Consider the following 144,179-nt stretch of genomic DNA (forward strand, 5'->3'; position numbering starts at 1 on the left):
CATTCCTTTTCTACCTCACTTTTTCACAGCTTCTCTCATTTTCTGTCTGCTTCCTATACCTCTCTAAAAGTACTAGGAATATTTGCATACCACATATTCCTAGGTACAATTTCAGGAAAACCCTGTGCCTCATTGTTCGTCAAGCTTTGGATTGTTCTGGAGCAAAGGGTAAAGACCTTTGCAAATATTTTACTCTGTATCTTTTTTCAAGAAGCTGCAGAATTTGGCTTCAATTGAAGTCTTCTGGAGTAAGAGACTGTTCATATGGCACTTTCCTGTCAGACATGGGCCATGATCTATGAAATAATGAGTTTTTTACAATTGCAATCATAAGAATCAAAAATAGATAATTTGGAAACACTAATAGCAATTATGCAGTGTCCTATTTATCTGAATTTTGCTACTAAAAAAAAAAAGTGTTACTAAACTGTGAAAAATAATAAATGCATTAATTGTATGTGTATTTGATACAGGACAGATTTCAATATTTTGGGGAGGACCTAAAAGGAAGCTGATACTGTATGCAGCAGCACTTCTGTGAAACAGTGACTAGGACATGAGTTGGTAGCTTGGATTTTCTAATGAAGTGTGCTTTTATATCCCTTTAAATCCTCCTAAAAATTAAGTATATTGTTTATAATTTCACCTGCATTACTTCCAATCTCCAGATGGATTTTATTTGCATAAGAGATCCCATGAGGGCTTTACTATAAAGAAGCCTTGCTGAACAAATTACAGAACTAATCATTTCTTTAAACAGACATTTGTAAATAAAATAAAAGATCTATACAATATGTCACATGTGAAAGGTTAGCCACTGTGCACAATAGCAAAATAATTTAATTTTAAATAAATGACTTTGCCTCTATTAATTAGGAAGTGAACTGAGCCTCAACTCTCAACATAGTTAAGGTAGAATACTCATGCTTATGCCAAAAAGCAGATTGTAAAAAAAAATGTGAGGCTGAAAACCATTCTCCCTTCACTAACTAGTGTGAGCTTAAAGTTTCTGCAAGCAGGGGAAGCTCTTAGAGCCAGCTCTTGAGGCTGCTTTGTATCACTACTGACAGGAAAGCGGCTAGAAAGACTACAGAATAGACACTTATGTGCTTTATTTGACCTTTAGATATGGCTCCCCATCATGAAGGAGAGCCTTCGAAAGTAGCAATGTGACAAAATCAACATGATTAAATCTCTAACTACTGGCAAGCATCTAAACTGAAGTTCAGCAACACATTTGTGATCCCTTTTTTTTTTTCCAATAGCATCTGTAGCAGCCAGCACGAGTATCAGATTTAAACCCTAACATTTAAATTACTACATATAGAAACAGAAAAAAAGATTGACAAAAATCCTCATGAGGTATCTATCTTGATTCCTTCCCCCACCCCCCTGAAACTTTTTTTTGGGAATCATTATCATGACTGTTGTTTGGATCTACAGTCACAGTCCTGTAAACAGGTTCACATGTGACTGGTGATACCTCTAGGGACTTCCAGTAAATCCTATAAACTCTTCAGAGAGACAGAATTACTGATGTGCATAATTATCTGTGGGACAGATAATTATCTAATAGTAGTTTCTTTTAGTCTGAGGTTTTAAAACATTAATTTATAATAGTAACGGTGTACCCATTTTAGCAGAATATTACTGCACTTGGCCTAATATGTGCTTTTTTATCTTTTATCTCCTGAGGCCTGAGGGATAGAGGGAGGGAGGAAGGAGAGGGCAGAAAAACAGTAAACTGGTGACTACTCTTATCTTTGACATGCTGTGAATAGACAGGATATTAGACTAATACCCACAAAATCACAGATAAATGATTATCTTGTCTTGATTACTACTGCCCTTTAACAGGCTCCTCTTTTTAGCCAAAGACATTAGTTCTAATTTATTTGACACAAATTTCAAGGCCTTCTGCCAAGAGGAGAGCAAAAGCTTCATGAAAATGTTCTTAGCATAAATTTGGGACATCACTTGTAAAATGAGTTGATAAAAAGAAAGAAAGGTCTTTCTACTGAAACCAGAGGATCTCCCAACTTAAAGTAGTTCTGGTTTCTATATTTTACCATGTATTTATAATAAAGACTTAACTCACCTTTGATGTGAACTTCCTAGCAAAAGCTGAGGCTTAGAGACTGTCTATATTATAAGCACTTAATCATAAAGTACAGGAGAGCACACTTCATACCTTCATATGATTTATTTCCTTACAGAATAACCTTTAGGAACAAGAAGCCTTTCATTTTTTTTCTGTTATGTTTCTATGCTAATTAATTTTCAAGAAGAGTCAACACTTTATTTCATCTGCCAGGGCAATTATTTACCTTGCCGTAGGAAAATGCATCCCTGTATTATGAACCTTACTCGCTATTGGCGATGTTCCTAACAGCCCAGGATGTTGGTGAATAATGTCAGCATTACTTTGTTAAGTATGTTTTAAGAAACTTTGTTTTTAACTTTTTTGATCCATTTCTACTGAGTGAAATGTGTTATCTCTTTCACAGTTACGCAAGTTTAACTTTGAGCAGTTAATTTGGCTTGAGTTTTGTTTGGTTGGTTTTACCTTTTTGGTACTTCTAATGTCAAGTACATAAGAACCAAATGCATTAAACAGTATATTCTGACCTCCTTACTATGAAGAGTGCCTAGGTGAGGAGGAAGGTGCATGCAGGGAGATTCTGCAGTCCAGCATTGGTTTACTGCGGTTATCATTTTCATCTTAATTTTGGCTGGTTTCTGGTTTATGTCATTCCTAAGAGGCTTTATGTGTAATGAGGCTATTGTTCAATAACAGGAAGCCATTTTCTCTCCTTCTGCTGTAGCTTATTTGGGCCCTGCTACCTGCAGTCCTTCTCATATTCAACCCACACTAAATTTCATCTTAAAATTATGGAAAAGTTTGTGCTTGGAGAAACCTCAGCTAGTCCAGCCTCCTGCTCCAAGCAGGGCTAACTTCAAGGCTAAATCATATTGATCAGGATCCTGTCCAGCTGAATGTAACCATCTCATCTCTAGTTTTGTAAAAAACAAAGTGGTAATTTTTCTAAAGACACAGCTTCAAGAGACATAGTGGCTACTTCAAGACAATTAATTCATTTCAGTATGATTTCTGCATGCATACAGTTCTGGACAAGGCCAAATCAATAATGACAAGCACTTTAATTAATATTATCTGAGTATTTCACAAATACTTGAGATTTACTAAGGGTTTATAAAGAAAAGAGTGAACACTATTAGTTGAGTAAGAAGTTTTGAGTACACTACTTGTCATTTTTTTTTAGGCCTTCATTCAGAAGAAGCACTCATTAATATTCCCATCAAAGCAGTCTTTTCTCCAGAAATGATAAAATATATTTCTACTCTAGCCTTGATTCTGAAAAGACTCAGATGTCTGATTAAATTCAGGGATTGGGAGTAGTTCCATAGAAATAATCCAGCTACTAAAAATCCCTATGAAATTAAATCAAGGAAGTAGTTTTGAAACCCTTAAATATAATTTCTACTTTATTCATGAAAGGTCAGAATGATCTGATTAGAAAACAGCAGAAAACTAGAGAGATATATTAATTTTTATTTTCTAAATGGTGTGCAATTTTCTTTGCACAGATTTTGACATTTTCATCAGTCTTCAGACACAAAGACCAAATTTAGGTACCCGTAAACTTGGTATCGTTTTTGCATGGACCCAAATCCTCACTTGCTTAGCCATTGAAATTTCCATTCACCTAATTGGAAGCTCTCTGTGCTTAAGGAGTGAAAACTAACAGAAGAGTTATTTTCAGAAAAAAAAAAAAATCTGTTTAATATTTAACTCAAGTATTTATGAGTAAGAAAGGCAATTTACTACAAATGCTAACAGTAACATGTTAACATTGAGACTTGTCACAGTTAACGACTGGAGTTTTCGAAGACAATTGTTTAACAACTTTGTGCAATAGGAAGCAGGAGGGTTTGGAATAATATTATTTATTTGGATTAAATACCACATAAGTGAAATTTGCCTGAAGTAAAATTACACTGAATAGAAAATAGAAACTGAACTGATTGACTTTAATAAATCTAAAGGTTGAACAATCAAACCTTAACTGAAGAACACAGAGGAAACATTCATCCGGTTCTTTGTTAGAGATTCTTTTTAGAAATTTGCCAGAATAGTCATAATAAGAGGTGTAATTAAGCAATCAGCCTTTTCAGAGATACATCTGTAAGAACTGCCAACAATGAAGTGTCTTATTGTGGATTATACTTCGTGTAATTTAAGAAAAACAACTGTAATTGTAAGTAAAGCTTATGGCATCATACCTCATGTTTACACAGGTGTGATGTTATAACTTATCAGACTGAAAGCTTTCTTTAACACATGAACAGTATAAAAATACCTTACAACACTGCCAGAAGTAATTGGATGGTTAACAAACAAGTATATTCACCTGTTCAGAAACAGCTATGCATGCTCTGCATGCAACGTCTGCGCTCCATCACTTAAATCGAAGTGCTTTGAGCATGGAGGTAAAGTTAAGCCTTCTTGGACTCTTCTGGCTGGTCAGTTTTGTATTATTGACAAATCTGCTGCCGCTGGGTACCAAATATGTGCATGACCTGTGCAGCCTGTGGTGGGAGCAGCCAGCCCACATTGTCTCCTTTTGTGTCAGAGTTTCAGGACAGAGAGAAGTGTTCCTGTTGAAGGAGCTGATGCTGATTGCACTCAGGGACCCAGCTAGCAGCTGGGAGCAGCAGCAGCCATTAGCATCACTGGTTACCATAAGAGATGGCGCCAGTATCCATTGTCTGGAAACTGCCTGACTGGGCTAGGCAGAAGAAGGTGATAGCAGCTCAGGAAGGGTTTCCAAACACTTATAGCTCTACTCTGTGCTTGTTGGTGTGGACTGGAACTGGTAAAAAGCTGGTTTAGGGTGAAAAATACTTGGCTGTCGTGCAACCACTCAGTCACATCCCATTTCCCACCAGCAGACAGCCAAGTAGTCCATAGTATTCCCTTCCTTCCACACTCAGTTTGTTGGTTTGTGGTACATCCGATACAAATAATACCTCACTGGCATCCTTCCATCTTGCTTGTAAATGTGTATACCACCTCCTCTCCACTTGTCATCACGGAAATCCCCTGGACAGCAACAACTTCAGTGGGAAAGCATTTGTATATTTTTTTGCTGCCTCTGGGCCATGCTATAGAGCAATTTTGAGCTTCCATTCTCATCTACAGTGGAAGAGCCCAGAGACATAAAAGGACATTTAGAAATATGATCTTTACCTATATATATTAGCAGCAAGGGAGCAGAGGACTATACTTTTGGAATCAATATTTAAGTGAATGTCATTCACTGCCCAGTGCTGAAGCAACATGGATTGTTTTTTAGTCTATTAACACACTATCCTTTTTAAAGGTAAAGCACAGTAATAGCTGCAGATGTAGTTCTCACATTGGGAAATTTTAATTTTTGCAGGACCTTGGCCTTGAGATTGTTGACAATCAGTCAGCTGTCCCACAAACGTAAAATATGATATCCTAAGGCAAGATATGCTCCTCTTCTCATTTACAGAAATAAAATGTAGAGCTCAATACTTGTAATATTTCCAGGAAAAAAAAATATTATAAAGTAATAAATTAAGCACTCTGACGTTATACATTCTTGACTTTTAGTGATTAAAAGGTTGGCTGTACCTGACCTATGGCGCTAAATCCAAATGTGTAAATCCATAAAGTAAACATAAAGATTTTTCTATTATCTTTATTTTAATGTGCAAACTTTAGGCCAGATTCTCAGCTACTGTACTTTAGCCCCTTCTCCCTTGATACAGATTTACTGTTGATACTACTTTAGTACTGTGTCCTTTTTTTAAAAATGTGTTTTCAGGTTTTTTTAGTGGCTTTATTTTTTATTTCTAAATACAGAAAAGAATGGAGCAGACTTATGGGGAGTAAGAGTTGAAGACTATTCTGATATTTTTTTACTTGTTTCTGAAGCTCTTTTTTTCCATCTTTAATTTTTTTTTTATTTCATATCTTAAATATGACATTATCATTAGGCAAATATTTAGCAAGGTAAATAACCCTTATGTACTAATACACACAAATACACACACATAAGTATTTGCAGCCTTCGAGTCTATTACCTCTCTTCTCTCTGTCCACCGCTACAGCAGCTTAGATTAATTCTGAGAAGAGGTGCAAGTGTAGTAGAAAACAACGATACATCGGGTATTCAAGGGACTCCTTCTGTTTGTGGTACTGGCAAACTGAACTGGTCAGGGAAAATTGTGAAGAACTGGATAGATCATTTAGCGCTCTTCATTTTAAATTAGTTTTCTACTGATATTTTTTCTGGGAGTCTAAATCACAGATTAAGAACCAAGTGATCTACAAACACTAAACAAAGATGTTGGTTTTGCCACAAAATGTTTACAAGGCAAATTTAGGTACGTTCTCCTTGACAGCCTGAACTGACAGTTAAAATCTCAGTATTAAAGACCAGTTCTATTTTGACCTTCCCAGAATCGTCTTTGTGAACAACATACAGTACATGGTTAGAGCTGACCAAAAAAACCCAGGAAATTAAATACATGGCATTGCATCCCTTTTAATATGTTGATTGTTCACTTGCACCTAGTCAGGCAATTAAATCTGATAATAATCTCTCATCTCCTCCTCAAAACTCCTAGAACACCAGCCTGTTGTCATGGATTATCTGAATCTGTCATCTTGTAAGGGTGACACCAACTTCTAGTGTTAGAATGAGATGAGAAAGATATCTAAGATTTCCTTAGTTCAGCCCATTTTTTTCCCATGTTCTCAACACAGCTTGAAGGAATTCAAGGAAACTTAGTGGGGCCCTGAATCTAACATGCAGTCTGTATTCCTATACTTGAAGAGTCTCTCTTGGTGGGAAAAGGAGGTGAGAAACTGGAAACTACCTACAAAAATGTTAATAAAATTGTGGAAAGAAATAATTTGTTGTGCATATGTTGTTGTATGTTCTTTTAAAATATTTTAATAACAGCTAATTGGCCAGTTAAATTAATATGGGTATATGGAGCCAAAAAATTCCAGGCATGTGAAAATAAGCAGTTTAACTACATCGTGCTGAAGTGGAGAAAAAGCAACTTGCTGCACACCATGAACTATGCAAATACCAACAGTAACAGACAGTGTGCATAAATGGAACATGAATAAAGGATCATAAACAGTAATTTTAAAAAATGTAGAGTCTACAGTGTTCTGTTTCAAGATTAAGTTAATTGAATGTGAAATGTTAGTTTAAGGGGAAAAAAGTGATAGATTAAGATTCACAAATCCTGAAGATAAGTGAGTTAAGGAATACTGGCATAAATGTAAAATAAATTTGACCCAAGAGCATGCAGATAATCATAAGCTCCTTTATCTTCTGGACCTTTGGGTTTAGTGCTTTATTTTTTATTTTACTGTTTGAAAAATAGATTTTAAAGATTTACATACTTGCCACAGAATAATATCTTAAACATGTCTGGATTAAATTATGATTTAGAAGAATTCTGCCATGATAGGCCTTGTATTGAAAAACCTGCCATAACAAATTTTAATTCATAATTGTTATTGAAAAGCAAAGACAGATTTAATTATCTCCATTATTGACCTGTTCTAAGCAAGTACTTTATGTTATAAATCCACACATTATTGCCAAAGAGCAGGCTGAATGCATAAATTCTCTGCCAGTTCTCTCTGCAGGTTCTTTATGCCACAGAAAAACTTCTAAAGGAATAAAATATGTCCAGCTTCCTTCAGCTCACCTAGCTGTAATGCAGACACAGATTTGTCAGGGTTGCAGGCCCATAACAAAATAAAATTATTATGTGGGGATTCACGAGAGTTAAATAAGTCAAAATCTGAAATATTGTATAAGCCTGATTAAAAATTCAATGGTGAAAAAGTGGTTTTGATTTGTTGTGGCACCGGACATCAATTACACAGAAATCCTTCAGCAGCTCTGCCATTCAAACCCATCTGTTCCACAGTCATCTAAAGGAGTGATGACACTGTGTGAAAACACGTAAAATGTAGGATTCTTTCTCTTTGCTGGAGAAAAGGGGGATATAATAGCAATGATGACCTTGGTACAGGACATTTCCCAGGGAATTGATGACCGCCGTGGACCATCAACTCTCCCAGCTAGTCATTAATCCTCAGGAAATGCCCTGTGTCTGCCTTGTTATTGCTTAATTCAATTATTTGTGGTTGTGGCATTTATTCTGTGAATATTTTATTGCTCAATCTGCTCTCTGTCTTACCTCTGCTCCTCTTAAAGTCCATCTCACTGGTGCAAACTGGCTCAGCTCAAGAGCACCTCACATTTACCCAAACAGACTATGGTTACACATTTCTGTGTGCCTGCTATTTCATTAAGATATGATAGCTAGAATGGAGTAATAAAAAGTGCACTTTTCTATCTATCTTAGGAATTTCATAAATTGTAATTACCAAACAATGTAGGTGGAATCAGGTTTTACTGGGCATATACATTGCATATATACAAGCACTATAACAAAAACAATTGATCCTGCTACTTGAAATGTCATCATTATGTTGAGAGATTTTTAGGTATGCCAGAATGTTAGGATGCTACAATAAAGACAGGAAATAGGATGGTGTGATTACTTTTTGTTGGTTTGGGTTTTTTTTCTCCTGCCTTGTATCACTGTTGTTCTTATTTCTTGTTCTGAGGATGCAGCATGACAAGTGTTTCACCATCAGCCTTGTTGCTTCCTCCTCAATACTGCACCTCGATGTTTATTCCTCCCCTTATTTCTGGCAGTGGGACTCTTCTGTTGGGGAACTAGAAGGATAAGGGAGCTAGATTTTTAAAACATACAGAAAACACTAGGCTACTTTTAACCCCTGCAATCCATTTCACCAGCCACACAAATAGTTTTACCAGCACAATGGAGGAACTTGTCTGGAAGGAGAGGTGAGGAGTAAGGACGGCTTAGCCAGCCTACCACGGAAAGAAACACTCCTCTTATTATAGTGTGAGAGTTCTCTTTTACGTTAAAGGCCTTTACAGTCCTTTGACTGTTTGAAGGAGCCATTAAATGAGTCTAAATATAGAATCATAGAATCATAGAATCATAGAATCATAGAATGGTTAGGGTTGGAAGGGACCTTCAAAGGTCACCTAGTCCAACCCCCCTGCAAGGAGCAGGGACATCCCTGACTAGATCAGGTTGCTCAGAGCCTCATCCAGCCTGGCCTTGAACGTTTCCAGGGATGGGGCCTCCACCACCTTTCTGGGCAACCTGTTCCAGTGTTCTATAACTCGCATTGTAAAAAATTTTTTCCTAATTTCTAATCTAAATCTACCCCCCTCTATTTTAAAACCATTACCTCTCGTCCTATTGCAACAGGCCCTACTAAGGCCCTCCCTTCCAGCGTGTCGACGGCACCACACAACTTGGTGTCATCAGTGAACTTGCTGAGGGTGCACTCTATCCCACTGTCCATGTTGCCGACAAAGATGTTGAACAGGGCCGGGGTCAGCACGGACCCCTGAGGGACGCCACTCGTGACCGGTCTCCACATGGACACTGAGCCGTTGACCACCACTCTCTGAGTGCGGCCATCCAGCCAACTCCTTATCCACCGAGTGGTCCGTCCATCAAGCCCATGTCTCTGTAGTTTAGAGAGAAGGATGTCATGCGGGACAGTGTCAAAAGCTTTGCACAAGTCCAGGTAGATGATGTCAGTTGCTCGTCCCTTGTCCACCGATGCCGTCACCCTGTCATAGAAGGCCACCAAATTGGTCAGGCACGATCTGCCCTTGGTGAAGCCATGTTGGCTGTCACCAACCCCCTCCTTGCTCTCCATGTGCCTTAGCATGGTTTCTAGGAGAATCTGCTCCATGACCTTGCCAGGCACAGAGGTGAGGCTGACCGGCCTGTAGTTACCTGGGTCTTCCTTACTCCCCTTTTTAAAAATTGGGGTTATGTTGTGCCTTTGAAAGAGCACCTAGCCTACATTTTTTCCATATTCTATTGTTGTCTTGCTACAGGCAATCCAAGTTACAATCTCTACCCCTCCCATGCAACCTTTCGTGTTCAAAGGAGTCAGTGAACTAGCTGCAAGTCTCGTCAGAAGACTGTGCAAGTTTATAGGTACAGGTCTTGTCTTGCTCATAACTTTAAGAGCAATAGGTCCATTCCTTTGATGTAACTAAGCAGAAAGACACCACAGGGATGTGTGATTGAGCTTATTCCCCAAAAATCTCAGTTCTGCCCATTAGATGTTTATAATCTCCATTCTGCTCATTTCATTTCAGTTTTTCATTAATATCACTAAAAAGGCCATGAATCTGAATTATAGGATTGGAACTCAGAAGATTTATACTCTGGTCCCAACTTTGTAATTTATTTTTTGTGTGACTTCTTGCAACTCAGTATGCATTACTTGGTTCCCTAACTTGAAAAAACAGAAAAAGAAACAATTTTTAAACTATACACACTCTACTGGTGGGGGTTTTTTTTCCAGTTTTTGAATTGTTTTTGTTGTTTATAGACCACAAGCAGGAAGGATACACATATGAAGATGCTATTGTCAGAATCAGCTTGTGACTTTGCTTCTCAAAAGGTTAAAAAAATAAATGTAAAAGGCATATGTAAGTCAAGATGAAGTTTTAGACACAGACAGACACATGGTTGCCTCTACACACACAAACGAAATAGTTCCTAAATTCTTAAATGCTGCACTCCTTTGATAGCATAACCATAGTTAATGTTGTGTCAGGGTTTCCACTATAAACCTTCTCTTTTATAACTAGGCAATAAAATTTTACCCCAGGCATGAAGTACCGGGTCTCAGCACAGTGGCTGACATTTTTATATGTACACGTTTTCACACACATAAAAAAAAAAAATCGGTTTAGCTACTTTAATACATGCAAGTATAACTAATATAAAAAAGTTTAAGATACTTCTCAGTTGAACATATATAATGCACATACACACACACACACATATACACACATATACACGTGTATAACTCCAAACAGCTTCTCCTTGTTACTGAAAGGCCACTGGAGATAGTACAGTCCCTTCAACTAGAAAACATGCATTCATTACTTTTATCTAAAGAAATAGTTGTATATGACCAGATATTTGATTGAAAGTTCTACCTTGTTCTCGGAAATACAAGCCCTCCCACGTGGCTCTACCTCCCACGCCACCAGCAGTCCCCTCACCCCTGACATGATACACTTCATTAAACACAGAAGTGCTTTGTTGCATTAGGGGGTTTGAAAGAAGTGGAAAGGTAAGCTCCTTGCACTTCTTATGAGAAATGAACATCGACTTCCTCTGAAGCAAATGTAAATGGATTTGCTTAATTGGACTTGGGGCACTGGAGCAATTAATAATAGATTGTGTCATAGTAAGGGCTTTGTTTATATTTAAAGCAATAAATTACAAGTATTAAGTTTATATTTATTCCAAGTTAAACTCATTTATAATTGACATGTTACTTAGCCCAAGGCTTTTAAGATCTTTTAGTATAATTAAATTAATAGAGAGTTGTAGATCACTGCATGATAAACAAACAGCATGGACTTTAATATGACAGATATACAGAGAACAGGCCATGTAAGTAGATCATTATTATCGGTTTTACCTTCAGCAAAAATACAACTGAAATAGCAGCAAAAGATTCAGTGTGAACAACAGTAAGTGCAAGGATGGTTTACAATAAATTTTCTTTTCCTTTCCTAACTTGATGGTTAAAAAACTTATTTACCAGTGTGAGGGAATATTAGTCAGTAAAGTAAGCTTCCTATCCCACCACGCCATCATGATTTTTTTTCTTCTGCTCTCACACCAAATACTTTGGATTATGTTTTCGAAGAGGTCAGACCATGCAAGGAGTCATTAAAACTTTAGACATTTTTTATTTCCAAGGGATCCTTCTAGTCCTTTGGCCCTCCACACGATAAAGTTAAGTATGCCATTCCCAGCAGATCCTTGTTGAAACAGTTAATAACGTCTCTAATATCTGTCATAGAGACCAGTGATGAAGATGCCACACATGCCTTGGCAACTTATTTCAATATCTAATAATCCTGGGTTTTGATACCTAACCAAAAATACTTGGTAAATAGAGCCTATTTATTCCTGTTTACTGTGGCCATGGAGAAAAGACAGCTCTGTTTCTCTTCCAGCAGCCTTTTAAGGCCAGTACAAGTCAAACACTCTCCCTGTTCTTCTTTTCTGTGTCTTACACACATTAAAGAGCAGATTGCTCAGCTTGTCTGCACAGGAGCTGCTTTTCAGATCTCTGGCCATTCTCTTCTCCCTCCTGTGGAGCCTCCCACACCTCTGTGGAAATGCCCCACGCAGTATTCCTCCTGAACTCTTACAAATGCTGAGCAGAGCAGAAAGATATACTGTATGTTTATTCACTTTGCTCCTTTTAATCTTCCCAGGATAGCGCTTATCTTTTTCTCAACAGCGTGACATTATTGACTTGTGTTCCACTTGTGATCTACTAATACCTTTAAATCCGTGTCTACTGGCCTGTTGCTCAGCCAATTTTTCTAGATCCTGAATTTGTGTGGCTGATTAGGCCTGTCTATCTGCACTGTTTCACTTGTGCCTCTTGAACCGCATTTCGGTTTTCTTCAGACTGTGTTTTCAATCTGTCAAGATCCTTTTGAACTGAAATCCCATCCATCAGTATAATGCAGTGGCTTCCATCTCAGTGCCACCTACAGATTTCATTACCACTCCTTTCCCATCGTTCAGGTCATTAACAAAAACGCATTTTCTTATAAGACTATAACAAGATGCAGTATCAGAGTCAAGATTTAGTAAGTCTAAACTCAAGATATATGTGACATTTTTTTCTCCTCTGTCCATAATGCGTCTTTGTCACAGAATAAAATTACATGGCCTGGACATGATTTGTACTTAAGTAAATGTTGACTGCTATTCATCTCCTTGCTATTTTGCAGCTAAACAGTTTCATTAGCTATTCCAGTAGGTTTTAAAAGTCAAACAGTCCACAACTTTCTAGGTTCCCCCCGCCCCCCCCCCGCCCTATTTTTAAAAATATGTAACAAGTCTCTTCTTTTCCCTATTTTTCATACCACATCTGCCCTTGTAAGGTCTCAAAAGTAAGTGCAACAACCCCAAAAATGGTGTTTTGCGTTCTTTAAATATCCCGGATGAGATGTTTCAGGACCAGTATATTTAAAAACAGTGATATTCTCTGACCTATTCCTTCTCTATGCCTTGGCCTTCTGGGTTAGTCAAATGACTCCTTTCAGTTCCTTAGCTGAACTCCTTCCCCTCTGCTACCATGGACATTGCAGTATTGTCTCAACTCCTCTCTCAAACACATTAGAAGACCAGAAACTAATGGTCTTCAAAAGCTTTCTGCTGTAAGTGGAGCTTAAGCTGACAGTTTATAGAGTTAGAATAGATTTGTTCTTTTGGGTTACTTTACCTTTGAAACTGTTTGTCATCAATTTCTGTAGATCAAATGGAGACAAAGGAATAAGTTGATGACTTATAAGGTCAGTCTTTGCATGAAACATTCCCTCTGCTCCATGGTAAAGCAAAGAATTCACAAATTTTCCTAACAATGTCTTCCTGCCTGAGAGTTAAACATGCATGCTATTTTCTCCTCTTTTTTCTCTCCTTTCCAGCTTGTCTTACTTTTGGTAAATGAAAGCTATCTTATTCCACACTGTTTACCAATTCTATTCTTGCATAATTCCACATCTTGTTTACCAATTCTATTCTTGCATAAAAATGTGTGTATGTGTAATTATATAGATATGGATATATATTTAAAAGTATGTTTGTAATATATAGTTTTACAAATATATATTTACTTGCATATATATTTATATAAATTCTTCTATTGTCCTGTTTTTTCTTTTCTAAACTCTATTTTGTATGGCTTGTCCCATATTAATAATTCTTTATTGGATCTTTCTACTCTGGACATCAGTTTAATTGTGCTGCACTCTGTATTATTCACTGCGACTCCATCACCATTTTCAGAACTAATCCCAGAGCTGAGAATGTCCTTCTCTTTTGTGGTACGTGCTGTAATAAGGAGTGCTTGTTCAAGAAACAAAAAATGACTTTTCTGTGTTGTTGCTCTTTCCGATCAGCTGATTTATTTTAAATAACAGAAATAATATAATGTTACTTTTTTTTTATCAGCTTCATTTGTCTGGATCTGTGCACTATGCTTTTTGTATGTTTGGGATTTTTTTATTCAATAGGCGGCTAGTGGTACATTTGTAGTCATACATATCTTTTGTGTGATTTTCTCTGCTCATAATTTTTAACTCATACGCACTGAAATTTTATCAGTATTTTTTAAAATATATTTAAGATAATATATTATATTATAGAGATCTGTGACTTAAAATGTTATTCTTATTTGATTTAGAACTAGGTATTACGGTACTTTAACGATTTTGGTAATTTACATTTGTCATTGACAATGGTATATTAAGATCTTACATTCTCAGGTGTTATGGCACCATGAGTTTGAAATTTTCTTTGTTAGAAAACTGACCTTTTATTTGAGGATGTTTGATCAAGAATATATAGTGAAAGGCTATGAATGTGGAGACTACTTTAAACATATAATCTCTTTTTGTTTGAACTTTATTGGGGAGGGAGAAAAAATGTCAAAGTGGCAATCTTTTTAATTTCCTGTGAGATGTTAACCAAGCAGGTAAAATCTTTATGCTCACTACCACTACAAATTAATAGAATAGATATTTTATTTTTTAATTTAAAGTGTAGTTGCAATCATAAAACTCTCATGAGATTGACAATACTGAAATTGAACTTGTTAATATTTAGGGGATTTTTTTTTTTGTTATGAGGCTTTGCTAGCAAAGGTGAGAAAAGAAAACTTGGAAGTAAGGAGTTATCCATGTAGATTTATCAGCTCCACTCATCATGTTGAACATCCATGTGCACTTTTAATTTTCTTACGCATGGTAGCTTTCCTGAACATGAGGATCTCTAAATATCACCAGCCCAGATAATAAGCACCCTCTTCTGGGATACAGTTATGATATTCCAGCATAGATTGTTGTCAGATGAAATAATTTTACTATGTGAAATTCACAATGAAATTACAGATGAAATTAATTACTTAATGTCTTCCATAAATACCGGTATAAATTAAATAACTTCTGAATAAAAAGAAATCTAGCATTTTTAAAAAGAAAATCCAATAACAGCAATTGCCCTTGTCTCGTGCTCAGAAGCAGAGTGGTTTTTGCCAAAGTTTTTTAATTGCTTTACCTGCCATGCTTAAGTCACTTACATTACTGAAATATACTCCAGGCAATCATTTGCTTTTACATCAAGAGAGTTGATAACAAATATGAATGTCAGTCTAGAGATTTTTTTGACATCATCACCTCTTTAAGAGACAGCTATTACTGCAAGTACTAATTCACTAGTATTTAATTTTCCAAACATCTATACTATATGTTCATTGTTTGGCTAGCTAACCATTCTAATCTCTTTTAGGCAGCTAAATCATTAGCTTCAACTGATATCTTTCACTCTTACAGTCTTAAAAACAACCCATGGCTAATTTGGTACCTAAATATGCAGTTAGTGCTTAATTTTGGTCTCTCAAGTTTGAAAACTGTAATTTAAATCACTTTGCCAACCTCATCTTGTGTTAACTGTTATCTTTCAGACTTACTAGAATTAGCCTAGGAAGGAAAAACCTGTCTGAGATGTTGCTATGTGATAAGTACTGACCTATCTTGACTCTAACTGTGACAGGTAACTATGCGTAAATCAGTGTCATAACTGAAACAAGTTTCTGGGGGAAATCCTGATCCCTTGAAAGATAATGAGAGTTTTGCCCTTTTTATTTCTTAACAACAGCTCATTCTGACTCTCTGAAATTAAGATATAGACATAGTGGCCTTCTTCAAAAAATAGCCAAGTGCACACACTGTGTCTTCATTCTCATGGTGATCTCGTGTGAAGCCAGGTTCTCACATCACCTGCTAACATGCAGAGCATGGACTAAATTTTTCAAAATGCCATTAACAGCATCAGGAATGTTGTTTCTTCACTATGTTGGGCTAACCTGAGAAATGCCAGACAACTTTATTTAGGGACCTGTGTCTTAAAGAGCTGATCATCATCCTCAGCTCAGCTTGATTCTCACTCAATTATCTATAAAATTTTGATTCAAGCAAAGATGGAGAAAATGTTTTGACTGTGATGTTATACATCACTGTGTTCAAATGGAAAGATTTGCATTCATGAAAAATCCAATGTAAAACATTACAGGATTATAGTAGACTGCAGAAGTCAATAAACTCTCATACTTACACTGAAATTGCTAAATGTAATTTTCTATTAATATTTTGTCATTATTTTTTAAAATGAAAAGATATTTTTTAAAGTAGGTAAAGAACAAAAGACGATTTTTCAAAGTGTTTCCCCTATGCTTCTGACTCCATCTTGCAGTAATTTAGTTTTCTAAATAATTCCAGTTGATGTACTCTTTGGAGCAAATCCCTGCAAAGAACAATGGGGTTGATTGTTTTGTTAACTGCAATTGTTTTTTTTTGTAGGTTGTTTCTCAAACCTCATGTTGGGCACGGAAAGGAGTGCTTCAGAGAAGCCCCTCTAATGAATGGGTAACAGATGACCATAAACCACAGGTTTTAGACCTTTTCAGCATGGAGCTTTAGTGACTCAAAATCTTAAAAAAGACATAGAATTAAAATTGTGAACAAATCCTAAACATTAGGTCAAATTAGGTAATTTGTGGCCAACCTCAGTTTGGATTTTTAACATTTTTGGAAATGCGGTTGATTTTGCAAGGCACAAATAACTATACAATCTAGTATCAAATGTTCTTTGACATTTTACAGAAGATATAACTGGCTATGGGACTTACCAATAGCACAGAGCATCAGGAGATATGATTACAGTTGCAACATTTGCAGGTTTTTAACCATCATTCCAAGTAGCAAAAATAACTTGATAAAACAATAAAAATTAGTGAAAATAAGGAGGAATGTATTGCAATAAAAGATTTGCCTTAAATACAATCACTCCCATTAATAGCTGCGGTCAACATAAATCTTTTGCTTGATTTTCATGCAGCATCTCCTGACTGGTGTAACAATTCCTCACATGCTAAAGTTCATGCAGTTCAGCATGATCACGGAAGACCTAATCCAAATATAGTTCTAAGACATAAGGTATCCTCTCCAGCCAAGTCTTCCCCACACAAAATAAAATATGAAACTTTGTAGTCGCTGCTACTGGTTGACAATTTTAGTGGAAATAGCATTAAATAGCAAAACATCCCTGTGATGCAACCCACATTCTGTTACTTTATTCACAACTTAAAATTAGCTATTTTCTACTGTGCAGTCTTATTTCTTTTGCAAGCATGTGTCTGTGTCTGGAAGTGGAGGCAAGCTAACAGCCAGAAGGTCCACGCAGTACATTATGTTTTACCTGTCTTTCAGACCTTGAAAGCCTCATGAGAACAGCGATCCATAAAGAAGCCGTATCGTGTTAGCACACCTGTATGTGCAAAATGACTTATTTTCTTTTTTATGCATTAAATTCGGACAATATTGAAATGAAGTGACACTTCAAAAATCGAGGTAATTTATTTTGCAAATGTTGAAACAAAATCTGGGACTTTACATTCTTTTCTTTCCTCTAAAGCTGCAATTTTCATCAAATAAACACTGAGCCCAAAGAAACCTTTCTCAATATCTAACATCTGTGCCAATCGTGGAAAACCCTCTTATGGTTCTTTACATGGAAGTAAGCATACCCTATCCCCCTACTAGCTTCAGTGATTAATGAAGTGACTAAAACATTCAAACATCTTAAGGAATTTGGACATCTAATCTCCAGTTATTTTAAGTCAACTGATATGTCCACAAGGGACCTTTCAGTTCCCTACATGGCCATAACTTACATATGATCTGTTCCATGTTTTTCTTGATTTCTTTTCCCTGTGAAAACAAAAAGACTAATACCTGGAGAAAACAACAGGATTTATAGTGCACTGTTGAAAGGCTGCAGCACTACAAGTGTTTATTTTCTGCTTTTCTCTGTAACTGGCTAATAATGGATCACTGGCAGTTTCTGTTCCATTCTTTATTCGCCCAGCTGCTATTCTCCTGCCCACTTCCCTGAAGTGCAGTCTGAAATGTCTACAGATGGGCTTTAGTGTTCATCTAAAGAAGTATCCTAATTTTCTTTACTGCAGATCAGTCTCATTTATTTTCACAGATCTGGGCTTTGTTTTTCATCTTCTGCATTCTCTTGTTGTTCCCGGTACATCAATGGTGACTTCTGCACTCGGACTCGCAGTGTTACGATTGCCATTCAGTCTTTGGACCTCCTTCGCCCTTTCCAGAAGGACTATGTCACTGATTACCTCCATTGATTAGAAGCCCACATAGACTCATGACTTCACTTTGGTAATATAGGCAGGTCTTCTCTGTTGCATTTTTAAAGTCTGTGTATACAAAATATACTAAGGCATCTCTTCACCTCTGTTGATGGGTGCCCAGCAGGATGACCAACCAACATGGAGAGCTTCGTCTACAATTTTACCATTTTCTGACATACAGGACTTAAACGTCAGAATTGTTCATCATGCTCTTGAGTGGCTGTTGAACAATATTTAATATTAGGACAGTAGTCAATGCTAGAATTTGAATTTCAAAGCAATTAAAATGAGCATCATAGTGTTCTGTTGGATGTCAATACGTCGTTATTTCCCTGGGAATTATAGAGGTTCACAATTTCCAGAATAAGCTTGGTTTGTGCGATCAGAAGCCAAGCAATGTTATAGAAAAATCACACTTTTCTGTGCATAGCTGTATTTTCTTCACTGCAGTTGCGGTCATTCTCTTCACTAGGTACCAATTAGAAGTACAATGCCCATGCCACAAAGGATGGGTCCACACTGGCAATTTGGGGAACAAAGCAGCACATGGAGCAATTCTGCAGGTCTCTGACTGGCAGGAGGACACAGCAGTTGTCTCTTATTTCAGCCACTGTATCAAGCCTTCTCAGTTGGCCACCGCAGGGGTAATGCATTTGAATCTCTGCCTGTTGCTCCTTCTGAGTGGCCGTATGCACTTATATATAAGAATAGCATCCCAGTTCCTGGCCTCCTTAGTTTTTCTTCCACTTACCCCTTCCTTCTCTGTACCTTACATCTCCACACAGCCTGTACCTTACATCTCCACACAGCCATACAGAGTCTACCCTTACATGAATATATCATTACCTTAAAATTATTTCCCTTTGGAATTATTATGCTGTTAATTCTTACATCCTGTAATTTACAATAAAATAATACTCTAACTCCTGAATCTTTAAACAAAAGGCATATCAGTGCTCTGCAGAGAAGGGCTATTGGAAGCAGAAATAGAAACTCCCCACCCTAAATCTTAATTACAAATTTTATTTGTACAACGAAGAGTAAGATTTCAGTAGTTCTCTATTTGTTCAGAATCTCTTTATACAGGTTTTCACAGCAAATTAATTTGTATAACACAGGAGGATTTTGCTACAGTTGTGACTAGACTAATGTCATTTTGGATAATCTTCACAATGTCTAAAACTTCGATATCTCCCTGAACAGCAGAATCAGCAGGGAAAAGAGAAACTTGTCTCCCCTGTGGCTTATGGAGTTATTTGCACTGGTCATATTAAGCACTGCAAATAATTTATTTGGTGAAATTAGCCCTTTCTGTTCAAGACATCAGAAAATAAATCTTTCATGTCTATGGCCTTGTGTTTAGGACACTCTCCCAGAAGGGCAAAACAGGATAAAAAGGTGCAAAGAGAGGTAAAAATGAGAACTGAGCCATTTGGCAAAGCATTTGACAAAGAATGTACTGTAAACAGATGTTACAGTCTGGATCAGTTATGTATCAAGTAGTTCATAAAGTGAGCATTCATACTAAGAACTCATTTGATGGCTTAAGGCACACATTCTCTTCATGAATTAAATCATGTAACCTTTATCAATTAATTCTACTTTCAGCTGAATTAAATAACTGGTGGCAAAAAGAACTTTAACAAGCTTTTAAAACCACTAGACTATATTGTGACCAGGTTCTGTAGGAAGGTTTCAGCTGTTTTTTATTTTGTTAATTGCAGATATTTAGCTGGAGGAACGATCAGTTTCATGGTCTATCCTGCTTTGAGCATGAGGTTGGATTAGCTTCCTCTTAAGGTTCCTTTCAACCTGAATTATCCTATGATACTATAAGCCTGTAATAGAATATTATTCTGTTACACTTATTGTAGAATATACTAATAATACACTTTTATATAAAGATAAATATATATCATAACAATTGGTATCCTATATTCATGTTTTTCTGACTGTTGTTCATGGATTTTACAGCATTTGTGAATAATAGCTAAGAAAAGTAAGACTTTAATCAGCAGACTTATTTGCCTGTACAAGGGTCCTTATCCATACTGAGAATTTGTTAGAGGCCTGCAACAAAGTTTAAAAATAATGAATTATATCAATCCTGTAGCTTTTAAATTCATCTCTGGTAATTGCTTGAGGATTTAAATAGCTTGGTAGGCTATCAAGATTTTTAAAGACTGGAAATAACCTTCTTCACCCAAACACTGCAGTATCATTTATTTTTAAATACATATGATTGAAGTCCTTGTGTGAAGAGCTCTGCCTACTGGGAACTTCTCAGTGTCTCTGAGACTGGTGGCTAAGCAAGATATTTACTGAAAATTAAGTTTAAATCATCAAGCCTTTTTCAGAAATTGTTTCAACGTTGGCCTCTCATGCCTATCTATTTCTGATTATTTGGTTTAAGCAATTTTTGTCTTTGAGAGGGAACACTGATACTGTAATTTTAGTCAGAGACTTCCAAAGCACTGAGATTCTTTTCAAGCCCACAAAGCTAGCTTTTTTTTTCTTTTTCTTTCCAATCTAAAAAAGCTATTCATCTTTTCCTTTTCTCTTCTGGCCCATCTCTTCTGTGGTAGCTGCAGCGACTGGACTGAAGTTAGAAGAATTTAGCTAACAGAGTTCAACAAGTTTATGGTGTTAACAACAGGAAACCACAGCACTAATCTGCAGATTGCCTGCCCTCACATACAGGGCTATTCATGAATTTCTGCTGCTGTTTTCCTGCATTTCAGAACTTCCATTGTTTTATATGGGAGCTTGGAGGCTGGTTTAATTAAAGTGATCTGAATAGAAGTACAGTATGCCAGATGTACATTATAAATATAGAGCAGGTTATGTAATGGTAAACCATCAGGAAATATATGGGAATGGTTTGTGATAACTCATTGTTAACTAAATATAAATCTTAATTTATTTCACTGTTTTAAACTTACTACCTTTTTTTTTTTTTAACTAGCACAAATGAACTTTCTTTGTATTTTTACTTTTTCCTTTTTTTTAACTACAGCTTTCCCATGAGGAAAGTCTGCTTTAAATTAGTTCATTCTGGTGAACAGGTACTGTTCAGTGTGAATAAGGACTGTAGCATTTGGGCTAGATCCACAGCAGGACTAAGACAGGGTATGCTGCTGTAGTTGCTTATGCCCACAACAGAGGTATCTTAAAGCCATGATTCAGCTGTCATCTAACTGGCATAAAGACAGAAAGTATTTTGTTTCAAAATTTAAATTCCTGAGGTCTTCAAAGAATATAGGCTTGCTCCAAAATATCTACTTTACATTATGTTGAGCTGCTCAACAAAACTGCCCCATCCCTGGAAGCATGCAAGGCCAGGCTGGACTGGGCTCTCAGCAACCTGATTTGGTTGGAGATGTCCCTCCTTGCAGAGGTGTTGGACTAGATGACTTTTAAAGGTCGCTTCCAGCCCAAACTATTCTATGATTCTATGATTCACCAGTTAAGTGTTGCCTCTCCTAATTTACTTATGTGGCCTGATCAATAAAGCATTTTTAGCATCCTCTTGACAGCAAAGGCAAAGATAGTGAAGTTCTCATTCTTACCTCTTTTTATCCTATTCTTTCTTTGCCACAGCACCCTAAACATGACACTGTAGCTCCGTTTTCACTTCCCTTTACTGCAACTGCTGAAGCAGGGTATGCGGAAGCCCCCGGTCCCTGCATTCAGAGGAAGACTGCCTCTTCATCACAAAGGCAAAAAGCTATTTTGTGCTAGCCTGATTCAAGACATATGGCACCGGCTTTCACTGGGTTAAAAGGCAGAATGAAGTGTATATTCTTCAACTACCTGCATACTACCATATAGACAAACCTCAAGCCAGAAAGTCAGTTACTACATAAGTCATGGCACAGATACATGTTTCACGTATGTTTTACTTTTTTTTTTTTTTTTTTTTGAAAGCCTGGGAGTAATCCATTTAATAGTCAACCTTTTTCAGACTTTGGACTATGCTAATTCCTAAATAATGCTATTTTTTTTTTGCATTTCCTTTTAGACTGTTCCCTCCTCTTGACTAGCAAAGAGGCTTTAAATGTTGAAATAACTTTTTATAAGCCACATTTCATATCAAAATTGAAATATTTCTGACAAGAAACATGTTCCTACATATTCATTCAGTGCTTCTCCTGTCTTTTGCCTAATTAACAGTTTCACCTGGCAGATATTTTCAAAGCTGACTGGGCAGGAGGTGTACAGCAGACAAACCCCACTATTGGCTAATTAATTTCCCTCCTCTTAAGATCCCTAACAGAAAAATCAATGGTCATCTAGCACTTCTGTTCTTTATAAGCTGCCAGTGGTTTAGCATAATTTGTTGAAAGAGTACTCAAATGCTATTCACAAAGAGGTAAAGGTATCAAAAGATTTTTACAAGCAGAATAGTAAAGAATATTACAAATATTTTTCTAAGTGTGGAATTTTATTTCTGAAGAATTTACACTTCATAGTACCTACACATCCCAGAATCCTGCAGAAAGCTCCATAATTTTAACCTGCCTTTCAAGGGGTTTCTCCATCGGATAGACCATCTGAATAGCCTGGGAGGGTAGAAATGAGACAAAGCTCCTCAGGCTTCATCACCATAACTTACCCTATGATTCCACTTGTTGTAGTGAGTGCAACTGGAATAAACTACACTAATAAAACAGCCTATTATGTCTGAATTGTCTCTCCAAATCCACAATATCACTTGATGTGACTCAAAGTGTGAGCCAATGTGTATGTTTGGGCAGTGATGTTCAAGTTTCAGATATCTGTCTACATCATCACCCACATGTCTGGTGCTGCTTACTGCAAGAGATTTTGATGAATGATTTTAAATAATTTTCATGAGCTTTGGAAAACCAGCCAGGGCTTCTGAAATGAGGTCTTCTAATTCTAATTGGTTAGAAACCTAAAAATATCTTTATGTCCTTTTCCTTTTCTCTGAATCATTTCAATTATAAGGAAAGGAATTGATCTATTATAACAGACACAGTTTAAGTTTAGAGTTTATAGAATGCCTTCTATAAGGCATTTCTGTTCTTTTTGATTCCTCCCAGGCACCAGACAAAAAGGGAGCAAATGATGAATTTGGGATTCACAAAACTAAAAATGTGCTGGTTTGGATAAACACCGTTTCAGTTATGACTCAGTAGAACTAGGAGGTACATTGCAACAGCTCTGTCAAAACTGGCTGCCACCAGATATAGCAGCCAAATTCTAGGGGTCTTAACAAATGGAGAATGATGTCCAAGCTGGTCAGAGGATGGGCTATTTCCACACATTTCTTCTGCAGCCTGAAGCCTCTGTCTGTGCTGATATGAACCCCTTGGTGGTTACCTGCACCAGTCTTTCCCAGTTGGATCTCTCTTGGAAAATCTGCAGGTGGTACCACCTGGTGCCCACATTCCTGACTTGATTTAGATAACTGAAACAGGTTTAAGTACAGCTGCCTCCAGAGGTTGCAGGGATATACATGTTGCAGTCACCAGCTCTGGGCTTGCAGTGATGTTTCAGAGCTTTCTGGGAATTTGTTGATGTATGCAAACACTTTGGCAGTTGCTTAGTTTAGCCTGGCTTTCTCTTCTTGTAGCTTTTGGTTCCTGGCACTCAGTGCATATGCAGGAGGTTGCAGAGTAGGAACCTGATCATATTTATGAGACAGGAAAAGAACCTTGTGGCTATATATTTACTATTATTTTGAATGTAGCATTCATGTGTAGTAACATATTGAAAACTAATCAGACACTGTCACTGTTCCCTGCAGGAGGACACATGGGTAGTTCTCAGCATATGGCTTTTAGGTGCTTTATGGACCTGCAGCTGCCTGGGCAGTGCATGAAGACAGCAGCTGACTCACACCTACCAGACTCATTCAAATCTTGGCTTAAATATTCTGTTGTTGTAGATTAATCCCTGATTTTCTTCTGGATGGCCAGAAAGGAAAAGCAAAGCAATATTTGGAAACTGGGAGTCACCTTCTAGGTCCTGGAAGTAGTGTGCAAGAATGTCGTGGTCATGTATGTCCATGTAGGATTCTTGTATTGAAAATGAGAAGTAAAGCAGCTACTTCCACAATATTTTTTTTGTTAAGTGGGAACTGTACCAAGCTCTCCTTCTGCAAATAGCAAGAGAAAGCACAGTCCCAGAGCCGCCAAAAACCCATGGTAAGAACAGTCACCAGAGATAGCGGATACCACTACTCCAATGCACGTTCTCTCTGTTTTAGAGGTCAGATGTGAATCTCCATTCTGGGAGAGTGTTTTAGGCAGTATTCTCTGCCTCACTGGGGCTCTGACAATGTACATCAGTATTTCAGCATTCACTGAGACCAACATTAAAGCTGTTGACTCCACAGCCTTGTAAATTGGATCACCCAACTGGAACGAGAGAGAAAGGCATTGAAAGCTTGCTTTCCAGATGCTCACTGGAGCAGCCCCTGCAGAGGACCTCAAATCCTGGCCACAGCATTCACCTGATAATGCATAGTCAAGTCTTTGCTCCTGTCATCGCAGTCTACCAGTGGCACAGGGGCCTGCTTTGGTACTTACATACAGTCAACTCAGCAAATGATAAAGGGAGATACATAGCCAAAATATGTTTCTAGCACTACTAGAGTGCTAGTAGATCTTCTGGTTTTGTAATTGTGTATCTTGGTGTTCAAGATATCAGAAGTTTTTGGAAAAATTTACACTTACAGCACTGTTAACTAACCAAAACAAAAAGGGAAGAAAAAGGAGATGGTCGTAATCCCGGAACAGTCCACTATATCCTATGATTGCATAGCCTCAAGTCTCACCTACAGACCCCATACACATTCCTCACAGAGGGAGGGCAACCTCTGAGAGGCACCGTGGGTAGATGATCAGTGTTAGGTGTACGTAGCTAACATACACGTGCTTTGGGTTCCTAAGAAAACTCAGTAAAATCACAGTCTTATCACATATGTCATCATTTGCAATTGACAGGCACACCACTCCTCTTACAATTAGAAGCTTTGAATGTTAATTTCCCAAATTCCCACATCACCAAGAGGATGAAATTTAATCTCCATCTGTGTCAGAGTGGACTGAGGCAGGGATTTGATATGTTAGGAGAATCCTGGACCTTGTGTATTTTTAGGCAGAAGGAAATGGCAACATTTCAGTGTAATACTGTGCTGCGCTTGCCCCTCAGGGTAGGGTTTATATAAAGAAAGTTTCAGTAGCGTAGGGTCATTTTTTGAATCTGACAGGGCATTGCTTTATTTAAGGTCACAGCATCTAGCAAGACCCCATAGATAGCAGTGAGTCAGTTTCTAACACTCAGGAACAAAAGACCGCTAGAACGAGTCAAGCAGATGGTGGCTGGTGGATACTGCAAAACCTGTAATGGAAAAACAATGAGCTAGTGGGATACCAAACTTGGCAAAAACCTATTGCCTGAGACAAACTATCAAACTCCCAGTTGTCTGTGTGAAACTGAGGACTGCAGACTTAAGTAGAAGCAAAAATGAGAGAATGACTACAAATGAAGATATTTTTGGGGTCCATAATAGGGAACTGCTGTCACATTGGAAAGAAAAAATTCTGAAAATTTTGAGCTCTTATTATCAACTTTTAACAAGCTCTAATAAGGTGAACTTTTCGTAATTTGTAAGGGAAAAAAAAGTAGTCATTTTCTTGAACTTCCCAAAGGAAAGCGAGTGTGGGTATTTAACCTGCTCTTTATCAACTCTCCCTACAGAATTACCTTTCTTCTCTGGGGAGTGAGCACTCCGTAGTGGTACATGACCATGCTATCTTTTTCCACAGTCCCATATGCTACATTTTTGCCCATGATTAATGAAATAAGTTCAAATAAAGGTTATGTGTTTAACTAAACCTCAGCAGCAGAGTTATGAGACATACATTTAGTATTTTTCTCTTCAGAAACTACATGCTGTTCTAATTTGCTAATTGCCAAATTATGTCATCCAGCTGAAGAGGGGTTTTTTGTTGATATTCAGGAGTACAGAAATGTCTTATTTAAATAGCACGATAGAGATAAACTATTAATATGAAGGAAAAACAATGATCTAAACTAGAAAATATGGTTATCAGACATTACCAATAAATCCCCCTATTAAATGAATAAATATGATCTGAGACTACCCATATCATTCTTATACGCAAGACCACAGTTAAATTAAAAAGTCTCCTACTGGTATAGATTTACTGCATAAACAGGCAGTAGGTTAGAGAGGTTATACAATCTTCACCTTTTTTCTTTGTTTGAGAGAAAAGTGCATGGGAAGAAACTGTTTTCACTTTTTCTTCTCATTTACTCTCCTTTTTTTTTCTCTCTCACACCAATGGATATAACCCAGCCACTTCAATCTTTTGAAAGGCTTGTCAACTCATGTTGTTTGTTCGGACATCTTGCTACCAGCTCTGTAAAGGATACAATTTAAGTATGAGGGAAGTGATAAAGTTTTCCCTATAGAGACTAGAGTGCAGCACAAAGGAATCAACTGGGGGTTTTATGATAATAATTTTGGCTTATGCCTGCACTGCAGTCTGCAAGGCTGTGCAGAGCTACTAGAACAAGATTTATATGAAGCTATTGAGCCACAGAAGCATCAAGCCTGGAGGGGACAAGGTAATCGCAGCTCTCCCAGCTGGGTCCTTTCTCATGCCACGCACTGTCTTTACTGGGATATTTCTGGAAGGACTTCAGTAATGTTTTCAAGATTTGTCTTTGTACCAGAACACAGGAAAAATGCATTTGAGGTGCTTATTGCCCCATGGAATACAGAGTCAGAGCCTGGGAACGGAGAAGAAGGGTTAGTGAAGAGCATCCTAGTGTCACTCTAACAGAATGTAATAAGGGCTGAATTAGCTACAGAGAACAGAAAAACTTGAAGCTAATACAAAATTTTCAACCATGAGTCCTTTGGTTTTAACCAAAGAATGCTTCCTCTTTCAGGAGTCATAAAAAGAGCTGTAAGAGTACAAACACAGAAATGACAGATTCAATTTTTCACATTTTAGAAAATCTTTGAATTTCTGTTGTGTCTGTAAAAATACTTGTGATAAGGCCACAGTTTCTTTGCCCTAATTAAGAGATGAGACAATTGTGTGGGTCTGGAGGAGGGCCACAGAAATGGTCATAGGGTTGGAACATGTCTCCTATGAAGACAGGCTGAGTGAGTTGGGGTTGTTCAGCCTGGAGAAGAGGAGGCTCCGGGGAGACCTTATGGTAACCTTTCGATATATAAAGAAAGACAGAGAGAGAGAGACTTGTAGTGATAGCATAAGGGGCAACAGTTTTCAACTGAAAGAAAGCAGATTTAGATTGGACATAAGGAAGATTTTTTTTTTTACAATGAAGGTCGTGAGACACTGGAACAGGTTGCCCAGAGAAGTTATGGATGCTCCATCATTGGAAGTGTTCAAGGTCAGACTGGTCTGGGCTTTGAGCAACCTAATCTAGTGAAAGATGTCCCTGCCCATGGCAGGGGGGCTGGACTAGATGACTTAGGGAGGGGCATTTGGCACTTGAGTTCTGGCTATTCAGCATGAAGTCCTAGCCATAAAAATCAGAAAGCTAAGGTCTTTGAAATACTATGTTGTGCACTATCATATAGCCTGCATGTAATGTGCTAAGCAAGTTAATGTGCTGATTTTTTTTTTAATTACCATCTTTCCTAGATGTGAAGGTAAGTTGCGTTACAAACCATTTTTTCTTTGCAGGTCAATATATCTAACTCCAAATCTCAACTGGAATTGGGCAATTGAAACTATTTGCAATATTGTCATAGAAACTTCATGGAATAACATCCTGAAAACAAAATGTAGTAGAATTTAAAAGGATGTCATACAAGCAGCTTAGCATTTCTCAAAATATTTTCAAAAGGGCATGGTTACTTCTCTGAACATATCAGGCAGCTTCATACAAAATATTCTGTAAACCTATAGACATTATATTTAGGTGACCAGTGTTAGAAATATACAGCTTAGCTCAGCAGGAAAATTAACAACTCAGGCAAAGGCAAAGAGTGAGACGTATGATTGTTAACTCGTATCTTGTATACAGAAACTTCAGCAGGTAGAAACATTAAGAACACAATTCCATATATATAAAAATCTTAAATATTGATTTCATTGTTCATTAAACATTGCTAATTCTTAAATGCTTTGTCTAGCTTCCCTTGTCAGTCTCTAGTCGCTACTCATTGATTATCAAATCAGAGGAAAAAAAAGGAAAAATAAACAATACACAAGAGCTTGACTTAACAACAGGTCTATTCCTATGCATAAAACTATTGTAAGTTCTATAAAACACTAGAATTATGACACAAACACAGCATTATGGATTAACTCAGGGTATGTGTGAAAATAATCATGCACTGATCTGTAATTTTCAAAATAAGAGAAAGCTAAATTTGATTATTTTCTAGATAAAATCCTTTACACATTAAAAAAAAAAGCAGGCCTTGAAAAATGTCATATTATCTAATGGAGTAATGAAATTCATTAAGTTTCAAACAACTTTCCCATAAATTTGAATAATTATTGTTCATACTGCTATCTGTTTCAAGTGCATTTACACAGGAAGCATCATAAAGAACTAATTATGTATGATTACAGCAGTAAACATGGCTGAAGCTCACTGTGGGTGCAGATTTTTAATTTTATACAACAAAACATTGAAATACTAAGTTCTTCATGTGAAGAATGAAAGACGTGAAGAATGAAAGAATAGAAAAAAAAATTCCAAGATTAATCTCACTTTGCCAACTCATTTTAACAGAAATAAAAATACAAGTGTTGCTAAGGGATTCTGTGCTTGTTATAGAGTAAAAAGAACTTGCTATGATCCATACAGTAATTTAGCCTTTTAAACATCTCTATATAGAAATAGATATTTCTCTTGTTATACTGAGGAATATTTCAAGAGATAAATGTTCAAACAATTTCACTTGAAACTTGATTGAGATATTTTAAAGAAAAGGAGAGAGGTTTAAATCACTAGGTTGGATTAATGTAAATTGATTTGTCCAAGGTTATTTGCTTAGATAATAGAGGTAATAGAAGGAAGGCCCCAGGTCTCACAGAAGTGATGGTCTGAGATGTCCCATCCTGTCATCATGCTCAAAGCAGGTTCACAACAGGGCATACTCCATTTAGGCAGGAAAAATTCAATTAAGATCATTCTGTGGACTCAGGGATCGCAGTGGGGATCAGGATAGGCAATATTCAGATTTTGTTGTCTCATAACAGTATATGCCAATGAAAGACATTATTTGTCCTGACTTGTGCTCCCCCTTGTGTTTTTCTGAAGTCTATTAATAGAGTTTTGATATGAGAAAAAAAAAGAGATTCTAATGTTTTATGGTATATTTTATTAAATATACTTAAAATAATAAAAACTGGCAATAATTAAGTACTACCAAAAATGAAAAAAAAATATTTCCAAACCTATCCAAAATTGTTATTTTGCTACTGCGTAATGACTAGAATTAAAAAACAGTCAGCATGTTCAGAAATACAAAATAATTAAGGAAGGAACATTAAAAACAAACCCAACAATAAAATAGTTTCTGGGATCAGATATAATTTTTCCTGCAGTGTCCTGTCAACTAAGTATGTATTTCAGCACAGGTCTGAAAGTCATAGCAAAAACTTAGGAAAACTGGGAAACACTTTAAGAAGACTTCATCATTTGAAACGTACAAATACCAGAGTTGTCAACCCTAAAATTTCAAAATTATGAGCAAGACATCTAAAGTCATAAGGTTGACTAAAACACCAATTAAATGTGAGGCTGTGTTTGATCTATCATTTTGATTTTTATTGTCTTCTTACCCTCCACAGTATAGATGTGTCACAGTTACAGAGGTGTCAATTGTCCAAAATGCAAATAAAGTGCTTCTGGTCCACACAGGAAGGGCTGTTATAGACCAATGATAACTTCATCCAGCTTTTCCCTGATATAAGAATACTAATTAATCAGTCATTACTCCTCAGCCACATGAATACCAGTTTCCTACCAGTAATACTTTCCTACCACTAAGGTGTTAGTAGAGGAAAGTCGATACTTTTCTGTAGCAGTTTTCATCGACTCCTTTTCCACAGGAGCAGCAAAGGTATGTATTCAGAGCGTCTGTTCTTGAGGTAAAAGAGAAATTCATATGAATCCTATTAGCTGTATGGTAGACTTCTGTGGAGACTTAAGACATCATACTGAACACAACAGATGAAAAATAAAAAGGCAGAGAAGAAAGAGCATAAAATTAGTAAACCCTGCTTTAAACGCATCAGGAGCAGAAAACTCACCAAAGCACCTGTAGGGCCAGTAAGTAACCAAGGCATAGAAGGAATGTTCAGAGAAGATGAAGTTATAGTAGGAAAACTCAGCAAATGTTTTCCGTTTGTTTTCCCTGAGGAGAAGCATACGGAGGATTCTCCAAAAGACCCTTTCTCTATGCAGGACTTATCAGAGGGTCTTGCTCATGCTGAGCTGCTGGTAGAATGTGGAACAAAAAGACCACATGAAAAATTTCTCATCAGGATGATCTGATACATGCTGCAGAGTTCAAGGAACTCAGGTCTGAAGTCTTACTCCACAGAGCTATTGGAGTCCTTTACAAGAAAAAGGATGATCACATAAGGATACAGGAATTTGGAGAATATAATCTATCCAGATTTCCAAATCGTCTAAAAGATGCCAAAGAAATGAAACTGCTATGGAGCAATGTGAAGATCATAATCTGCATAAGTAATAGGTTAAATAATAGAAATAAGATAGTAAAGGATGTAGACAGCATAAGAGAAATAACTCTGCACTTCTGCCTTATGCATAGTTAGCAAGTTTATCATTCAGTCATAAATAACACAATTATTAAGATTAATCTCTAATACGCCCTGTCTGCCTCATCATTAACATATCCCACTGTTTACCAAAAAGTCATTGATCTTATCTTAGACTGGCTTATCTCCACTTATTTACCCTTGGGAAGAACTTCCAAAACACACCAACATACATTCTGCTCTGTAATTTAAATTCTGTCAAGCTTTAGGAAGCCGCCTTAGCTTCTTTGGTAGGAGTCTGCACTTGAGATAAAGGTAGGAGCCTTTGCTCTATAGGTTTTATTCCTAGATATTGGGTCAATATCTAAAAAGAACAGGGATACAGCAGATAGATAACATTTTGTTTCTGTCAGTCTATTGGACCAACCGCCTGCATAGCAGACTTCGGCAGATAAAGAAAACACTTCTTTGTCTATTGCATTTTAATTATCTGGGAACTGAGAACTGGTCAATACCTTCAGTCTGCAGCTTTCCATCCCTCCATCCAATACTTGCTCAATTCACATGTTGCTACTTGCCCGTTTTCTTGTCCTCTGCTTTAATTTTGCAATTTCATTCTAATTTTCTTACAGATATATTTTGCTTTAGCACTGCCAGCATTTGCAATGATTGATAATTATATGGAAATACCTTATTTTTGGTATTCAGTACGCCACTAACTGCAGATCTTTGTTTTCCTCTGAAATATGTGCTGTTTGAATCTCAGGTCATCCAGACTATCAGAGCTGGAAGCAAAGATTATCACAAAATCTTAGACTTACTCTTTATGCATTGAATGCAAAAATACAAAGAGAAATGCAATTGATTCCAGCTCTTTGCAAGGAAAATTGTACGTATATGTAGATGCATGTACATATACTTGACATGTACCAAGGGTGGTATGTGCATAATAGCAATTCCATAGCAATTTCATCTGTAGACATTTGGAATAGGTTTTTATTTGTCCCAGCAAAAAACTGGTGACTTTGAGAGTTCCGCAGATGTGAATTTTGTGTGCATAGCAGTGCATCATCCTGATTGCATGGGCAAATGTTTGTATCTTCTGAAAGGGGAAGGAACTTGCGTGACAGCACAATATGGAGCCCCAAGAGGATGGATCACTGAAAATAAGCAGTTACACAGAGAATCAATGTAAATCATCAGAAATACGGTCATTTCAGTAGGAAGTTAGTAGGAAGAGTGAATGAGATGACTGAAACTGTTTAATTCACAGTGAAAATTAATAAAATGGGACAAAATAATGAAAAGTTTAAAAGAGACATACAGTGTACCTCTGTGCAGCCTTTTTAATAATACAGTTGCAAGGAGATATTAAATCATCAACTGCATATAATTTTAAGTATGACAAATTAGAAGATAAGAAATGGTACTATATTTCCGTGCAACATCATTAACCGATGAAATGCACCCGTGTGTCAGAAGCTTCGCAACATACAAAAAACATTTGCATGAATAAGAGAATAATGATAAAATAATTTAACCTCCATTCTTGCACACACACAAAAAAATCCCAATTACTAAGTAATTGTGCTTAGTGTGGACATTTCTCTTTTGAACATTTTAAATTGTTCAGGTATTGATAAACTAATCTTGTATTTTTGCATATTCTTCTGAGAGAATCGTGGAGCCTGGCGTGCTAGAGGGTGTAACAAATTGAGTAGGTAGACCTAATTTTGGATTAGTTGTGACAGTTCCTGTGTTGCATTGTTTCAGAACTCAGGAAGATGTTCTTGAGACTTATCTGCAGCATTTTTCAGTTTGTCCCATGATGTCTAGCAGATTCAGCACTTCAATGGTTCCTCCATCTTTCCCCTAAGAACACAATTATGTTTTTGAATCCCCAAGTGTTTTGTTCCCACACGTTTATAGTTAAAGACTACCACTTATTAAGTCCTTAAGACCTGCTTCCAACCTATCCCTGTTAGAGACATACAAGATATAAGTGCTCCTTTGCTTGCTGCTCAGTTTCATTTCCATGATTGCTGCTCAGGATGGGCTGTATCAGTCATTGCAACGTTGGGTGGTGAGAAAACATACATTGTTCATTTTGTATATTTTAATAACCTTATATTCTGTTATTATTGTAGTTTTCCTTTGCTATTCTAGTAAACTGTCTTAATCTCAACCAATGAGTTTTCCTTTCTTCCCAGTTCTCTCCTCCATTCCCTCTGTGGGGGGAAGGGTGAGCAAGAAACTGTGTGGTAACTCAGGCTAAACCATCACAAGGAAAAGAAAATGTGATGTTTACTCGTTTCTGAAGAATTATAAATTAGCCAGAGTTGACGTCAAAGTAAAGCAGAATGCACAACTCTGCTTGTATGTGTCTCATATAGAAAGGACAATTTCCAGAAACTCTTTGGAAACAGATACATAATTGCATGATTGCATTTTACTGTATCAGAAAAATCTGGTGACCTCAGTGAGTCTGATGTCCTAAGTGGCCCCTCCCAAGCCTATGGATCTTGAGCCTGTGTGTTTCTGAACATGTTCGGTCCAAATTCAATGGCCATTTCAGGTAGGCTGGGAAAAAGTATTCTTCAAAATACATATTTATTTCAGAAGAAGTATAAGAAACTCCTTGGGTTACTGAAGGCAGCTTTGTTTGACAGTACCATTACAACAGTATTACTGCTAGTCTGGTTTATCCAAGTAATGGCTGAGAAAAAATAAACAACCCAGTGGTGTGTTGTCCTGAGCATTTTCAGTATTTTTTTTAGCAGCTACATTTACAGTAGCATAACAAACAGGAAAAAGCTCACAGTTGATAACACTAGTAATAACTTTTTATTTATGTCAGACAAACTGAACATGTACATCTCTTCTTTTGAAAAAGGAGAAAAGGAACAGAAAGACTAGGCGTGACACAAACCAACAACTTAACTCAATAACCAGTCAATATTTTTCATCTTATGTCTTAGAAAATGAGCCTTTATGACTGCCTTCTCTGTTTGCACATCTGGCAGACAATTGTCCCTCCTTCTACAATAACTTTTCAACCAATTGGCCAATTTCAGTCAAATTCAGCTCAGAGGTTAAGGTCTCAAAGGTTAAATTCCTCCAAATTTTGAGAAAAGAGAAAGCCAGATAAACCAAAGCCAAACATCTAAATTAATGTCACCACTAAAGGGAAAATTGCACTCTGAGCTGAAATGGTTTTTTGACACCACAGGATCTACTTCAGATAGAAATGGAGTATAAAAGCATTATTGTTCACAAAAAAAAAAAAAGTTTATCTTGAAAATCACCTTATATATGATTTTGAATATTATCAATTATATTAGATCCATGATGGTTTGCACCTAATTCAGATTTTCATTCTGGACCATTTCTACAGTGAATATTATAGTTTTGTTACATTTTTGCAATGAGACATTTTTAAATCTCCTCAATAAACCAGTATTATTAATTTTCTTAATTACAAATACCAGGATATGAAATAGAGAATTAAGACATGATGCAGGTAGCAGGAGCTCTAGGTTCATTTCCTTTGATGAATAAATAATTGGTTATTTGATTAATAAATAATAATATTTTGTTACCATTTTTCTCAAACACTTTAAAAAAAACGTCACTCCCAGACATTGTTTTATTGGATATTACCTATCAATGCTCTTGAGTTCAGGAAATATTTTTGCCTAAATTTTTCAGCTGGAGTAAGTGGGGCACACGGAGATTTAGAAGTATATTTTGCTTCCCTGGTAAGTCATCGTTTCTGTGCTGTAAATTCGTATGCTTTTTCAGACACTGGAAACAAAAGATGGATTGAAGGCAAGAATGCCCAAAATGTGACAATTTGGGTTTTTTACAGAAGTGGATTTATCCAGCCAGAGAAAAGATTAACTGTGTAATGACTCCATTTTGTGATTGCCATTGAATCATGGTAGTAATTCTACAGATACAAATTTTACTTACAAAGAATATTTATGCCTTTTATGATTTTTTTTTGCCTGGGTTCCCTTCCCACAGTAACTGAGGCTTATGAGGGAGTATGCAGAGAAACAAGGCCAGAGGTCCCACGTGCAAAAGTGAGTAAGGAAAAAGTTCTATCAACATACAACAGCGTTGTCTTTCAAGTTGTTTTTTTTTTTTCCTTAGTCACTGGACTTTTTTTTTTTTCTCATTTTCCTAGCATTATTTTGAGAAAGACACTTCTGAAGAAAGATTAACATATTTTCCAGCCCTCGTCATTTAGATTATCAGCAGAATTTTAAATCATAGATGCCAAAGAATGACAAAAAATGTCTAAATTAAGGATGTGATGTAAACATTTTTTTTTCACTTGAGAGAAACTCAGCAGAATCAAGAACAAACTGCCCAGTAGGCCTAATACTGCCTTACTGCATGAAGTAAAACCATGAAACTGATAACAGCTTTCTAAGCACTTGAAAACAAGCCAATTGCACCAGTATACCTGTAATGATACAAAAAAAAACATTTCCACAAGATCATTCTAACGAAAGGTTTCCTAACTAGTTACTTGGAGTTACATCTCCAAGGATAGAGTCTGGACATTTCTGCTCACATATCCACATCTAGGACAGAGGAACTTCTCCCATCCATCTAATGGAGTAAATGACAAAAAAAACTTCATAATTTCTGCATTAAGCAGAATGTCAAATCTCAGATACCTTGTGGGGCACACGTCTAAAACAAACATTATTTGCCATTTTCTTGTCACAAACCTGTATCTTCTTCTTACCATAAGAAACTTACATTTTTATTTAGATTTACTGCAAAAAAATGGCATAAAAAGCAGTAGTGGATCTTGCTATTAGAGAAAGGAAAATAATAGACCTGTAAAAGTATTACTATACTTCTAATATTACATGTGCATTTCAAGCTGCAGCAATATCTGGACTAATTTTAAGCAAACTATTTCAACTATTTGCTGAAATAAATCTCACTGCAACATCATCAAGTTTCATGAAGGCTAATTTTCTTTGCTTTACTTTTACTATATATAGTGTAGGCATACTTTCACTTTTCTGAACTTTTATGCACAAGATTAAAAAGAACATTGTATGAATTTGTATTTAAATATACTACTATGTAAAAATGTCAGAAAACATGCACAGAATTAGAATTTTGCATGAGAATGCTTGCATCAAAAGTGCATTTCCATAAAGGGAAATGTTTTACTGGAGGATTTTTTTTTGTTTTATTGTGAAGTTTTACAAGCTGCAACAATGAAAGCTCAGTTTATGAGGAAATGCAAGAAAACTACTAAAACAGAAATGTGTTTATATAGGCTATATTGTTGCTGATACTATTTGCATTCTCTCCAAGAAAAGGTTACTTTAGGATGGTGGTGCCATACAGTAATAGTCTTTAAAGAGTAAATACATTCATCAAGGATATGTCATGACTTGATATTTTTAGGGATATCTGAATGCTGGATTGTTTGTATAGAACACTTTAAACTGGGATTTTAGAATCACTATAGGCACTGACTAGCTGGGAGCAATGTTACTTTGTGCGTAATTCTCAGAAAAATTACAGAATTTGATCATTAATTGAGCTAAGAAGAACTACTATCTTGGTTTTTTAGTATTTTCATAGTAGATATTCCAAAAGTGCTGTTTGTATAGGACTCAATGAAAATAGTAATTAATTGCTTATTACTATGGATTTTAATTTATATTATAGAGGAGCTGTAGTTGCTAACTGTAGTAGAGGTATTGTTACTTGTAGGGTTTTTTAAGAGTATGACTGATATAAAATTAAAAATGTGCTGCAAGTAGACCAGAATTGAAGGGGTTGAAGGGACAGGAGGAAAACATATTTATAGCATGCTGCTGTGTAGTTTGAATATTTTGCCAATAAGAGAAAAAAATAGGAGAAAACATTGCATCATTCCCAGTGATGCCAACTGTTTACTTACTGGGAGGACTGAAGAATATTGCATTTCGGAAAAGTTGTGAGGAACTGAGAAAAACTGGACCTAGCAAAATAACAAGGAACTTACCAGAAAAAAAAAAAACAACCTGATTTGCTCAAACAAATAAAATGATGCTCCCTTTCTTTTGCTTTTAAATGTGCCTACCAGGATTTTAAAAAGCTGAGACTCTGCCAGCTGTATTTTTAGGAGCCAGAGACCACAGCATGGAACTGAGACCCTAGCAGCTAAAAATAGGAAAAGAAATCATTATAATGTGATTATAAAGCAAAAGCTTACATTGCCACCAGACAAATTATGCCCATGTATTTTTTCCTTCTGCTTTCCTCCTGAGTTCATCAGAGCAACCACCAGCCCTTGTTCCTGATACTTTGTTTATCCTCCCATGGTTCATCCCTATTATGTGCTACATGTCACCCATTTAGACTAGACACTCTGATGGAAGCAATTTTTCCTTTAGGTTTGCACAGTGTCCAGTAAAGTTTGGGGGAGAAGAGAAGAAAATTTTGGTGGTATTCTTTAAAACAAAAATGTTAACAAAGTTGATATCTCTGCTTGTAAGAAGAGGGACAAATCTTCCAAATGAGTGAACTCATTCTTCCATCCATTATTCCTAACCATACTACTTTCCAAACACAAAACAAAGTCCATTTATCCATTTATGTTTTTCTGTTAACTCTCTACTTACTACTGCTTGAATTAACAGGGATATAGTACTATAATACTGGTTGCTCTGCAGCTGTGACACTGAGAAAGAAAACTGAAGAAAAAGTGTGGATGTTGCCTAGGGAAAAAACAAAATAAAACAAAACAAAACTCAACTCTTTTTGGTTTCTTTTACTACAGCTAACCAGAGGATTGCTGACTCCAAAATTGTTAGTCTCTTAGACTACAGAAAAATTTTCTTTGGAACACTTTAGTAAATTTTATTGCCATTTTCTGGGGATTTTTAAAGATTAGTAATTTCCCTAAATCATTGACATCCTCCTTCAATGCCCCTGACTCTGAATAGAATACCTTTCCTTTTAGAACAGTAATCTCCTGGTTTTGCTGTGGAAAAGATCTTTTTTTGAAATTGAGTTACGTGATGAAGCCATGGAAATTTCAGCCCAAAAGAATGCTTTGTATCCCAGCACAGGTACAAACAGGGTCTATGCTAACTTAGATAATCTGAAGGTTATTCATAGTCAAAGATATTATTATATAATTATGACACTTTTCCATTTGTTTTTCGCAGTTATCCAATATATCTGAAGGAATGCTCACTACTTCATATTCACACACAGCATATCAATCCTTTCTAATTTATTTAATTTTATTTATCAACTAGCACTAGAAAAGGTTATTTAAGCTGCAACATTCTAGAGAAGAATTTGACAAGTCAGAAGAGACACAGCTCAAAGCTTGACTTTTCCAAGTTTTCTTCAGCTTGTAAGCCTCACAGTTTGAAACACTCCTTTTTTCTTCCTAATAGACAAACTTGATGTGACATTTACTGTAACATGATTAACTCTGGTGCTATTTTCACAAAGTCACTTTTAGAATATGTCCATAGTTTTTTTAAAAAAGAACTGCAAACAAGGGGGGGAATATCATATAGTATCTTGAACAAATTAAAAGCATAGAAAGCATAATTAGAAATATTCTGGGAAAATTTCCACAACTAAGAAAGAAATCTTGTATTAAAGGTTCTGAGCTATATCTACGTGTAAAGATAGAAGTCATGGAGGCAAAAAAAAAAAAGCTACACTTTTCCTTGTTTTATTTTTTACGGTTTTGAATTTTCTAGTTAATAATAATAATATTAGATTTTCTTTCTCCTTCTCCCCTCCCTGCACTCCCTCCTCCCTTTCATCCCCTTCAACTGTATTCAGGCTGCCTGATCAAAACAAATTACAGGACAGCCTTATAAATTAGTTACAGTAGACTAATGTCTAATGGTGACATGTCTGTTTTGCCATGGTGATGCTCATCCTCCAGAGGTAATGTCACCCAGGTTGTCAGACAAGCAACAGCATTTTCATAAATAATCCATGTGATGCTAATACAGGATGATTTGTGATGCCTTATAAAAAGTTTGGTTGGGTTTGATTGAGTTTCCCTCAAGATACTGTATAGTTAACACTATGACCTGATCTGACTTGGCTGACTCCAATTTCTGAAAAGGCTACTCTAAAATATTGGTGTGCAACATGAAGGCACTATGTTACCCAGACACAACTACACTGATAATACACGGAAGGCTGTAATATTCTGCATGTATCTCTGGTTGGATCAAAAATTCACAAATGTATTCAAATATCTATAGAGCTAAAAAATATATCTATCTGACATTCTTCAAGTGTGGATTTATTGGGTGAGGAGAGAAAACAAAGGGAGTTGAAGCTCTTCTCCTCAATTACCATGGCCTAATATCGTTTGCATGCTTCGGTTCACATGACACTGACCTGTCATTCAACTGCACAGCCCTCTGCCTCCCCTCCTGCCCAATCTGATCATGGCCAATCTAGACCAAATTTTACCTTTCAAAAAGCAAACATCCACGCTGGAATAAAACAGCAGCTAAAATTCAGAGGGAAAAATGCTTTGTGATTGTCTAATGGGGTTGTATAACTTATTCGTAGAATATCACCTCTTTTTCAGCTAATAAGGGCAAAAGTGCAGCCACACAGTTGTAATATAAATGTGACCCTAATTCTGGTTTGCAAATATGAGCCAGATGCTCATTTTAATACTTGAAAAATCTCAGAATGTTCCCCTACCAGAAATGTTGAACTAGAAACCACCACCAATCTACACATCTCAGTGCATCTGATTTTAGTTCTACTGGTTAACTGGCTACTTCTAGTTGACGACATCCTGGGCTTTCCACATGTGCTGTGGTTACTTCTCCCCTTTGTTTAAGAGGACATGTTTCGCCAATGTCTTGACATACATCCCAGGAAATTACACTGGCTTCACTGTTGTCACGCAGTGCTGGCCAGTCTTGTGAAAACAATATGGTTCTTGTTTTTAAAAGAGTATAACTATAAATGTGTTGCTTAGTATTTCTGCAGCACTTTTCACAGTATGATTGAGGTATGATATGGTTTAATACTTAACACTGTTTAATGGAAAGAATTTAACCGTATCTTTAAAAGCCATCACATATTTTCTTGAGAGTCAGAATGTATATGTGCATGGACGTGGGGAAATTCAGACAGTAACTGAGAGGCAAGAAAGAAAACATGCAGGAAGATAGAGGACAGAGTGCTCTGCTTAGAAGGAAGAATTTAGTACAGAATTTAGTACCATTTTTACCAAAAGATGAGAATCAGAAATGCCTTCTCAGATCTCCTGTAATCTCTGTTTTTTACAATGCAACTTATGATGCAAACACTCTAATATTCATATATAGAAATCAAAGGGTTTATTAAAAAAACCTACAAGAGCTCCAGCAAATATGGCATTCCCCTCACACTCTGATCAAAGGCAACAATATAATGCCAAAATAAGACAACAATTCAATAAGGAGATCAAGCTACAGAATAGGGTGTGAGAATCAGCACAACTGTCTATTTAGTAAGAACAGAAAGAGAGTTTTAATATTGCTGTAATTTGATCTCTTGGACATGCAGTTTTCTGAGTTGGTGGCATAGCCAAGTCCCCATGCATCAGTCATGTAATTGCAATTGTTCCCCTTAAAACTTTACGCTCCACAGTAAGCTGGCAGTTGTAACATCTGACAGCATTCCCAGAGAAGTGGAGACTCTCTTTAGTAAAGTGTTGGTGAGATTTGCTCTTTGAAAAAGTTAACACCTTTTAAAGTCCGCAATTTTTCTCTCAAATGTTCCCTGCAAAGCTTTGTGGAAACAAATGAAGCCTTCTTGACAAATACAGAGGACTCCAGTTTTCAAAATCTGTGCTCTATCATGCCTCCTTTCTGACAATATTAAGCTGCTTCAACACCACTTAGGCTTCATAAAGCATTCACAGGTTAAAGTGAATGTTTCACTTCAATTAGACAGTATTTACCTTGAAATCAATACTATTAGACTCCTGTACTTCTGGTGAGTTATCCCAAAGGACAACTGTAGCTCTGTTAAGCAGCCTGTGCCTCCGATCATCAGTGCATCTCTTCAAATTTCAGTTAGGGCTTCTGTTTACAGCTGTGGTGAGAGACGTCCAAGACATACAGGTTGCTCAAGCCAGTTTTCCGCATGACAAGTAGCTCCTCTTTCACGGCAGCGCAGAAGGACTACAGAGGGATTTATGTAAAGCAACACTCCTTGGCTTAAGCAGCATGTGATACTGGCCCTGCTTATTCCTCAAAAGCCATTTACTCTTCTCAGAGGCACACTGACACGTTGGAAGAACAGCTGCTGAAGTTTTTTCTTTGCCTTCCAAGGACAACCAGTCATGAAGGCTTTAGCTCTTTTACTTACTGGGCTGTTTCACAGCTGTAGACCCCTGCTCCTCCATGGGTCTTTGAGACACCAGCCAGAAGAGACTCTGATTGATTTTTCATTAACTGCACTTTCACAATAATGACTCCTCTCGAGCTCACAGTATGGTACAGCTCGTAACAGCTTTTCCAAACATAATTTCCAGCTGGATATTTGTGATTTAAGACACTTCAACAAGCACACTGCCATAATCCTTTATTCATAAGAGATTTATTGATATGAAACCAACATTCTAGTTTTAGTTGCTGGAACAGAAACTTTATGCATTAATTAAAGGCATCTTTAAAAACAGATGTGCCCTCCCTGTTCCAGTACAGGTGTCTAACTATTATAAAGGAAAACAATGGTCCCATAAAGGTGCCATCCTATGCAGTTTTCAGATTATATCCACCTTTAGGACATCAACTGTGAAGCTGTTGAGCAACCTGGAAAGATCTCACTTCCCATATGCAGTGTCAATGCCCTGAGGCACTGCCAGCCCTGACTGTCCCTCTGTGCCCTTCCCAGGACCTTCTCCTACCCTGCCATGGCCCAGGACCCCATTTCAGCCCCGACCCCAGGGCTGTCAGTCCCTGCCTGAGCTATGCTATTGGTCTCCCAAAAACAAAACATCAGTTAACTTCCAGAGAACTGGAGCCCTAGTTAGAGAGGATTTTGGGGATGGTGGTTGAAACCTCTTAGGGTAGGCTTATGCTCAAGATTTTCCTGGCAGTTATGTAATGCTTAGAAAAAGAGACTGGAAGATGAAAGTAAGCAATCACTGTTTCTAAAGCAGAAAAAAATATATATACCAACTCCTGTAACTGAGCAAAATAGGAAACAGAGCATACAGCAGCCATGGAGCTAAGGAGCAACGTTAGCTGTTGTTTCTTAGTCAATGATCATTGGCAGTGGATTTTCTCCCTTCTCTCATTTTTTTTTTTTAAGAAAAGTCAGCTATTAATCATGTTCCCAAATAAATTGTTCTCCTGTCCCTCATTAGCACCTGTTAATGAGATGCATATTCACATGTCCCAACATCAGCTTTACACTGCCACTTGCATCAGGGCTCTGTTCTTCCTTGACATAACTTGAATACATATTAGATGAATACTAAAACCCTACTGATTTCCTTAAAAAATAGCTTTAAAAAGTCCATTGTGCCAATTAATGAAGTATGCTAGAAAGAATAAAAATAGTATATTTCTGCGTGGCACTTGTATGGGAGTACTGCGTCCAGTTCTGGAGTCCCCAACACAAGAAAGACATGGACCAGTTGGAAAGGGTCCAGAGGAGGGCCACAAAGATGATCAGAGGGCTGGAGCACCTCTCCTATGAGGACAGGCTGAGAGAGTTGGGGCTGTTCAGCCTGGAGAAGAGGAGGCTCCGGGGAGACCTGATAGCGGTCTTCCAATACCTCAAGGGGGCCTACAGGAAAGATGGGGAGAAGCTGTTCAGTAGGGCCTGTTGTGATAGAACAAGGGGTAATGGGTTTAAATTAGAAGGAGGTAGGTTTAGATTAGATATGAGAAAAAAAATTTTTACAATGAGAGTTGTAGAGCACTGGAACAGGTTGCCCAGAGAGGTGGTGGATGCCCCGTCCCTGGAATCGTTCAAGGCCAGGCTGGATGGGGCTCTGAGCAACCTGATCTAGTCAGGGATGTCCCTGCTTCTTGCAGGGGGGTTGGACTAGATGACCGTTGAAGGTCCCTTCCAACTCTAACTATTCTATGATTCTATGATTCTATATTCACAGACTGTTGCAAATATTTTCTTTTCCATACTTGGATATACTTTGGATGGGATACTGTTTTCGAGGAGCTACTTTTTTCAGACCTTCTCAGACTGAATTGAATACAAAGGCCCAAAGCACAGAAATTATGCAAGCAGTTCATGTCTTTGGAGGAAACATAGGGTGCAATTAAGGTACGGTTTACTAAGGAAGAGAATACCAGTCGTGTTTCACAGGACATTCTATTTCAGCAAATTTTATTTCATTTGCCAAGTCTCATTCTATACACAAAACGACAACTAATCTACAGCAAAGAGTGGAAAGAAGAGATGATTCAGCAGAGTTGCTTGTTACAAAACTGCTTGGTTTTGAAAGGGATATAAAGAGCATCAGGTAGATCTTAGCTTCGGAAAACACTGCAGCTAATATTGCTGTATATTCCCATTCAAATTATCCCATCAGAGACATCCATTCCTGAATTTTCTTGACATTTTAGGTGTGAAGAGGGATGACTGGATGTCTTCCTACTCTAGAAGTGCAACCTCTGTTTACCAGAAGGTCTAGAATTTCACTACACTTTTCTGAGTGGTCCTAGAAATTGTCACAGTAATTTCTTAATTGTTCTTCCTATTCCTCTTTTAATCCTCTGCTTACATTTCTGTTTCAAGATGTTTTCAGTGAGATGATTTCAGTGATTGAACACCTCTCAATATGAGTGTGGAATTGCTGGAATTGTGTTCAGTGTGAAGGTAAGTTAAATCCTATATTGTACTACAAAATATCTCGAGAATTGTTTGAATATAAAAAACCGCTGATCTTTACAGTGATTAGTGGCAATAAAAGCCAACATTAAAAATTCCTGATACTAAAACAAAATATTTTCCCAAACATAAAAAATGTTTTCCCATTAATATTCATCAATACCATCTTTATGATATTTTTCAAAATTGTCAAGCTATACTGCATCTTTTCCTAAGAAATAAAAACTGAAGATCTGTACTATATTATTTACTTCCTGAGAGGAATAAAGATTATTCAGATCTGAAAAGAGTTTGATAAACACAAGGAGAATAAATACTAGTTTTTCTTAAATGACTTTTTAACCAATCAGAATGCATCCCCTGAATATGAGATATGACTGGATAAAGTTGCTCCAGGCTTCAGTATTTTGTTATTTGAGAAAGCAAAGAATAGAAACATATTTCAGTCAGTTGTGAGCTAGCAGTTGTTTCAGTGATGTAACCATACCTTCTGTATTCATGAGTGAAGATAACTAACTACAGAACATTCCTAATCCGTCAGTGAAAAACACAGTATCACAGTCTCCCTCCCTGTTTTTGCTCATCCTTGCACAAACACAGACAGCTAGCCCTCAACTAAAAGAAGTACAGTCAATTCTCTTGTTATGCTCCTTTTGCATTACAGATGCATTAGAGCTCTGCTTAGGTTTCGTAATTGAGTTATAGCAGTCATCCACATATTATATTCTAGGCTGAGCTTTGGCAAAACTAAATAATAGATTGAAAAATACAATTATTGCTTACCTACAGAATTCCTTTGCTTGGGAGGTAAATCACATCTATCAGAAAAGTTGTTGTTTTTTTTTTTTTCCTCAGGCCTATTCAATAAATGAACGTTACACCAGGATTCTTACACAGAGTATCTTTGAAATGGGTTTTGTATTGATTTTTGTAACTACCCTGTTAGATGACGTTATCCCTTAGTGTGTCATGTTTAGATGGGTCCGCCCGGAGCAGGTCACTGAGGTGATAACTGTCATTTGGAGGGACAGAAAAGCAATCATAGCTTTTTCATTACTTACTGTTTTCCCCTGCAAGTGTGGGATCATTTGACATATTATGGCTTCTGTGATTTAAGCTGCATTCTGAAATTAAGTGCTAGAATATCAAGCTGTGGGTTTAGAAAAATAAACTTCATGTCAAAGAAATCACATGCCCTGTAGGTCATAACTAAGATCCAGAAGAAGTAACAAGTCTTCACCATTTAAAAAAAAAACAAAACAAAAACCAAACATACACACCCCCCAAAAAAATCTGCCAGAAAAGAAATGTTTTTATAAAAGGCAAATGGATCTAAAATTGTTAAGGTAATTGCAGACTGCACTTCCTATGTAAATGAAAAAAAAAAACTAAAAGCAATTTACAACCTGAATCTCTTAATTTTCCATGCTAAACCAAAAACATTATGAAAGTATCACCAATTTGTTAGAACATTCAGTAAGCCAATAACAGTTGAACATTAGGGTACAAAAAGAATCCAAAAACCAATTTTTTTACCAGCCTTCAGAAAAACTGCCGCACTCCTTTGTGACGCTTTTGTGAGCATGACAAAGTTTCTAGGAAAATCTAAGGTGAATTTCAAATGAATCCAAACTCATTTTAAAACAAATCTATATTAATGCATAGCTGCTAACAGAAAATATAGAGTATAGTAGTTATTAAAATGTTTTTATATAGAACAAGGAAATTTGTTATACTTAAGCTGAGCTTTTGCAATTTCTGAAAATTTATCAAATATAAAGTTAAAAATTAGGTTAATTCGTTAACAAACTAGACTCATGTCCCAGATACACTTTTATATGCAAACTTTTTTTTGGCTAATATTTTTTAAAAAGGCACATACTCAAAGTATCCCTTCTGCAGTTAATCTTGAACACTTGCTATGTAAGAACTGTTCATGTTCCCCCACTGTTGTGGGTATTTTTCATTTATTCAGAATCTTCTTTTCTGATCAAAATCACATTTCATTCACAAGTCAGATCTCATACGTCCCTTACATGAAACTTATTTTTACAATTCTTATTCTGTAATTCTCTGAAAATTCCTAATACTATAAAATGTTTTTATATATATATGTTCAATTGTGTTCATATATTATATGGTCATTGGATAGAATGCACAAACAATCCTGGAAGCAAGGGCTGGCAAGCAGCATTTCAAAATATCCTACATAAATGCTAGGTTACAGAACTTGCTCTCTCTTGTCTTCTTTCTCACTCTTCAAACCCTGTGAATGTTCACGGTTTTGCCATACAGAAGAATAGTTTCAGCCCAAGGCGATGATTGTAGTCTGGTGGTTCAGGTACCCTCTAAAGGGCAGAATGCCTTGGTCTGAACAGGTTTAGGCTGAGGAATCCAGGCCGCCCACAGGCTGTGCAAAGGTTTTAACCATGAGGTTATGTCCTTCTACAATATTTTCAAGGAGCAAGTCTAATCTATTTCTCCAGAAGAAAGCTTAAAATTCTCTTTTATGATTCCACAGTGGATGAGCTTCCCAGATGCTGGAGAAAGACAGGCATATGTGTATGCTCAAGCCTGTCTGTCTGGGCTAGTCCTCAGTAGCTCCTTCCTTAGCAGTGAATTTGGATTTCATGCTGAAAATCTTAAATTGCCATGCCATCTGTGGGGACCACAAATCACTCTACTGAAATATTAAATACTACCAAACAGGGCTAAAATTTTCAACAGGTTAAGAGAAACACTAGTAAAACAAACCATCATCCCCTTACCCTTCCACTTTCCCCAAAGCAAGCTAAGTAATTAACTTTTTTTTTTCATTTTTTTTTAAAGTAGACAACTGTTACATTAGTCTGTACTGAAGTTATTATGGACATTTTCTTCCCAAACTCCTAGTCCCCAAAACTGATGAAAGTCATAAAGTATTATAACTTTTCATTTACTTTAAAATGTCCTACAATAGTTTGCAGTGTTGCAACTAAAATTAAAGCCCTTAATAGATGTGATTTTACATTATATATTTGGGCCTTCTAAGTAATGCTTCTTTTTTACTTAGGAAAAAACTCACTGTAAATAAAATAAATTACTTTTAGAATATGCTCAGAAGTACTCTACTTACTTGGTGCTGACTAAACAAAATTGGACAGTTGAAAATGGCCATAAAAATACAAGGTGATCAAGTTACATGCTTCTCTTTTTGTTGGATATTTGAACCATTATTGGTTGTTAGGACTATTTAAATAACTACAGTATAAAAAATCAAAAGAATAGATGTTATCTGGATTGAAAAGTAGCCATTTCGCAGATCTCATAATCAAACATCTTGAGAAAGAAATTTGTGGGATTATTTCTAGTAAATAATACTGGCAAGTGTATTCAGTAATTCTATCATTCATAAGAAATAATTGATTGAGTTTATTGATGATATAGAGATTGATTGACTAAAAATAATGATGATAATAGGTCACTTATTCTTAGATATCCATATCACATGGCACCATGGGTGTATTCAAGTAACATGCATTTTAATACATTCAGTATTCAGCCAGAGGCATGTTTTGGGAGAGCTCAAAATCAGATTTCTGATGGAATGCTAGTCACCATCTTATTAATTATGAATTTTTTTCTTTTTTTTTTGTTCAGAGAACAGTTTTAAATTTAACTAGTTAAGATTTAAAAAAAACTTTTGCATTTTTCTTTTTCATATTTGCAGGAAAAGATATCACTGGAAAATATTCAAAATCAGTTGGTTTTATTTAGAGTTTTTTTTCACTGGTTTTCATATGCAAAGTCCTCTGGTTTCTGGATGTCAGAAAATTCAAATTACAGGCACACATTTTTACCTTGGAAACAAATGAAATCATCTTAACATTGATTACTACAGTCATTCTCTGAGATTCTAGGGGAGTTCTGAGAATCTAAGCTTTTTCAAATTATTAAAATAAACCTTACTAGAAATATTCCCTATTCATTACAAGGAATTAATAAAAGATGTGCACTATTCTTTTCAACCATTAATATGCTTCCTCCAAAGAGAAACTAAGAGAGTATTGTGAAGGAAATTTTATTGTCCCTACAGAAAGCTATAACTGTGGGTTAACTGTCAAGGAAGTATGACAATACTATCCTTTTTTTTCACTGACATTGTATTTTGAAAACACAGAATATTAAATTAGGATACTATCAGTTATTCTTCCTTACTTAAATTCAAGCCACAAAAGGTAGTGAAAATTGAGTGAAATTGACATTTTTGAACTTCTCAAATCTCTTTCACAATAAAAAAATTAGTTGATTTTTTTTTTGTTAAGCATACTTTCTTTTCTACCTTACTGGGTCATATGCTTGCCAAATGACTTTACATTGTGTCATCTTAAATATGTATTATTGCCTATCATGTCAACTTTCAGAGGTATAATTCCAAAAATGTATTCAGGTTGTTTAAAATTCATGCATATAATTCTGATAGAGAAACACTATAAGAATCTATTGTAAAAAAAATCCATTCAGCCACAATGTATTTATAACTTGTCACAGACTATTAATATGCATCATCCCAACAAAGACTCTCTTTGTTCCAAACCGAAAGTGGAAGTTCTGAGTGAAGCTGGGAGGATTCCTGATCCACAGGCTTCTGTTGTTCATTCTTAAGCCAGCATGGCTTCTTTTTCATGGATATACTTATTTACTTTGTCTTCTTTCAGGAATGTAAAAGGAGTTTAAAGTAGCTTTAGCTGGGCTGCAAGATTGGGTTAATAAGATTATAACAAATCTTTTCAGTTCTTCAGTCATCTTGCCTTGGGTTTGACTACGTGGTCTGAGCAAGCCTTTGAGCTTCAGCTGAAACAACTTTCACATTTCTCAACACGCAAACTTCTTTATTAACTCCAAGCTTCATTAATAGAAGCCAATTTCTAGACAACCATTATATATTCACCATAAAATTATTTCAGCTACTTTGCAAGTCTACTATATCTTTATGACATAACTGACCAGATGACCCCATTATGTCTAACTGGGTTCCAGAAAGAGGCCGGATAGATAGGAAGCATCAGCACAATGCACTCACAGATTTCTAGATGTTCCATATGCTGAGGTGGCACTGTGCTTCTGGGAGCCTTGGGCAATAATTAAGCCATGCACCACTTCTTTCTTACATCCACACAGTGTCTGGCTTACTACCTATTTTAACTTAGTGTCAACCATGTCCCATTCTTTTCCTGTTCCCTGTCAGAAAATTCTCTGATTTGTTAACAAGATATGTACCTTTTTTAATATAAACAGATGTTTTTTAAGAAATAGCAAATGTTTCAAGGTAATTAAGTAGCTTTACATCATGTTCACCACTTACTGCTCAAGAAAAAAAACCTACCAAAAAATCTGAAAAGAAAAGAGAATATTATAGAGTCCTCTTTATTTTCCTAAAAATTCCCTATAACACAATAACACATCATTTCTGTAAGATCTTATCTTAAAACAGTATTTATTATCCTTTTATTGACAAGACTTTCTACAGAGGAATTTGGTTAAATGCATTATTTTTTTTAATTAAAATGTTACATTTTAGGAAAAGAAAAAATATTTTCCATAAATAAATGAGATTCAATGCACTTAATAGGAACAGAAGAAAATAAATTGCTGGAAAGTCAGTATCTGTCATTCCAAACATTGATTTACACATCTGTTCTTAGCTTATTTTAGTTTTTGCAATAGTTGTGATCCATAATTCTAATTTCTAAAAAGTGTAACTCTTTGTAAACACAGGATGCCACATTTTTTAAATGGCTCTGCAGGGCATAAGTATCTGGGGAACTCCGATCATTAAGTATGGCACCAAGCCTGAGTAAACCTATAGAAACTGTAATAAAGTATAGAGCCAATGGACTCAAGGACACGTGTGATTCAGTGGGGAAGAAATAACCTGGTATTCATAAAGAAGCACCATGCTTACAGTTTATTAATAGTCTCTGTAAGATTGAAGGTGAAGGTGGTCTGGTTGGCATACTATATTTGGATTTTTACAAAGTTATCTGCCAGGCAGATATCTCATGGTAGGCTCTAAAAGAAATTAAAACTCCAAGTGCTGACATAAATGCTTATATGTATATTAAGGACAAAAAAAAAAAGTAGGATAAATGATGATTCTGTAGGGGTAGGTCAACAGTGGAGTCTGGTCGGAACCTGCATTAGCATCTGCAGTGTGCAAAACAAGCTGATATTACTAAGTTATTCAAGGTTCTCAAGTTAGAATAGATAAGTGGAAATGCCTACTACATATGTTAATCATTATTAAGGGGAAAATAGAGAATCAAATCAGGTGCCATTCTGGTCCCACAAAGGGTAAAATAGCTCTGGAAGTGGTAAAGAGAAGGATGTGTGGCACAGTTTCCGTACAAAGAACAGTTAAAGAGATAATAACTCTGCCATCTGGAAGAAAGATAACAAAGGTCTATAAATAGATTTATGAGAAAGTGATATAAAATCAAGAGTGGCCTGGGTGAATCAAAAGAACGAAATAGCATGTTTAAAAGGGACAATACCATATCACATAATGAACACAAAAAGAAAAAGCTGAAAATCTTAGATATACTGCCTCTGAGTCACTGAGTTCACACATTGCTGGCAGCTAGGAGGGTTCACAGAGGGAATTATCACTGTATGCTTCCCTAGGCATCTGCTGCTAGTCACCGATGAAGAAAGGAAACTGGGATAAGATGGACCCTTTCATCTGATCCAGCATGGCAGCACTAATGTTTTTATTCAGGAGCCCCTGGCATTACAGAGGCGAAACAATGTCAATTGGCTGATTAGCAGTATCTTGCAACAGGGAAAAGCAGATGCTCTTAAACCAAATTGCTTTATTTGGAATGCATACAGGACTGCAGCAGAAGTTCCCACAGAGATCCTGCAGACTGGCCAAATGCAGTCCTTCTCACCACAGCTCTATGTCCATCTTGGGAGGGGAGGATATGGGAGGAAGGGTTATCACATATCTTTTTGATATACCCGTCTAAGCTCACTGTAGGAGTACCTATTTTAGAAGCAAACCAACCATACAATCCTGGTATTACTTGCTTTTTCTTCTAAATTACTGACACCAAAACCACAAGCTTTTTGAGATCAAGGCTGTCTAAGACTTTATACATGTAAAAGAGATGAATGTCAATGTCCACCTCTATTACTTTACTGGGTTTAGTTATGTCCTTCATTTATGGTCCTGGTAATTTTAAAAATACTTTGACCCTACAGCAAAAGCCTCTCTTAGAATCAGAGTAGATACAGATCTCCCCTCAGTTACAAAGAAGAGATTATCTGTCGGGAACAACTAAAAGGAGACAGAAGGAAGCTAACAACTTTAAAAAAAAAAAATTGTCATTTGGATATCCAGGGCCAGTTGTATTCATAAGGTTTTGGCCACTGCAAGGCATCATCAGAGATTAAAAGCGAAGTCTTTGGGGTGTTTTGTACTCAGTTTTAGATTTCTCTTGAGTGAAATTTAGCTCTGAATTTCTTTGATTTAAAGATAGTTACATTATCACTATAATGTTTTATTACCATTAAATGGCACATTAAGTTTCATCTGTAATTGAAGATTTTCTTGTGTGGTCGTATAGGGTCTGATTGTAGGACTTCAGCTAAGAGCCATAGTTTGTAATTCATAGAGCACCTTGAGATTTGCAAGAAGTCTCATAAATCAGTTTAAAACAAAATAATGGAAGGCAATGGAATTAAAATATTAATATTACATACACACTCAATTTCATTTCAACTGACTTTTCATCATGATTACTTTTTCTCAACTTATAAATCATAGAATCATAGAATTATAGAGTGGTTAGGTTTGGAAGGGACCTTCAAAGGTCATCTAGTCCAACCCCCCTGCAAGGAGCAGGGACATCCCTGACTAGATCAGGTTGCTCAGAGCCTCATCCAGCCTGGCCTGGAACGTTTCCAGGGATGGGGCCACCACCACCTTTCTGGGCAACCTGTTCCAGTGTTCTATAACTCTCATCGTAAAATTTTTTTTCCTAATTTCCAATCTAAATCTACCCCCCTCTATTTTAAAACCATTACCCCTCGTCCTATTGCAACAGGCCCTACTAAACAGCCTTTCCCCATCTTTCTTGTAGGCCCCCTTGAGGTACTGGAAGACCACTATCAGGTCTCCCCAGAGCCTCCTCTTCTCCAGGCTGAACAGCCCCAACTCTCTCAGCCTGTCACTCAACTCTCTCAGCCTGTCATACGAAGCTTTGAAAAAGAAGGAGCTTTTTTTGTTGTTGTAGTGAGAGAATAAGGGTATTGAAAGAAAATTAGTCACTTACGTAAGAAAACTTCAGCAAGTAACCACATAGTATTACAGAAAAGCAGATATTCCTCATAAGGATTGTGCAAAATAGTGAACTCTAATCATCTGCCTTCCATGTTGCATTTAGACATAATCAACTGGAAAGGGAAGTGAGGCTTGTTCCTTGTGGGTTACACAAGCCATACTATATTGCGAAGATTACCTCTCAGAGCTGAACACAATGGCTGCTGAAGCTCATTATTATCTTGTTATGTATGCCTGGTTTTGCAATAGACTCCACAAGCCCACACCATGAACCAGAAACCACAAAATCATCATACAGAAAAATGTCTATGTCCCAGAGACATTGCCATCTGATGGCCAGATCCAAAGAGAACTAAAGCTGAAGAAGTGTTATATAGGTAGATTTAGCAGCCTATTTCCAAAAATGAAATCCTGAAACACTGTTTTTAGCTGCAGCTAAATACCGGCATGCCAACTTTGGTCTACCATCTTATCACTAGCAAGCTGAAATCAAAAGAGCTGCAAAGCTTGGATGAGAAAAGGATGATATCAATTTTTGAAATCATGTTCTGAGAAGAGATTAAGTATTACTCAGTACTTTGAAAGAAAGTGGGTAGACAACTTCAGAAAAGGATACCAGGCTGTCCAAATGCATAACAATTTCTCTACAAAGTCCTAGATAAGTCTTGTCACAGAGCACGATGGTCCTCAAAGTTTAGACATGTTTTCTGTTCTCCCTGTTTTCTATTGATTGGCTTCACATGGCTGCACGCTGAGGAACAGCCCAGTATGCTGTCTGCTAGGGATTCTCATTCACCCAACTCTCCAGAGAAACTGTAAATCACTAATCTAGTTTTCTAGGACAATATTCTGCTCTCCAGTTTACTGGAAAAGAGCTCAAATTTACCTCATTGCACTACGTCACTTATAAGCAGCTAAGACTCTGGAAACTTCAACTAACTTTAAGATTAATTTTCCTTTGAGTACAGGGCTCAATTTCCAGAAATTCCCTTCCTATCTTAAAGACTTTAAAGATTTAATTACCTCTGTTAGGTGTATCCCTAAATTAGTAATTAGGGATAATCTAGTAACCTCAAAAAATATTGTTTGTTCTTCTAATATGGTAGCTTTGCAACATGGACTAAAAAAAGGAATTGGAGATTCAGGCCTGCACCCACCATGACCTTGTTCTACTATAGCTGTCATTGACCCACATCAGAAGAAATTGTCCCTGTCTGCAGAGAAAAGGGAATCTCAGTTCTCCCTGAACCTCAGATGGGAAATGAGAAGTTCAGTAAACACTCTTCTTTCTCTTGCACGTATGTGAGAATGGTGCTTCAGATGTATAAAATGTATCCTACAATGGCTCAATTCTGAGTTTCAAAACCTTTTTTTAACAAAATAAAACCAAAGCATTCTTAGGACTTTACGAGACATTGAGACTGGATAGTTAATTTTCAAAAGTTGATACATATAGCAAATCATGTTTTCATCACTAACGTGAGTAAAACTTGCTGCTTGCACATGTGCATGGCCTGATACTTTCCTGAGCTTTAATACAAATGGCTGTTCCTCAACACCTTCTTTACTAGGAGAGCAATATTTCCTGTTTATTACTCAGTTAGCTCTGTTCTTCTCTAAAAATGAAAACAATACTGTGCTTTGGTGTTCAAAAGAACACAGTACTGTACATAAAATATAGAATTCAGAATATTTTGTTCAGAAATAACCCTGAAATGTGTTAAGGTAAAATAGTTCTAAAAAATTAATATATTTTAGACCTCAGATACAGTTTGTGAATTCTTTGTAAGCCAAAATGGGCAAAATTTGACAACAATTATTTTTTTGTGGTGAATAATCCAACCCTTCGAACAACCAGTATTACATTATTATAGTTTAGGATAAATTATTGCCCTCTTTTACTAACGATTTTTTACCTATTACATACTTCTACCTTATCAATTTAAAACTCTGATATTCACTCTATTGAGACTGCTGTTCCCTAAATTTATAAAAATATGGTCTAGCTGGTTGCTATACAAGTTGTAGTTATACACCTGCCTGTATTTATTCATAACTTCAGTAGCGATTTTAATTTATCATCCACTTTTATGCACTACACAATATATCATATTTTTACTTTATGCTATTCAGTGCATTCACCTTATTTACAGGTTCTTATTCTTCAGTTTCTTTTCATCATATATTTGACTGGGAAAAAAACACACCATTTGTTTCATTCTTTGCTTAAAGTGGTTTCACAGAAATTTCACTGCCTTCCAAAGGAGAGTAAAATACCCATTCCAGAAGTGACAATTCATTTGGTCTATGCCGAGTTCATTTCAGTTTTGCTTTACTTCAGATCATACTTCAAATGAAGAAGAAAAGTCATAATCTCTTTGAAACCGACCCTACGCACAGAATGATCTGCATAGATGATTCTTTGCTTCAGTCTTCACTGGTAAGATCAGCCTGGAGGAATCTCAGGCCCCTGAGATCAGAGTGAAGATCTGCAGCAAGAAAGACTTATCCTTAGTGGGTGAGGATCAAGATAGGGAGCAGTTTAAAAAACTGGACATGCACAACTATGGGCCGTGATGGGATGCACCCACAAGTGCTGAGGGAGCTGGCTGATGTCATTGCAAAGCCACTCTCAATTATCTTTGAAAGGCTGTGGAAACTGGGAGAGGTTCCTGAAGGCAGGAAGAGAGCAAATGTCACCCCTGTCTTCAAGAAGGGCAGGGGAACTTCAGCCTCACCTCTGTTCCTGGGAATAGAGCTGCCAGCATGTTGAGGGAGATGTTCCTTGCCCTCTACTCAGCCCTCTTGAGACCACATGTGGATTACTGTATCTGTTTCTGGGCTCCTCAGTACAAGATATGGACTTAATAGAGTGAGTCCAGTGGAAGGTCATGAAGATGATCAAGGGACTGGAGCAAAATTCATGAGAGGAGGCTGAAAGAGCTGGGACTATTCAGCTTGGAGAAGAAAAGGTTCAGAGGGGATCTCACCAAGGTGTGCAAATGCCTGACGGAAGGGTGCAAAGAAGACAGAGTCAGGGTCTTTTTAATGGTGCCCAGTGACAGGACCAGAGGCAACAGGCTCAAACTGAAACACAGGAGGTGCCATCTGAACATCAGGAAACACATTTTTACTGTGAGATGACCAAGCACTGCCACTGTATTTTGTCACTGCATTTTGCAATATAAGTGTTTTGTAATTTGAGGGCAAAGATATATTCTTAAAGCATCTTTTGGATATAAAATACTTTCCTTGACTTTTTTTCACAATAATGAAGTAGTAGTGAAGACTGCCCAGAAAAGTGCACGGAGTCATATACCTCACCTACTTAGAAATATGTAGAAAAGCTTCTGGAATATTATCTAAAAATGGTGCCAGCACAATAAGCTTCCCATAACTGCTTTTCAGTTCTTCTAGGAATGCTAAAAAACTGCTGTCAAACTCCGTTTTATTCAATATATGATGGCAGTTCCAAGAAATATACTAATTTTTTCAAATAAATTAGATTACAGCCATATTTAATGAAAAAGCAAGTCTCTACTGATGTTCCTAAAGCTGACCTATTGAGTAAAGTCTCAGCAGTGGCTCACATTGTTATCTGTAGCACAGTTTATGAACTGTAAGACACAAATAGGTTAATCATATCTCTGTAGCCTCGGTAATATGAATTAATCAGGTGTTGAATGGATTGTGGAAGATGATTTATTCTACTGAAATTACATCATATATTTGCATGGAAAAGACTGAAAGTCTACTTTTGAAGCCAAAAATAAATTAAAGTTTTAATAATAAAATGTACTGTGGCCTCCATCCAACTTAGCATGTAAAATAAATAATCACAGTACATTTTTAAATATGACACTACCAGAGTTGCAGTACAGTTACCTCTGGACTAGCTGCTGACATTCTCTTCTCCTTGCATGCTAATTATCTATATCTACAAATGTGCATACATACATGTTTGAACTTGCACACTATACACACACACAGAGACATGTACGTATATGCTAAAGTCAAATTATATAGACTGAATTAATTTTAAAAATGGATAGTAAAAAAATCATGAAGACTATTTTGAAGTAGAACTGGTAAAATGGCATTAACAAAAATAGGAAAATATTTTGAGCCAGTAGATGCACAATGAACAGATTATAGAGTTAAAGACCAGAAGAATTAGTCGAATTATATTGTAGCCCAGATTCTTAAACAAGTCAGTTATTTCTGTTATAATCTGCATAATTTTCATTTTTTGCTTATACTGAGGTGTCTATACAGTGTAAATTGCTGCTTTTTTAAACCAATGTATCTGCTTCATAATACAGCAAAGGCATTACATATTTCCTCAGCAGTTTTAACCTAATTATTTATTTATCCATACTACCTTGTGACCACTTTGAAACACCGTATTTATCTCCCATATTACCTTCAGTATTTCACTAGTGATGTTTGTAGCTGTAAGCAAGTATATATGTATATGGCAGTACAGGATTTACATTTACAATGGGTTTCATTTTACTTGATAAAAAGAAATTGGCCTACAGCGTGTATTTGTTACACATACAGAAATACATTGCTTTCGCTTTTTATAGTTCCCTTTTTAAAAGAACCAAAAATACATTTTAAATTACTTTCTATAAAATCTTAATATAAAATTACAATATATTGGATCATGATTTATATTCAAAGTGGAGCTTGCAGAGAGTCCTGCAAGGGAAATCACGCTCCAGACCTAACACGAGCCTGACGCAGATGCTTCGCTTCCCCTAACCTCTGTCCCTTTACTGAAAGACAGCTATACCCAAACATCTGTATTGTAGTACATTTTTGCTTTCACTCACTTCAGAACACATTTATTAGAGACATCTAAGCCTGTATTTCCAAATTAAGTCATATCAGCTCTATTCATTCAAGTTTGTGTATAGTAATCCAGTATGTATTATTAGTATTAAAATACATAAGTATTCTTTTGTTTAACTGTAGCCTTAACCTCCACTTCTACTGAAGTCAATATAAAAATTGCCTTTGGCAACCATGGGACCTGACAGAGCAATAAAATGACTCAATTCCTTCAGAAATAGGAACTGTTCCTTATTATCATTAACAGACAATTGTTACAACCCAGACATCATTTCTGTAATTGTTACCTTTAAAAACAGTCTTACTAACTGTAATAAAATACAGAATATATAGAGAATAAATGTATATTTTAATCTCTAGGAATATATTGATTACTTATACATATGCAGTGAAAAGTTTATGCAAAATGATTTGTATTAGGCGTAACCAAGAATCACATTTTGACTTTCCTATGTAACATTTATCTTATATGATAATAATTCACCTTCCCAACTGAATAAGTAAAAATTCATAAGCAGCAATTAATAGAGCCACAACAGTAATGATACCTTTATCTACGCAAAGAACAGTTATTTTCTAAACACTAGTATGAGCTAAATCCGATTTGCAGAAATGTCAGTGTGATCTGACCACTTTACGGTCTTGTGAAAAACAGCTGTTCAGCTGGGAGTAAGTGGTGGACTAGCCAGTACTCACTCCTTGCCTGACAGCTGTGACTTTTTCATCCACCTGTGAGAAGCTATGAACTCCAGTGAAGGAGTGCCACACGTGTGTTAAGTATACATTGCTTTACATCCACATATAAAGTTAATTTTAAAATTATTTTGAGCAGACAACGGAAGAACATCACTTTTTATTCCCCTAGACTGAAACATACTTTAACAAGATGTGTTGCATATGGACTGTGTGGAATTCACCAAAAATCTTCCACCTCAAATCCTGTGTATCTCAACAACCTGGCTGAGTGCCTGTCCCCAGGCAGACACCTCTGCTGTACCCTGAGTACAATCCCCTTTGAAAAGAAACCCAGGGATGTGAATGAGGAAAGAGCCACTCCAGTAACCTCTCCAATCTAGACAGTCCAAAGGCCACAGGTGTGCAGTTCATGAAGCAGTTATTGGCCTCACAGTGTTAACACAGGCACAGAGACACAACTCTCACACCTAATGTTGGCAACCTCATGGAAAAAAAGGAGAATGCATCTACAAAAGCAGTCACCATCTTGCCTCAGATACATTATGACATAGTTAGACATAAACCGAAACCCTAAGGATGCATTCATGTATCTCTGTGCCCAGGTATATGCTTTCAGCAGGCTATATTGGCTCAGATACAGTGGTGTGGGAACACTAGAGACTGGAGCAGGTTGATGTTAAGTAGTGTTATTTATTATATATTTATTTCATTTTTAGCAAACACCGTGGCTTCCATTAACGTTTAGCTCAAGATTACTTCTAAAACATTCACTTTCTTCAAAAAGAAAAGTCTCAAGTATGAGCACGCAAGCTGACATGAGATGTACAGCTTTAAATCAGCTGAGAATCTGGCCTAGAAAAACTGTCCAAAACTAAAAGTGCCTCTTCTTATGCACCATTTATCATAGCTGTCCATAGTACTTTATTTTTTACACTGTTATGTCATTACACATAGACACAGGCACAGGTGCACACACATGAACAACTGTGTGGATCAATTTCTGATGCGATATCACACATCTTTCCTTTTGGTCCAAAGCACGGCTAGGCACAGTTGATTCTGAGATATATGCTTTCAGGAAGCATATTGGAATAACTTGAATAACATTTCTTCTGTTTCTACTAATCAAGGAAAAGATTCAAGCCACATCTGTAATGCTGTATTTCTGAACAAGGTGTGCTTGTTCTACCAAGGATATGCCAATAATTCAAGGTAATCAGCAGGGTACATTACAGAGGAAACTCTGAACCAACAAGCTGTACAAACAAAATAGCAATCAGAAGATTTAATGCATTTCTGATGTACATTTAAGGCATTGACACTGGGCCACAGATGTACATGTGTTGTGTTTTATCTTGTTGAGATATGGCCTGTGAGAACCTATTATAGCACATCATCACCCACAACTACTGGGCCCAGCAAAGGAAAAATTCCATCACACATTACTCCTGCAGATATATTAGAGAAACAAATTGTACTTGGAATTGAAAAGTCACAGGCTTATTCTGTCTTAATAAATTCCTGCCAAAAGGCTAAGTGTAAAACTAGAAATACTTCCCAAATGTTGTTACTGTATTATCATCTCTGACATCTCAAGGGCTGCTCAGGGGATCATCTAGATATCATTTCAGAGTTCTCACAATAAATCTGCTTTTTTTTTTAACCTGTGCTTGGTTTTATGTAGCCATTTTGAGTTTACTGTACTCAAAATTTAACATCCCCTTTACCAAAAGGCAAAGGCTGTTTTATAACAAGAGCTCTGACACTTTGGCGATCTGATGATGCTGTACACTTTTCAAAATCATGGATACACCTTCAAATGCTACTTTAACTTTTTCTGAAGACCTTGTCTGATATCTTGTGATGCATCTGAAGAATCTTATAGATCTGATCCTGTCCCTGCATTGCTATCTTTCTATTCTAGATTATGCATTAAATTTTAACAATTTTTTATTGTCTTCAATACTTGCAAAGACTCTTGAGTGTTTTCTCTCACACACACCTTGTAACTCTTCCATATGTCATTGTAATATACAGCAATATTGTAAAGTTCTCTATTATTTCTGTTATCTTATCTTATGTTGTTAATTCTCTGCCTCTCTTAACAAATACATGATGATTTGATAATATACTGGTATGAGGAGGGCAACGCGCTAAATAAAACATGCTAAGAAAGAGCACTTTTAAAAATTATTCCAAGAAAAGCACTTTCATGTCAACCAACGAAACCATTTTGTTCCATTTTATTTCTTCTTCAACTAAACAGAGAAAAGAACAGAAAAATGCAGAGGGTTTGCCTATGCCGATTTAATTATTCAGTTTCACTCTGAGTTCCTGCTTCTTTGACAGGCCATGCTTCAGGATTGCCAGATATTTCCCGGAGTGGAGCAATGAGGTCCTTACCCAGGCAGAATCCAGGCCTGCCTGAAAACTTAGGTAGGCAGGTACAGAGATGTGACAGCTTGCTCCGTTGCCCATCCCAGTCTGCCGACACCTTCCATTCTAAAACACTTTCATCCCACCCTCCTCTGCACATGGTATATAGCCTCAGCACCATGCTATTATACGGAGTGATGGGAAGCAGCCCTGTAACTGTCTTTTTTCCAATATAAAGATATATTAATTCTGAAAGAAACTTATGCAAATTTCATAAGTGTTTCAATCCTAATAAGGAAAAAAAACCACTCTAGACCAAGTAGAAGAACCAGCCTTGACAAGTGTGATCTTGCTATCCCACACATGGAGCACAGGGTGGCATAATGAGAAGACCGGGACCTGCTCTCTATGCTTATCTAGAGGAACCCATCAGGGTGTGCCATGCTGAGGATTATGAACAGTACAATCCCAAACTAAAAAATAAAAAAATAGCCTCCATTGAGGTGGGAGTTGGTATGATCCTGTAGCAAAACAGATATGTGCTGCAAGTGGCATGAAAGTCCTACAGGTGTAGATGCAAAGGCCTGTGAAACAGGTACCAAAAGGAGAGATCACTGATAAGTTATGCAAAACAGTTCAGTTAAAAGACTGCTGGAGGAGCTGGCCACAAGTAGCATGGATGTCACCCATCCTCATTCAATGTACCAGGGAAATGCTCTCTGGAGCAAGTCACACAGGTAACACAGGGGTAGCCAAACAGCAGAAGCAACCTCTCAACTGCCTATGCTAAATCTGATAAGGATCATGAAGCAACAGCTGCAGCTGTTGTTCTGACAAGGTTTTAAATTAAATAGATGTGCTTTTACTTTAATATAAGAGTTTCTATACTGTGCCAGCTCATGAGTAAACACTGTTCAGCCGCTTTTACTACATGAGAAGCAACCTATAGCAGGGGAGGCGGACAGTGAGCTAAAGGGTCGAACTTTTGTCTTTGTTTTGGCAAGAAAATAGTCAACTTCTTCAATCAGAACCTTCCATCTCTCTGGGGGACATCTAGGAAACAGTGTTGAGAACAGTATTGGGTATCTATAGACATAAATAGGCACATGGGTTCTTTTAAGGATGTAGGCCTTGATATCTCCAGTCTATAAACATAAGGAAAGGCATTCAAAATCAGGTCAGTGTCACACTGAGTCACATATCCCAGCAGCCATCAGTACATCATGCTGTAGTGGAAAGTGAACTGACCCAGTAAGAAAAAAAAAAGCATTAATTAAATTTAATGTTTAAATATAAAACAAGAAATTATATATCCCTTGTCAGTATAATATTCCCTTACAAAACGTAGTTGTGGACTCTAAATATCTATGAATGTGCTCATTTTTTTATGTTGAATACTTCTTCCTCAAAAAATTCTGGGTTCTCAGTGGGATCTTAAAGTAGTTAATAATTTGTTGTGCAAAAATATTTGGTGCCTTTTGGTCCAAGAAGCACTACCATGTTTTTCTTATATTAGGAAAAAGGGTAAATAGCAATGATCACCCTACTTTTTCTCAGTCATGTATCTGTTATGATTCTTCTTCAGTGCTTCCTTCCTAAAATGTCCCAGCATTTTTTAATATGAAAATGTGGACAGTTCTGGATTTCACAGTGTTGTTCCTTCATAAGTGGTGCCACATGACATAACTTTTCCATCAATCATTCACCTTTAACCTTGTCTGCGTCCTCATGTGTTCTTTTGGAAGTGAGGAATTAGTAGGCTACTGTGAGTACTCTGGGCAACCAGGATGCCTTATCCAGTATCTTGCTTATTTGGGGGATGTCTTTCCTCCTTTTCTTTCTCATAAGTGTCATTTTTCCAACAGTTAAAGTCAATATGGTTACTGCTGGGCTTTATATGAGTTCACATATATAATTTCAACAGAGTTTCAAACCTCCTCCAGTATATGTGCTTAATGTGTCAGCATGCAGTGATAACAAATTTCTGTCTTTGTTTCAGTGTTTTGCAAAATCAGAAGAGCAGATTGCTATTGGCTGTGTACAGGCTCCTCCACATGACGCTTTTACATCAGCAATCAACAGGTAGGCTAGCCAACCACAGATGTTACAAATAATCAAGCAGCAACTTGTCATTTCAGCTGTGATGAGAGTCAACAACTGTGGTGCGAGATATGAAAGTGCACTGCAAAGAGTGATGATCTCTTTTTTCTGGCATCCAGACAGGACAAAGAAGACAACCAGGTTTCACAGTTGTGCATCAATGCCTCGTAGTTTAAAACTTGTTAATGTTACTAGGCTCCGGTAAATGAATGAAAAGAAAATTGATCATTAAATGGTGTGATAAAATGTATCAACAAGACATCCAGATACCAGGAGCTTTCTACATACTGAGCATAGTGGCCATATAAGCAACAAGCTTACAATGTACACCTGCAGACCCCACTAAATTGTTTAGATTGCACACTTTACTGTAGGTCAGGGCTGTTAATCACCAGAATGCCCGAAGGCAGCCGCGTACAGCCTTATTTATGGGCAAATCAAGAAACTGAAATACTGAACCGTGCCTGATTAGCTGCACTAATATGCTACTTGTGGCTAATTTCTGAGCTGCTTAATTCGCAGGTGTTTGCCCCAGCCAATAAATCATGCTTTCTACCTCCTCTTTGCACTCATGGACCTGCCATGCATATGTGGAGCCTGTTTAAGTGACAAGCAGGAAATAATTGATGGTGCATTAAATCACTCCAGTGTTTAGTGAACTGGCTCCCCTTTGAAACAAGCCTTGCTACGTTCCCACTCCCAGGCTCATTTCAGATGTTATTGTAACCCAAGTCTTCTGTGCCACTGCTTGCAACCTTTCAAAGGTACAATGTGTACATTTCCTCATTTTTATTTGTTTTACTTGTAGAGCACACTATTTGCATAAGACATCGCTATTAAATTTTCCACAACAGCTAGTCACCAATGCAATGAAGCAGAACAAAATTCTACTGACTGAGAATTTGGAAGGGAACAGACCACAAGCCATAGCAGCTCCAGCCCTGCAGTTTCCCTTTAATTATTCTTGAACAAAGTTCTCAGTAAACAGGGGTTCTCAGTCATGTTTTGCTCGCTCTGATTTTTTTCCTTCAGATGAGAGAAAGAGATCGGAAAGCTGAACTCATGGAAACAATCAGCTACTAACTCACTCCAAGTCAAAACCAGGCAGATTCCTATTCCTTCCTGTATTTTGACACAAAACCACAGAGAAGCTGTACAATTTCCAAACTTTAACTGAAAATACCGTTGAGGGTATACTGGGAGACCTGAAACTGGGGAAGACTCTAATTTTTTAATCTGTCTTTTTCTTCATCCCATATTAACATGTGGTTACCTGAAGCAATTTTTATTGGGAGGGAATCTGTGGTCTTCAGCTTGCATTGTAGCTAAGCTGATGGTTCCTCAGAGAATTCTGGAAAAGTCACATAAATCTTTTTTATATGGCTTATGGAGAATGCCCTTTGGAGCAAAGGATAAAAGGCAAGACCTAACCACTTATTTCTGCTTTAAGGAGTCTATTACCATTGTCCATGATAAAATTCCTTCGTCATTATTCTGGTGTCTAAGTAAAATAATCTCAAAGTAAAGGATTTTGGAAAATAAGTAAAGATTCTGGTTTTTTGAACATTTTTACTGGCCACTTCCTATGAAACCAGACAGAGGCCTTATGCTATGAGATCAAACAGAAGTTGAAAAGTACTGGGTAATGAGGTTGTCTGCTTATTGGTGTCCTGTGAATCACAATGTTGCCAACAGTTTTGTGGTGATAGCTAAAAGTGGGGATTTCTGGAGATATATTTTCTGGGGGTATTTAAAAGTGATTATATTAACCCAGCAGAGTGTTACCTTGTTTGAGGCACGTTTACCCAAGACTTTTTCTCCTGCTACAGCTAAAACCAGCAGAAAAAAAAAATCAGCTCTCCAAAAAGAAGATAGCTAGTTAAAATTAAATGTAAAGGAACAGCAAAAAGGATTAAATGTCTATAAGTGGTACAAAAAGTTTTCAAAGAAAGTGTATTAAACATTCACAGTAACAATTAATCATGCCCACCATAAAAAAAAAAAAAAATAATTCTTATATGTTCCATTGGAAAACATATGGCTGATCAGAAAATGTAAAAGAGGCAATAGCAAATCTTAAAAAAAAAAAAAAAGTAATTATTCTCCTTAGTCATATCCAACTGAAGAAGTTTTTTAAAAGTATAAATTGAGAGAAATTACATATAAAATCACAATAAGGCACATAAAAAGAATTTGGGGAATAACTTCCTCAAAGTATAAGAAAAAAAAAGAAAATTGAAATGAATACCAAAACAAGAAACTGGAGTGGCTTTTTTTCCAAGATTGATATGTAATCTATGAAGTGAACAGAAGGTCAAAGTTTATAAAGAGAACTTAGATGCCCTGTAGTAGCCACCAGTGAAGATGCTGTACTGAGTTACATGGACATTTAGCACAACCTAATATGGTAATTTTATGTTCTTGTCTTCTGAGGTTATAAAATTAAAGTTCTGCTGTCAGAGTATTCTCTCTTGCTCTTATCTGCTTTCCTTGAATACCAAGAAAGGATTTGTTAGCTTCTGGGGAAGCTGTAAAGTCATGTTTTGCCATAGACTTGCAAAAGAGTTGGTTATGATCTGGATTATGAGACATTTTTTAAATTTGTAAATTCTAAGGCCAGAAAGAGCCATTAAGTTTACTCAAAGTAATTTCCTTTGCTGTCCAGTTGCAACATTTTCCTGAGTAGTTTCTAAACTGAAAGGAATTATTCTTTTCCATTAAAAAGGAGTTTGTTTGGATTTAGACACTAGTAACTTAACCTGGAATATAGTTTTATAATTTGGTACACTCTTTCAATTTTTTTTAGTGTTAGTTCAATTATAAAAATAAGAACTATATTTGAGATATTGTGTTTCAATTTATCTCAAGCACCTTGATTTGAAGATGTTTATTAAGACAATGTCTAATGAATTAAAGTAAGTCGTAATGTATGACCGGAAGTCTTTAGGGTGAGATTTTCAAAGCTCTTCTACATTAAATTATCATAAAGCATCTAGCTGACCTCAGTATAAAGAAACATAAATTTCAGTATAAGGGCATGACATTTTTCCACTATTTATTAACTGAATATTTTGTTTTGGTTTTGATGTCTAGTTTGCTAAGAGGCCTACTAGAGAAACATATCATGCATGCATGTCAATTAATATAATTTCAATGTAACAAACTACATTGTTTTGACTCAAAAGAGGTTTTTTCCCTAAAATTACTTTTCTTGAAAGTGAATGTTTGGGGTCAGGGTATTTTTAGTTGAAATAGACTTTTTGTTTCCTTTCTGCAGTACCTAAAAATTTCACAATCTTCTTATTAAATATTTTTAATGTGTTTTATTGAGGATTAGAAAATTGTTATTGAAACTAATTATTTAATCAATGCCATGATTTTATGAAAAAAAATATAATAACATTTTCTATGACACATTCAGTAGATATTTCAGTTAAATAGCATAGTTGAACTGAATTACGTTATTTGAATAAACAACTGCAATAAACTTAAGCTTGACGATATGTCACAAATAAATAATGATATGATTGCAATGGAGATGCAAGGAGTGAACAAATTTGTACAGAGCTTCAGTTCTACATTTATAACCTGTTGGAGGAATTTGTAGGAATAAATTACGTTTTGGTCAGCTGACATCCATGGGAAAACTCCAGCTGAGTTCAGTGAGGACAGGTGAAAAAATACACATACACATTGTCAGTATTTCTAATCTGACTTGATATTTTTAATATCTCAGGTTTTTTTTGTGCCAGTCTGGAAAAATTGTCAAGAAGCTTAATGTTCCTTGGCTCTATTCTGTGTCCTTTTTAAAGTCCAGAACCTTGTAAACATGATGAATTAGAAAAGGAAAGTGTTTTCTGAAAACTAACCTTTAAAATACTTTTGTTGGATGGTCTTGTAATTTTTATGACATTTTAAAGAAAGTACTGAAATGTTCATTAGGATTTTCACAGGATGCTCAGATTAGGATAATTAAATAATTTCAGTTATTTTGTTTGTATTTTCCTTTTATTTTCTTTCCCCACTCATCCTGGTTAATAAAATATACAAACCTATGCCTCACTCATATTAACTTCACGCTTGACAGACACACAACAAACTCTGACGCAAGGATTATCACTGAGGGCTTTCCAATCAATTTGTCACACCTCTCTAATAGTCTGGAAACTTAGTCTAAAGTTTCTGCTCTTTCAGAAAAAAAAAATCATAAAATAAAGTGAAATGTTCTTTGAAATTTGTTCAGATTGTCTTGATCTTTATGTTTGTTTTCTTTTTATCAACATATTTTTCCTAATTCAAACTACATAGAATTCAATAAAGAGATCCCTCTGAACTTTCAAGGGTTGCAGAACAGTCCCAGGCTGTTACAGCAAATCTTACAAGTATAAGCTGAAACTACAACAAGCTCCTATTTCATGCAGTCAAGCTCCTATTTTATCCTGTCTTGGAGCGGCTTCTTAAGATAAGACGTAACAGTGACTTGTGATCACTATTGGGATGTACACTAGCAGCATTCTGATGGAGTTCTATGAAGTTTCTACTACTTTTCTCAAAGTAATGTGCTAAAGCAGGAGTTAAGATTGTTTGGGTTACCTTAATTGCTCCTCTCCATATTCATGATGCTCTGAGTGTTTTACAAAGTGAAACTGCCCCTTGTCATTTTCACGCTTTAAATTATTTCTGCTTTTTGAGAATAACTCTGAGAATACACTCCAAAGACATCTGTGCTAGAAATAACCAAAAGATATTTGCAATTTAACTCCATGTTAACAAAGATTGTTATTAATTTTGAATTTGTTTTTTGCTTGCTTCATTGGCCTTGAATTATTTTCTCAGTTGAAAATCTACTCTGTATTTCCTCACATTCTGGATCAACACCAAAGGAATAATGTATGACAATTGAAAAAAAAAAGGAAAAGGAAATGTATAATGCAACTTAGAACCACTATGTAATTGTCATATTGCTGAAATGTAAGCATTGGAGAGGGATATAGGAATGTCAAGAATTGTGGTTTCTGTATTTAAGAATTAAAGGTGTGCCAGCTTTTACTGTCAGAATACAGAGGCAGCAATGAAAGTTTATATTACAAAGGTCACTCAGAGAAGAAGAATGTCACAAAGTTAAGTACATCCAGGGAAGATCAGATAGTAAGGAATATCTTTTTCAAAGCTAAAATGATAGATTGCAAGAATGGTAAAATAGAGCACATGGCAGATAGAAAGGGAAATCAAGACAAGAAAGAAGGGTAATACAATATAAGTGAAGCTGTAGAAATCATAAAAGAAATGCGTGGAAACAAGAGTGAAACTTATTGAATAAAATAAAATTTATTCAGAGCATTCAGATGGCAAGATTCAGAAAAATAACCAGCAGAGTGGCATCTTAGCTGATTGCAAGATGCTTGACGAATACATTTAAAAAAAATGTCATGTGTTTTCATATAACACTATATGAATAATTTAACAGCAATGCCAAGATTTATGAAAAGAGTATTATCAGTGAAATGTTAATGCCTGAGACAAGAAATTGTGGGGGTTTAGGGTGACTGTACAGTTCTAATTTATAAAAACTTATAGCATTCAATACAGACTTATAAAGCTGGGACAAGATCTTTCTGGATTTCTACAGTATTAACAAAGATGAAAGCTTGGTGATATTTGGGAATTCTGTGCTAGTTATCATTTGATACAATCTTTGGCAAACAATATGTATAATACTGTCAAAGCAATATTTATACAGAATAGAAAGCCTAATTATTTTTCATTTAATATTTTGCTCCCTTTGATGAGCCCATCATAAAGTGATCCTTTATACAGAACAAGAAATTTTATGATGTCATTTAAATGTTACAGACACAATCATTATGTAATGTTGCTAATTTTGCCCTTGGAAAACCAATAAGGAAGAGCATGTGCAGGCAGATAGATTTGATTGGTTGCATGCCTGGCCACAACAGGAGACGGGCTCAGTGTTTCAGTTTCCTGTGCACAACATCTATTGCACCTCAACAAAGAAACCCACCTGTATTCACCATCTTAGGATTTCCTATGACAGATAAAAAAAGATGACAAACAAGCAGAAAATCGAGAGGATTCCATTATTCATAGGCCTCATCTGCAGGATTACAACAGCTCCTTGCAGTAATGGGAAACTATTGGGCAAATCTCCTGAGGGAACACAAGTGGGTGGGGCACAAAAATAAGAGAAGTGTCTGTTCTAAATTTATGATACCATAACCATTTTCCAACTTTATCTGCCTTAGTGTCTCCTATAGGGAGAAGATACTAGGCTGAATTTCCATGGCTGCAATATGCATACAGGCAAGACAATCTGATCCTCAGACGCTACCCAATGATGTTGAAATCAGGAATGGTGAATATAATCATTGTCAAAAGAACACTTCCATATGCAACAACATAATTTTAAGTAAAATGATTTAGACAGTGCAAGTATAAATTGTGACCAGAAGAGCATAGATTATGGCTTCAAGCCTTTAGGGCACATGAAGTTAAAGGCAATCAATCTGTTTAGCTATCTGTTCTTTGCAAACATACCAGAAGACAGAAAGCATGTTACTCTTTTCACTTTTTCTCTAAAATATTAAAAGCTTGCTTAAACCTAAAATCCTGCTAAAGTGTAAATGAGCTCTGGGTCACAATTATTAATAAAAATCCTAATTTCCTCTTCCTCCACTGGTAAGCTGAAGAAATAATATAAATTCTTTCTCAAACTACATGATACACTGTGCTTCACAGAGTGATTTAGAGGACACACTTCCTTTTCTATACATTATACAATGTGTTACCCACAATCATTTCCAAATCTTCCAGTACTTAATTTCAATTAAATGCCACAAAATCTTTTACCTTGTCTTATAGTTGGTTCTTAGCTATAGAAATCATGTACCTGATGAACATGGCACTCTCTCAGAAAATATTCTGATCACTAAATTTTTGTCAGCAACATAAAACTCACATACACACTGAGACTGGTCATAAAGTCTGGCCATGGACTGGGTGATGGGATATCTCCAGTTACAGAAATACAAGCCTTGTCCCAACCAAAAAAAGAATACGTCTTGCTGTGGACATACTGACTCTCACTTCTTTGAAGATGCTGAATTACCCCTTAGAACTACAACAATTAACAAAAAAAAAACAAACAACCTGGGAACAGGCTTTTCAGTTGGAACTCTCTTGAGGTCAGATTGACAGGAAAGCAACAAAAAGTACAGAGAGAAAAAACATCCACGAATCCATGGTGTGACCTCCAGGAATCTTCAGCTAGAAGCAGCACATATTTAAAATTCTTTTCCTTCTAGGCTGGAACCCAAACTGTGCTGTGTACTCTGTAAAATAACTGTGTAGCAGCAGAGATTGGACATGAGTAGGACTTTATAAGAATTTCATTAAGGTCTGTCAGCTCTGAAAAGGGTGAAGTCTCAGGCTGTTAGTCCTGCCTGTCCCCTAAGACTTTTTTACAAGATCTAGTTTTACCTGAAGATATGTCTTAAGCAAGCCCACTTAACCAAGAGAAGATGAGTTGGGTTTTAATGCTGAAGTGTTGACTTTTGTAATGTATTTCCGTAATGCATTTTTCAAGAATGCTTTGCATATGCATGCATACCATTACACAGGTACATTACAATTATAAAACAAAACAGACTCCTTATTTTAATGTCTGCAGTGAGGAATATTGGAACACTCCTGCTTTTATGCTTTTCAGACTGCTGTATGTCAGTCATGACTACCAATAACAGTTGTTATTTTTCTCTTTCTTTTCATTCCTTCTCAGTACATTGTGGTTGATTTTGAAAAACAGCTGCTATTTTGAAACTGCAAAGAGTTGGCAACTCTTAATAAAAAAAAAAATTGATGTTTTATTAAAATCTTGAACTTTACATATTGCAGTGCAGTGGCATATGATATTAAGGATGGGACTCAGGTTGATTATATAGTTTCTATACAGTCTTATGGTTTCTTTTCATCGGTGTGTCTCACAAAACCCATAGTTAGGCCTCAGGGCTTTTTTCCTCTGTGTCTATTAATAGTTCTCTGATTTGAGGAATCGTGATTTATTGTCATGATAAGATCTACTGATTCATAAGCCAGCAATTTACTTGGTCATCAGTCCCTACATAAGTCATGGGAAATAGGAAAGGTGGAACCTACATGGTCATCTCATCCTTCTACCTGCCCAGGACCACCTCTGCTTTCATCATTCATGACAGACACTCGTTCCAACTCTTTTTGGAAACTCCTGTGATGGAGATCACACAACCTCCCTGGCAGAATTATGCACCTGTTACTTTAAGAGAAGGATTTTTTTATTTTGTTTGTTTTAATGCAGAACACATACATCTTTTTCTATCCCCTGTTTTCAGCTGGAGTGGGGCTAATTTTGTTTCCAGTAGCTGCTGTGTTTTGGATTTTAGTATGGGATTTGGTGTGTGAAGAATGTTGATAATACACTGATGTTATGAGTTGTTGCTAAAAAGACCAAGGAGTTTTTCAGCTTTCCAGGTTTCACTAATGTGCAGGTGCAAGAAGCTGGGAGCTACAGCTGACCCAAACTGTCCAAAGAGAGTATTCTGCACCATAAATGTCATGCTTAGTATATAAGTAGGGATGGGCTGGTGGGCATATCTCACTCTTTCTCTCACTGCTTGGGATTGTTCCAGGATCTCTTTCAGTTTTGTTCTGTGTTTGCTGCTCAGGACAGGCTGTATCAACATCAGGTTATCAGATGGGGAGAAATTGTACATTGTTCATTTTGTATATTTTATTATCCTGATATTTTATCACTATTATCTTTATATATATAAAATTATCTTTCCCTTTGCTATCCTAGTAAACTGTCTTTATCTCAACCCATGAGCTTTCCTTTCTTCCCAGTTCTCTGGGAAGGGGGAGAGTGAGCAAGCTTACTGACTGGGATGAAACCACGGCATGCTGAAAAGGAAAAAGTTTATTCCCGTCACATAAAAAAAAAATCTATAGTTATGTCTCACTTTCTCTAAGCTAAATAATACCATTTCAATCAGCCTTTTCTCACAGGTCACATTTTCTGTTTCTGATCTTCCTCACTCCTCTACAAATTTGATCTTCCTCTTTCTAAAGCCATGACATTAAGAAACTGAACATGGTACGTCAGCTGGGGCAATACCAACACTGCGCAGAGTCGAAGTATTAGGTCACATGTGTTTCAGGGTATATTTTTGACAGCCCAAGGTGGTGGTTGTCTTTTTGCAACACCATTAGCATTGTTGACTCAGGCTGGGATCCATTACAAGCCCCCAGATCCTCCTCCTCAGTCCTCCTGCCTAGTCAGCTTGTATTTGTTCTTGCACTATTTATTCTTATCTAAGCATAGTGCTCTGTTGATTCAGTATCTTTATCTTTTCAATTTGTCAGGAACCTTTTTTTTTATTCTAATCATGTTCACTTCATGCCTCAGCCAATCCACAGACTTCTTAAGCATCCTCTCAGGTCCTTTGCCCAATTCTCTAGTGACGAACTCAAACCAGGACAGATTGCTGTCAAGTCTCATTCATTGCAGGCTTCAATTTTGAGAATATACCAGTAATAGCTATAAACGGGGTATGGTTTCTCATCAGTTTCTGTGCTAGTAAGAGTTTAACTTAAACCACATTTGCCTAGCTTTCCTGTAAGACCACAAAGCAAAATGTCTCACCAAAAGATGTATACTGTCAATTTCTTCTTTCATCTATCATGCGATTGTTTTGATATGATTTGTCCCTCATAACTCCCTGTTGGGTGTTTATTCCTCTCTGTTACCATTCAAGTGTTTGCAAAATCTCTCATTATTAGGTGCATGGTTTTCTCTAGGAATGGAAATTTCTGTAACTACCCTATGTTTCCTACTTCTTCCTCCTTTTCTTGTTTATATCTAAAGACCTACTTTGCCATTTTCTCATTTGCAGAACTTCCACTACGTCCCAGAGAAAATGGCTTCTGGTCTGTAACTGCTTCAGCCAGATCTGTGAGCAACACACAATTTCACCTGGCTCACGTGATTTATAGCACCTACAGAATGGCTCTCTCATCTACTCTTTCCCAGCTGTAGACTGGTTTGGTTTTTTTTCACCATGGCACTTGTTGGTGTTAACTGTGTGATCACAGTCAAACCCTTTAGCAAAGGGTCTAGCATCCTGCCTTGCGGTATTCTGACATACTTTCCAGTAGCCTTCGTGTTATAGCACATTTGTAAACAGTGAAAATATAGAAGAGCAGCAGAATGAGCTGTTACCAAACTAGTAGAATATATTCATCTTCTCTAATTGACAAGCATATTGTTTTACGTTATTATTTCCTAGCTTTGACCTGATATATTTCTTACAGATAAATGAAAGCTCTCTCCTTCTTCATGTCTTTCCATATGTTTGCCTTCTTCCTTTGCTTCTTGTTCTCTCTCTTACCGGGAATTACAAATCTTGCATGATCTAATGAGATGAATGTTATAAAGTGAGAATGAGAAGCTCTGTGCTTTCACTGAACTAATCTCTACCATAGTCTAAGGGGCTTATTTGCAGCTGAAAGTCCTGGCAGTCTAGAAATAAATACCTCATAAAGAATTACTTAATTTAGTTAATAATGTTTGAATCAAGTCATTCTTCATTTTCCATAAAACTAGAATAGGCTAGAAGTAATTCAATTATTTTTTTACAAGTACTAATGAATAAAGTAAATGTGTAATTTCCAATAAATTACATAGTTACTTGTGGTGTGAAAAATTGTGCACTCAAAACAAGTAAAAAATGTGTCACTTTTATTTTTATAGTATGTCCTTTAGAAGAGATATTAAAGTGCTGTTTACTTTATCCCACGGTACTCTATAGAAAACTGTAGATTAATTTTCCCTCAGAGAAGCCATATAGCATTTCAGCCCTGAAAGAAAAAAAAATGCCTTAGAGAGAATAATTCAGGTACCTTGTGTAAATTCTTCAGTAATAAGAAATAGGTATTTATGCACTTCACACATAGCCTGTATCTGTTGAAGAAACACATTCTTGCCCTATTAAAGGAAAGATTTGGGTTTTTTCTGTCTGAGTCTTTTTGCCCCTCTTTTAATTAAAATGCGAAGTTAAGCATAATCCTGCCCTCTCAAACAGTGTTTTTCTGTTCTGAAACATGTGTTTAGACTTTTTTTTCTGTGAGTAATGGGTAGAACAGAAGAGACATGAATGGAAAACAGCGGCTGAAATACCCTTCATGCCATGCACTTCCCTTCCCTCCTGTTTTCCTTCCAAAGCTCAAGAAAATCTCTGTGTGTTCATGGAAATGACAAAGGAATTTATCTCATGTTTTCAAATATAAAAAGAGGCAACTTAGAAGAGTACAGTATTTATAAAAATGTACTTACTGCAAGCTGGGATCCCTCTTGGCATACCCGCGTGCAAGTATAGTCTATGAGTAATGCACCCACTGATTGTGCTGGTGCACTAAGGGGGAAGGGGAAAATAAGAGATATTTACAAAATACATATCTCAGTGACCATAAATGAAGCAAATCCACTTTAGCTTTGCTGTGACCTCCAGGAAGCAGAGCATGAACTGCTTTGATTTATCACAAAATTGGAGCTTGCATCTAGAAATGTAAGTGTGAGATCATTTACTTAAAAGCTGTAGTCATCACCATAATCTTTAAGGAGCCAGATCCTGAGGCAAATTGCTGATGTGCTGATGTGCTAAGGCCTAGAAAGCAAGTCAGACTTCCAGGATGCTTCACAAATATGGCAATATTGGCAGACTGTAAATTGGTTTCTTTGTCACGCATGCTGCCTAGCCAAATAACTCTCAAGGAAAGGGTGATAATAGCGTAAGTCACCAAATAAACTTCACCAGGCCTCTGTGCAGATGTAACTCTTCAGAATAAAATAAACCAGCTATGCTAGTTTTGAAGACAAGGTACTCTTACTTAGTTGTGAAATAAACCATCACTTGGCACAATACAATCTCCTCCTCTGTGGTAGGTTTTGTCTACAAGACATGAAACCAGTGCCTTCTCAGATTCCACTGCCTCCAGAGCAGAACAGATATGGATTTAGTGAAGAAATGTACTGGCCGTTAAGGCAATCCAGGTGAAGCAATGCCAAGCATTCAGATGTAGAAGAACAATAATTTGTGAGACCTCCAAGCTCTATATGTTTCTGGGCCATGGAGGTAAACACAATCTTTGCCAGAATTTCTTTAGATGTGATGTCCCTTTGGTCAAAGCATTTACACTTCTGGTAGATGGAAGTTAGAGAGTTTCAGCTCCTCTGACCAACGACCCATCACCTTTTGTTCAAGTATACCTCATTACTACATTCGGTGCTTTACAGCAAAATTACACAAATAGAGAATTCTTAGTAAAACATTAAATAAATGTTGAATAAGTGTTGACTTCTTACAATGACTCTCTAGTATCATAGTTTCAGTAATCTAAAGACCAGCAAACACAAAGTACACAGTGAAGCAGCTTTTACAAAGGAAGTAAGATAACAGAATAATAAAATAATTTTTTTAAAAAAAGTTTAGGTCATTTTTCCTCCAGTTAGATGATTCAGAACTGAATCTTCAAAACAACATACCATCAGTATGTGCACAATTATGCACTAAGAGTCTATATAATAAGTGTTTCTTATTGTTAGAAATGCCTGGAGTACCTTATCTTCTGTAATATGCTAATGGCACGTGCTGATTTCCAAAACAGTATCCAATGTAGGCTACCTACTGGCAGATATAAAAATGTTTACATAGATGAACAAAACTGTGTGTGGTAACATACTTGAAAATTTATCTAACAGATGTCATTTCCAGACATGAAGACATGATAATCATTTTCTAGCTAAGTCTAATTAATTAGGATCCTAAAAAGCTATAACAAATTACCGTCAACATACCTGAAAGCATTTTAGAAAGATATTCCTAAATTTTTCAGCCAATGTAGAAATGTGATGATAACTCTGCTATGCATATTCTTTCTAAGGTTTTTTTTCCAAAGCACACACTATACCTAGAATGAACTAAGAAATGTTTTCTTTTTAAAAAGATCAGTGCTTTCCAAGTTTCCAGTACATATTTTCTTTTAAATTTATTTCCCTATGGGGAGAGGAAGGGAGTTTCACAGTCACTCTAAATTCATTTTTGCAAAAACATACAGCACAGTAAATCAAAATTGAGCCACCCCACTTCCCAAAATTAAAGAAGTCGCTTATATTTCCTGTGTATATGGCAAAATATTATAACAAACACTTAAAAAAAAGGAATTCACAAATTCCAGAAACTGAACAAGAAAGAATATGAGCTAGCCAGTAAGAAAAGGTGAGAACTGTGATGCACCTAGTCCTGGGCAGAAGGCAGATGAGGCCTGGGTACCCAACACAAGGATCCCAGCAATTCCCCTCTCCCAGTACAGCTGTCTGGTCTCATGCTACCAAGTAATGCATCCTCTTATGTTCACTTTCTCTGAACCCAAGGGTTTTGTGTTCATGACTGCCTTGTTGCCCATCTTCAACAAGAAAATAGAGAATCAGTCCCTTCCAGCCAGTCTCATGAAGCCTGGTGGTTATGCTGCATCTGTATGTGACATGAAAGCTGCAAGCTTGAACCCATTCAGGCCAAGCCACTTTTTGGACCTCCTCAGGCGCTTTTTGTTAAAGCTTAATCAAGAAAATTAAAACAACCCTGATCAATGTACAAGAAACTCAGGCACCTAAATCAACACATTGAAATCTATTCCTGAAAGGTATTACTTAATTTCTAAGTGTTGTAGCATTAAGTAATCTTTTTGATTTTTTTTTTCCCTGATAATCGTATCCCTCCAAAACATCCACTTCCCAAAGAATACATTTTCAGAAAAGATTCTATAAATGTTGTTTTCTCAGTTCCTGACCTTATGTTCATAGAGTATAATGTTTTTAGTATGTTACTGTCTTTGTTGACTTAATGTTGCAAACATGTAAGTAGCATCTGTATTAAGTTTTGTGCAGATACAAATCTTGGTAGAAGAAAGCATGACCAATATTAATGGAATAGTTTTGAACATTAGTCTGACTTCTTAACACACAGTTAAGCTTGACTTATGAGGGCTTATGAAAACTGACAGGTCCGAGTCTGGAAACTGAGCAAAATTTCTTTCAGAATAGGGCTCTTTTCTTGTGGAAAATGGCTTTTTGTATTCCCGAGTTATTCCTTTTTAACTTGACTTTTCTTTTTTCTTATGCAAAAGGTTTTGAAAAAAGAGTTCTTTTTTTTTCCTTTTTATGGAGTTGAAAGACTTTGCAAATATTCCAATTTAAAAACCACAATGAATAATGACAGGAAAAATGACACAATCACAATTTCAACACACTTCTTTCACCAAAAGAAGCACATCTGACTTTGGCTACTCTACTTCAGAAGATAGACTGGGGATATTTTGTTCAATGCAGTGGTGCCATATTTTCTCAGAACATATAGAAGAGGAGCACTATGTAAAAAGTCAGAAAACTATTATGTTCTGTTAGAAACTAAATCAGGATTCTGGCCCATATATGTGCTGTATGGAAATGATGTGTGGAAGCAGTTCTCATGCTGAAACCGTCTGTCTAGAATTTGCCCTCTTGCCATCCATATGGGCTCAGAGCACCTCTGAATGTGAGAAAGTTACTCTTGTGGCCCTTGTACTGCTTAGGGCCATTAGCTGCACAAGAGTAGGAAAAAGAAGTCTCCTAGTGCTTCACTTGAATCAGGAACAGTAGCTCACTTACACTGCTGAGTGTCAATTTGGTGATGCAGATTATCTGATGATGGTGAACCAGGAGTGCTACTAGCAGGTCAAGGGAGGTGATCCTTCTGGGGAAGCCACATCCGGAGTGACATGTCCAGCCTGTCCTCAACACAAGGAAGATGGAGATACTGGAGAGAGGCCAGCAAAGGTCCATGAAGATGATGGGGTGACTAGACTATCTCTCCTATGAGGAAAGGTTGAAAGAGCTGGGACTGTTTAGCTTGAAGAGAAGGCTAGGAGGGATTTCATCAATGTATATAAACACCTGAGAGAAGGGTGCAAAGAAAAGTGATCCAGACTTTTTTCAGTGGTGCCCAGTGACAGGAGCAGAGACAACAAAAATAAACTGAAACACAGGAGGTTCTGCCACTGAAGGTGACCAAGTACTGGCACAGGTTGCCCAGAGGCATCACAGAGTCTCCATCCTTGGAGATATTCAAAAGCTGTCTGGATATGGAACTAGGAAACTTGGTCTTGGTGACTCTACTTGAGCTGAAGGGTTGGACTGGATGACCTCCAGAGGTCCCATGCAAACTCAACTACTCTGTGATACTGTGAAATATATCCCAAGTCGGAAGTATGGATATGTAACAAAAGCCAAACGCTGTATGCACTTCTCCTGGACTCACCCAGGAGGCCATCAGGCTATAACATGGGAGGTAGAGGCAGTATGTCCTTGCTCCCCACCCCCCCGTGAAGACTTTTCCTCACAAGGTTATGCGCTCTCTGTGTTCTGCAGAGTTCATATTTTCAACATATTTAACAAAGCAACTGTGTTCTCTGAAGATTTCCCTCCATTTCAGAAGGATGTCCCTCCCAAATTCTTCATCTCATGAATGTCCCCCATGAATAATTTCTCTTCCTGAAGTCAGCATTCCCCCTGAAGGTTGATTCCTGGTGAGAGAGTCTTCCTCAAGTTTTGCTCTTCAGTGATTGAGGTCCCATGTTTATGGAAAGAAAAAAAATCTTTTGAGAGTTTCAGGGCATTGATATCTTGCATCTCAGCAAATTGCCATGGGGTAGAGCATTCTGGTGTTATCTGTTAATACCAGAAGGTGCAGTCTTATAGATTTTTATGTTAAAATGCAAAACAGTGGCACCTGGTGACTCCAGCTCCTTGAAGAGAAACAGTATTTTTGTATCGAATCTGTTCCATTCCTGTATTCATCAAGTCACTTTGCTGAGCAAGAACAGATCAGTTAATTTTTTGGCCCAGCTTGCTGCAAAGCCATATTAATTGGAATTTTCCATGAAGGATTTATAGGGCACAGTTAAAATGAAATATACTTGCTAACACCTCTGCAGCAGAGTTTATATTAGAAAATAGATGAGGACTAACTGCGTTCCCTTTAGAAAACAAATGTACTTGTATACATTGCACATTGCAAACCAGATAACATACGTTGTTCAGGGTATAAATTAGACACAGGGGAAAAAAATAAGGAGAAGAGAAGATCAAGAACTTAAATCTGAAAAGCTTCCAGTTGTCTTTTCCAGAAAAAATAATAATGCAAAATATTTTTTTTACTTCTTTTTTTCCCCCCACAAACCAGCTATCTCTCAGCCACCGGGTGGTAAAGTTTCACTCTAAATAAAGCATTGATGGTATGAAAAAACAGCTGCAAAAAAACAAATGACAGTCAGTTCTGACTGTCAATCTACACATTTAATGAGAAACTCTGCTCAATTTAATGAATCCTGGTGCTTCAGTCTACCATCACTTTAAGTAGAACCTGCATACACAACTATATAGTGTCAATTTGGGGTATACATTATGGCAGTACAATACACCTCTGAAGGGAGAACTTCATTTTCTCAACTATTAACCACACAAGCAATTGTTACTAATTTACTGTGAGAAATGTGTGTGAAAATGTATGTGCACACGATTGGCTTGGTGAGACTGCTTGAAAATGTTTAATCAAGGCTGAATAATTCTGTGTCTACAGTAGCAGTTAGATTTAAAACAATCAAAAGACAAAATAATACTATCACTTCACCATTGTGTTGGGGTAAAAGTCTAATCAGTTTGTAGTTGAAGATAAACTAACTTCACTGTGAACTGACAGTTGAAATTTAGGGGGAGGGATTCATTATCTTGGGCTTGACCTTTGATTCCTCAGTCTGATAAAACCTGAAAGGAAGTACCCCTCTTCAGAAAGTGTATGTGTGTATGGGGGTGGGGAGGAGAACAAAAATCTCCTTGAAGGCTGCTGTTTGACATCAGAACTAGGCGGCTGATTACAATGCCTATATCTTTCATTCATTGTAACTGCACAGATATAATGTTACCTCTAACAAACACATTTATGCATGTGTTTATCAGCCAGAAGTGCTAGCACAAACAAAACACACAGATTATTTTAGGAATCCCTCTGAAAGACTGCTTTTGAAATTCTGTGCAGAATTACTGATTTTAACAACGGGACTTGCATGTGGGCTCCGAACATCGCACTCACGCCCGTTACAGACAGCCATGAACAAGTCCAAGCCTTTTGCCCTCCACCCCACAATCCCTCCCATAAACCCATCCTCGCAGAGCTATAATGGACTGAAGCCCAGTTCCTCTCTGCGTGAGGCTGAGAACCAGCTCATGTAAATACAAGCTGGAGAATTTAGGTTGTGTCACGTAGCAAAAACAATGAGTGGAACAAATGAGTCGAGCAGGTCGGAGAGTTGGAAATCTCTAATTACCAGACCCAGTCACAGACAAACACCGAAGGAAGGGGCGGACTATTTGCACCTAGTGCCACTCAACCAGGGTGACAATAAATTTATGAAAGGTCAAGGAACTTTCCATATGTAAAGCTTGCAGTGGGAACCAGGCGGGGCTGCCACTTCGCCAGGGCCACCAGCCCTGTGGCGATGCTGCCACCTGCCGATGTCTCACCCTCCGCTGAGATTCACTTCCAGGCTGTGCTGCGCTTTCTCAGCCTCGCTGCTCCTGCAGACAACTTAGACTGGTTTTCTCACAGCCTGATAGACTTTCCAGTTACCCCTTGAGGTAATAACACTTGCTTAGGACCTACTTAATTCAGCATCTTCTTCTCTGCTGAGAACCCACTATCCTACGTGCAACTGCAATATCTTTTCCTGGGAAGGCAAACAAATATTAGACAGCTACCGCTTGCCTTTGTTAAATATAGCCTCCTTTTCTAAACAGAACTTTCACTCCTAGCATTTACAGCACTGTGGACTGCAGTGTACTCCTTGTCAACATGCCCCTTATTGCTTAGTTAGCAGATTGTTGAAAATTATTTTCTTATAAAAATGCCTCTCCCATAAATATCCAAAACTTCCACATCAAGCTGTTTTAATGAAAACCCTTGTAATAGCAATAAGTCTTATTTTACAAATTTACACAGACATGTGTATGAATGCATACAAATGCACACATAAACATGCACACAGAGGGAAATAGGATTAATAAAATAATTTTTTAAAAGGAGAACTATAACCTAACCATATTCAAGAAATACTCTGTGAATTCCTCCTGCTGCTTTCTTTGGACAGTTCATCTACCTCAAGCTAAAAAGGAGGGGAAAAAATATTTCAACAGCCTTCCCATTGCAGGCTGCGGATTGCTCTCTATGTTGGGATATCAGGTAGGGCTCAAGCATCAAGCAGAGAAGAGCTGAATTAAGGGATGAGCTACTTTGGTAACTACTCCTGCTGCCCAACAGTACACTAGCGCAAAAAGCAGCCTGATGTCTGCTACAGCAGCATCCACCTCTCAGATTCATTCAAGAGCTGTGCCTGGACAGCAAAAGAGGCTGCAAGAGCCTCTCAATCAGCAAAAAGCAGGAGTACAGAGCAATGACAGTCCTTGATGGCACAAACACAGGGGGGGCACTTCCCACTGTTTCTCTGCGGCTTTTGGGATGGCCTCCTGACCAGTCTGTGCCGTGCCAAGCTCCCTGTCCCCTGGGATGGCTTCACAGGGGATTCTGCAACACCTCACTCATAGCATTTCCATGCTTTGTAGAGTCCCACTGTGCGGGTTGTCCACATTTACCGGAGGGTCTCTTTGTGAAGAAGGATCTGATGCAAAACTCCTTCCAAAGAATTGTGTGAGTGGGGCAATCTCCAGTTGAACTCTCAAAATTAACTCACCAGCTAAGTGTGTCCCATGTATGTGCTACCCCTCCCCAGCACACACACCCATGTACAGACACACACATGTTTTGAAGCAGCTGTTGAAAAATGGCACAAGGTGTTTGGAAGGACTAGCTTGACCCTTCTCCCTCAAACCCTTGATTTTGTGTAGTTATGTGTGCGAGACTACTTAGGACAATGGCATCCCAAGTTTTCATTTCTTTGTGTTCTCTGCACTTCCCTGCACATGTGTCTGAATTTTCGTGTTTATATGCTGCACATAGGGTCATCACCATTGCTTGTGCTGCCATTACAACTGGGCCAATGCTAAGACATGTGGGTAGTTTCAACACACAGCAACTGCAAGAGGAAACCCATTTTCACATGGCCAAGTTAGGACTCAAAGGCTCCTTCAAGTTGCTTAAAAGCTTGCATCAACCTACAGTGACAGACCTGTGGTCAGACACTCGAGGAAGCTTGTGGTAGTGGCAACACCACCTGTCCTCAGAGCAAAGCCACCAGCTGTCCCGCGCCACCAGCCCATAACAAGCACAATTCTTGTTTCTTTGTGCCTGATTAAGGGCTCTCCACCTGAATTTTAATCATGAGAAAACTGTGTCCGATACAGAACAAGAAACAGAGAGAGGGTGCCCTTGGAGGACCTCTGTAGCAATTACTTGGCCTGAATCCCTAGATTTCTTACATTATGTTTAATCATTATAAGACAGATAGACTAAGGGTAACAATTCCAGCAGTGGACAAGCCCTGATGGTTAGCTAAGGTACCTAAGGGCGTGCATTTTAAAAAACATTTGAATAATGATGTGGCTGTTTAAAAATTACATAACAGCACAATTAAAATGCCAGAGAATGGCACAGTTGGGCTGTTGCTTACGTTAGCCGATGTGATCCTGAATCTCTCTACCGGCTGCTTTTTCTGAAGCTGCTTGCCCACTTGAAATGTAAAGAGATGCTTTTCTAAACTCCAGTGCCTCTCACAGTTTTCACTTACATATGAAGTCTCTGGTGGGCTGTGTGCTGATTTCTCAAAGAAACATTTCATACCTGTAACATACATTAGCATCCTAAGAGTCACTGCCAAAACTATACCAGCATTTAAAGGTCAACTTTACCTGCTGTTACAAAGCTATGGACTAAATATTGTTTACAAATGTATATGATAATAATAAATGTATGTATAGAGCAGGGTTGTTTTTTTTTTAAAGAAAAGAAAAGCAAGGTGCCAATACTCTTAACTCCTTGTTAAACTTCAAGTATATCCTAATAGTTTAATTGAACTATTGACCTGACTGTTAAAAAACATGTTACCAGTAATGTAGGTCTCTGCACTTCAGCTTCAGCACCACTGTATCTGGTTTAAAATCTGCATTTAAATATTTTCCAACTTTGACATCCACAAGTGTTGAAGGGAATGTTCATATTTTTTTCTTGCTGAGAAAATTCTTTCTTGTCAAATATTGTAATCAAGCCATTAACAGCTGGCACAAGTTTTGTCTGCTTTGGCAATCGTGATACCAAATGGAAAGCCATGACTTCCCCTGCTTCTGATTTTCAAGAGTATGAAGGACTCAGACCAGAAGTCCAGAACTTATTATTTCTTGGTTCAGATAAGACTGATTTTTGAGATCATCTCTTGAGTTTACATTTTGTGTCTGGGCCTCATCCCAGTTCAAGACATGAAGTGGTGCTGGCAGGAATGTGATGAGCAATGGAAGCCCACTCTATACGGAATTGCAATGGCATTTCCCATGTCTAAAAATGAAAACTTAAGAATTAAACTTGCAATTCCTAACTGCAAATGACTACACAACACTTATTTTTGATCACTAAATTTTGCTAATAAATATATTAAAAGTTAGAGGAAAGTCAAATGTAATTTCCTGTTTGTGCTTCAGAGAATTAAAGATACTGACCACTGAGAAGCCTGCATAATTTTAAACACTAGGCTTCCAGCTGTCTGTTAAAAGTTATGCAGGACCAATGACGAATGGCAATGAACAATAATCTTTCAAGAAATTGCCAATCAGTGGAATTTTTTAACAAAAACCTGCAAAAATATAAGCAATTTTTTTTTTGTAAATAAACAATTGTTTTCTGAATGAAAAGTGCTTGATTTCATCTCAATTTCATTTTGCCAAAAAGAACTTTTGCTACTATTAATTCTGAGCTGCTGCCAGGATTATTGTTATGTGAAAGTTCTCATTTAGTATTGAAATTCATGTTTTTTCTAGAGAAGTTGTCAGTTGAATCAGAAATGTCCCTTTACTTTGCCTAGCAAACGAATGCATCTTCTATGACCTGCAATCTTACAATGAGCACATGACAAACTGTCTCTAAGAAGACTTTCTTCAAGCTGAAAAGATTAACTGGTTTTCACTTGCCAAAAATACGTTGTTTTAAAGAAGCAAATGAATTTTAAACAGTATACTTTACATTTACAAACTGTTTAGGAAAGGAAAATTCTTCCTCAGAAATAAGAAAATAAATTAAAAAATCAAAAGCAACCTACTCACTCCAAAAATAAAACCCAGTATGTTGACTGACATGCCTTTAGCTTATTACTGGTGTTACACTATTTATTTTCTACTTGCAAAGATAAGAAAGGGAAGAAGGTATATGGAAGTAACCCTTTTTCCCAGTATAACAGATGTGAACTGTCCAAAGAACATAATTTTCTGTTGAATACATATGAAATAAATATGCTTAGGAATGCCATTAGCAGGTAAGCACACATTTCACAAGGAATACAAGGCTGCACGTAGAGAGAAACACAGAAAAAAAGGCATTTGCATTTTTTTTTTTAATCCTGGAAAACAGAATTGGTTTGTAGCTATGTCACAACCACTGTAATGTCACTTTCATACAACAGTTTAGAAGAATAGGTTGTTATTCAGTGAGGTGTGAGCAGGTCGATGTAATTCTTTCACAATATCTTTATGACTCTTTCCTGAAGAAAAGTACACTGGCACTTTTGTCAGGAACAGATGAGAACTTTGGAGTCAGTCACAGTGCTGCTTCTTCTTCAGAAAGAAAGTTGCAGTGATCTACTTCCAAAGTCACACCTGTGGCAGAAGTCAATGAGAAATGTGTCTTGACCAATTGATAACATCTACTGTACATAAATGGCACCCATTTTTCAGTTGTTTGAGGTTTGTAATTGCAGAGCTACTGCATTAGATAGGGAAAGAGGAAAACCAGATCAACAATATTTTTTACATATGAGCATTTCATATTGCATTTAATATTTGCTTGGGCTGAAAGTGAAGAGGATGGTCTCTTTTTCTTAAAAACAAATCAAAATTCCTTTAATTTAATCCCAGATATTAATACTCAAGACTGAAAACCAAAGTAGCAGAACACTTACAGGGAACAGTAGAATGGCATTGTGCCATACCTCTAAATGAGGATAAACACACAAGAAAAATATTTTATTTTCTGGAAATTAGTCTTAGATGGCATAGACATAGGACGAACAAGATACAGTCCTCTAATGCACACATGTACTAAACATATTCAAGAAAAGGTTTGCATGCATATTTATCACTCTGAACAAGAGGAAACATTTTATGAAGGGTGTTTAAAAGCTATTTATTCTAACCGAACCATACCATTCCTATTGAGTAGACAGATTTGAGATATGTCTATTAAAAAAACCTCAACATTTAAACCAGTTGAAAGCACAGCACTTAATCGCTTGTAGAATTATAGAATCATAGAATAGTTTGGGTTGGAAGGGACCTTTAAAGGTCACCTAGTCCAACCCCCCTGCAATACATCATCTCCAATACATGTTAGATAACACCTTATGGGCGATCTATATACTGATAAAAATGTGTTTAATATATTACTGGAAACCAGATACAAATAAGTCAAGAAACTGGATTAATTATGTTGTTTTGCAGGAACGAAATGAGAGGAGAAGTGGCTATGATCAAAACTGTTCTTGTTCTGCAAAACACACTATGATTCTATACAGTGTTTTAAAGTTTGTTCAATACTATCTAAAGTAATGAAATGTTATGTAGTAATACAGATCTTGCTTCTACTTCGGGTATTGTAAATCATTATTGATTTCAGTGGAGGCAGGATCAGGTTCTTAGTTAGAAATGATAACAAGCCAATTCTGAATTCTCTTATACTTACCAAAGGCAGTCGTCATCTTTGACAGAGATACAGAAATGGCAAGAAAATCTATTCATGTGCTTTAGACAATGGCTTTTTGCAGCAGAAAAAAAAAGATATCAAAGAGCACAGCTCTACAAGCATATGCAAGAGCGGCATTATAGATGACTTTCTTGAACAAAGGCTTGCATGATCAAGCCAAATTGCTTGCGAAGCTTTCGCCAAGCTTTCAAATTGTACAGAAATAAGGGGGGGAAACAGTATTTTAAAAGTATTTCTAAACCTGTTGCAGTACAGTGACTGGGTTTGATTTAAATTGCAGACGTTCAGTATTCCTGAATTAGTACTTTTTATTAACGGACAAAGAACACTCCATTAAACTTCTGTTTCGAATCACACGACTTGTCATTAAACAACCAAAGCATGTTTTCTCTTTCTTTTGACCTTGGCAATTAACATATAAACTTTCAAAGCACTACACTCAGACCTCTGAAAAGAAATATGATAAAGAACACAATTAGTGACATAAAGATGAAGGAGACAAATAAAGGGTATCTAAATATAAAGAAATTTCCTAAAAACTCTTCCTGAAAATGAGACACTGTTATCAGAGATTAGACAGTTTAAAGTGAAAAGACATCTGACATTTGCATTGATGCTGCAGTAGTGTAGCTCTGACTTACAGTAGGTGTAATTAGAGCACTCACTCTACGGAGGAAGAAAGACCTGTCACTCTGCAGCAAAGCCCCAAGCAAGGCAGGATAGCTAACAATGTCTTATCCTTAAATTACATTTCTGATTTGAAAAAATATTTTTAAAAAACAAGATTTGAGGTGGATTGTGTAATGTTAGTAACTAAACCTTTCCCCACTTCTCTGTTAATATTATTACAGTAAGCTATTACATATTTTTTGAAGCCCAGAGGACAGCTCAAGATTCATCTGCTTGAGTAAATGCACTAATAGGATTATTTTGGAAATCATGATGTAAGCAGACTCTTTCTAATAGAATGAAGCCCCTCAAGATACTCATAATTAAATTGATTAATTTGACTTGTGAAGGTGTACTGTGTCATCTGAGTTTGGAGGTAGACAAATAACCAAGAGATAGAATATCAGTTATCAGTGTCTTCTTATCCCTGCTTTATTTAGGGTTAACATACTACCAGCTGACATCGGAAACATCTCAGACAGAAACTCCTTTTCAGTCGAGCTGGTTGAACAGAGTTGGAAATTTCAATTTTCTCCAGTCTTGGACAAGAAAGAATGTCCATGCATCGGAAATAGCTTTGGATGTTCTCAAATACATGAAATACAAACAGTTCAATCCCTATTCAATCTTGAAGACATTCCCTGCAAACCCCACTGTTCTTAAAAAAAACTCCCCCTTTCTACTAACAGGAGTTTATACAAAACAGATTAGGTTCTCACTCCAACCTGATCGGGGATAGAGTCAATGATGCCTACAATGATGTCTTCTTCTTTTCTTGTAATACTGTTTATCTTTTTGTCAACCACCACAGAGATCTACTGGCACTATTTTGTTGTTATGGTGCTTGTCATGTGTCATAGTTCAGCCCAGCTCGGGACCAGACTACGCAGTCTCTCTCTCACTCCCCCCACCCTCCGAGAGAATAGGGGGAGATGATATAAGAAAAACGGCTGAAGGTTTGAGATAAGGACAGGGAGAAATCCTTAAAGTTACCGTTACGGGCAAAACAGACTCGACTTGGGGAAAACTATTCATTTATTTCTAAAACTAGCAGGAGAATGAGACAGGGAACAAGATAACCTCCCTCCACCCCTCCCTCTTCCCAAGCTTAACATTATCTCTACTACCTTCCCCCAGGCCTGAGTGGCACAGGGGGGAAGAGGGAATGGGGGTCGCGGTCAGTTCATCACATGTTGTTTCGTGCTGCTTCTTCATCGTCGGGGGAAGAACTCCTCACATTCCTCCCCTGCTCCTTCATGGGGTCCCACCCATACGCCACAGTCCTTCCTGAAACTGCTCTGGCGTGGGTCATCTCTTCCACAGGGTGCAGTCCCTCCAGAACAGCTGCCCCAGTGGGCCCTCCATGGGCCACAGCCTCCTTCAGGCATCCACCTGCCCCGGCGTGGGGTCCTCCACGGGCTGCAGGTGAATCTCCGCTCCTCCGTGGACCTCCATGGGCTGCAGGGGGACAAGCTACTCCACCATTGTCTTCACCACAGGCTGCAGGTGAATCTTGGCCAGAAGCAGCATTACTCCTCCCCCTCCTTCTTCACTGACCTTGGCATCTGCAGCAGTTCCTCACAACAGGCTGGCAGACGCCTCTCGGGATCCTTTTTACATCTTATTCACTTCTCATCTCCTCTCCACTTCTTGCAGCCAGGCTGGGCCGAATTGGGCCCAGCTGGCTGCCTGGCGGGAGGCCAGAGGGTGAGGCCTGCAAGGCCCACAAGGCTCGCGCCTCCCCTTCTCTGCCCCTGCTCAGCTGCTTCACATCTTCTCTTCTTTTTTATTTTCTGTTTTCCCCTTCTTAAATATGTTATCGCAGAGGCATTATACTGGACATTCTGCTACCAATTGGTTCAGCCTTGGTCCACCCTAGGCCCGGCCAAGTCCACTGAACAAAGGGGAGCAACTTCTAGCAGTTTCCTACAGAAGCTACCACCTTAGGCCCCTCCTCACCAAACAAAACCAGGACATCATGACACACAGAAAGGACAACTTAATGCTGCTTTCTGAAATAGTAGTCATTTTACAAACTTCGAAATGGAGGTTGAGACTGAATGCTGAAGATTTTTGTGAAAGTCAGCTGACTTCCAGGTAATGGCCTTATGCATACTCCTAAAGCAAACCATGAAGTTTTGTTTCGTAGGGATCCTAGATCTCCTCTGTTTAGAAGGAGAAATAGCTTTCCGGGGAAAAGGAAAACAATACTGAAAATTATTGAGAGTTTCAAATTTTAAGGATCCCCTTGACTACAACCACAATGGAAGAGAATTATCTGGGCTTCCCTTGCCAAATTCATGAAAATCCATAACTGAAATCTATGCCAGCAAATGAAATACAATGGACATAAGCAGAAACAATAAAATATAATAGAAAATCGGAGCAATTTGGCCAGTAATCAATTTAGGATTACCATGAAACAAGGCAAACTGGCCCTTCAAAGATGACTTTCTCAATAGCTCTCCTACTTCTGTTGAGTAAGCATTGCATTAAACTTGATCATCATTTGAACTACGTATGAATAATTGATTTAGGAATAATTTCACTGACAAAAATCTCCAAGTTCAATTTGCTACGGTTTGTGGAACATACTTACATCCATCTATAACAATGCTAATCGACAACAATCCAAGCTTTGGAACACTTTAAAAAATTAATTGAACATCACAAACTCAAATACTGTCGATCAACATAATTTAATAGAGTGTTTTCCATAGATTACCTAACAAAGATCAATCATAATCACAGGACCCTCAACTATTTCTATTCTCCTGTGGTTATTAAAAGATATGGGATTTTCCAGTATGTCTAGAAGATTAATGAACCAGATTTCTGGTAGATCAGAGTGGGATACTAAATTAGGAACAAGTAGTTCTCCAGAAGAACCCTCTACAGAAGCCTGTCCCCACTTGCAGTTTTTGTCAGTGGAGTTCCATTTGCAATATCTTCATTGGTCACAGGAACAGAATCACGTACCCAGGTTGCAGAATATTTAGAATATTCGTAAATTCCTAGAGGAGCACTGGGCCTACAGACAAAAAAAATAGCCAATGGCAATCCTGAGGTGTAATATATTGTCTTCATGAAATATATATATTTTAATTACTATTCTTCATTTTGTTGTTAGAATTGATGACTGAAAGTAACACAGGTAGACTTTTAATATGCTATCAGTTACAGACATGCAGATAACTGCACAGAAAATGTATGTGCTCTGTAGTCCTAGACACAGTATCTACTTATCTACACCAGGAGACATTAACTATGTTTAACTCACTGAAATACCAAGAGAACGATGAGCTATTATGGTATCTCTGGGTTTCTCACATCTCTACATGACAGCACACTAAAAGAAGTGTATCTTTTCAGCTAATAGTGTTTAACATTTTGTTTGTTTGACATGTGTGTCTGTGTGTCCCAAAGGAAATTACATTGCTTTCATAATAAATACATTTCTATGTAAGAATGCATATGCATTGCTTTGTTGGACAGCAGAATACTGAAAATAAGAGCTCACATGGAAATCTAAAGTAAAAAAAAAAACAAGTAGGAGAAGGATCATAAATATAAGAACTGTTAACAGCACACTATGCTCTACACAATCAAGAGTCATAGCCTAGGGTACATGAGGTGATTTGATGTGAGGCAAAGTCTTCTTTTACTTCATGGGTACAAGAGATGCAATGTCCAGTGATGGCAATACACTTCCCCCTCATAGACTCTTCACATAATGATGAAAGTAGGAGCTGTTATAGAGGATATCTGGCACCGAGCATAAATTTTGCCTGCAAAAATATGACTCTGCAAAATTTATTTTCAAACAAAGACATAAATCCCAAAAGAGACCTTAATAGAAAATTCTACTTTGTTTCCACTCCTCTGCTTCTACTCAATTTGCCTTCCTAGGCAATTTTCCACGTTTTCTACATGACCTTATCACAACAACTGCAGTTACAAACCATCAGAGAAACTCTGCACAAAATAGTTGTATTTATTACTGCATCTGGTGGCTCTTCCTTGAAGCAGATTTTCCTGTTCAACAGATGCTTACCAGAAACAAAGTAAATCCCGACTGAGGTATGCCATGAGAATGTTGCCAGTTTTCCTGGTTTCACTGTCTCTTAAAATGACCTCAAGGAAGGTGTCCTGTTATCTAAGAAAACTAAAGCAAGTATTTGGAGATTATGTAAAAGACTGGACCAGCACCTTTTGAACCACCTGAACAAAGGTACATAACTCTCTGCCACTAATGCAAAGAGAGACTCAAACGCAACTCACACACCAGTGTATCACCACAGAATTGTAATGACCAAAGTGAGTTGGCCACTCTGCACCTAACTGGTGAAGAAAAATGCTGGTGCAGTAGCAGCTGTTCCCCTGCAATGCCAAGCGCAGCAGAGAAGTGTTCTGCTTCATGCTTCCTTATCTGAGCATGCAGCAGTTGTCATCACCTGGCTGAAGACAAGTAACCAGTCACACACTCCAAGTGGCATGAAGCTGTGTAAATATTCATAGAGTATTTCAGTTACATTTTCTACATACACAAAGAATGCCCATCTCAACACCTAGATATTCCCTTTCCTACTGCATCCTGTCTCCATTGTCATGATCTGGCACAAGGGTCCAATTTGGTAGCACAGTAAGGGATGTTGTCCCAGGAGAACACTCAGTTGTGTGTAGGCACTTATAGGGAGGGTGCAGCAGTGGGGTTCCCCCTTCCTGACGTCCTCCAGAGAAGAATTCTGTTGTGAGAACAGAAATCACAGCAGCTGTTCGAATGTGGCCCAGGCAGAGGGGAGGACAAGCTCACTGGAATGCAACGGTCTCCTCAAGCAGGTCTGCAGATACCACGCAGAGGGGACAAGCCGGAATTTTGCAGCCCCTCTCAATAGGCCCATTCTTTTCATGTGAGACTGAAGAAGAAAAATAGGGTTAATACATGCTGCAAATGACAAGGAAATAAATTTTCTTCATCCATTTGCAGCTGTTCTTCAAAATACATGGAAGTGTATTTTGCTTCATGGTCACTCGGGAGTTTCAACGTTATGACACAATATGCAAACTGGTAGGTGTTTCATTTTCTCTTTTAAGAGTGGGACAAAGGAGAAGTGAACAATTCAAGAAGTTACAAGATTTTTTTTTCTGAGAGTAATATGCGCTGCCATGGAACATCAGAAGAAGACTTGGATTATAGGTTTATCTGTCCCTTTTTACGGGTGACCTTGACAATGCTTAGAGAATGCTCGAGAGAAAAGCAATTACATTTTTGAAATTACACACCACTGTTCTCATTCATCTTGATAAGCACTTTTAAGGAATCCAAAAAAAAAGGCTAGAATATTGCTTTTATAAGAGTTATAGAGACCTTGGTTCTACAGAGTCAGTTTTAAAATAAATTTAGATGTACAAAGATGAATTTTTATTTCTTTTGTGTTGCTAAATTGGCCACTTTTGGGAAAAAAAAAAAAAAAAAAGCAGTTCTATGCTGGGGCCCTTGGCGAAATAAAAGTGTACAGGATTTTTTTTCCCTTGTTCTGAAAAGATATACAGTAGCTCAGCTTATGTTGTGCAGTCATCCCTACTGTGTCACAAGTGTCTGCATGTATCCTTTTCTGTGCATTTATAAGTGTGATTGAAGTGTTGATAGGAAGCTGCATTTATAAAAAGAGGATGGTATTCAAACAATAGGCACAAGATCTTAGTTATTCTTATTCCTGCTGGTTAAGCTCCCCTGTGTTCATTTAGGCATGATCTGTCTTCATGTCTCTTTTACTCTCATTATTATCTTGCCTTACCAATTAGGTAAGGCACTGAACGGCCTGTTATTTCAGCCTGGGAGGGCTGGGGGTCAGAAGGAGTCATGCTTAATGTTAAGTAGCTGTGAAACATTAAAGCCTGTAAATTCATCAGGACAGTTGGCCTAGCCCACTGCAGGGCAAGGGGTGTAAGTACTTTTCTGCTTGAATTACACGTGGAGCAGAGCTGGCTTTGAAACGCCAGGATCCACGCTGAGCCCGGCAAATGCTCCCCAAGAGCGTAGCTCCAGCCTCAGCTCTAATAGCAGGAGCAATAGGGGTTATATTTGGAAGCTCTTGGCAGTCTGATAGAAAAAAAAGAAACTTCAAAAATCATTCTGCCTCTTTACTGAGGACCCCCTTAGGAGTACTACTGGGAAGAAGTCTGTCGACCTGCCACAGCTAATAGTCACTCAGCAACCCAGCGTAACCACCGCTCCAGAATCAATGCGCTGCAGCTATTCAGTAGTACCACATCTGATGCTTGAAAGGATGGAAAACACGATATGTGACAGCTGCTTACGAGTGATAGTGATAGTGAACAAAAAGCCTAATGGGTACTGGAATCTCCCCACCCTGGGTACAGAAAAGATGAGGAAGGGAATGATGACTTTTCCTAGTGCTGCTGCACTCTTCAGCAGGCACCGTCCTGTGTGCCAGATTGGCATCTCCAACAGCTCAACAGCAATTATTCACATGCCACCTCTGAAGCTGTGGTTTGCTATTCACATAATCTCTGCTACATCATATACCAGACTGCTGACTGCACATCAAGAGATTTTTCCCTTGTTGAGCAGGAGAATAAAAGACCAATAGACAGAAAATAGAAAAAGGTCAAATTTGTTCATCTAGAGTTTGTACAAGGAAAGCGAGAGCTTTTGTAACTAACATGCACAAGGTTAAAATCTAAGCAAGGCTAGTTTATCTTTGGAAAGAAGGGGTTTCTGACACATCCAAAGAAATAGCCAGGCTTTGTGGTATGATGTTTTTACCACTGGCTTTGTTGGAAACTCAATTGTATGTCCTCATGGCCTCCTTGAAACTTAGCACTCAGCAATGTCTAAATAATTTCTGGAATTGTGGATTATTTCCTGAAATCCCATAGTCTCTTATTTTGATGCACAGTAATACATTTTCTACATCAACTTTGCTTCTGTCTAGTATTCAGTTTATCACCTCAAACTTTTGACTCCATGTCTGAATAGATACTCATACCTCTGCTCTGTAAACTTCACTTTTCACTGTGTGAACGTAATTTTGATGGGTATTTTGAGAAAAATACTCACTTGTTCCGAGAGGAAAACATGTTCATTAACATGGCTGAAACTTTTTAAAATATACTTTAAAACAAATGTAAAAGTATTCATTGTGGCAAGCTCCTATAGAAAAAGTCTTCAGTATAAAACAATAACATATTTCCAGCATGCAGAATGGCAGAACACCTGCTCAGAAGGAAAAAAAAAAAAAGAAGGTAAGAAGAAAGTTCATTAGGAGAGAACCTAATTATTAAAGGCATTGTAAAAGCAGAGGTGACTCTGAATTTCGGGTAAGAAGTTTGGTCAAACAGCAAGTTCAATCATTTGCCTATACAAGAAAGTGCTACCCTGAATTGTCAGTAGCTCCTCTTGACCTGTTAAAAGTCCTGAGTAGATCTTTTGTAGATCTCAGTTGGAAGTTAATACTCCCATGTCATGTATGAGAATAATTAATTAAGAACTATTTTTATTAGTTGTATTTCACTCAAATGTGTGTTTTCTGTCATTACGTTCCATTTTTTATACTATAAGACCTTTCTTTAATCTTGGTTTAAGACACACAAACATCTTTTCAAATGTTTAGATACCACCAAAAGCGTTCGCAAAGCTACCTTTGTTTGTGATTTTATCTTCATGCTAAGGGACTCAAAAGGTTAAGATTTTAATCCACTGCAAGGGATTTGCTGAATAAATATCTTGTTTGTAAGAGCTGGATTAAGACAACACACTAAACCTACTACACCTAACTACAACACAGTGAATCCTGTCAAGAAAATAAACTCTTCTGTTTATCCTTACTTAGGCACAGATCTATGAATAACTCTTATAACCAGCTAGTGATCCTGCCTACGTTATCTTGTCTGTAAACATGCTCTGCATGCTGAAACAGCTGAAAGGAATATACAGGATTAGGAAAAAATCACAGAAGCTGAAAACATGTTTTAACTCAACTATGAGAGAAAAAAAAATCCTCTGCTCCAGGTGAAAAGCTTTATAGTCTCTCTCATCTCCCCTTATCCTCTCACATTGCCAAAAATTGCCCTACTTTGTCAGAGAGAAGCTATGATTAAAAGCTCCTTAGAATGACCCAACCTGAAGGAATACCTCCCACTTTAATTTCCCTAAAACCAGATAAAACAGTATATAGGCAGCTGCTTTTGAATTATTCTTTCTCAAAAGGTACACTCAATGGTTAGAAAAAAAATGTATTGTATCTGAGCAAATAAAACACAGATCCCAAATGATTTGTGAATGTGTAAGCCACTGCTTCAACTTTTGAGTTTCAACATTTGCTTTTTTAGCCCAGAGGTCCCAAGCATGTTACAAACTTTGTCATCTATCCGGTTCCTATTAATGCTACCAGGATTTTGGCTGACAACATCAGTTGAAGAAATAGTGGGCTGCTTGTTTTAGGACAGCGTCTATCATTAGCCTGCAGAGGAACAGCTGTTTAACAATATAAAGGAACATTGCATAGCCATTTAGGACTGGCAAATACATGACCATGTTATTCTGCCTTCCTGAAATACTCTCCCAATGACCCGAATACTTAAGCCAGAATATTACATTTGTTGAAATCTGCAACATCTCAAGACTGCAATCAGCCAGCAGTACTCTTCAAGACGATTCTGTACCAGGATTTGGAGACACAACTTCAATCCAACTTCTCAAGCCCTACAGGCCTCTCTGTTTATCAAGAGGAATGAGCATAAAGCCCTTGATATTTACTGTGACAGAATTTAACAACTTCTCTCGCTTTACGTACATTAGCAACACCTCTGGTTTTGTAATTGAGCTAGAAGACTGTAGCTGTGGCATAAAACAATTCCTAATACCATTATTTTAAAACCTGAGTTTGTTATCAAACATGTCTGATAGAATAGGGTAAATGCACTTTACTGAATATTCAGTGCAGTCTGCAGCTCCTCAGTCTCACCTAAGGCATGAGAGAAGAGGTTTGGTACAGTTGTGTAACCCCACCTCAGTGACATGCTCTGATAGTGTGACATATTTAGAGGCTGCAGGACCATGAAAAATCTCATAAGAAAAGCAAATAATAGTATAAAGATTCATTTATCCTACTTCGTGAATGAGTATCTCATAAACATTCCTTGAAGACCTTTGCCTTTCTGCAAACTATTTAGCTGGCACCCTAGAGTCCAAATCGACTGCGGAAGGGACAGAAAGTAGAAGCTGACCTTCCTTCAGAGCTCTGTCAGGGTGAAAGCAGGCAGGCAACTGCATTCCTAGGTGTTGCTGCCTGCCCTCTTCGAGTAGAGAAATCTAATAACCCGTACAGATATACAGCAGGCTCCAGGGAAGCCTGTCCCTCAGCACTGGAAGCAACCATGGCCTGCAACCCTACATTTCATGTAGGAACTTACTGCCACACACATCATCTAAGGCTTAGACTCAGCAAAACCTTCTTCTCATCAAAGCTGAAGTGATTCTGTTCTTTGCTATCTTGAGCAGACACTCAGTGTGTGCTGACAGGAGGGATTTTAAGATGATGCCCTGCCTCCCTCAAGGGTAAGAAGAACTTGCAAGCAAGAGGAAAAATGCTTACTTGCAGCTCACTCAAAATTGTCTGACTTGTTTGTCATTTGCTGGGGGAGGGAGGTGGTGCCAGAAAAGAAAAATTTGCTCATCAGCAGAATGTTCAGGACACGTATGTCTGTTTCAGTAAATTTCATGACCCCTATGGAATGAAGAGAAATAAAATTTATTCCGTAACTAAGATGTGTGAAATAGCAAATCTAAACTGAAATTTAACCACAAAATTTGGATAGCAAGAGTACTAGTCAGGACGAGGGAAATATAAGCCCTCCTGTGATGGCTTTAGACTCAGAGACTAAATTTTAGGAAGAAAAGGATAATCTCTGAGCTTCCACAGTAAGACCTAAAATTTACCTTTATTTTATGTCTTTCTCTTCCCAAAGAGCTGAACTGAGAATGTCTGATTAACAACAGAAGTGATAAATCTCGTCTTTTCCTTAGAGTTCATTTTCTCGTATATATAAGATTAACTGTTTATGTTGCCAAATACAACTTTGATAGTGCATGGGAATGGTTTCCTCCTGCAAACAGAATATTAATGAGAGCCAGCAGAATAGTTGCATTGTAGAAGGAATAAAAACAAGGGCAGAAATGCAAAGATCAGTCACATGATCTTCAAAAACAGACAGGAGAAGAGAGGAGCTAGAGAGATAATTTAATGCTACTAGTACTCTCTGATAATTCGGTCAGTTTTTCTTCATACACAAAGAAATATTAGAGGTCCAAGAAAGTCATCCGGAAATACTATATATTTCATTTACCACACTTCTTTTGACACAAAACCTCAGGCCATAACCGAAGTATGAACTGACAGAAGTTTGGCTCTTATGAAAAAGAAAGGTTTGGAAACAGACACATAACTGTTACTCATCTGACGTAAGCACTGCACAATGCCAAATGCACATGGAACATTTTTTGCCTTAAGTAGACCGCTGCATTTTACAGGTTGCCAAGTTTTGAATGTTTAATCACAAAATCAAGTACTAAACAAGATCCATAGATTTTTTTTTTCCCGTTCAATGTCCAGAAACAATTTCCATGGATATAATTTTGTAAAATTAAGCTAAACTTGCTATGTAAGATGATTATTTGGAAAATGGAATAAATTCTTCTTGCAATGGAAAACCATGTAAGTGGTGGTATGTAGATTATGGACTTTAAAAATCTGAAAGATGAGTCTAGGGTTTTCTTCATGTTTTCTCTTCAAACTCAAAAGAATCTGGCTAAGTCCACAGAAAGTTGGAATTACACCAGTGAGAAAATATTTCAAATGTTATCCTGCACACTTTAATAATATACATAGCTAGAAAGTTTCTGTCTTTCTAAATATGCAGAGAACTATTTTTTCTAATATCTATGGAAATGAAAAAAGTGAATTCTAAATTTTTCTAATTTCACATTTGCACCTAGATTTATTTTTTTTCGTATGAAGACAAAGAACAGAGATTACAACTCTCACCAGTTCTCATCCCTAACAAAACATTTTTTGCTGTTAGATTTCCTTATAACGCTATTCAGAGAAAAAATGTTTTTACATTTTTTTTTTACAATTTATAAGTAAAACAAAACAAAACCCCACAGTTATTGTTGCTAATAGGGACAGTAACCTCACTCTGCCTTAGGTGTTCCATAAGGCACTGCATGATAATAAATATATTTTTGAGTGCTACTCTTGCATTATATGGTTAGAGGCATGCAGATTTTGGTAACCAAGCATAATTTATTACTTACACTTTGTTTCTATTATACAATGAAAAAGAATGTGTGACCAGCAGAACTATAAAAAAAAAAAAAAAAAAACACACACACAAAAAAATGATCATTTGGTGAACAAGTTGGGACATTCCATTCAGTTAATTTGTTTTCCTACAGGAAGCATAGCTATCTGAATTTCTGTAATGTAAAACTGATTACTCTTCCACTGAGTAGGAATTTCTGAACAAATATCCCTGTGACATAGATTAAGGAGAATTAACACAATAAAACATTCCTTTACAAAATATATATTAAACATATGGATATAAAACAGTACCATTTCTCATGTTAGCAGTAGTAAAAGCAGCAAATAGTGAGTTTATCAAGTGGACCTCAAGGAAGCTTTTACAGATCTTTGTCAGAAGGTTTTCATTGTCTGGTCAGAAACATCAGATACTTCTGTAATAATTTATCAGTAAAGGTATAAAGAAGTGAACACTGCCTAGTGTTCACTGATGCTTCCATTAGTAAAACTATTGCATGGATTTATTCATACAATAAAGAACACATTCACGCAGGATATGTATTCATTTCATTCCCTGAAATAGTTTTACAGAATTGGGATTCTCTTCTAAAAAAAAAAACTTCCACTCTTACTGAAACAGGGGAAAAAATTATACCAGTGATGAAACGCACACAGAATTTATAAAGATGAATCACCATATATGCTGGTTAATAATGTCTCAATTTAAAAGAATATAATTCCTGAAAGATGTGTACTGTAAATAATTTGTTTCATTTGAGTGATGTTTATATGGATTTGTCAGTATTACCAGAAGAAAACAAACGCATTTTAATATGTGGTCCTAAAACTTACATGTGAGCACGCGCTACCCAAAAACTAGAATCATAGCTAACGGCAATACAAATGTTAATTTATTTCTCATCCTGTAGAGGGCTATTTTCTCTAATAGTTACAGAAATTGAAATGAAGTGATGTCTAAAGTGAACATACTGTATTTTTCTTCTTCAAAGACTGAGAATTTCAACTGAATAGTTTGTGATAAGTTGTTTGACGTATTTTGGGCAAAATATACTTGGGACATGAAAAAATAATCATCCTAAACCGAATACCATAGACCTTATAAATCAAAATATTGGAGACTTTTTGAGAATTGCAGAAGTAAGATTCATTCCTTTGCACCACGAATTTGGGAATACACGTATTCTGATCTTTCATATGTGTACACATATGGTTCTTTACTTATTCTCCAGTATTCAGCATGTCTGCATCGGCAAGTAATTCATGTGACATTGACAAAAGAGCTATGGAGAAATCTTTTAGAGGGATATTCTGTACCCTCTTGCTTCAGAAGAGATAGGATTTTCCCTCATCTTTCCGATTTATTACATAAATTATATGTTTCTCTAGACAGAGATACTACACATACAGCTTAATCTATTTCACATGTTAATATCTGTTTACATATGCCCATACCTTAAATCTGAGTATTTTTTTCCTTAAATGTATAACATTTCCTTAAATGTATAACTCTTTCCTCCCTCCCCAAATTCTACTTCTCTTGCCTGCATGAGTGGACCCAAGACATATTTCATACCTAAACTAAGGAAGGTCAATTTCAATTTAAATGCTGGAGGAACAGGAAGAAAATCACAGAATTGGGGGGGGCGGGGGAGGTGAAGTTTAATGCATTATAAAAATAACATTTGCACCTAAAGATTTATTGAACAGATTGCTGAATGCTTTGTGGTCTCCTATATACATGCTTGAAATAGTATACATAATGACTATATTCGGTTAGAAAATGTCCATTGTGTCAAAATTTCTAACTCCCTGAAAAAAAAAAAAAACAAAACAAACATATTTTACTCTTGGAACACTTATTCTGGTGTCATTGATTAAAAATATTACACAAAGGATATGTGTCATTGTTCTGATTTATGGCAGGCCACAGTAAAATTTTCATGTTATTTACTCAGAGAAAATGAGGTAAGAAACTTAGAGCAACATCTGGATGCCCAGCATAATTCTTTTGGATCCCTTCACCTCATCTGTCTTTTATATCCCCCAAGAGATGAAATGCATGTATCTGAAGAGTCTCATAAGTCTTGCACCAGTCAGAGGAGTCACATAGTGCCCTCCTTTCCCTCTTCCAGTCCCACAGACACTTTTTTCTAGTCTGTGTTGTCCAAAAAAGTCCTGGACCATTCTTCAACAAAGTCTGAAGATGCAATCCAGCTCGAGAAGCATGGAGACCTTCCCTTGAAGATCATTCGTATCATGAGGAAAGAGAGACTTTCTCCAATGGAAAGCTGCAGATTGGAAGAAGAAGTCATGTATGAAATGAGGACTTAAAAAAAAAAAAAATCACATTTGTGAAGAGTTCTGTTATCTGAACAGGACTGCATTTTACCTGTGACCCTCACTCAGAACATTTCCAGAGTATGCCTTCTATCCATGGCAGTGATTTACCAGAGTTTAGTGTTGTCCTGACCCAGCATCCTTCACCTTCCCAAGCCATCAGTGGCGAATGCAGTCTAATATCTGTGTTCCATTTGTGTGCAAATACTTCAAAGACACCAATAAATTCCACTGCTTATTTAGGAAACACTTTGGAGCTGTGGCAATGGACAGATATTAACACACAACCAGGGACTTATTAGTTTGAACTGAAGTTCCAGTGCCAACTGTAAGCCGCTATTTGTAGCAAAACTGAGGTACTCACGGAAGGTAATGACTTGAGAGAGGGCATCTCACTCCGAACTTTAAAATATAACACAATTCTGTGAATCTGAAATACATATCTTGCAATTGTTTTCCCAGACTCACCATCTACTCTCTAGTGTTGGAAAGTTGCAGGGGGGAAGAACAAAAGTCAGGCAAGGGGACTTTCTTAAAAGATACCTATTCACTACCTATTTCCATGCCATTCTATTTCAGATTTTGAAGATACAATGTGCTCCAATAATCTGGGACAATCGTCTGCCTCACAACCAGCCAGTTGCTTCAATCTGTGAAAATAATTTCTGAATTTTCCCAGAACTTTTACCATTGCCTAAACTATCCTGTAATCCTTCATAACCTTCTGCTTTCTTTGTCAAGTCAACTGCTCCTGAAAGACAACCTGAACCACCTCATGACAGAGAATGGAGTTATATTAATATTTCTCGCCCAAGTCAATCAGTTAATTGGTAATAACTACTAGAATTAATCATCCTTGCCTATCTGGCTTCATTACTCAGAAACAAAGCACCCAACACCTCTTTCCTGCTGTCGCTTCTGTTCATTTTCCTATATATTTTGCTTAATGTTATATGGCATTACATCTGAATTTATTTAAAAGTCAGATCTCGTATTACTTTTCAGTATCTCTGTTTTGCCCTGTATCACCACAGCATAAGGAAATAAGGTGCTCTGCTTGCTGGACTGCATTTTTATGAGTGGAGAGAGAAAGTGAGAGTGTTTATTAGGAACAGTGCAAAATTGTGTAGATCCAGTGAAGCTACAGCTTCTACCTTTGCATCCGCCAGTGCACTGAAAATGTGACCATGGACTCCAACAGATATTTGAAGTAGAATTAAAATAAGATGGCAAAAGTCGCCGTTCCTTGCCAGCCATGCCATTTTCACCAAATGCAAGGACTTTTTTTTGCATAACCCATGAGCAGCCACAGCCATAGACTTCGTAATATTAATATAAAAGCTTGAGGTGAAAACTGTGAGGGTTTAGGAGAAGATAAAATTTCTCTGCCTCAAGAACAGAAAACATGTATCAGACAGTTGGAGAAGATACTGGGCCTGTTGTTATCTACTACTGGTTGTTTATCCAGTTCATGTGCTACAAGTTCTGTTGCAGAATGGAAATGCAAGTACACTGTACCCACAAAAATTACCAAGTTGGTGCCATTTCACAAATATTCTTGTCTGAAAGGGTTACTGATCTCTTAGATGAGTAAACCCTAGACATCTATGGTGAACATAAACCTAGTATGATCAAACTCAGTCATCCAGACCTTCATGAGTTTTAGTTATTCTTCTAGATATTACTATTTAAAGCCTTTCCACGATTTATAGCACATTACTCCACACTTTCTTTGGTTTCCAAAGCCAGGTCCTAAATAAAGACCAAAAAACACTTCAAACAACTTAATCCTTCCTAGAAAAGGCTGTTAGCATTCAAAGATGACATTACATCAAAAGCAAAGGTTAAACTCCAGAATGCATTCCTTGAATGAAGTAACAAAAGCTCTATTATATGCTTTGATCACTTGAGCTCACCTGTAGGAAATGTTACACCTTTTTATTAAACTGTTGAATTGTCTTTGCTGTACAAGCTGGAGACATTCTTGACAGGCTTAAAGTCATTAACACCTGCTCAGCAGAGCCTGTAATACTCTCTCGTGTCTATGCATGTTAGTACAGCAACTCTATAGCTTCCTAATATCCCAGGCGCTCTTGCCTTTTGATATTTGTGTAACAGATTTATTGAAATGAGTTAAATAATAGCATATTGGCAAAATTCTTCATGACACAGATGTGCACAGTAAAATATTTGATTGTTACAAATAAAAAACCCTAGCAGTAAATCAGTAAATTTATTGAATTACCACAACACATTTGTAAAATTAATCACCATTTAATTACTGTAAAAAAACCCCAAACTACATTTACCACTGCCCATTACCAACTGCTGTATACACATTCAATTTGTCTTCCATTCACATAACATATATTCATATTCTCACACAAATAGACACGCACACCCTCCATGCACTTTCTCTCATTCTGGAAATAGCAACTTATATAAAAAAATATATGCATGCAAGTATAGCTTATTAAAATATTAAAGATCAACACTATGTCTTTGGTTTCTCTTCTTTTAAAGATTTTGTTGTCCTTCTGTTTTAGTTTAGAAGTATAGCCAACTATAAACATGCCTTCTTTTCTTTAAAAAAAAAATAAATCTGTTTACAAGGATTTCCTGGCAATCCAGACTGCTATTTAGTACTAATATCTTCAGCAATGAACAGCTGAAAGTTATTTTCCCTGAACTTCTGTGGATCCTTTGTTTCCTTTTATTCCTTCAGTTCTTTTGCAGAGCTCATCTCTTCATGCTTAAACAATATTTTTGCAAAAGACTAGCATCTCTACATGGGTGCACTCTCTCAGACACACAGAGAACTGGGAGTTGATTCTCTTTTTCTTCTCAAATTTTGCTCTTCATACATTATTTCTTACATGTCACAAAGCTTTTGAATCTTTCTAATACACTTTGCACTTCAGATTTTGAGACATCTTCTGTTGAATAAGCACTCATATACATGAAAGCTTACTGCCAGACCATCACTACATACACATACAAAAAGAATTCTTACATAGCAATGAATGCTATGAGACAGCCAGGAAACACAACACAAACAACTGCCAAATATAAACAGCAGTAATTTTTAAAAGGAACATGTATCCTTTAGAAAAATGAATCTAATGTAATCACCAAAAACTAAGTTTACAACCTCCTTTCATACTCGACCTACGATTTTCCTAGAGAACTTTTGACTTACTCATGCTTCTGTTCCTGGCCTATTTAGAGATAACTATTCAGTGGAGGCTTACAGTGAGCTTCTGGATCTTAATCCTGTTGTCTCGATTAGTCTCTCTAATGATTACACAGTTTGATTGCCTCAGAGGGAGGTGGAAAAGAATGGAGTAGAGGGAAGGGAGCAGTTTGTATAGTCCCCATTAGCTTCCGATTACAGGAAAAACAAGATAGTGTCATGTTGGCTGAGTTCAGTAGGGAGGAAGGCAACGTGCCTTGGAATAATTCTGTACAATCAAGAGATTAGAAGGATTAAATGTAACCAAACCTTTCTTAAAACAGAAAGATGAGCAATATGTTTTTAAATGGTAAACACTGAGTAATTTGTTGACTCATTTGTGAGATAGTCTACTAACACAGTGAGAACACTAGTAAGAATAAAGCAGCTGCCTATACCTGTTTCCCTGCTGAATCACATGGAACAGATTTAATACTACTGTGCCTATCTAACTTTGTTCACTGAAGATTTATCTCTCTGTCTCCCACTCCCCACTCAATTATGCAATAAAAGCTTTATTTTCTAAAACTATGAATTTTTCTGTACCTGTAAGTAGCCAAAATGAATTAGTAAAAGCTACTTCACTTGGAAGAATTTTTTATCATCAGTTTCTTTTTAGGTTTTGAAGGATTTAGAAATTGTATTTTTCATAAAACCTGAAAATGGTTTTCATAAAAATTCAGCCAGAAAAAAAAAATATGTCTTTGCTAATTTCCTTTGAAAAATTATACAATGCAGAAATAAGCCTAATAGACTTCTCATTTTTCTATTTTTGATCTCTTCTTAAGTTAACAATTAATGTTGTTCTTATGTAATTTTATGAAAATAGCTCATTATTTGCAGTGTCGTGTGGAAATTCTTCTACTTCAAATGTCCTCAGTTTCTTGAGAATAATTTAAGCTTTTCTCTAATCATGCTACTGTCTAATGAAGAAAGCAAGCTTTACTCTGTTCAGAGAAAACCTTTCCAGTCCTCACAAGAACTTCACTACTGGAAATAATATTTACACCAGTAAAAAAACCTGAAATATATCCAGCATTATCATCCTCTAAAAGTTTGTAGAAGGCAATGGCTTTCACTGAGAACAGTAGCTCCTCCGACTGGAAAAAACATCCCTTTCTCATTAAACACTTTACTCCATGCTGCTCACTCACTTTTAAAAGTCATTTATTCTCACTAATGTCAGCTTGCTCTTCCCTCCCAGTCACAGCATTCAGCAGAAAGGGCTAACTGCAGTGAAGTATGCAAGCTATATAATCCAAAAGGACATGGAAAGAAGTAGTAATTCCGTTCTATATGTGCAGTAAAACCAGAAGAGTGGAGGAGCTGTGGCCTGTCAGTTGCTATTCTCACAAGATCAAAATAAAGATGTTAAATGAGACTTCATAAGGAGTTTATGTAATTGGTTTAAGACTCTGTATCATGTCTATAGAAATCAGTAAGGGGAGAGAATATCTTTTATGAGGTCAGTCAGCATAACTTGAAAATACAAACAAATTTACAAAGTCCCTCACGAGAGGAAATACAGGATCTCTTGGTTTCCAAACATATTTTTGCTCGTGTAACTCTATTGTCAAACAACTCCAAGATCTAAAAAAAACCAGCATACAAAACCTGAAAGTTTACAGCTCATGCAGATACATGGGCTGAAGCTCACAACAAACTCACACACAGCCCAGAAAAAAAAAAAAAAATTGAATTGCTCTTGGCTTCAGATATCTGGCTTTCAGTCATCAGGATGAGTCTCAGACTAGCATTCCCAGATTAGTTTACTTCTTAAGCGCTGTGCTTATCACAGAATCATAGAATAGTTTGGGTTGAAAGGGACCCTTAAAGGTCACCTAGTCCAACCCCCCTGCAAGGACATCCCCAGCCAGATCAGGTTGCTCAGAGCACCCTCCAGCCTGGCCTTGAACGTTTCTGGGGATGGGGCATCTACCACCTCTCTGGGCAACCAGTTCCAGTGTTCCACCATCCTTATCATAAATAATTTCTCCCTTTCTTCCAATCTAAATCTATCCTATTTCAGTTTAAAACCATTACCCCTCATCCTATTGCAACAGACCCTGATAAAAAGCTTCTCCCTGTCTTTCTTATAGGCCCCCTTTAAGTACTGAAAGCCTGCAATAAGGTCTCCCCAAAGCCTTCTCTTCTCCAGGCTGAACAACTCCAACACTCTCAGCCTATCCTTCTAAAGAAAGCACAGCTCTTTACATGGATTTTCCACTAATGCCTAAACTGGAGAGCAGTCAGTGTCCCTTTTTTCCCATTAGGAGTCAGAATCTGAGGTTTACTCAATTTGTGATAGAGCATAAAATGAGTGGGGGTTTGTTGACATTCTCAGGACTGAGGTTTCCAAATACACACACCCTTCCCGTTGGGAGTTCAGTCTCATTTGGAAAAGTAAATGTATAGGCAGTAGATGAATTAAGGATTTGAAAGATCAGATTAACACTGATGTTTTAACAAAAGGAAAATCGTGATTTCCAAATACGCACCCTAAAGTTGGATTGTTTTCCAAATCATTTGTTCAGCAACCTTGATAATCAGTAAAGGAGTTTAGGGATTCTTTTGACACGTTATTCATTGCAAAAAGAAACTAGAAAGTCATAACACTAAAAAAAAAAAGTTTGTTGCCCTAGGCATTTTTTAGCTTACTGTCAGCTCAGTCTATTGTAGTGTTTCACTTGTAATAGCTCCCTTGCTGTACTTATTGCTAGTAACAATAAAATATTAACTAAACAGCTTTGCTTGGTGATGACTGTAGAGATTGGAATGAAAGTTCTTGTTGTGCCCTTTGTTTTGTTTCAAGTCTGACAACTACTTTTGCTCCCATTACTACTGTATCATTTTGGTGCCAAAAGCACTAGTGACAGCAGTAGCACCATACTCCTCACGGGTATGAATAAATAGGCCAGTATGCTCTCCTACCCTTAAAGGGAATTTGTTTTCCTGTAGTATCTCTTCCTCCTCCACCTGAACTCCTCAACACCTTCCAGTTTTTTTCAGTTTCCTCCCTGATGTTGCTAGAAGATACAGTGGTACTTTTCCTCCTTGAGCTGCCTCGTTACCTGTGTTGAGCTTCCTTTCATCTCTTCCAGCTCTTTCTGCACTCATTCTTCCTCCAGCTGCAGCCCTTATAGCTGAAATGATGCACAGAGCCTCCAGAGTGATGCTTTCTTCAAAAGTCAACCCTCTCCCCCTCTGTACTGCAGTGATAGATGTGAAAGGTTTGCCACTTCTCAAGGCACTCCCATAAAATCACCTGAAAATATCTGACAGATTACGTTTGTTTTTTTTTTTTTTAATTCTAGTTACTTTTTGCCTATGATCATGCCTGCAGGCCCCAGGTGAGATTGGGCACCATCTCTATCCATAGTTACAGACAGCCCTCAATGCAGAGTTAATAAGCTTAATCAGACCAAAGATAAGGGAAGCACACACTATAATTCTTATTATCTCATTTCACTCCACTGTACAGTTGAGTTTGCTCAATATCTTTGGCAACTGCAGCAAAAGCATTCAAGTAGTACCATGAGCTTGATGTTGAGTGTGTAGTGGAATGGGTTTGTATCATTTTCAGATATTTTTTGCAAAAGGTTCATGTGATTCTAGTACTTACAGAATTGTAGTCTGTTTCAGCACTAGTGCCTTATGAACTAACAAGGAATCTATCCAGAGGTTCTCAAACATTTAATTCAAACTAAATTCTAAGTTTAATTTCTTTAAATAAACTAAGGTCTATGTTTTTAATTCCTTGGGTGATGTCTCATGAATGTACAATTTTATGGGCAAGCTAGGATGGCTTCTTAGAATGAGAACAAAGAAAATTAAGAGAAAATAAAATAAAGCTTGAGAAAGTCAGGCACTAACCATTGGCTAATATTGAGGTTCACTTTTACGTTTTCTGTGTAATTTACAGCCCGTCATTGAAACCAAATGATGCATTTAAGATCTGTTTTGCAAACAATGCGACAAGATTAGACAAGATTTGTGATCATGCAGAGATTCTCGTTTGTCCTAGTTTCAATTTCTATAGTTTGTCCTCTCACACTTTTGTATTCTGGTGCTTTTTTAAAGCTAACATCAGTTAGCTCCAGATTGCAATATCCCTTGGCATTATAGTGGTGATATGATTCACATTACCACTGGCAGGTTTTCTCCTGAAAATTGTATAATTAACTTGCTGTGTGATTACCATTGTTTACAGCAACTTGCTATGTGATTCCCACCTTGTTACCACAAAGTAGCACATGTTGATTTTGACATGGTCAAACCACATGGTGTTTGAAGGCTTGTGAACTTCATGATGTCTGGAAGGTTTGCAAACTAGTTTGTCATAGCTGGGAGACTGAAGTGGGAGCTGAGTCAACTTGAGGGGGACCACCATACTTAAACCGGTAACTGTGATCTCTTTAACCTCCAAAAGAGAATATTTCTGTGAATAAATTATACATTCTCAAAAATAAACAAATTCTACATATATGGAAGCTTCTATCAGTCAGGAAAATTTTGACACATCTAGATACGCTAAGCACTGCATATGTCACCCTATGCTGGTTTTTAAATTTTACTAGGTATCTCCTTTTCATATATTACAATCACCATACTTTTCCATATTGTCTGTTCTTTACTCCTGTTTTCAACCCATTTATTTTTTCTAAAGGTTTCTACTCCATTTCTCTAGCCATTTTGTTTCACTCACTCATTGTGAGAATTCTCAAAAAAGATTTTTAACCAATTCATGATGAGGCAAATGTGATCTTCCCATCCCACATTCTTCTACAGAAATCTGGAAAAAGAAAATGTCCCCAATGCTTCACTACAAACACAGCACCTTTTAAACATCAGTTGTTATCATGGAGATCAGTGTTTTCTTCATTTTTCTTACACACAGATCGATTGTTCCATTTTCTTTCAGCTCTATTCAGATTTGCTAAATACTAAAAGAAAACAGGAACTCCTTTCTGTTCCAACTGACCAATTTTCCAAACATGACTGGGTTGTACAAGCATGTAATTGCCTATAACCAGACCAAACATGGACATAAATGGGGATTATGTCTGCAGATCAGTAGCAGCAGCAGAGGTAGGATAGATCTTCCAGGCGATCTTGGAATTAATCAACTTGAGGTTTTATGCCAACATGTGACACACTCTTTGTTTCAATTTCTTGGGCTGAAGACCAGGGATACCTATTCTAAATGAGTCTTTTGAAATTCCCTGCAAATACTGAACAAATTACACTGGATATGACAACATATTGTTATATATAAATAATTATAATTGAGCCTGGATTCAGATGAGACCAAAAACACTTTTTTCTATTGAAAACTTCTTCAGCAAGACAGGCCAGAAGGGTGATGTTCACTATTGTTTAAATATCTGCCAAAGTGCAGCTTTAATGTTAATGGCTTATTCAGGTCATGCCATTTCTTAGTGTCTTTTTTGTATCATCCTTTATGATATTTATGCTAATTGCCAAATGCTTTCAGTGAACCTAATTTCCAGCTTCAGTGAAATAAATTTGACATATCTAATTTAAAAAGTAGAACACTTAATTTCAACAGAATATACATAAAGAGGGTGGGAATTTTTTTTCCTTTTTTTTTGCCTTATTGTTAAGCTTGAATCAGATATGAAATCTAAGCTTGTTACTGGAAAAAAAATCCATCCACACTCAAAGTTTAGTGTTACTCAGCTTTCCATACAATCACTGCAATAACACTTTGTCTGGCTGTTATGAGTGTCCTTGACAGAATGTTCAGAGCTAATCATTTATAGAAAAAAAAAAAAAAACAACCAGAAATGAGGATGAGAGGACATGTATATGTATTTTTAATATCTATACCTCTCTCACATATATATACACACGTATGTGTGTGTGTGTGTGTACATAGAAGCATATATACACTTGGAGATTTTTTTTCTGCTCTGGACATTTGCAAATTATCACTGAAACCATAAGAAGTTACTATAACCTAAGCAGGGAAATCAGAGCTTCTGGGTTCAGTTATGGTCTTAAATTCTTACAATTACATAAATTGCTTTGAAATTCTTAAATTAACAACTGTTGTTGTGTACTGATTCACTACATATATTAAAGAAAATATTGATGTTAAATATAATCTTATTCAGTGTTTATGGTGAAATCATATACCCAAGCGGCAAAAACTTTCAGAAAGTTATGACTCCATTCAACTATTACAGCTACTGGCCTAATATACTTTCTGGTACAACTTATTTTTTAACCTCTTAATGAAACCTAATACTGTAGATCATAGTTTAGCTCCTTAAAACTGGGGCTCACAGGATACCTTTGTGGTGCATTAATCTTTTAACCCCTTGAGGCATACTGAACATCAATTACCCAGTGCTGTTGCCCAGAGGTGAGATATGTGAGCCGAAGCTGAAGACAGACTACAGCAGCGGCATCTCACACACAAATCTTGAACGATCCATCTTCTTCAGGGTGTGAGGGCAGAACAACTTCAGAAAGCCATCAGGGCGTAATATGGTATTTGAGTGTATTTGGGGCTAAAACTAACTTGTCGCACAAGGAAGAGCTTGCAAATCATCCTGACCTTCCTGACCCCATAAAATCTGCTGCTGAGGAGCACAGGCTATTAAAGAGCCTCGCAAGGTCCATATGAAAGGAACAAAAAGGGACTGGATTTTTCAAAGCATCCAGCTTAGCAGAAGGATGAAGGGTAAATAACACCACCAAAACTGAGAATTATCATTGGTATTGCTTAATGACAAGACAGGTCCACTCTCAGGAAAAAAAAAAAAAAGAGGAAAAATCAGCTAAAAAAACCTCATGATATGAACTCCCTGCTATTGAGATTTCCCAGCAGATGCAAATATTAAAGTGAGTTTTTCCTACCTGATAAGGCTCCTGTGAAAACTACAATAACCCCATGCTTCCTCTACATGTTCTGCCAGACACTGTTTGTTCTTAAGGTATTTACAGTTTAAGATAATAAAAGTCTTATTGTTTTAGGAAGTAGAAATCTAAAACGTACAGAGTAGTTCTTACGAACCTCAGCTTGTTTAAGAATAGATAGAACCAGTACCATTACCTTTAAGGTCATCCAGTAGTTCCTGTCATAGGACTAGCTCCTTATGTCCTTAATATAAACTTTCACAAGAAGCTACCTGCAATTTCGTCAAGGCTTGCCTTGATGCTGTGATATGCCACATCTTCAAAAACTCACCAAAGCAGCCAGTTTAAGATACCTCTAAAACACTGAATAAAGCATACATTGACTGAATAAGGACAACACTGAATAAGGATAACAGTATACTGAATAAGGGATGTGCTAACTGTGTCCAGCTCTGGAGACCCCAACCTAAGAATGGCATAGACCTTTCGAGTGAGTTCAGAGGAGGGCCACAAAGATGATTGGAGGGCTGGAGCCCCTTTCCTATGAGGACACTAACTGAGACAGTTGGGGCTGTTCAGCCTGGAGAAGAGAAGGCTCCAGGGAGACCTCATAGCGGCCTTCCAGTACCTAAAGGGGGCCTACAGGAAAGACGGAGAGAAATTCTTTAGCAGGGCTTGTTGTGATAGGATGAGGAGTAATGTTTCTAAAATAGAGGGAGGTAGATTTAGATTAGATATTAGGAAAAAAAATTTTACAATGAGGGTGGTGAAACAGGTGAAACACTGGAACAGGTTGCCCAGAGAGGTAGTGGATGTCCCATCCCTGGAAACATTCAAAGCCAGGTTGCAGGGGGCTCTGAGCAACCTGATCTAGTCAAACATGTCCCTGCTTCTTGCAGGGGGATTGGACTAGATGACCTTTAAAGGTCCCTTCCAACCCAAACTATTCTGTGATTCCTCATCCACCAAACAGTTCACCCATGAAATCCATATGTCTCCAATTTAGAGAGAAAGATGTGGAGGACCATGTCAAAGGCCTTACAGAAGTCCAGGTAGACAACATACATAGTTCTTCCCTTGTCTACTGATGTAGCGAAAGTCAAATCCCAGCTCTTCCTAGACTCAGTTATGTTTTCAGTATGTTGCAGCTGAAGAAGCTTGTTGTGCTTGCAAAATAACTTTACACAATCACAACCATTATTCGAGAAGGAGAAAGACTAGATTGAAGTTTGCACACACATAAACAGACTTGAATCTGGCAGCAGCAGTGATGGCCTTGCTGAAGTTTGTGGATTCACTGATTTTAGTAGGGCCAGGGTCTCATTCTCTCTTTTTTAGAAAATAATTAGAAGGGTTGGCAGCATCCTTCACTACTGTTGCACTGAGAGCCTTGACTCCATTAGCTCTTTAACTTTCAGATAGATAAAGCTAATCTAAAATAGCCTCCCTCTATAGTTAATGGATGCAGATAGACATCTCCAGAACGTGTTTCATCCCACCTAGTTTTGATGTACTCCAAGGAAGAACTGCCCTCAGGAAATGCATGTTTTTCTGTGCTGGTTATAGAGAGAATACAAATGGCTAGTGCATTTAGATGTCTAGCTTTCAGATAGCTAACTTTACATTAAACAAATACCAATCTTACTAGATATTTAGAGGTAGATATTTTATAAAGTCTTGTGATCTCACTACCAGAATGAAAATAAAAATGCAGAATAGACAAGTTATTTATTAAAATTGCTGTATAGATGCATGCAAATAAGGTAATGGGTCTCTTCCAACACCATTAACTTTTCCTTAACACACTAGATAAACCTTATTTCTTTGGTTAGTCTGAGTACAGCATTCCTATATTACATTATCTATAAATGCACACAGCTAGAGTAATATTCATTGCCTGAATGACCAGACTGTCTTACAAACATTAATGAATATAGCTTCCCTGTGAGCAAAATAGTATTATTGTATTTCCTTTATAGCTGTTGAAACTACAGCAGCACACTTGGGATAGATTCTAGTGCTTGAGAACTATAAAGTTTCATTTAATGTTCACCCCGTGAATGTAAATATGAAACAAAGACCTTTGAAAGCTGTTTTCTGGAGGAAATTATTCTTGGCAGCAGTGCCAAAATTACAACTGTCTCTCATTTTTGTGCAACCTGTGATTGGCGATTATTAGAGAAGATAAGATTAATATCAGACATGCTGAGATAGTTTAAAATCTTGTCAAATTAAGGAATACATTTCTAAGGTAGTTTGGAGGAAAGTTTACAGCTTAATACATGACATTGTCTTTTCCATAGAATCATAGAATCATAGTACACTGTGCATGGTATGGTGAGTGTATATCATAAGACTAGTCAGGAAACAGGTATCACCATTATTTTTTAAATGTTTACTTTTTGAGTACAGTGTTTGTTCTGAATTAGATTAAAAATAAAAAAATATTCTGGATTTTTTTTTTTAAATTGTACCTGTGCTCATGAGAAAATGCCATTTCATTTCAAGTGTCAAAAACCCCCTTATAGTTGTATACTATTACATAAGCATGTATTCTATACATTATATCATGTGCATGTCTACCAATATATATGTATGTCTAGAAAGATTCAGAGGAAAAAGCTAGTAACATTGAAGACTGTTTAAAAATTTTCAGGAGATTGTACTTTTTTATTTTGATCACTGAGAAATATTTCTAATAACTTTCTACAGAAATATAATTCACTGGGAGAAGACTTTTTTTTTTTTTTTTTGTGCCTTGAAGTACCACAAGTGTTTTTTATTTTGAAAAATAAGTTTATTCACAATAGTATTGACTAGCCTAGAGTGCCTTATTTATTGAAAGAAAACATCATTCCACCACTTAGTTGTTCAATACTTTAATGTTTTTGATCATTAAAAAAATCATTCTCTAATTTATGAAAGTATTCGACCAGACTTTTTAAATGCATATTCTTTATGCATATGCACATCTATATGTACATGTATATCCTACATGAATGCAGAAATTACATTTCTGCAGTATCTTTCATTCTTTTAATCATTGGTAAAGAGTAGACAATTAATATCTCCATCATTATGCACTTCAGCTGTCAGAACATTCCTACCTTTACAAACACATTAACTCTCCTCTCTCCATACAAAAGCATTAGAGGATTTGCTTCTAAAGGACCCTTGTGGTCCAGACAGAAATCCAGGGGCCTCCAGAGATCACTGTCAATGGTTTGGAGCCATCCAGATAGCAAATTCCCTGGTAGGCCAGCTTCTATCAAAACAATGCCATTGAGTCTGTTCGTAGCATAGTATACCAAGTCCCCATTTCTAAGAAGAAACGTGAACTAGAAGTTCTTTCTGAAGACTCAAGACAAAAAAAAACACTGAAGCAGGCAAGGAGTTACAATACAGGGCATTTCTCCCTGAGTTAGCAGTCTGTTGCAGCCACAGGGCTTTTATTTCTCATCAGAGGAGCTTACTTGCCTTAGTGCTGCTTTTGAATCTCAGTGCCAAAAATACCTAGAAAAGTATCTACTAATTATCTGATAAATGTGTTTGTTCATGTCTGAAGTGCAGCTTATCTAATTGCAGGAGCCCTTCCTATTTTCCTCTAAGGGGTAGGTTTAGTTGAGAATTCTCCCAAAGAGCTTGCTTTTTGTGTAAGTAATTATGTGCTTTCCTTGCTTGGAAGGGATATTAGCTCATCTGCCAATGGCAACAAACAAATAAAAAAAATATTCTCAAGGAGATTCAAATCTAAAATAAAACAGAAGCAAAGAATTTTGGATTTGTGGCTTTAGACTTTATTAAAATTCATATAAAGCTAAAAGTAAAGCTTACTAAAAAGTACTAGCAGAGCTCTGTTACGGAAAGTGGTGTCTTAAGGGCATAAACTCGTAAGGCCAAGTCACTAATTGGCTTTTTACTTGGAATCCAGGGGATTGAAAAGTTAATAAAAACAATCAAACAAACAAGAAAAAATTAGGTGTTATTAAGAGGGTAAACTCTTGCAAACTCTTGCAAATTTTGCAAATCCCTTGGCAACTGCTTCTACATCTGAAATTCCCACAACTTGCTAGGTCTTGTCAACCCGATTTCCAGGCCCAGATATTCCTTTCCTTGTTTTGCAAATCTTCGGGAGCTACTGCAGGAGGTAGAATATGATTCAGATTCTTACTAGGTCTACCACACTTGAAATAATAGGAGAACTCAATCCTTTTCATAGGATATATGGCAGAATATGGTTCAGCTTTATTCAATTAAGGAGAAAGCATAAAACTTGATAATACTGAAAAACACGAGATAAATTACAATGGATATATATTGCGTGCAAAATAAAATAACTTTTACATTTATCATTAGAACAAGCATGCAGAGGAAGAAGAATGTTAATACAGTTAGATAGTTATATATGTTCTTCACTAAAGGCTTTTAAAGAACCTAAAATTCAGTGGGACAATATATATCTGCACAGAACCAAGAACTGATTAAAAAGCAGGAAACAGTGAGCAGTTTCGACCATCTCAAGTGGTTGTAACTGAAGTCTGACAAAAAGCTATGCCATGGAGAATGTTATGCAATGTAAACATTCTTGAAAGCAGATGAGGTGATAAAATTTACTGTTGCTCATCAGGGTTGCCTGCTAAGAACTACAGATTAACCCCATTATACTTAGTGATAAAACATCAGATGAACTTTGAGATAGATTAACATTTAAAAAAAGGGGAGGAAAGAACTTTCCTTATTCTCTTGACTTACTGTTAGCCCAAGATTAAAAAATTTTATGAATATATTGGGAATGTTATGAAAATGTCAACACGGTGCTAAAAATCAGATTGTGAAGAAAAACAAATACACAGATTAGAACTCTTCAGCTTGAAAAAACAATGACTGAAAGGGATATAACAGAAGGCTATAAAATAAAAAGTGGCCGAAGATGATAAACTGAGAACAGTTGTTCATCATTTCTCATCAGTACAGGAGCTAGGGTCAAGAACTAAGATTAATAGATCGCATATTTAGTACAGTAACAACAATAAAAAAAATATTTCTTCATACAATCCATGTTGTGTGCTAGAAGACATTGTGACTGCTAAAATTCATATGGATGCAAGAAACGACCAAACCAATCTATGGAAGATAAGGCTACCACACACCATTCTGGAGTGCATCACTCATGTAACTAGGAAAGCCCTGTGCCATAATTTGGTGGATGATGGAAGAATATTCATAATAAATAATATTATCTGTGCTGTTCTTATGCTGTTCCTTATGCTCCATCTGTTATGAACTTACACTCTCAAATTAGAAAAAAAGTAAGTAAAGCCATATAGCTAAGTCAAAACATAGGACTTGAGGGAACCAGGTGTGGCTATCAATGCTTATCAAATCTACATAACAGACTTCATACAACTTATTGGAAAAGCTGAACAAGTTCTACTTTGAAATGTGTTTGATTGCTAGCCTGCACCACCCTTTCAAAATCTTATTCATCCAAAGGTTAAAAACCTCATTTTCAATCTTAAGTTGTTCCAAGCAAACTTAGAAGCAGATTTTTTTAGCTACCACTGTATCTGAAAAGCTCTTTTTCCCTCAGTGTCAACTGTTGCTGCCTCATCTTCCCTTCATCCCTAATGAATAACAAGCAGATCAGTTGTGGGTCCTTCCAGACTTCCTTTTGCTGGTTTAAAAAAAAAAATGGAGATGTTTATGAAATTAAACTTTCGGACCTGATGAAAGTGCCATTATTTTATACCCTTTTGTAAGGCAAGAAATATTTCATTTTGATGATAGCACCTTTTTTAAGATGAGGTGCTTCAGCCCTTAATGAACTGTGCAGCATGCAAGGATGGAGTCTAGCTGAACTAACACTGCTTGGGAACCTCTAAATCTGGAACTCCCACATAAAAATATCAGTAAAGCTAATTTCATCAGGGAAAAACAGGTGATCATATTTGGTTGATTTGGTTGTTGTTTTGGGACTTAACCTTTGACACCCTAAATACATTTTTTTAAAAAAAGAATAGAAGAGAATATGGAAATATGACACTGAGAGAAATAACATAATAAAAACAGCATCACAAAAACAATCCCTGAAATAAAAATTGATTAGTAGCTAGGTAGATAACACGGTGATGAAAAGCAGTTATAAAGACGTGTATAAAATGGAATGTACAGGTACTGCTAAAGGGTCGTTGAAGATTAACTTGTTCCTGGAGTCTGAAGATCATAGTGGGGCGGGGGCAGGGGGCACATGCATAATGCAATATATACAAAAAATGTTTCTGCATGCAATACTGTAGTTCACTTAGCTTTTCGTTTCCTTTTCTCAATGTCTTTATGTCCCATTCAGCATGTGTGCAACAACTTTTTTCAATGCATACTAAAATGTTTAGGTATAAGTACTAGCTTCAATATTCTTTGTATATCCATATACTTATTGTTGAATATTATTTAGCAACGATAGTCTTCCATCTTGAATATCCTTCTGATCCAACTAGATACTACTCCTTCTGTCAGTACATATGATACAGCCTCATCTCAGTAAAACACATTGTAATTCAGTATCGTTTCACTGATGAAAAAATTGCAAGATTGGTAGAATGCACAGAAGACAAGAAATGATAGGATATCAATGCATCAATATTTTTAAATAATCTCACAATAAGTATCCTCACACATCCAGAAGAAAAAATGGATGAAACAGAAGTGAAACAAAAGTATGGTGGTGTCCAACACATCTTAATAACAAAGAAGTAATCTTTGTTCCTTAGCGGACTAAACTCATGACAACTCTCAAATGCCCTAATCTGACTATAAATTTACCCTTCCTACACCTTATCACCCTCCATATTATTTTTTTCTCTGAATAGACTGCTACTAAGATTGTTGGCTGCAAACCCCACCGAAGTATGAAATTCAATTAAATAAGTGTCTATTGCTGAGAGTATTGCAAAGAGCTGCTATTCCTACAGGAATATATTTTCAGCAAGATAGTGGAATTTGATGTGGCTGTCTTATTTAGAAGACCAGTTTAACCATGGAAGTAAAGTATTCCTGGCTGATTGGAAATATCTACATCTATGTTGTTTTGATACGTTATCTGTATCACAGCAGATGTCTCACAGCAGCTTACCATGCAAGTGCTGTCTTGTGAGAGGGGAGGCCAACACTGAAACACAGGGAGGTGACAGCTCACAGGTGTACAGTCCTTCAGTGATAAACCTCCACGCTATAGGAGTCCTGTCACTGCAGTAACTTAGCAGGATCTTTAAGCTTTTGGAAAAAAAGAGGGAAAAAAGATACCTTAAGCAAAATGGATCACTGCACTGTTACTACTAATAACCTTTGTCTCAGTCACACACTCCTTTCCAAAATGAGACAGGGAGAAAGCCAGATTACTTCTGTCTGAAGCACTATGGACAAAAGTGTAAGCAATACTACAAGCACTTTGATGTTCAGACAAACAGCTACAGGGAAGTATGAGGCATCAATGGCAAGCTGAGGGAGAGAGATGTTCAAAGTTCTGTGATACTGTTATGATACAAGCACACTCCTCCAAAGTACTTTTTGCATCAGTGTCGAATCTGCAAAAAAAAACGAAGACTGCCAAGTAGCCTGGAGGGAAGTGCAATGAAACCTCCCTTCCCTCTTAATCTACTCCCCTCCCTGTCTCCTTTCTCGCTGTACTGCTTTCCCTTCCCCTAATCATCCCTGAAAATGAAACAAAAGAAAAGGATTTTTCTTGTTGTGGAGTTGGAATGATCCTCAGATACTACCACCAAGTGAGTGTCCTATCCTTCTTGCCATCATTTGTCTTTTCTTCTGTACTAAGATCATGCATTCTTTAGCCAGGGTATGATATTGTGATGTTAACTCCATCCCTGCCAAAACCAGGACAGATATTCATTCCACGGTGTCTAGAACAACTTCAGGTTTGTCTGGATCCTCTTACCACATCAAGTAACAAACTAACCATTAGAAATGACACTTAACTCTACGCTAAATAAAATTGTGAAGCAACACACATCTTATTTCAGCTGAAAGATTTTTCTTCACCCAGTACCGTCTGGGATGAACAATGAAGAGAAAGTGAAATATCCGGTACTATTCTCCTCTCATTCCTATGTTATTTACTGTGCATTTAGACTGTCTAAGTGAAAAGACCTGTTGCACCTGGCCAAGAACTTTTACCCTCTACCCAGAAGATCATCTAAAAAAGATGTTAAGAAAAAAAAATATGATTCAAGAAATAGATAAATGCCCAAATTAATCTTACCCCAAATCCTGTAATAACTGAGTATTATGTGACATCTTGCTTTGCTCATAAAATTTCAGCTATTTAAGAAAGTGAGAGAACGACCCAAAGGGTAAGCTTTCTTATGTATACAAAATATCTGCAGATTGTTGTTGATCTTACTGTGTTAGTTGTGAAGCACTCCAGAATTTGAGTCAGCAATACCTAAGCCTTCATTCAACAGGGGTGACGTATTTGACCTGTCTACCAAGACCTGTTTTTCTTTATATTAGAAGTTTTTCAATGTATGCATTCAACATGTCACTTGCTTTGTAAGATAGAAACTTTGCTGATTATATGTCATAGACATATAATAATTTAACAAAGATTATATGTAATAATTGTTAATAATTAATAATCATTTAATAAACTATTTAACAGCTGAAGTAAATAGTCATCGCCATGACATTTTCAGTGGGATTTATTTGTTGGTTTAAATTTAGGAGTCTGCATTTAAGAGTCTATCAGTGAGATGAGCATCTGAGCTTCCGCCAGCGGTGACCTATGGCTCAATTCAGTTGTCTAAACATAGGCATCTAGAGCTGTTTGGGTTATCGGAGATATTTTTATGGCAGATATGACACAGGGCCTATGGGAGAGCTGAATATTTCTGGCAGTGAAAACCACGCTGGGATATCTTAGCTTGTCTACAAAGACAACAGAGGCCTGTTTTTAGGCAACTGAATCAAACTCTGAATCAGTGCAATCAGTGCACTGAAGATCTCTTCAGAAGATATGTACTTTTAGTCAACTGATTTGACTCCATTAATAGCACCAAGGACTCTCTTGTCCTCAGGCCACATTTGGTGGTGGAGAATCTAGCAATTGAAAGAGAATTTACAGGAAGTTTACATCAATGATCCAGTACAAAACACTTAAATTTTGTGACAGAGACCCAGTGGGTGCAAAATAAAAGATCCCAGTAGGGAAAGTTCAGAAAAATTCTCTCACTTTCTTAAATTGCTGAAATTTTGAGAGCAAAGCAGGATGTCACATGATGTTCAGTTACTACAGGATTTGGAGTAATTCTTATAGCAACACTGTGCAGGCAGAAAAAGGATGAAAAGTTTTCCTGCTTCTTAGCTGGAATACAAATTGTTTCACCTGTTGACAGTGCTGTCCAGTCACTTCACATTAAGCTTACTTGATGTTCTAACTGACTCTTATCATTCAGATTTTCAAAGTACCACAACCAGCACTGTGATGGAAAAGAGACTGATACTTTGTCTGATCAACAAGGGACACCTAAGATGCAACTAGATGCCCTAGTTGAAGGTATTTAAAAATAATAATTTTTTTTAAATGCTTATGCAGATAAGTGTCCAAACACTGATGTCTAATAAAATTTGGGAATGTAAATAACTTAAGCTACTTTTAAAATCCATACATAAGAGTGCATCTCCTCTGCAGTTGCAGTGACTACTGCAGAGAGAGGTAGGTAAGTGTTGCACCAACACCAGAAGCAGTCTAGACACAGCATCCTGAGGTTGTTTGCAATTGATTTCCTGAGTTTCTCAGGCAGATTCTGAGACTGCAATGCTCAAGGCAACTGAAGTTATGTTACCTAAACCAGTTTACTCAATAAACTGTTTTACTGAGCTGATGGCACAGTTATTTTAACTTCTGTAAAATACACTCTTAAATTTCAGTAACAAGTTTTAACTCATAAACCTTTGCATTTTAAAATCAGTAAGTACCAGCGTTGCAAGTATAGAGTCAGTTAAATTATTTCACTGTAGTAATACAAGCACACAACTTAGAGTATCCATGCTTAAAAGCAGATTGAAGCCAGAGGCTTTTCCCTTGGTGGTGATTTATTATATCACATGACTTTGTCAGCCTCTCAAGATTTAAGTTTACATTTGTGAGTTTTAACTTAAAGAGTTCACTAATTTACCATATAGTTAGAGTTAATAACACCTAGCATGCTTTATATATATCTTCAAAAATGTGAGTTATTACTTTTGTGCTGATTTTAAACTGCTTAATTTCTAGGATGTATAAACTGCCTTAAACATTAAAGATATGTCAGTTTCTTGCCATTGAATTCAATAAAAACCTTGTTATCAACATGAAAAAAATCAGAATCAAGTTCTCAATGAATATTTAATGGATGGTGCTAATAGGGTTAACTATGAACAAATGCTACTTGGGAAAACAGTTTTCGACTAAATTGAATTAGTTTTACTTAAATGAGTATTCAGTTAAAATATAGGTTCAAACTTCCAAATTACTTGCATTACTTTCCTTCAACCAGCAGCAGACAGAGTTTCCACTAAATCTTCCAGTTTGACTGGCAAACTAATAAAGAGCTCAATAAAGTAGCCATGGTTCATTTTGATATTGGATTTGAATATATTTGTCTTTTAAAAGAATTTTGACTCTATTACTTTGATTTATTATTTCTTGTTACATCCTGTCTTGAAATAATTCATTTAGCCATTGTAAACATGATTATGTAACCATTTTATTAGAATTTCTGTTCTGATTAATAATCATCAAGCTCATATTTCACTACAAACAATCTGCATTTGTGAGAAACATGCTAAAGGACAAGCAATTCTTAACTGCAGTTATTTTGTTAGCACATGTCTTACCATAATTACTCTGTTGTTTTCAACACAAGGAAGAAAATTAGGTTACAACTTAATTATAATCTATCTTTTCAGAGCGGAATTTGAAGTCTGGTTCCAATCTGTTCTACTATACATGGACTGGTTTTCAAACTCTTTGATAAACTCACCAAGTGTACTTATGTGCTTAAACACAAGTTCAGCTCCTTTGAAAGGCTGGGCCTAAAGGCTTGATCCTGTACAACACTGCACTATAAGTGCAATATTTCCATGATCATCTTCTTTTCTGCTGCCTTCAAAGTAAATATTCCCTATCACTGCAAAAGACACTTCCACGTTCACACAAAAAACCAAACATACACACACACATAGTTACCTCTTATCTTTTGCTTTCTCTTGCATTGAACCCCTCTACGCACGCCCCTTCCCATCCCCTTAGCTGTCTTCTGGTACTCCCTTCTAAAGCAAAGTTCAAAGACTGAGAAGTTCAGCACTATTTGGATAAGCATGAAATTCTAGTTGCTTATCCCAATTACACGAAACCTCTAAGTCTTTTGAACTTTCCCTTAGAAGAGAGCACGTAAAATTTTATGCTTATCCAGGACACCTGCATTTTCAAACCTGAGTTGGAATTTTATGAGGACAGTCACTGATTTATAACCCTGGACTTACTACCGCTTCGTGAAGTTTTCTGACCATCCTCCTGTCTCATCTTCTCTTTCTGTAAGAAAAAACAAATAAAGTTACCTACCCATCACGAGAAAGCTGTTGGGACTTTTAATTCACAATCCATTGCATGCGCTTCACTGTACAGAATTAACATGATAATGCTGTTGCCTCTTAACACATTTCAGCACCAGCAGTTCCAGACTGGCCAGTGCAGAAAAAAGAAAAACGATGTAAGGAGTCAAATAAGTTTGTCATCATCTAGGTTTGCATATATTTCATACATTCCATTTGGCTCATCATTTAAGTTTTGGCATCATAAAATGATATTCAAATTTCCCTTTATGACTTTGTAGGTTGAACAAAATCTTTGAGATGATGATTACATAGCATCGATAGACCGGCTGAGCACTTCAGTTTAAGCTTTCTTTTCTATCATTATAACTGTCGTCAGAAGTATGATTCTGAGAATATTATTGCAATGCAAGAATAAATGGTCTGAGCATTGCCCCACAAGAATGGAGTGACAGAGATAGCAAGGCATCTGCCCTTCTTGCAGCACCTGTATCACGCATCTTAGTTGAGTCTCTTTCAGTGTCGCTGGTTATGACAGTACCATCAGAAACATTTACGTTTCATACCTGTGGTTCTTATAAGAGTGCAGCAGACACACAGTAAAATAATGAAAGTGGCATTATTAACATAAAATGTCATAACACTTGACAGCTTGATGTAAATGGGGACCTTACCAAGCAAAAAAAAAAAAGAAAGAATGCAGCTTTTTTCTTTAAAGTGAGTTCAGGACTAAAATAACAACTGATCCAGGCTGGAACCCAGGAACGCAGTGCCTGTGACACACACAAGCAAAAATTAGCTTCTCTTACTCTCTCTGCTTTTTCAGTCAGGAAAGGGTAATTTGTCTATTTTGATATGAGTTGCATAATTCTTAGGAAAGACTTCTGCTATTTCACCCTTTTTTCAGCCGTTAGGAAAGGAGGAGAAAGAGGGAGACGAGAAGGAGGGGAGTTAGGGAGGGACGGTGATGCGGGCTGGACCCAGTGGCAGCACAGAAGAGGACCCTCAGTTGGGGTTCCCATCCTCTCTGTTAGAAACACGGCATGGGTGTTCTCAGACCTAAATGGCACCAGTCAGAGCCTTCCTCCCCTGTTGTCACAGCAGACTTAGCAGGTCCTCCTGATGCTTTCCAGCTTTCTCATCTTCTCGCCTTGTCAGAAGGTTGCCATCATTTAGAAAGGTACACAGTGTTTTGAGAGGATTAGGGGATAAAACACAACTCAATCCTTTACAAAAGAGAGACAGAGAAGGGGAAGGGGAAAAGCGAAGTGTCAGGTGCTACAGAGCAGCTGGAAGAGAACAATGTGCACAAATAAAAATAGCAAATTGATTGAACTTCTGTTCCTGTAAAGCAGGGGCAGAAAGAAATGATAGGTGACAAATACTTACTGCCAGAGCAAAGCAAGAGGAGCAAAGTGTAGGTTATGACAATGTATGAAGGCAGAGGATTAGGTGACGTCAGCAAGGGAGAGATCAACCCCCAAAAAGCGGTAGTTCTACAATTATTTAATAAATTATTTAACACAACACTGGAAGCTTTTACTTTAGTATTAACTGTATATTACCTACAGAACTTTACAGTAGTGGCAACAAATGCTGCTTATTATTGTACTAGCAAAGCCTGACCAGTTTCTTTTCTTCTTTCTTGTGCTTTCATCTTAAACTGCATGTCAGGAAATCCCCTTAAATATTTAGGTTGTCCACACCTCTTTCCCCCACAAAAAAAAAATGCCATTTTGGGAGGGGAGATTTGTAGATTTTCTTCTATTCTGTTTCACAAATTGTTAGCCCACTCATGAACTTGACACATTTGAAATATTTGTGCAAGGAATAAATGAATATTCACTCCTTTATTGACAGATACCATTAACAGGTCAAACATCTGCTATTTCTTTGGTTATTTTGAATATATGAGCAGCATGTTGTATGACACGTAGTCTCTTCTGCAAGTCAGAAGCTGATTATGATTTGGCACTAATAGTTTCTAACATGAAGCACTGAAACACACCATTCATTTAGAGAAACTGAGAATAAAATTCACATTTTTCATCACTTTAGTATATTTTAATTATTTTCCTCTTAATTTCTCCAGCAAATAAAAAGTGAGAAACAAGGATTTGTAATACTCTTTTTAGCAAAGAGAACATTTTACTTGTTTCCTCTTAAAAGAATGTAAGAACTGTTTATGGTAATGTTTACAGTCATAAAAAAAACCCCATTATTAATCACACCTAATCAATTCACAGGAGCCATCATTTGCAATAAGTTGACATAAAACAGATTTCATTAGTATCTTCTGCCAAGATATAGCTATTTTACTTCTAATTTATATTTTCTCCATTTCCTCCTTTTTTTACTCCATTACAGTACTTTTTGTTTAGATGCCAGTGGTTACTTAAGTAAGCCAGTATGCCAGTAATTACTTGCACACCCAGATTCTGGAGTGTGATACACAAGAAAACTTTTTCTACTGTAATACTGCCCAACAGCCTTTGCTAAAATGCATACTGACCAGCAAAACCATTGACAGACTGGGAATGTAAGGCCTCTGCAAGTGTGGGCTCCATGTGGCACAGGATGAAGTCCAAGTCATTTGAATAGCCTAGGTTACCTGAAGTGCCTCAGAGACCTGAGCAGCCTCCTCCATGACTTTACCATTGTTAAGAAAAAAAAAAATAGAAAACTAATTTCCAAAGAATTAATAGGATTTATAATAAAAAAAGCTGAAAGCAAAGAAGCAGCTGTATGCTTCATTTGCTTTCATCTGTTCTGAATATCTAGTGCATCTGTAAAGAGTCTGTTGTCCTCTGGATCTTAAAATAAAAATTTTCTCCATTTAAAAACATATTAATGTACTTATTACTATAAAAAGTTATTTAAATACTTATTTTGAACATCTCATATCTATTTTACAAGACATTTTAAATATTTTTTACCAGAATTTCCGGTCACGAGTGGTGTCCCTCAGGGGTCCCTGTTGGGCCCGGCCCTGTTCAACATCTTTGTGTTGAGTGTCTGAGAGTACACCCTCAGCAAGTTTGCCGATGACACCAAGCTGTGTGGTGCTGTCGACACGCTAATGGCGAGGGATGCCATCCAGAGGGCTTGACAGGCTGGAGAGGTGGGCCCGTGCCAATCTCATGAAGTTCAACCAGGCCAAGTGCAAGGTCCTGCACCTGGGTCATGGCAATCACAGGCACAAATACAGGCTGGGCAGGGAATGGATTGAGAGCAGCCCTGAGGAGAAGGACTTGGGAGTGACAGTGGACAAGAAGCTTAACATGAGCAGGCAACGCGCCCTTGCAGCCCAGAAGGCCAACCGCATCCTGGGCTGCATCAAGAGAAGCGTGGCCAGCAGGTCGAGGGAAGTGATTCTGCCCCTCTACTCTGCCCTGGTGAGACCCCACCTGGAGTACTGTGTCCAGTTCTGGAGCCCCCAACACAAGAAGGACATGGACAGGTTGGAGAAGGTCCAGAGGAGGGCCATGAAGATGATAAAAGGGCTGGAGCACCTTTCCTATGAGGACAGGCTGAGAGAGTTGGGGCTGTTCAACCTGGAGAAGAGGAGGCTCTGGGGAGACCTGATAGCGGTCTTCCAGTACCTCAAGGGAGCTTACAAGAAAGATGGGGAGAAACTGTTCAGTACAGCCTGTTGTGATAGGACGAGGGATAATGGCTTTAAGATAGAGGGAGGTAGATTTAGATTGGATATTAGGAAAAAAAATTTTACAATGAGGGTTGTAGAACACTGGAACAGGTTGCCCAGAAAGGTGGTGGAAACCCCATCCCTGGAAACGTTCAAGGCCAGGCTGGATGAGGCTCTGAACAACCTGATCTAGCCAGGGATGTCCCTTCTCCTTGCAGGGGGGTTGGACTAGATGACCTTTGAAGGTCCCTTCCAACTGTAACCATTCTATGATTCTATGCATTTGTAGTATTCAGAATCTTACCAGAATTTTTTGTGTAGTACAGGGTGTCAGTACTGTATTTTTACCCCTTTTACCACATAAAATCTCTTGCATGCCACAAGAGATGCTGTACTCTTTAATTTTTCCTCTAATTCTTAAAATGTCTGGTAATGTCACTAACATGACATCTCTCTAGGTTGTCTTTCAACATTCTTGCTGATCTGGACACGGAGCAAATACAGGTAAGAAAGCTCATTCATACCCTGACTTAGCTAATCACTAAGCAAGTGTCTGTTCATTCCCTGCCACTACTACCTTTCTCCTATCCATTTACGGACAAGACAAAACAGACACACACCGATCCTGTAAATTAAATTATTCCTGAAAGAGAAGCAGCAACTCTGCAGGAAAAAAAAAAACCTGTAAAGAAAAGAGATGGCAATGCAGGTCTAATTCTGAGTCTTCCTGGCATAAGATTTCTTTCAGTCATGGAAATCTGAAACTTGCAGGAAAAATGGCATATATGTAAAATGGAAGTGTTGTTCTTGTCCATCAGGATGTGCAACAAGGAAGAGATTAATTACGTATTTTTCTTTTTTTTTTTTTTTAATGGAGTTTAGTGGTTACATTGCTCCAGCTTACATCTAACCATGTATTCAACAAAATTAGCAAACCAGGTCAGGTTAGACAAGATAGGTGCATCAATCTGGCTATGCAGCAGAGTTTGTAAGAGAAGTGCCATTTACAATCTTTTGTGTAGCCTGACCTGCAGTAGGAAGATACTGCAAGAAAACGAATTTGCAAGTGCCAGTTATGCAAGAGCAGTAAGTGCCTCTGCCCCAGGGCATTTCTGACTGACAGAAATAGTACTGGTTAGATTATTATGGCACTGGTTGCTCATACTTCATTCTTATTTGTAAGTAAATCTCTTCTTGCACAGTTGGTCTGCTCTCTGACCTCTGCTGAAGACGAGAGGTCCCCTCCTAAGCTCCTAACTGAGGGTAACTGTCTTATACCACTTTCTTTTATTTACCCTGTCACAAACTATATTCTGAGGGAATTATTTGGTGAATTCTAACAAGTGACAGGAAATACTTTGGTGTGCAGTGCAGCTTGAAGAAGCAGCTCCTGCTAAGGGAGAGATGGAGCAAGAAGATCCTGAAGCACAACCTCCAGAGATACCAGGGAGGTAGAGGAGAGCGCAAATTCCAGTTAAGCTGCCAGTCAAAAACAATCTATTAGCCTGAAGAATACCAGTATATTTCATTTCAGACCAAACACTGGACAGTCTCCCCATAGTCACTCTTCTTCAGTTAAAAAATTATTTTAATACAAAATTATATTCTAAGGCAAGTAACACAGTCAGATAGGTCTTATCTTTAACTTGTTTTACTTTTTATGGGGTTTTTTTTGTTGTTTTGCTTTTTTAAACCTTTTTAATTTTTATGAAAAAAAAATTTTTCTTAACACTTTCTAATTTTTGCTTCTCTACCCATAGCTGATGAATCCTGGCTGACAGCAAACATCATTGTAATTCCTAAAAACAGGACTGTAAAGCCAGGGATGAGCTCTACCGAGACCAGTAAATGTATTAATTGCTGAGAGGAACTTGACTTACTGTGACAATGGCTGCCCTCAATCAAGAGTTTCAAAAGACTTTGTGCTCCTAAATGGCTGTTTTGGAAAAGATTTTACCTGACTCAGAAATTACAGCAGGATGTTGGCAAGCTGTAAGTTCTCTGGGCAGGACTTCAGCAGTGCAGCTAAAGCCTTTTCTACACTCTCAGCATCTACTTGGCCACAACTCAATCCCATTTATCCTGGAACACCAGAACCAGCCTAAGCCAGGGCCAATCCAGAGAAAAGGGGAAAAAAAATAGTGAGCTAACTACCCTAAGTGCATGTAGCTCCTGATTGCTGTAGGCTATCTTGAACATTATTTGAATCAAATATGAGAAGCATGTGGACAGAAAATTCACAGTAATCTGCAACTGTATGACACACCACAGATCTGAGAATTAAAGGGGTAAGTCCTAGTATATGGATCCAAAATATATTTATGGCTATTTAACTGTTTTATTCTGTTTTCAGACTACTTAAATCTGTTCTGAAACAACTAGTATATTTAAAAGATGGTATCAGACCATTGTATTAATTAAGACAAATACAGCAGTTATCACATAAACTGTTTAAAATAAAAAATATATTATATTATGACAAAAAAGTTAGTGGGAGAACATGAATTAAACCCAGCATATATGGACATCTAACTCTGAAAGCAAAAGCAGATAAACAGATTTTGTAATACTCATAGGAAAGTTACAGGTGTTCTATCACTCTTACCTATTTTGTGTAACTCATGAGAATAAATAGAGAAAGCTACCACTCATTGTAATGGAAATATAGAATCTTAATCTATATAAGATTAGATTATATAAGATTTAATTAAAGACTGGGCAATAATGCATAAAAATAAATCCCCCATTTTGACCTTCCCTGATCTTTAAGTTGGTCATCGCACTTCTTTACCATCTTCAGAACACGTATTTTTCTCATGATATTAGTAAAGCTTAGTTGAATTTCAATAACAAAAATTATTGAAATAATAATAATTCTGCATAATCTATATTAGTAATTTTATTATTTAGGTTAGGTATGCCTCACACTTGTTTATGGCACTTTTGGAATAAAAGGTTTACACACCAGCTGGGTCTGGGAGACTGTTTGCTCTTAACTTTCTGATGGTTTTTCATTCTTATCCATGGTGGAAAGGCCAGGACAGGCACTACAGCAGTGGATCATTCTTTGTTCGGTAGCTGCAGAAATCTGCAGACATAGTTTTTTTTGCCATAAGCTTACAGAAACTCTAAGCTATTGGAGAAATTAAGCCTTACACTTTGGATAATTTTATATCACATCATTACTGATATGCCATGTGTTACCACTCCCTACCAACACCATTATGGTGTGCTTTAAACAAATTTACCTCCGTCAAGCTAAGAATGACAGCTAGTCAGTGCATAGTACATTTTGTGATAAGACAAGAAAACTTGGTCAAAGAGACCCAGATTCTACTTTTTACAAAATGAGGTTTATAATGAGATTGTAATCTTCAAGCAGAGCTGTGCAGGATCTCAGTCTATGAAGCTTTATCCTAAAATTCTTACTGAGAATTTCAAAACAAATTTGAAAAGTCTGCAGAATTAAAGGTCTATAAACTGACATGCAATGGATAGTGCTTAGCATACATCAAATGTATGTCAGCAATAAGGACTGCCACTCAAGAAAGAAATTTTGCTGGACGTTGCAGGTTGTCATCTTTAAAGCTGCAGTTCTGATGCAGACAGCTCATCTATTATGCTCCACAAGTCTTCAGTTTGGGGATATCTTAGTACAGAACTATCCAATTAATTGCTTAAAGCTGTAGTAATGTTATGCATGACAAGCAAGAAAATTGCTCTGATTAGGCAAAAGAGCAGAGTCAGACCTCAGAACAATGCAGTTGTGTTTGCTTGTGAATATACAGGACAGAAAAACCAAGACAGCTCTTCTCTTTGAGTGAATGTGAAATATGTACTTAATGCTTTCATTAAAAATCAAATCAATGGCATTTTTATATCACCACTGTCACAGAGGGCCACCAGACTCCTTTTACTGAAAGAGAAACATCCATCTCTGAATGGCATGCTTGGAACAACATCTCTCACTCTTTCCATTGGAACATAAACAAAAATTCTTGCTACTAGAAATATGTGAACAGAAGCAAGCATACTTCAACTAGGATCACTGCAAATATATTGCCATTTCTTTCTCTCCTACCACTGAGAATGCTTTCCTTCTTCCTAGGAATCCCTCTGGATATATTGGCAGCAGAGACACAGCACTGTGCACTCTGAATACTTCAGGAGACCACAAATTCCAGTTCAGCTGCAAGAAGGGCATTAAAACAGAAACAAGTGAATAATTAAATATGATAGACAGATAAAAATGAAATAAAATCAGCACAGTGTCCTACATTAAGATAAAAACTCAGAGGAAGATTGAACATTCCATAAGCAAAAAATAGCAGACACAAATAAGACAGTTTCACAAGTGATAGGCATATGGTCCAGCAGAAGGCAGAGGTCAACCTGGAACTCAAAGAAAAACTAAAATAAGAAATTAATAACAGAATATAAAAGAAATATCATTAATAATTGATAAACTTTGGAAAGCATCAGGAAAAAAAATAACATACATGTAATTTAACACAGCTGCCTGCGTTTTGGAAATCCTTTTAGACAAAGGCCATTGACCTCAGCCATTAAGGCCATGAAATTAGAAAGGAAATTACCTAAATAAGTTGAAAAGTCCTAGTTAAAGGAGTAACAACCAGGATTATTGTTATAAATTTTCACAGTCCTAGTAAATCATTTATTTATACTATATTTTATAGTTTTATATGGATACACCACAGTTTGAAAGATGTGTTAATGTGTGTATGTACACTAAAAATGCACAGTGACATTTTTACATTTTTCTGGGCCAAGTACCTATGTAATAAACATTATATGTATAAAATACTATACACATAAACAGCATATAAACAAGAAACAAGAAGAACAACGGAAAAGTGACATGAACTAACTTTGAAGTTAGATCTACTCTGAACAGGAGGTTAGACCAGACAATTTTCAAAGTTCTCTTCCAACCTCATCTATTCTCTGTTTCCTTGTCTCGTGAAGCTCATTGTGGTTTACAACTGGAGAGCAGCTTTGGGAATGAGTAACTGAAGGAAGCTGGTGTAACAGGGTCCCACATGATCTTACAGTTGTGGAGCTGATGACAGTAATAATATTCCCAACGCCCAGCAGCTGAAGCTTGAATATGTACTGCCTTCTGCCCTACCACAGATGTCTTCGATATAATATGTTACAATATTTGTGGCTCTTGCACTTCCTGTAGAAGCAAAGCAGTCAGAAAGGATTAAAAAATGAGTGGAACCATAAATTGCAGCCATGAGAAATAAAATACAAATGAGACAGATAGATACATAAAAGTTTGTGTGCACAGTATTGGGGCTACAAGACAGTTTGCATCCACTCTGAAGCAAGTCTTTTTGAAGAAAGGTTTTTTTTTCTGGCAGGTATTGAAAAAAAGCAGAAGAAAACATGGTACAAAGAGAAATGATAGTGGCCACAGCACTTGGACTGAGTTACAAAAACTTAAGGATGATAAACAGAAAGAACTGAAAACAGATCTCAAAAAAAATACTTTTCAGTGTATTTATGTTTTGGTTTCAAATGATGTTTGGGTTTCAAATGATGTTTGTTCAGTTGCCGGTTTATTATAGAGATAAAGTGCTCAAAATTATGGAAGCTGTACACTGGGGTTTTCAAAGAAGTGGTAAAGAAAGCTGAAAAGCATGTTCATTCTTATCTGTGCCATAAACATAGCAATGCAATTCAGTTCATCCTAAGAGAAACTCTAAGTTAATTGCTAGGTTCACGTTTTATATTTGGCTCATAACTACACCTGAGCCCTTCGATCACTTTCCTCTTTCCCTACACTGAGCAACCATTGACATCCCAGGTGGACACAGAAGAGCTGTCAGAAACGGTACGTCGATAGTAGTGGGAATTAGATGTGTCTCTTGCTGGAGCCCTGTGTTAGGACCAAAAGCAGCTCAGACATTCAGAAGAGAGACAGCAGTGGACCTAGAGTAATCCTGACCCTCTACTGAAGTCACATTAACTACATTTGGGTTTGCAAGACAGAGGATGAAATAGCACCAAGACAGCTAGCCTGGGGACAGGCTTCAGGTTATTAAGACAGCTACGGGGTTAGCCAGGAGGGATACAAACTTCGGTGAATTTTCCTGAGGGGAAAGGGGAAAAATGGGAGTTAAGACCAACCAAGTAGCCTGCCTGGTAGCAACAGTTATACGATGGCAGCCTTCAGCTAGCCAGAGGCGTCCAGGAAAACTGCACAGAATCTGTTCTAAAATCCAACTGTAATGTCCATTTGCTGTAGAAATTAATTCCCCAAAGAAGAGAGCAAAGGGAAAAAATCAAACATAGCAAATTTTTCTGACATTACAAAATGAAGTGCGAATCTATACCCTTCTAATATACTATCTCTATTAAAATAAGTACTTCCTTACCAGTTCAAAAAATTCCCAAATATTAGTGCCATGAAGCATTATTAGATACTGAACCCCTGAAGAAATATGGTAGCAGAATAAATAGCTATGCTGTTCTATTTCTTTGAACTAGATTTTTGAAACAATATGTGGGTCTTTTTGCTAGCTACACAGCTATGACAGATAATCACAATGGCTAAAAAATGAAATAAAATATTTCTCTATTAAACACATTAAACCAGTTAATGCAGATGAATAGGTACTGCTCACTTGCTTTCCAGTAGCACTGGCTTGCAAATTATTTGCAAGAAGATGCTGAATTCTCTCCTTGGTATGGATCCAGCAAAACTATTGCCAGATTGTACCTCCTGGGAAATGTGGGACTTGGCATGGGATTTGGCACAAGACTTTACAAATGTCAGCTTTCCTGTAAAAACATCAGGTCTGTTGTCAGGAAAACATCAGTTATGAGTAATTTCTTTTCTTAATATTACTAGCCAATACAAATAGAGAGGGGATGAGATGTCAGTCATGTGTAGCCATGCACTCAGATCTGGGTTTTTGTAACACAGTTGCCCAGAATAGAAATATGAATTTTGGATTTTGAAATGGATGTCCACACTTTGGATCAGTATATGTTGTATTTAAAAATATTTCTGCCCTGTACTTCAGAATATCTGAAATTATGAAATAACTGACAATTAGGAGGAAAACAGCAAAGAGTATGAGCTAGGTGCTCATGTTCAATCCAGAGTTGCTAGTGTATTACCCCATTTAAACTTCTTTACAGATATTTGTCTCTGAAGAATATAGATTATTTTTTTTGTTTAATGAATATTCCCTAAGAATATAAAGCACTACAGAAAAGTTAGGATTTGAACAAGATAGTAATGACTATAACTTCAGCAGTCTGTGATATTATTTTTACCAGTCTGGCAAGCAATGAGCTGCTTTACTGAATCAGTATACATAAACTAAGCTTCTGGCAAGTCCAAGCTTTTAAGTGGTTAATTAGTAGTTCATTTCTAATACAGTGTTTAATCTGCGGGAAAGCAGGGAATACCCATTCCAAGCAAATGTAAGTTAGTCATCATTTGGAAGATGGCTATTAAGTTTGAAAAGCCAGAATTTTTTTTTTTTTCTGAATGGACATCTTATTCCATGCAGATCTTAGTCACTTCTGTATCTATCAGCCTGCCAATACATAAACATTCAGCCCTATGAGTCACACATTATATTTGGAACCTTGTCAGTAATCTCATATTGATAGCAGTAGCAGTTATGTCTGAACTTTAAGAAAAACACACTTCAGAAGATCTCAAAATCAAACTTTGCCCATAAAGTCATCTTTTATCAGATTCTCCTTTTAATACAGAATTATTTTGAGTGTATATTTATATGTCTAGCCCTTGTGTGGAACAGTTAACCAGGAAGAAGTACACAAAAGTACACAGAACAAAAGGCAAAAGCTTCAGTATGGGACCAGTGTCAAAGTAGGTCAATTTTTAGGACTAACAGCCTTGACAGTGTCCCTTTAATATGTTGATCTGTTTCTGTAAAGCATATTAAGAAAAGTTTAGCGTGAAAGAGGCTACAAATGTGTTTGATACGATATGGCAATAAGTGAACATTTTGAGCATACTAAAGCTACCAACGTACATTTAAAACTGCTTTTCTTTACTAGCTAAGGGCCCAGTTCAATGAAAAAAAAAATCCAGACTCCTATACACTAGAAGCTGCAGAAAATCTGGTTTTCTGTGACATCTGTAACAAACTGTATATATTTTCAGGGTAAAATCTACATCTTTCTTTGAGAGGTAATGAATATTATTTGTCTGTTCGGACCCCTGAGAAACCTCAAGTTTAGATCAGGGCTGGATGTTGTCCATACAGACTTAGCCAAAATCACTTGCCTTGAGGATCTGAAAATCCTGAGTACTTTGTTTTCAATAATACTGCTGAATCACCTCACCTGTTGCATTGTATTACTACTAATTTGCTTCTGATGTCCATTATACACATGTGAATCTTTATTTTTGATGACAGTTTGATGCTGCAAGAGATATACAGTCTACATCATATCTACAGATATTGCTAAGGAAAGCACACTTGCCAAAGAAAGATTTTTTCAGAGAGATCTTATATCCAAAAAGATCTTACTCATTTTTCTTGCTTTCTACTTTAAGTAAAGCAGATGTTAATTCAAGGGCCAATGCATACAGAAAGTGTCTAAATAGTACAGATAGTTCAGGATGTGGTTCTCCGCAGAAAGAGCAAAGTTTAAAAGGCAGTCTCAAATTTTGTAAAGAACCCTCCCTAAATAAACTTCAGTGAGGAAACTCCAAGTTGCCATTATTTTTTTTAATGTCTTGCACAATTTCTTTCTAAACTGCTGTCTATTATCAATTACTACTCTTATGAAGCACTTACTGATGCTTTATGATTGCATCATGCTGGCACCTTTGCTGTTCCCGCTGTTGCATGCTATTAAAATAAGCTGGAAGCACATTCAGTAGTTTTGCTTTCTTTTTAAACAAGTTGTCCTGTGGTTTTCACCACTTTTGTATCATACGCAGTAAAGGGTATAGTAATCATAGGCTCTGTTTTAATCTCTTTTGTTACACCAACTAACGCCATTGAAAAAGCAGATAAGTTCTCAAGCACACAACTCTCCTTCTTCAGGTCTGAAATGGAAACAATCAAACTTTAAGCACACAAATTATACACACATACAAGTCTTTTAAGTGAACAGAATGAAATAAATTTATTTGGATAGCACTGTGTTCAAACAGTTTCCTAGGAACATTTCTGGAGTTGCTTACAATGTGTAAACGTTAAAGGAAAAGTATTTTAAAATATGGTAAAGTAATCTACTATTAGGAGATGCTTTAAAAAATAAAATTCATTTACAAAGCAACTACTAAGGTTTAATAAAATGAAGACCGACATTCTACAAAATATCAAAGAATGAAAAGTCATAAAATATACATTAACACATAAATATATTTTCAAGGAATATATGCAGAACTACTAATTAATGGCAAGTGAGGATCAAACCATTTTCTTGTGCAGAACTGTAACTAAGTGTAAAACATGACTCATTGTGCAAGTAAATACCAAAAAAAAAAAAAAATCAGATCTACAGTGGATGCTTGATATCTCCAAGCTAACAGCTTCCAAGACCTCATCTTCAACCAAAATATCCTTGTATCAGCTTTGATATATGGCAATAGTAGTGTTTCCATCTAAATGCAGGGAGGAAGATGTTTCACGGTCGTCTCCTTGTATTCACTCTCAGTACAACTGGATAGAAAGCAGACAACAATATCTTAGCTGTCAACATTTAGTGTTTAAGTTATTTTTTTCCTCCTAAAATTATAATGATTAGAAATGTATCCCCATACTGTTTCTTTATTCTTCCCAGAAACATGCCTCCTACCTTTGACGCAACTTTTGCATTGCTACCATAATGGAACTTGAAAAAAAAAAACATTTTTTGTAAGAAAAAATTGAAAAGGCCTGATTCACATACTAGCTTCCAAATATAACTACACAAGGAGCAATCCACACATGCCTTCTGGAATTCTTGTTATCTACAGAAACAATGAAAGCAAGGCTAGTTGTCACAACTTCTCATTTTGCAATGCCTCTCTTTAGGATTCTATCTCCTGGAAAAGTAAGCATTACCTAGTCTTTTTTTCTTTACATACTTTTCTATATTTTTGCCACTTCTTTTTTTTTTTTTTAGCTGGCACTCCCTCTATTTCATTTCTCCTTTCTGCAGATACAACAGACCCTTTTGGTTCAGAATGATCAAATTAGGAATATAATTTATTACAAAGACTTATTTCTCTAGAATTTATTCAGTAACATCTTAATTAGCAACAAGGGCAAAGAACTGGCAAGGCAAGATTTCTGTGCCACGGGGCATCTCAAAACAGCTGCCCGATTGCCTGGTGTTCTTTCATATCAGAAACCAGTGCACAAAAATATTATCACAACAGAACTCTGCTCTACTCCAATGTCATGGTTTTGTTTAGTAGGGGGGGGCCTAAGGTGATAGCTTCTGTAGGAAACTGCTAGAAGTTGCTCCCCTTTGTTCAGGGGACTTGGCCAGGCCTAGGGGAGACCCACTGCTGGCCAAGGCCGAGCCAAATGGTAGCAGAATGTCCCGTGATAACGCCTCTGTGATAACGTATTTAAGAAGGGGGAAACAGAAAAAAAAAAGGGGAGGAAGATGTGAAGCAGCTGAGCAGGGGCAGAGAGGGGGAGGCGCGAGCCTCATGGGCCTTGCAGGCCTCACCCTCTGGCCTCCCGCCGGGCAGCCGACTGGGCCCAACTCGGCCCAGCCTGGCTGCAAGAAGTGGAGAGGAGATGAGAAGTGAATAAGATGTAAAAAGGATCCTGAGAGTCATCTGCCAGCCTGTTGTGAGGAACGGCTGCTGACGCCAAGGTCAGTGAAGAATGAGGGGGAGGAGTAACGCGGCTCCTGGCCAAGATTCCTCTGCAACTCGTGGTGAAGACCATGGTGGAGCGGGTTGTCCCCCTGCAGCCCTTGGAGTTCCATGGAGGGGTAGAGATCCACCTGCAGCCCGTGGAGGACCTCATGCCAGAGCAGATGGAGGCCTGAAGGAGGCTGTGTCCCGTGGAGGGCCTGCTGGGACAGCTGTTCTAGAGGGACTGCACCCCGTGGAAGAGATGACCCACGCCGGAGCAGTTTCACGGAGGACTGTGGCCCGTGGGAGGGACCCCACGCTGGAGCAGAGGAGGAATGCGAGGAGTTCTTCCCCCGATGATGATACAGCGGCGTAAAACAACGCGTGATGAACTGACCATGACCCCCATTCCCTTTTCCCACCCCGTGCCGCTCAGGAGGGGAAGGTAGTAGAGATAATGTTAAGCTCAGGAAGAGGGAGGGGTGGGAGGAGGTTATCTTGTTCTCTGTCTCATTCTCCTCCTGTTTGTAGTAATAAATGAATAGTTTTTCCCAAGTCGAGTCTGTTTTGCCCGTGACGGTAACTTTAAGGATTTCTCCCTGTCCTTATCTCAGACCTCGAGCCATTTTTCCTTATATTTTCTCTCCCTGTTCTCTCAGAAGGTGGGGGGAGTGAGAGAGAGACTGTGTAGTCTGGTCCTGATCAGGGCTGAACTACGACAGTTATTTTGGCGCCCAACGTTGGGGTCGAGGAATTTGAGATAAGGATTGAGTTTAATTGGGAGCGGTAATGGGCAAAACAGGGATTGAACTTGACAAAAGAGCAAAATGATTAGGGGAAATTTATGTTCTGATTGTGGTGAAGGGATAAGTGGTGAATTGTATGTAAATTGCATGGTATATTCACTGTTGGTGTTTTGAGGATATTATTTTGATTCTTGGTGCGGGGAATTCTTTTTTTTTTCTGTTGATGTGTGTGTATTTTAATTAGAATTCTTAAATACGTAACTCACAGAGGCAATCACTAAACAAAGGGGCAGGGCAGCAGAAAAATGGTCGCCTCATCCTTGCAACAAAATTCCTTCTGCACTGAACACCTTTGATAAGAAACTTTCATAAGTAACAAGCCTTCAGATTATTTATTTTTTTTTTTTTAGTTTTGCCTAGATGCATCTGACTGGCTTTTCTACAGAACAAAAAGCTCTGAATCAAAATTAAGAAGGGTTATTCTCAGCCACAGCTGGCATGCTAGGAGTCTGTCCTGAAGCTGAGCGTGCAGTGGAAGAAACTCCAAGGCTACAGCAACAGTCTGCTGCACACACCCCTTCCCTACAGCTCGGTTAATGTGCAGTCAAGCCAGAATCGTAGATCAGTCCTACCTACCCGAACAGCCTAGCTTTGCACATGGCTGTGTCCAAGGACTGGCAAGGTGCAGTCAAAGCAGAGTTAGAGGAGTGGGAGGAACGACATGAATGGATGCTACATCCCAACCACACACTTCCAAAGCAGAAATGTAGCTACTGTTCCCACAACACTGACCAGCAGCCTTGGATGGAGCAGGGAGGAGGAAGTCATAGCCAAATGTCATGTAATTAATAATTTTAACAAGATATCTGAAGTGTCTCTACTTTCCTTTTCCTTGCTAGCAGTCACCTACTGGCAGAGCTACAGTTTTGTGCAGACATTAACAAATAAGGCACAGAGAGGCCAACTGCTGAGGACCTAGGGAGAGCTCTCAGTCCAGGATCAGGGCAGCCTTGCTCTAGGGACAACACACCTCTTCCTCTTACACAGGAAATTCTGTGTTCACTGTTTGAAGAAAGAAAGGTCAGATTTAGCACAAGGCCTGAGTGCAACAGGTCTCACTGGATAGACTGTCTGTGCTGAAATCACATGAATTGGTGCAAAAAGCTTTGTGCATTTGGCAGCCAGGAAACGTAGGAGAGAATTACTAAGTCCATCTTACCAAATACAGCCAATTGAGTGACAATCACCAGAGAAAATAACTTTTTTTTCTCTTTCAAGGAATCATCTCCTAATTATTGTGTTAACTTCACCATTCTTTTAGTACAAAGTTAATGCATTCATATAATTTACCGCAAACAGGGAACAAGCTCCTTACAAAGCAGATCAGAGAGACGACATACATATTTGCTGTTACCCCAACCCCATACAATATATGAGAAATGAATATGTTTCTTATATAATATTGCACCTTTTCAGCAAAAAGCACATCACTGAGCCTGGGCAGACAAGAAAACAAGCCCTCCTTCAGGGCATCGCACTGCAGAGTTTCAAGCACAGAAGAAATAGCATAATGTGGAAAGCAAGTTTCTAAGAGGTAGTGCTGTCTCAGAACCCAATACTGAATATTTGTGCACACAGAAGTACAAACAGGAAAAAAAAAAGGAAGAACAGGGTGGTCATGAAATAGCATTCAATGAAATTAAAAAAAAAAAATCACAGTGAATGACAGCAGCAGCAAAGGAGTGGGATATTTGGGACTAAGGTACTGAAAGAAATCCTTCCCAGTTATAGCCAAATTTATATGAAGACAAAGTACTTAGGATTAGAGAAGATAAAAGATCAAAAGGCTGAAATTATGTTTGTTTAACTGGGTTTATGAAAGGGTATATTAAGAGATGAGCTGCACAAACAAATTAAGTTTATGTAGTTTTGACATATCCAACAAAGGGTAATGAAAACCACAACTACCACTGGGAAACAACAGTGGGCAACCATCTCCTGCAAGGGAGTGGTTCAGCACATGAGAAAATTATAAAGATCACTTGATAAAAAGATATTGGGAAAAGTAAAGTTCTAATGTGTTGCATCTTCAGATTTCAACTTTGTCATGGTTTACTGTAATCAAAATGCAGGTAACAACATGACACAGAAATGGAAGGAAAGCCTGAGGATATTCTCACTTGAGACACAGGAGTTGCCATGTAAATTGCTGAGAACTATTTGGCCTCCAGAACTTATGTGGCCTCTTTTCATTCTGGGAGATAACAAGACAAATATAATAACTCACGCTCCCACCAGGTGTCTGGAAGTACCTGCTGGAATCAAGTCTACAAATACTTGGTAACTTCTTATTTTCACATCACTGTAACTATTTAAACTCCTTTCCCATCTCAACCTGGCATTCCCACACACACTCACTCTCTGGGTGATACTTCACTTGTCTGAAAAAAATGAAAATGTTTTCTAAGAAAAAATCCCTTCAGCCCATTTCCTCTGTTACTGGTCAAGAGTATTGCAAAGAGATCCCAGTGTGAGCTAAATTCTACATGTAATCACACCATTTCATACACTGTGGGTTTAAGAATACCACTGCACTGCCCAATAATAGTACAAAACATTATTGATAAAAGCTCACATGCATTTCCATCTGCAGATTGATTCAGTTGGGTTGGCAATTCCTAGCATGTCTAATGATCTTGGACTAGATCAGTGTACCTGTTAAGTGATCTTATTTGCATGGCTTTAGAGCAAACTCTTCCAATTTATTGTTATACATGTATTTAGGCACACACATTTGCATGTTCATTTAGCTGCTCTGAGATCCAAAATGCTTATTTTGAGTTTCATTTTTTAATTCTGTCATTTCTAAACTTATAACTGCTTAACTTACAGACAAAGCCATATTCAAAATTATTTTTAGTGTGCATAATATATACCATTCAGTTCAAATAATACAATTTCACAAACAGAAGGAAGACTGAATCTGTTGAAAAATATTTAACAAATAACACTGTCACTTTTACAGCTGATTTGGTACAAAACATTTTAAAATAATTTAACAGCTTTAAATGCATGCACTGCAATTTTATTCCATTTTGAATATTCTGCAGCTACAATCAAGGCTTAAGAAAGTTAGCAGTGAAGAAAAAATTACATGTGTCCTTAAAACATTTTTACAGATCGACAGTAATTTAAGGACTTATAATTAGCTAGGTTTATGGTCTTGCTTTAATATATACTTTTTAATGCCATCAGTACAATTCAGTCAGAGGTATAAGACCTAAACTAAGACTTTGGAAAAGCTGCAGATGGTAAGTACAGAAAAGAAAACAATTGAAACAAAGTTTTTCCTTGTTCTTTTCACCAAAATCTAATTTTGGAAATGGTTTATGATCTTCTCTGGTCCATATCCATTCCCCAGATGTTAATTCCTCTATTTCAAAAGACAGTTTTTCAACTTGTGCCATAACAAAACAAAAGCAGTTGAGTTTTGTCCTTTCTGGTGCTTTTGGCATTTTCACTTAAAGGAAATGTTGCATATGGTTTCACCTGGCACCTTTGCCTAAATCAAGATTTTTCCATCGCAAAAAAATCCCAAATGTATTCTCAGTGTGAGTTTTGCTATCAGAAGACGTAAAAGGCCCAGCTTGGTCTGATAAAAATTAGAAGCATAAAGCACAAAGAAAAACTAGAAAAAGTATGGCTACAAAGCTATCATGTAATACGTATGAGGGACAGCACTTGTAACCTACTAATGTTTACGATATTTTGAGTAGTTTAACAACACACCATCTCTTTTTTTTTTTTCTGCTGTTGAACACAATGACATATAAATGGCAGGAATTATGACTAGGCCATGTCTATGCTGCCTTTAAATTTTGCATTCATCTTTCTGTTTCTGCATTTGACATGTAATAAAAATTTCTACAATCATTCCAAGATTTCAATGTAACAATGCTTCAGTGTTGCTACTGAAAACACTTTTATAAGCAGGGATCATGGAGATGTCTGAAACACTACAGTCTGTGTTATCACACAGCCATTAATTATTAAAAATGCCCTGAACACAATAGATCTACGTAGAGCTTCTGGATATTTCATTAATATTTTCAGTGGAAATAACAGCAATTACCTCTATTACTTTAACATCAGCATCTGCGACCAATAATTTCCAATAAAAGATGCATCTTTTAGGTTTGGAGAAAGGATGCTACAGACAGTGGGGAGAAAGGGAGGTATAAAGGTATTTATTTACTGCATTCACTCCATAAGACAAGATGGCAAATTTCTGATAGGAAAAGCAGCACTTGATGTGAAAATAAAAGAGAAAGAAAAAAGTAAAACCTGAGAATCAGGAAAAGTGTTTCTTTCTGCTTCAAATATGATACAGGAGTTAGCTGCCATCAGTATGAGATATCTTGTGTTTTAAGATCTCTGTTTCATATTTACATGGCACAATATAATGAGATTTTAACTTTTCCCTTGGAAATTACCTCTCTTAAAAAAAATCATTTTGTATCACAATAACTTTTGAGAGTTAAAATTAATTATAGAATTGCAGTGCAAGATAGAAACAGGCATGGAAGAACTATTAATTGTTGGTGATATAGTTTTACTGCTTGGGAGAACCACAATAAATCACACTAGACGTTTTAGAGGAGAGTTGTTTATTCTACTCTTTAAAAATTAGTTTGATTATTTATTCCTTATCAGATTTACTATAATTAGAGGCTATATGAGGAAGATCATTAAATAGTAAATGATCATCAGTCATATGGTCACCTCAGAGATTTAGGAATCTAGTTTAGGCTCCATCTGTGCCAGTAAGAGTTTACCAGCAATGTCAAGAACTCCATGCTGTACAGAAGTGGACATGTAGCAGAGGAAACCTAAATCTGAGGTGACACGCTGCCACAGACAGTTTGTGTATAGATCCAGTCTCAGATGCTCATATTCTGCCTTGGATCATAGACATAAAGTCCAACATATTATAGAAAAAAGGAAATCCATAACTTAGTTAACTTAAGGTAAGGAGAGAACTTTTAAATTTTAACTTTAAAATTTACACCAATGTAAAATGTTCAGCAGAAAAATTTGCCTTTTGGATAGCTATGGTTCCGTGTCTTGGTATAAAGAAGTTAATTATATAGCACCATCTGCTGAAAAGGAGAATTGACTCTCTAATAGTCTTTGAGGTGGCAGAACTCACTAATTTGCAGCATCTTGAGACTCTAACAACGAAAACTCTTCTAAAATCAGGTCCAGCTATGACAAACTGTACTGCAGGTAAGTTTCTAAACTAAGCCAAAAGGTTGAGTGATTACCTGAAATCATTAAACTAGAAATTAACTCTAAAAGTTTACATTTCTATCTGAACCTGTCATTGAGGGAAGTGGTTAGGAGTAATTTTTTGAAATAAAGCTCTTCAGCACCTTCATTCTACCTGATTAGATCTGCAAATAAGGATGTGGATTTTATATAATCCTGTTCCTTTTGGAAAATTCTCCACATGTTCATGCTCATCACAAGCTAGAAGAGAAATAGTTTTTATGCTGCTCATGATTGCTCTCACTGATTCTGGGCTAGGCTGAAAAAGAGAAGTAAAGCATAAGAAGCAAGATTTTATTCTACTGGAGTCAATACAAAAATGGGATTTAGTTTATCCAAAGTGGTTCATAAATGTGGAAAAAGAGCTCTGTCAAAAAAAAAAAAAAAAAAGAGAGAGAGGGGAAAAAAAAAAAGAAAAATGAAAAATGTAAAATGTATGTTTCTTTTTTTTTCCCACTGTAACACTGAGAAATGTGTACTCTTTTTTCTCCCGTGTTTTAGAAATTTGGGAAATAATTGGTCAAATTACAAGTAAGTATTTTGTGTAAAAAATAGCTTCTCTTTTTCGATATCACTCTTCAGTTCAAATGAAAGACTCACTACACTCATTGAGCAACGTTCCATAATGAGATGTGCCAGGCAAGATAGTAAAGACAAGATATTTTTTAAAGTGGCTGAAATTTCCACGTGTACATTTTAAAGCTCTGAATATGAGAAAGAGTTATTTTTTAAATTATTTTTTAAGAAAGCACATGCTCTCAAATTTCCATGCAAAGTTCATCAAATAGGTGACCAAATTTAGAAAGTAGAGTTGCTATATTCATGTCACTAGTGATAGTCACTAGTAGCATAGCAATAGTGATAGCAAGAGCAAGAGCAGTAGTGTAGTCACTACTAGTAGTCCAGAGTTACTAATATTCCTGTACTAAAGAACAGACTTGAATGTTTTCCACTTTCCTGTAGGACATATCTTGGTTGAAACAAATTGTGACCCCACCAAAAGCAACCAGGTTGGTGTGATACACAAATTAGTACAAAACTTCACAATATCATAGTACAGATTTAGTGAGAACTAGCTGTTGACAGAGTCAGAAAATGAAGGAAAACATATTAATGGGCAAAGGAAATACGAAGAAGTGTCATGCTGTCTTTTCAGTTATAATGGCTCAGTTACAACCTATGGTCCTAGCTGGAGACAAGGGGGTAGTGCTCTAAGCCCAACCCCCTGCTCTAAATTCCCTTTTAAGACTTCATACAGCAATGGAGCACAACTAGAATCACTGCTGTCCCTAAAGCACAAGGGCTGTATGTGCCTCACAAAAGGATTAAGAGAGGGTAACTTCAGTGCATATGTTTATATAAAACAACTTTCTACTATTCTATGACCATGGAAAATATGCTGCAATGCCATACTCACAGAAGAGAACTCCTAAGAGTTCATACACAGAGTATGTATTTAAAGATTATTTCAGGAGGATCATCATGGTTTTGGGGTTAGATGTAGCTGACCACAGATTGACTTTTACATGATCTACTTGTCATCACATATCACACTTAAGGAAAAAAAAAAAAGTCAGAAGTAGGCTACTATCTCCTTTTCAAATTTTTTGAAACAGAAATATATTCATGCTATGTGCATGCTGACAGCTGAAATATCAACAGTCAAGAAATAGTAAACAAAGAAAAAGCAAAGAAAATCCGCAAATAAGTGTGGACCAGCTCTAGAGCTGCTGTAATTTAAATGTACTGTCAAAATGGGCAGAGGAGCCCTGCTTCAAAAAGCAAGCAAACAAACAAACAAACAAAAAGAAACCTCAAATTGAGAAAGGTGTTGGTGAAACTCATGGTGCTTTTTAGGTGAAGGTTCGGAAGTGCTCCACTAAACTGGGATGATGTGGGAGCTGACTTTATTGCTCACGAATATGAACCATTGCCCCAGTGAAGGGCTCTTATAGTTACATATTGTTAATTTAGTTAGCCAGACACAGTGCTTCAGGAGTTATTAGTGATAAAGATACACCTCAAGTTGGGAAAAGCAACC

This window comes from Chlamydotis macqueenii, chromosome 2 (assembly GCF_036417535.1).
Source record: "Chlamydotis macqueenii isolate bChlMac1 chromosome 2, bChlMac1.mat, whole genome shotgun sequence".
Lineage (NCBI taxonomy): Eukaryota > Metazoa > Chordata > Aves > Otidiformes > Otididae > Chlamydotis > Chlamydotis macqueenii.